General features: G+C 41.1%; 2 protein-coding genes and 1 non-coding gene across 6 annotated transcripts in view; all 3 read right to left on the reverse strand.

Moving 5' to 3' along the window:
• Positions 1–1,389, reverse strand: part of Fignl1 (fidgetin like 1) — a 2,031-nt gene extending 642 nt beyond the window's left edge. The window contains exons 1-2 of one of the 4 annotated variants that reach the window (XM_077796804.1): positions 1,206–1,292; positions 1–54 (exon numbers count right to left, since the gene is read on the reverse strand). The exon at positions 1–54 is cut by the window's left edge and continues 642 nt beyond it. In XM_077796804.1, the coding sequence (XP_077652930.1) occupies positions 1–54; positions 1,206–1,292 (141 nt within the window). The other 3 variants (XM_077796803.1, XM_026403671.2, XM_077796805.1) reach the window with 3 other exon arrangements.
• A 7,588-nt stretch (positions 1,390–8,977) lies between these two features.
• Ddc (dopa decarboxylase) lies at positions 8,978–121,477 on the reverse strand. The gene is made up of 15 exons (XM_026403664.2): positions 121,409–121,477; positions 87,821–88,048; positions 84,118–84,231; positions 79,645–79,764; positions 73,307–73,441; positions 65,734–65,877; positions 50,684–50,750; positions 44,351–44,445; positions 39,898–39,965; positions 27,447–27,523; positions 21,792–21,811; positions 17,804–17,902; positions 15,068–15,169; positions 11,206–11,424; positions 8,978–9,280 (listed from the first exon to the last, which is right to left on the reverse strand). Exons 2-14 carry the CDS (start codon positions 88,019–88,021, stop codon positions 11,224–11,226), a joined length of 1,443 nt encoding a protein of 480 aa, XP_026259449.2. The 5' UTR covers positions 88,022–88,048; positions 121,409–121,477; the 3' UTR covers positions 8,978–9,280; positions 11,206–11,223.
• On the reverse strand, positions 79,910–79,983 carry Trnaa-ugc (transfer RNA alanine (anticodon UGC)). Its single transcript has one exon. It is a non-coding gene; the product is annotated as a tRNA-Ala (tRNA).
• Positions 121,478–121,896: the final 419 nt, after the last annotated feature.

The following is a 121,896-nucleotide window of genomic DNA, read 5'->3' on the forward strand; positions in this document are numbered from 1 at the left end:
TGTTGCCCCAGACTGACTAGCAATGCACTTTCCAATTAGAGTTTTACCAGTCCCAGGAGGACCAAAGAGCAGAATTCCTTTCGGAGGTCCCCGTAACCCAGTGAAGATGTCTGGCCTCATCATGGGCCACACAACTATTTCCTTTATTGTGGCTTTTGCAAATTCCACTCCTGCAATATCTTCCCAATGTACTGGAGGCCCATGATCCATGATCTCATTCATAATAAGTTCAATCATCTTTGGCTCTAAGTTCTTCAGACGCTCATCAACAGGATGTGCTGGTTCTGCAGTTCCTGCCCCATAAGGCTTATACTGCATTCCTCCATTATGTTCTCCCCCATCTTGCTTAGGTATAGGAGGAACAAATTTTCCAAATATCCCTCGAGATCTACCAGCTCCCAGAGACTTTTTAACACTACCATAGGAAGACCCTGATGCACGCTGGAGTTGATGGCCCTTTTTTTGTTGATCTACCCATAATTGTTCTTTTGCAGTTTTAAAGGTGGGCAGATTGCTATCCTCCCTTTGGCCATTATCTTCCATTTTACTAAAACCCTTATTCAGTACTGGATTGGAAAGGGTATCAATGATGCCAGAATCATAAAAACCCTTCCTTTCCCGTGGATTTTCAGAGCCAGAAGGAAAACAAGACTGATTAGATGAGAACATATTTAGTCCTACGTTGGCTTTGGGAAAGCTGTGATTTTCCTTTTTGACATTTCCAAATAATGGTGCAGCATGTACTTTTGCAGTGGATGACTCACCTAAAGGCACTGAAGACATGCAACAAGTCTTAGTGGTGGTGTTAGTCACTACAGGTGGCTGGACAACCTGAGGGCACCTCAAAGGGTTGTTTCCTGGGTTGTCTTGGGCCCTATCTGTGTCATGAATTAAGTTAGGTAATAGGTCACCCTCTCCAGGAGCTCCACGAACATTAAATTTAGGATGATCAAAGGCAGCAACCTCCTTGTGGATTATTACTGATGCATCACCAGGTTCCAAAATAGAATCTTTAAATTTTTTGCCAGCTTGCATCATCTTCTGTACATTATCCATTTTGAAAACATTATTTATTGACAACCCAGACTGCCACTTTTCACTGTTAGTTTGAGATCTTGCCAAAGCTAAAATGTTTTCTGCATAGTTATTCAAGCCAGTTTCAACATTGTCAGAATCAACAATTGCAGAATATTTCTCTGCGTATCTTTTGAACAATTTGGTAGCACAGACCTGGGAGATCTCAGAGTTTGCCCATGCATACTGAATGCGTAATATCTGTGCACGATACGCATCAGCCCTCTGTCCTGATGTACATATGTCAGATGTAATTGCAAAGTAATTCTTCTGCCATTCACTCAGATGTATAGACCTAGAGCTGGAGGTCTGCATGTTCAAGTTTCTATAACAAATGGCAAAAATGAAAACAAGTCAGTAGCAAGAAGAAAACAAACACAATGCTTTGAATGTAGCTTTAAAAAATCTCTGGTAAGAAAGGCACACTGGATATATATATATATATATATATATATATATATATATATATATGAATAAATTTTAATATAAAGATATATTAATATAATCTCAAAATTAAAAACTTTATAGTGATTTTTATGAGTAAAACTATTTTAATTATATAACAATTGCCCCCCAAAAAAGAGAAAAGCATTTGTAAGGTTTAAATGGAAAAGATTTAAAACTAATCACCAAAAGAAAGGCAATATGAAAAAACAAAGGAATGGCAGATACACACAACAAACCAGAGTTTACATGTAACCTCTTTAAAAATAAATAAATAAATAAATAAGAGATAGGCTGAGCAAGGCTTTTACTATCTCTGGGTTTCCTTATCTGTCAAGTGAAAGGAACCATTTTGACAACTAAGTCAGTAATAAATATGAAAATAGTCTGAAAACTACTAATGCTATTTCTATTGTAAAAATGTAGAAACTGAAGCTAAGAGAGTTAAGAAACTTACTGGAAATCACAGAGATAGTTATGAATCAAGCCACAATCAAATATACAGTTTCATTCTGGGTGCTTGTGCACTTTCCCACGTACTTAGTGTTCCTTGATGCTTCCAAATGTCACAGATTGAGCTGCACAGATCATAAATATGGAATGATTAATGTTTTAATGACTTATTCATAAATAAATCACATAAAAAAGTTGCAGAATCATAATTTCCCAATATCACATAAAGTATTAACAATTGAAAGTGTTATGACACATGAATTATGAGAACAAGCCAAATCACCTACTACTAAAATGCTTTTACTTTAGATTTTTTCTCAGGTTATTTTCATAAACCTCTTCACATTTATACCTGAACAGAATCATAGATGAAAGTATCATGTTGTTGGACCTAAGAATTTACCTACAAAAACAAATTATGAGAAATCTTTTCAGTTTCCTAAGAGTACTTCAATAAATTAAAAATTAAGAATTTAAGTATTTTAAATTTCCCTCCTAAATTACCTGGAGGTATAGCTTAATTATCAATAAATTCTTTTTGTGCAAGAGCCATGTTCAATACAATTTTGCACATCCAACAATGCCTTGCAAACCATTTGTCACATTATAGATAAGTGTTCATAAATCTTTGTTTAAAAAAAAAAGAGGAAACTTAACATCCATTGAGACTAATCTATTTAAAGCTTTAAAGCTTAATAAATTAGAATCAACACTATGCAAGCATTCCTCCTGAAAAGCAGGTCACCCTGCTTTCACCATACTATTTTGCTCATATTTTAATCTCCTTTATACAATACTGGAATCAAGAAATTGAGAGAAATAATTTGGAAAATATCTATCACAATTACTATAATAAATATTTCCACAACTTTTATAATAATCCTCTTCCTCTGCATGACTTCATTCCAGTTTATCATGTGCAATCCCGGAATAATTCCAACCTCTCAGAGTTCTAGTCACTATTCTCAGGAAACTCTCCTTTCTCCTTTCCATTATCAACTTTTCTTCAATATTCATCTCCCAAGTCTTACTTCTTCCTTTTAATTCAATTATCTATCCAACAATTATAAAGACACTTAACCCAAAACTGGCCATCACTACTAAATGGCAGTTTTATACTATTTACCATTTCTAAGTCAATTTAACTTTTATGGCCTTTCCTAGACTTAAAAATTATGGTTAATTAGCATTGACATAAGAACTGTTTCAAAATTCCTTTTATTTATAATTTTCTAATTATCTATTGAATATATTTGTCTTCCAAACTGGATAGTTAGCTTCTGCTAATAGGAACTAATTTTCTATCACATTTACATTCTCTCAAAACCTAGACTATCTGGTATCCACTAAAATAATAGCAATAGAGTACAGGTACAGCTCCTACCATATGGCAGACACTGTACAGGTCTTTTATAGAACTATTTCCCAAAGGCAAAAATAGCACAGGAAATAAGAGCACAGGATCTGACTACTGGCTGACTATGTTCAGATACTGGCTCCATTATCATCCAGCACTGACCTTGGGTAGGTCTCTTAATGTGTGTCTGTTTTCACATATTAAAAAAAAAAATGCAACTAACTAGCTGACACGGTCTTTTAGTTCTGCAAAACACTTCTCAGCAATAGATAAAATATGTCTTCTTATTCTTCACAATGAGATATTAGCATTTCTTTCTCACCACAGAAGTTAACAGACTGCCTCAATCTACAGGAAATACATATGGTCAGGGACCAGCAGAAAGCAGCTCTGATTTACTGCAGGTTGCACATCCCTTATCAAAAATGCTTAAGACCAGCCAGAAGTGTTTATGATATCTAAAAATAAAAAAATTCGTGGCGTGGGTGCATATATATATGAATACTGGGTGTATATACACACATGTGCATATATAAAAATACACGTGTATATATGAGATGAACTATCTTAGGGACTGAGACCTACATATGTACCTTATAAGCACAGCCTGAAGGTTAATTTTATACAATATTAACAATTTTGTTAAGGAAAGTTTCATGGTGCAACGTTTTCCACGTGCAATGTCGTGTAAGGCTCAAAATGTTTCAGACTCAGCAGCAATGCGGGTTTTCTGATGAAGGATGTTCTACCTGTACTATTGTATTGCCGATAATGGTAGAAGATACTGAGACTCAGTACATTTACACAGTAATCGCTCCAGCCCTCCCGGTCTTTGCTGAAGTTAGCGGTGGCAGACACAGCCCCAAACCGGTCCTCAACCGCACCCAACCGCTCTCAGCCCGCCGCCAAGCCCACTCCGGTTTACCAATCGTCACCTCATCCTAACTTCCCAAGACCACCGTCCTGAAAGAATGGGGCACGAAAGATACAGCCCCAAAAGAAAATCCGCAGCCACCTGCTGGACTCTGACCTGTCACTGACCTCCCACAGAGCCCCTGCTCGCGCCCCACAGGCCCACAGAGATTTTCTGCAGACTACCTGCCAGGCGCCCGAGTCTCCAACCCCGCGGGACTCACCACAGCCTACATGCAGCTGGCCGAGTTGCTCTCAGCCTCCGAAAAGCGCGGGGTCCGACGTGCGCCTGCGTAGCGTGACGTGCTCGTGCCCGCGCCGTGCGTGCATGCGTGCGAGCGGGGGCGCGTGCGCGGCGGAGGCGGGGGCGCGCGCCAGGTCGCGGCTCTATGGGGGGCCGCGAGCGGGTTTTTTTTTTCTTTTCCTTTTCATTCATTCATTCATTCATGCATTCTTTCTTTCACTTTCTTTTTCTTGTCTTTTTGTTTATTTATTTATTTTTTGCGGTGCTGGATGGTGACATTCTGATAAAGGAGACTTGTTGCAGATATTCTGCGAACGGAGACTTGCGATCTGTCCAGCTGGGGAAGATTTATCTTAAGTGTCTTCGTTTCAATGAGTTTAAGCATAAATTTTTAAAGTGCTCCAAAATAAAGAGAAGTAGTGATGAGAGCTGAATGAAATTTCGAAGGATTCCGATAGATAGAGATTTCCAGGACTCACCTGGGTGAGCAAACCGCCCGCCTTCTGCGCTGGAGCAAAGAGGGGTGGGGGGGGGGGAGGAGTGGCTGCGTTCAAGTTAGGAATGATTCAAGACGTCCTTAGGCTGAGTCCTGGGGCCTGCCAGCCCCTCGCCTTCACTGTAGCCTGGGGATCTCGCTCCTTGCGGACCATTAGCAGGTTCCCTATCTCCTCCTCTTTCAGACAGAAATAATCTGTGACTCAGAATGCCATTGTAAAGTCCACGATCAATTGGAGATATCAAAGCAGTAACTGGCCTGTGGCAGATATTTAACAGAAGATGTGATATCTTTTTTCTTTAATTTTTATTGTTACTAAAAATGCCATTACTGAGATTCAAAACCTTATGCTATACAAGACTTTTCCATCTTTTTGAAACCTGACATGTTGTAATAGCATCCTAATAATTTAACATAATATGAAAGCACTAGCTTGAGCTATATAAATATTAGTCTTTCCTTCCAAGAACACAGTGTAATAGACTCTTTTTTTTTTTTTTCTCCTGGTTAGTAGTTAACCTTCAGGGAAGACGTTTCCACCTACTGCAGACAGAGTGCCAGTCCTTTTGGTGTGAGGGATTCTGGGAGCTATTTATTCATTTCCATATTCATGAATGCTGTAAACATGGTCTCTGGATAATGCCAGTGTTTGTGCAGTGAGCTCATTTGATTTTGAACAGAGGGATAGATAGTGTGGCCCCAAATAATGTGCATCCTTTTCTGCCAGGAGATTTACTTTGTAAAAGTTTAGTGAGATGTGTTTGTAGGTGGGTTTGGGAGACCAATGCCTCCAGGAGATAGGAAAGCAGATAAGATAAACAAATTTAAATCTAGTTCCTTTTCTGTGGGATTCCCTGAATGTAGCTAGATTCATGATGATAACCCAAACCTTTCAGCTTCCTAATTCTGTGGTGAGGAAGAAGGCAGAATGAAGATTAAGAGACAGTATTTAGCCCTCCATTAAAGAAGACATGCTGCCCTGGAGTAGAGGAAATGCACAATTCTAGTGAGAGATTTTCATCAGCAGCACAGAAAATCATAAAGGGATATGAAGAAGGTCTACCTGGCATCACCATCTTAAACAGAACCCATGAGTTGGGAGGTGGTACCTTTCCCTATGTCAGAAGACAGAATGTCCACAAATTTAACGGAAGTTCTAACTAGCTTTTATTTGCAGTTCATGAATTAGAGGCACGTTGAGTCTGAAAAATAGAATGAGTGCTTCCATTGGGCAAAAGCAGAAGGGTGGATTTTGTAAGGTCAGAATAGGGAAGCAGGACGATAGAAAAAGAACTGATGGGTTAACATCAGGTTATGTCAAGTTACACTTTTCAAGTAAGGGTTATAGTAGAGGGACTTGCTTATTCTGCTGACTCAGGTAAACTGAGTTCTCTCCAATTAGTTTCGGTAAATACCCTGTTTCCAGGAAGAACTGGTCTGTTTGGGGATCCTCTACTTCTTTAAAGTTTCAGTTTGATTACAGGGCACTTGTCATGAGTGACTCCATTTTGGTTAGGTCTGGTCTGTTGGGGCTTAGTGAAGGAGCTCAGCCCAAAATAATGGTCTCCCATAATTTTTACTTAACACCTGTTATGGGGCAGGGCAGAGTGGGAAGGAACAATCTGCTTTGGTTATTTTCCTCCAGAACCATGCTACCAACCTGAGTCTGTCCTCTTAGGTGCTTCTAGTTTGATATGTTATGGGTTGAATTGTGTCCCTCCCCACAGTTATGTTGAAATCTTAACCCCTAATATCTGTATAGCTGACCTTATTTGCAAATAGTGTCTTTAAAGAGTCTTAATCAAGTTAAAATGAGGTCATACTGGATTAGGGAAGGCAGTCATCCAATTGGTGTTCTTATAAACACAAGGAAGAGATACACAGAGGGAAGATGGCAGGCACAAGCAGATTGGAGTGATTCCTCAGAAGCCAGTGAATGTCTGGGGTTTACCAGAGTTGGACCTGGAAGTGACATGGCCTGGTGACAACTTGATTTGGGGCTTCTAGTCTCCAGAACTGTAAGAGAATAATTTTTTCTTGTTTAAAGACTCCAAGATTGTGATACTTTGTTATTAGCTCCAGGAAACTAATATCTCTTCTTATAGCACCAGAGGAGTTGTAAAGGGACAGGATCATAGGGCCTGTGGGGTTGATTTTCCAGGGTTCAAGTGCCTACTCTGCAGCTCACCAGTCACTACCAAGTGCTGTTGGGAATAAACATAGTCAGTGCCTAAACAGCAGTTAGACCATTGCCTGGGCCCCAGTTAGCACTGCCTATGTGTTGGGGTTGTTATTATGTTGAAGCCATCCCTTTGTAACATGGAGGTTGCCCTGATTAGAGGTTGGTACTGAAAACTAACCCATCTTGTTGTGGTTTTTCCACATTTTAAGCTCCTTAATCTTGCTATTTAATAATGTAGCCAAATTCTCTTTTATTTTCACAGAATATCAGAATCTCAGGCATAAGTGAGGGCTTACATAGAAGATTGCCTACTTTCTAGTCCAACTTCTGTCTCATGCAAGAATATTCTTTACCACTTCCCAAACCTTGATTTTCCCCATCTCAACTTGAGTCTCCACAATGGTGGAGAATTCTCTCCCCTATAAAAAAACATATTCCATTTGCTGATGGGTTGACTTTTAAGTTTTTCTTCATGTTTAATAGACCTGACTTTTTATCAGTCACTCTTTGGAGCTACAGAGAAGCTATTGAAGACAGCTAATCTCCTGCCTTCCATCTGTGCAATATCTCTAGTGCTACTTCTGCCTAGGCCCCTGTCTTGAATTTAGGTCTCAGCCATCTTCCCAAAGTACATTTATGATCCAGGCTGGATGCAGATGCTGCAAAAATCTGAAGGCTAATAACGGTGACTAGTGGCTCATCTTGGAGTCTTATAGCCTTACCTCTGAGCCATGTTCCCAGCCCTTTTTATTTTTTATTTTGAGACAGGATCTTGCTAATATGTTTAGAGCCTTGCTAAATTGCTGGGACTGGTCTTGAACTTGTGATTCTCCTGCCTCAGCCTCCAGCGCCACTGGAATTATAGGTGTGTATCACTGTGCCAGGCTACAGCAATCTTGCCAGGCTACAATAATCTTAACACAAGGGCACACTCGGGTGCAAAAACATCTCATTGTAAAATTTAGGTGCTCCAGCCTCAACTCAATGATCTGAGGTCTCCACACCCACTGGTCCTATCACATATAACCCCAGTGGAGCCTAATGGACCATCCCATGTCCCCACCCCATGACAGAACTCAGATCTGGTTCACTGATGAACAAATATCCTCCCCAAATCAGATGGAGAACTACATAGCATCTGGTGAATTTCCAGATTTAGGAATAACAGATCATATCATTCAATTACATTTACATAGTTATCAGTTATTATCTAGAGGATAATAACTAACCTTAGAATAACAGCACATGTTTCTAAAAGAAAAATGGTTCTAAATAAAGATAGGAACTTATTTCAATAAATACCACATCCTTATTAGAATTTATGTTTCTATGGGTGCTCTTCCATTGCTTATTAGTCATGATACAATATAGCAGATGGATTCATCAGACAAGAAAGCCATGGCCCAGAAAGTCATATAACTCTTGAGCTCATTGTTTGAATCCAGGTTGTCTAGTGTTCTGAATTTATTTCCCTAGAAGATGAAGTCATCTCCAAGTAAGATGTGCATTTGAATGCATCTAGAATAGTTTTTTTTAAATGCATACAAGGCTCTCAATAACATATGTTTGAAAAAATGAATGAATTTGATAATATTCAAGAATGCTGTTTGGGGCTAGTTGAAAGAATAAGTTTATATCAAAAGATTCCATTGATATAATGTAGAATAAGATGATTATCCACCACAATTAGCATTTTACATCAACTGTTTATTAAGCATTTAGTCACATGATAGGATAATTTAGGAGCACAGGTATAATCTCTAGTTATGATCATAGACTGCCCTGGAAAATATTTCAATAAGCCTCTTTTGCCACACTGATTGATTCAAAAGCATGAAAACTTATGATTTTTAATCACAAAAAATCATAGTTAAAAAAGAAATGAAAACTGTAGTCACTGAGATAAACTTTCCATATAGTAAATATTTCTTCACTGATGAGACGCTATGACAGGTCTGATTAACTTTGATTAATGTTAAAAGACATAATGACAGGTGTCTGGTTAACTTTGGAGCAGACATGGGAGGTCACATACAGACTCAGTTCCACAGAATCAGGATGATATTTATTTTCTTCTTATTTCAGTTTTCAGATATATGTCCTTTCAACTTTTCATCTCTATAGAAAAAAAATACAATGAGCATATGGCTAAATTAAGAAAATAAAGAATAAAAATTTGCATACTATTTCTCCAGTGAAGAAGGTCAATTGTAAATGTAAAATAGTTTGAATTGAAAGAAAGGAACTTTTATTAACAAACTGACAAATTTTATCAACATCAAATAGACTCTCTAATTTCCCACCCTCTGTAAAATAGAAACAGCTCCTACTTTCTCTTAGAACTGTGATTACCTAAAAATGATATGACAACATCAAGTAGTTACAAGTAAATAAACCCAATGTGTTAAGATTTTCATTATTCCAATTAATCTGGTCAAAACAATATACATGCATTATAATTTACTATGGTATCCTCTATATATTGGTTAGAAAATTGAAGCTTATTTTTACCTTTTGAATCTGCAGCAAATAATGACACCACAGGAATTATGATTTCTATTGAAAATATGCCTGTGAGCTACAGTCTCCCCACATGTTATTTTCCAGAGCTATAGTCTCTCTGTGTATCATTTTGAGCATATGGGAATAAGATTCTGACATAATAGATACTTGTTAGATATCTGCAAATATAGGTTTGCAGAAAGGATAATCAGTAGTACTTGCTTGTAGGGTTGCTTGTTTTGTGTATACTAACATATGCTTAGAGCAATGAAATACTATCAAAGTATGAGCTTCTCCCTGATACCTTCCAGAGATATTGGATATATGATCCAGTTGTTCTGGGGAGGGAGGTCTCTTAATTTAGGTGTGGAGGAAGGCCCTTACCACACCAGGAAAAGGGCCTTGTATTACTGGGCATATTTCCACTGAGAAGGTGGTTTCTTTGGCCTTGCCTTACTGAAATCGACCATCCATAGGCTATTCACTCATGTAATAAAATACAATTTTAAACTATTGGATTTTTTAAGCACTATATTTCATGAATTCTCAATTAAAATTAGGAGCAAAGAAGATAAAGTTGCATGCAACTGGTCAAATAAATTACACTATACCCCTATGTTCTGCATCTCTGATGGGTTATGAATGAGGTCAATGGAGAAATGAAGAGGAGAGAGACAAAGACAAGCAGGGGTTAGGGGGGTCTACTACCCTTCCCCCAAATGGGGCAAAAAGAAAGAAATGACAGACACAGAAAAGAGTAGAAAATTCCAATTGAATGACATTCTTGGTGGGGAGGGCTGCTGTTGGGTGTGTTCTTGTTTTTTAAATTGGTGCATTAAAATCATATATAATAGTGGAGTTCATTATGCCATATTTGTACATGCACATAACATAATTTGGTCGATTTCATTCTCCAGTACCTTCCCTTTCTGAATGATATTCTTAAAATAATCTAATGAAGTCGTTTAAGATTGTTTTAACTCCCACACATATAATTTTAAATAGTCTTCCTGTTGCCAGTGCCGCGTTTGCTTAAAACATTGTCCTTATGAGTTACCTGTGTGCTCTCTGCAGGGCTTAATTGATGTAGTTAAAACCCCTCATTATTACCAAGAAGCCCAGTCGTCTAAATAGGCTCTTTCTCTAAACCATCAAGACCTGGGTCCTTCCTGACAGTAAATTATCACTCACATGAAATTCCTGTTTTATTGTTTTCATTTATCTAAAGCTTGCCAGTTTGATATATAAGCTCATTATGATAGCAAGTTAGCTTAATAAACTGGGGAAATCTGAAGGGAAAGAATGATAGAAAACGATGTTCTCATTTAAAATAAATAACCAAAAATCTGTAGAGAATCATTACAGATAGCACTCTTTCCACTCCTCTGGACCAAGCATGATAGAATTTTCTCTGACTTTACCAAAGAGAAAACTCGGTCCACAGCAGCGCTGAGGGGCAGAGCCAGAACTGAGCCAGTCGGGGATCCCCACTCTGACCCTGACTCCAGGAGGACAGGATGTTCCTGGCACACACAGCTTACCTGCAGCAGGCTCCACTTTCACTCCTTCTCTGCTCTCAGCACCTCTTCCCCCAGCTCTCTGATGTGCTCCCAGGCGAATTGCACGTGGGCAGATTCCACCATGCGAGAGCAGATGGCAAAACGCAGCACGAACTTGTCTCGGAGGTGACACGGAACCAAGTGGATTTTTCTGGCATTGTTTATTCTTTGCAGAAGAGCTTCGTTCAGTTGGTTGGAACCCTGGAGGGAGGGATTCAAAGGGAAAAAAACTACGTTCACTCCTCTGAGGTCCCCAAAATTCAACTCATCTCATCATTGGGTAACACCAAGTCTGGTAAGACTAGGATGCCCGGTGAAAGAGGACCTTCCCAATCCACCTTTCATTTACAGTGTTTAAAAGTTCCATAAAATAATAGTAAAACACAGGCTAAAAGACCATCTCCTCTCCTCACAAAATCATTCCTCCAAGTTCTAATGTACTGTCTAAAGATGATCCCACCCCACACCGGGCAGGTTGGCACATACCTGTAATCCCTGCGGCTCAGGAGACTGAGGCAGGAAGATAGCAAGTTCAAAGCCAGCCTCAGCAAAAGGGAGGAGCTAAGCAGCTCGGTGAGACCCTATCTCTAAATAATATATATATATAAAAAATAGGGCTGGGGATGTGGTTCAGTGGCCCCTGAGTTAAATCCCCGGTACCTCCCACCCCCCCAAAAAAGATGACCCTCATATGGTCCAAGTTTGTTTAAGAAAAATGAAGAGCCCTAGAGATGTCATCTACAAATGAATGAGTTTTGCTTTTTTAATCTGCATATATAATATAAAATTTCATTAAAATTAGTAAGCCCTATTCATTTTATAATTATTCTTTTTGACCTATATCTTTATTTTTTTAATTGATTTCAAATGAATGAGTTTAAACAACATGCCTGAGGATTCTGAATAGCACCAGAGTGGGAGTCTAAATTTGTACTGAAACACAGAGAAAATCTCAACAACAGAGAAAATGAAGCACAATAGTCAAGCTATTGTTCAAATCTGGGAAGATGTCCATGAACCACAGGATCCAGGGATCATTGGTGGCCTCTACACAGCCCCTTAGGAAGAGAACAGCCAACCAGCTTGGGGGCCAGGGGCCACGTGCACAGCTCCTGCTGACTAATCAGGGCTGAGAGGTCTGTATCAAACAGTACATGGGAAGTCAGTGCTTCCCCTACTAACCGCTGGTGCACTCAGCCAGCCAGGCTTGCGGCTCTTCTTTGCCCTTTCTAGTTTCTGCCTCTGTCTAGTTTTCACATAGTGCACCCCCCCCCCCTTCCTCTAAGTGGAAAATAGAAAGGGCTGGATGTAGAGCATTGCATCCTAGTCATATGACCCTTTTAGACTTGTGCTACTTCTTCTGGCCCTTTCTTCAAAGTCCAGAGAAAGAAGAAGAGGGAGGAGGGAAGTGCCCAGTCTACTTGGCAGTCCACTCTAGCTGAACACCTGCTCAATACTGGAAAATGGCTTTGGCCTTGGACAAATCCACCACAACTCTGGCTATGAGCTAGAATGTGGCTGCCTTCAGTGCCCAAGTGCACAGTGAAGGGGCCACAGACATTAGAGAAATTGCTGCCTTGTATGCCAGGTAGACAAATTCAAGGTGGAGAACAAAAAGAAGGAAAGAAGGGAGGGAGGAAGGAAAGAAAAAAATTGGTACCAAGGGAATGGAATTTTATTAAAGAGACTAAGTATGAGTCTGAAATTTATATAGTGCAGAAAATGAAGGCAAATGATTTAGGGGAAAAAATTGCTTGCAATTTCCAAATGAATTGGACTAGATATGTGTATGTAAAGGCAAGAAGGCAAACAGGAAAAATGGTCAGAGGTGAAAGAAAGACAAAAATAGCTGAATGAGACAGAAGAGGAGACTGACCAGGGTAAGGATGGAGGGAAAGAGAATCAGTTACACAATCACAACATCACATGCTTCAGCTTAAATAAAGAGCCACAGTGTATGTTAAGGTAGTAAGTGATGTGGAGGACTTGAAACTCCTACTGAAGAGGAATAGGATGAAGAGAAAATAATGAGAATATAATAGTCACAGTGGCAGAAAAATGAACCATAACGTTTAACTAACGTGCTTCTTCAAGAAGAAACCAGATTCATGGGATGGAAGCAGCTTGTTAACTGAAAACTTCCCTGGGTTTCCTGCATGTAAGAGCCACACACATTACAGTTCACTTGAGAAGAAAGGACTAAGGCACAGATAGGTTTGGCATAATTAGTAAATTATGCCACTAGAATGAAAGTCTTAACCTTGACAAAATTATGCTAACTGAAAGAAGTCAGTGGCAAAAGCCAACGTATATTTAAAAGTCCATTTATATGAATGTCTGGAATAGGCAAATGTCTAGAGACAGAGATCAGATTAATCAACCTAAGCTGGGGAATGGAGGATGAGTGCTCATGGGTGAGAGTTTTGTTTTTTAGGGTGAAGATGCTCTAAAATTAGTGATGTCTGCACAGCCCTGTGAATACAGTAGAAATCACACAAATGGGCAATTTAAGTGAATTACATCTCAATAAATCATAAAAATTAAAATAAAAAGTTCCTGCAAGAATCCTGGCAATAAAAACAATGCAACCACTTGGAGGCAGACAAGTCTGAGCAAAATGCCAGTCCCCAACTTTGATGGAACTGCCACATCATGTCATCTGCATAACCATGTTCTGGACACCATCACCCAAGGCTTCTCTCTTGTTATAAGGCCCCTCTAGTCCTGCTGCCTCCCGACTTTTCCATACCTGGATCTCATCCTCACTGCAAAGCTCCAAGAATCAGGTGAGGGAAAGGAGACAATACATGGAGGGGCAGTGCCACACTTTGAGTGACAGTACCATGACAATGACACAACCCAGTCTGTTCCTGTTCCTGATTTCGGTCTGTGATTGGAAATAGGAGGCCTTATGGGAAGACCTCAAACTGATTCAGAAACTATAAACCAATAAAACTCGGTAGCATGTACCTCCCAATTACTTAGGAAGATTTCAAATTCCCCACCAGCTGGGAAACACAGCAAGACCCAAAGGGTAAGGGAGCTAGGGGTTTAGCTCAGTAATAGAGCATTTGTCTGTGTTGTGTGTGTGTGTGTGTGTGTGTGTGTGTGTGGCGGGGGGGACCTGGGTTGGATCCCCAGCACTGAAACAGTGACAATAAAATCCTCTCATTGTATTAAAAGCCATCTCTGCAGATGTCTGAGAGTTGGTTGTTAATTCTCATCTGACTTCATTTACACCACAAAGATTAATGGGGTATGCATGCAGTACGCCATAGGTCCTTTTGAGAAATATCATCAAGAATCTCAACAAGATGACTGTCATCTTGACTCCCCAGGGCCAGACTCCTTCACCTAGTGAATGCACATGGAACACACAGCCTGGAATACCTCACCCTCCTGTGTGGGGTCTTGTTGAGATATGGAGTCAGGGTGGTTAGGTTGGGGAGATTTACTTTTCTAACCAGCTCCCAGATGGGGCCCATGCTATAGGTCCCCAGAGAAGCTCAAGTTAGTGAGGCCACGGATGGGCATCCCGTAGAGAATTTCAGTGGTGGGACAGAGACTTGGGGATGGAAAAGATAGGGAGAAATCTAAGACTAAGGAGCAAGAAGTCTACAAGTATGTCTCCAAGAAAGCTGAACATCAATGGTCCATGCAGGACAATCTGGGCAGGGCCTCCCAGGAAGCCAGATTTCCTCAGGGCTATGGGCTAAATACCATGGTTTTTGTTCAGTGTTCCTGGGACGCTGATGAAGGCATCTGAGTGTGGAGGTCAGAATGGGACTTTCCCCTCTGTCCCATTCAAAGAAAATGATGAGGACGATGATAGACATAAACAAACCTTTATCCGGAAGCAGACTAGCCCCATAGTGACTTCTGCACAGATCTCAAAGCGGGAATCCTGGAGCACCAAAGACTCAAACATATGAGCCAGCTGGACGTGCTTGAGAGAGAGAGGGGGAAAGGTGCTTGAGTTTCTCATCATCACTGAATTCAAAACTTAACCATCTAGAAAACCCTATTAAACTGCACATCCATAATTCATTTACGTACTCTCTGCAATTTTCTTCAAGTGTCTGTGCTGTCCCCTCACCAGCTGTTCCCAAAGAAACTCATTCATTACTATGAAGAAAGGCTTCATGTCCTCAGAAAAAAAATAACATCATTTTCTTCTGTTCATGGGGCTATTTCTACACCCTTGCCCCTGAAAAATCTGTCTTTTATAATTTTATAACAAAATTGCAAAGAGGTGCTGGAACACTGTAGAAGATATAAAGGCTAACATTCATCTACCACTTCTTCCTCATGACAACTCACAACATAGTGATGGATACTGGTTTATAACCATTTTCCAGTTCAGGAAACAGGGTCAGAGAGTTAACATGCCCAATATCCTATTGCCATGCCTTCTGAGCTAGGATTCGAATGCAGCCAATATGAGCCTTTCAGTTCTGCGGTTGGTGTGGCTCTAGTTCCATGGTGCTTGCCCCTGAGACACAGAAACCACACATACACCATCACATTCAAGAGCTGCCTTCCTGTCACTGAATAAGGTTGATGTCAACCTTACTTAACTCCTAGATGTTAAGAACTCAAAAACCAATTCGAATTATCTGTGATCCATGGAGAAAAACCGCTCGCGGATTACGAGTTCTCCTTCATTCAGAACCTTGAGCATCCAGCGCGCTTCTGGTCACCATCACGTGGTAGATGCACCAGAGGAGCTCTGCGCAAGTTCTGGACCAAAGCTTGTTGGGAAATAAGCAATCCCTCTTATGACCACCAGAGGGCGCCAAAGACTTTGGATTCTGGTATTCCCAAAGCAGGCTCCTGCCTAGGGAGGAGGTTTTGGTCCAGCCCTTTCCCACATTCCTGCTAAGGTAGGACTGGGAATCCTTTCAAAAAGAGGCGTGATGTGTTTATCACATGAGGCAGCATAATCACAGCTCATTGTCCTTGAGCTTATGGATGAAATCATTGTGGACAGATAAGCCACTTATGTTTTAGCCTTCTTTCTCCAAATAATTTGAATTCAATTCTCCTGCTACTTTTCTCAATTAAGAACATAAGATACATTATTTATAAATTCATACACATGTTCCTTTTCTAGTTTTTTTTTTTTAACCATATAGACTCTCATAGTGCTTGACGCTCCATAAATTTTCTTAGAATGGGCTTGAAGCAGACGGGTACCAGTTTGTGGCTTCAAGCATTTAGCAAATGCTTGAAAATAGATGCATTTCTGCATCTCTGTCACAGGGAGGACCCTAACATATCTGACCCCTGCCCTTAGCTGCACAGTTGGTGATGCAGCAGCACCAGGACTTAAAGTTAAGCATTGTCATATCATTAGGGTTAGAAACTCCAGGCATGCCTTTCCTGTGAAGCCTGGGGACTTTTGACCATCAGGATGAGGCCTTGGCTTAGAAAGGATCAGAAGAAGGAAGGACCCAGCTTGAAGTCAGTATGCCTCCTGTATCTGGCAAACTGGGTGGGCCTTAGGCAAGTCCTGGTTCATATTCAGGCCTCGGATTCCCCAGCTGATGAACAAAAATGGTAGAGTAGTGGGACTTGAAGTAGATCAGTGGTTGTCAAATTTAAGTGCATACTATGTGACTACACTGCTTGTTAAAGCAGGTTGCTGGCACCTGCCGTAGGCCACTGGCACTGTAAGTCAGGAACTGTGTTTGAGAACAATTGGTGTAGATGGTATCTATTCCACACCAACTCTAAAATTCTCCTATTTTGGCAATCTTCTGAAGAAAAACATATTATATTCTCACTTTTGCTTCTTTGCTCACTGAAACTCACTGTGCCAAAAGTACAACCTACATAATGTTTTTACTTTGACCATTGTTATGTTTTGAATGTGAGATGTCCCCCAAAAGCTGATGTGTGAGACACGGCAAGAAGGTTTGGAGGAGAAATGATTGGGTTGTGAGAGCCTTAACCCAATCAGTGAATTAATCACCGGATGGGATTAATTGAGTGGTCACTGAAGGCAGGTAGGGTATGGTTGGAGGAGGTGGGGCAATGGGCGTCACTTTGAGTTCTGAAGGAATAGAGCTGGCTTTCTATGTTCTGAGCCCTCTGAAACCAACCATCAGCTCTCAAATAAACGTTTCCTCCTCTACAATTGTTCTGGTCAAGTCTTTTAGTCACAGCAGTATAAAGGCTAACTAAAACAATCATCATCCTGGAGCTGATAACCTGTAATCCTAATAGAGGTGTCCTCAAAGATCCATAATTGTGCATTCGACAACCCAAAGTACAGTTTGCATCCTTTACCATATACAGCCCCAATCTGTGTAGTGACATTTCAGTCAACAATGGACCACATGTGCCATGGTGGTCCCCATGGACTGTATCTTCCAACACGGTCATAGTCATCCTAGTTTGTGCAAGTACCTTTTATGATGTTGGCACAATGACAAAACCACCTAATGATGCATTTCTCACAACCTATCCACGTTGTTAAGTGATACATGCTTGTATTTACTTACTAAGACATCTGAATTCATTTCCAAGTCCCCTAAGCCCTCCATAGTATTACTGAGATAAAGAATGAAGACAGTACCTTTCGGATATGAGCCTGCAGTCCTTTGACTCCAAGCATTCTAAAGACAAACCACAATTTCAAAGAGCGGAATCTTCGACCCAGTGGGATCTGCCAGTGCTGAAATAAAATATAATATGGGGCATCAGTGCTTCCTTTCTAACCCACTGGTTGGCTTGTTTCTCTTAAAGGCAACTAGTTCCCTGTGTCTGCCCCACTCTGGCTGCACATTTTCCATCCTGGGGTATGAGCAGGGCCACAGAGGGAGGCTGCCTTTGCAAAGCTCCTCTGAGGGAAATGAGGACAGGGACTATTGACTTGGGAGGCATTTGATGATTATTGTTTTCACTCAACAAATGTTTGCTGAGTTCACACCTGTTCTGGGAAAGAGGCTCCACAGCGAGCTAACAGGAAAGCTGTGGCCCTGTTTCTAGGAAGCTCACCACCAGTGGGGGCAAGCAGAGTTTTGCACTGGTGTCTCTGTCTGCAGGGATGGAGAGAGCTGAAACCCACATTTGTCTGCCCTATGCTTCCCATGATGTCCTGGCACTGTTTTCTAGACCAATACTGGTTCCTTTCTTATCTCAGTGACTGCAGGGGAGTGACCCCCAAGACCCCCTCTACTGAAAGACATAGCATGTGTCCATGTGTTGGTCCTCAAAGAAGTGTTCCCTCTGCTTTCCCTTGAATTTCCAGACTTTCCTGGCTGACTGCACTTTGTATCCGGTGTGACCCTTGGAAGGTTGAAAATGTAACAAAGTAAGTTGGAAAAGGACAGGGAAGAGAAGGATGGGCCAATTCGTGAAGACCGTCTGGGAGCATATCATGGCTTTTTTTTTTTTTTTTTAATAATAGTATTCTATGAGAACTTAGCAAGATGCTGATGGCAACTCTTTTGTATCTTCTCTTCCTTGAGGAATGAGAGAGGGCCCCCTGCTGGGTGCAGGGTGTCATGATAAGGTGAGGAAGGACCCCCAGACTCACTGGGACTGCCTGTCACCTGGGGCTCCAGAGAAGCTCAGCCTAAGCCCAGCACGGCTCCTGAGTGGAAGGGCATAGGTGTGTTTTAAATACAGTCACCCTCCATGCACTGGGGACGCGTTCCAAAACCCCCAGTGCAGGTGTGAAACCACAGATAATACTGAGCCCTACATATTCTGTTCTTTCCTATACATGCACACCTGTGATAGTTGAATTTAGAAATTAGCCTCAGAGAGAGACAGATTAACACAATGACTAAGAATAAAACAGAACAATTGTAACAGTATACTGTAATAAAAGTTATTTCAAACTTACGAATTGTTATTTCTGGAATTTTCTACTTAACAGTTTCAGATTGCCCTTTATCATGAGTAACTGAAACCACAGAAAGTGAAACTGTGGTTAAGGGGGAATGACTACAGAGTGTGTAAAAATGAATGAAGAGCAGCCATGTCCAAACTGGGAAAGCTTCTCAGGTTGCAAAGAGAAACATGGACCCCATAGCTAGGCTCAGAGGTGATTACAGTGGTTTCCCTCTGATTTTATGCGGGACACTGTGCTAAGTGTATTCACACTTCATCACATTTCATCTTCCTAACAGTGCTATGGAATAAGGGGTTCAGATCTTCCCTTTATGGGATGGAAAGCAGGCACGGAGGATGACATGTCTAATGTCACCAACCTAGAATGTGGCAGAGCTGGAATCGTACCTGCGTACACACAGCTGTTTGTGATTTAACCATGTGTCTGCAAGCTGTTGGGAGGTTCAGGAAGAATTAGGCTAACTTACCTTTTTGGAAAATCTAAAAGAGGAACCTCTCACCACACAACTAACTAACAGCCAGTGAAGCGATGGCTCCCTGCCATTGTTCAGCACGGAGGTGGCATTCCAAAACCATCCCTTGCCAAGTCAACCTCCTGACAATCGAAATGTGATTTAAGTCCAACGTTTGGAGGAAAAACAAGGCAAACGTAATTTTTATGGCACTTGAGTGAAAATGTGCACAGTTTTATTGTTTGCTCATTCCAACGTGACTCCCTAATGCCTGTACTGACTCTCTGAGCCTGCCACAGGCCTGGATGAGATGCCCCCGCCCACCACTCCTTTTCACCTGCATGAGACCAGAGTGTAACTCATCAGGAGGGCTGTGATTTCCTGTGCAATCAACCTCACCTCCTGCTAGAATGTAAGTTCTGTAGGAAGGGACTCTGTCTAGTTCGCTACTTTATTCCTGGCCCCAAGCCCAGCACCTGGTCTGACTCAGAGCAGCCCATCCTCACCTTAGGGAATATTGTTGACTTACATACTGAAGCAATCAGCAAGAAAACCCCTTCTACCTTCCCACATGGGTCACCCCAAATGACTCCTGCATGTGGAAGTCAGTTTGTATTGTCTCTTAGGAGATGGTGGGGATGGAACCCAGAGCCTTGTGCACAGTGGGCAAGCACTCTACCACTGAGCTACACCTCTGGTGCTTCTATGTGAGTCTCCAGACACTAGTCATCTATTTCTTGGGACATTCTTCCTCTGTGATCAAAAATTTAAAAACCAGTACACTGAACCACTCTTGGTAAGCTACCAACATGTACCAGCAGTTGCAGTTTCCTCATCCAAATAGTTTGGGGAAGGGTACAGCTCAAGGGGATGAGCTGGTGACCTGGGTCCTACGTTTTTTTCTTTCAATTGGGTTCTGAAATTTCTCTAACTTTTTTGAACCTCTATCTCCTCACCTAGGCAATGAGCATAAGGATACCCACTTTGCCCAGAATCATGTAAATTTTGGGCAAATGATGCTATCCTTACCTCTTTGGTCTTCAGTTCATAACCAGAAAGAATGCAAAATGACTTTGCCAAACCATATGTCCGGAACAGCCACCTCTTAGATCTAACACTCCTCTCCTCATGCCCTCATTCAGGGGTGGGTCCACAGACCTGCCTCACCCTCTTCACTTCTGACATCCCTCACTTCCCTGACTAGCCCAGTGGGCAACATTCTGTCCTGGGAGTCCTCTCCCCTGCCTGGTGGCTCTGATGGTCTTCAGTTGGGTTTTCCAGTCTCTGAAAGAAACGATGATATCATTCATGTCCACACCTCCCCGTCATGCCCCTATTCTCACACACCCTGGTCTTTCTCCCTGGCATACAAATGGATGGTTCCTGGAAAACTTCACCAAAACTCTGTCCTAGGATAAACCATGATAGCTTGGGAAGGCTTCCTGGTCCCCTGCACTCCCAGCTTGTAGCTGCTACAGGAAAAGGTATGCCTTTGAGGCACAGCCCCAGCTGGAGACATGCTGGCCCTGACAGTTCAGCCACATAACCTCTGTCAGGACAGCTCAGCCCTTCCTTGCTTTGATGACATCTTAAGCCCACCACAAAAAGAATGGGCACAGGTCACCTCTGCGTGGACACAAAAAGAATTGGGTACAAGTCATGAGGGGGAAGCAGCCAATGCCTCTTTTCTCCGGAGTGTCCCCAGCTCCTACTCACGTGATGAGTCTCCCAGCTCTACTTATTGTTTCAAATACCTTTCCAGAGTAAGGCTAGGACAACCCGGTATTTTCAAAATATACTTTATGGAACACTGTGTCAAATAAAAAGAAGAGAGAAGCAAAGCAATTTGAGGCAAGGCTTTGAGATAACTGTCCTTCTGTCTGAGCACCTTTGCTGGTATCTGTGTATTCTCTCACTCCTCAGGATGCCACCTCAGCAACATAACTGCAGCAAAGAAAGAAGGGGCTGCATTGTCTCAGGAGAGAGAGCCTTCCTTCCAGAGGAATAGGGGTGCAGAACTTCCTTCCCCCTGTCTAAGGGTGCATTCAAGGTTATTCGACCTAACCTGGAACCCCTGAGTAGTGAGCTCAGCAGATCTGCCCAGTGCCTGACAGAGCCCACCTGATTGGTCAGTTGAGACCCAATGAGAAGGTGCTCTGCAGAGGAATCCTGCTCAGGAGAGTGAGGGATAGCACGCCATTCACATTTTGGATGATAATGGACCTAGTTTGATGAGACAAGTTGTCCACTTACCCTGTAGTCAGTGATAAGCCCTGGAGAAAAGAGAAAGAAAAAGAAACCATTAGACAAAAAAAAATGTTAACATATGTAACCATTTTCATCTTCAAGGTAGATTTCTGTGTCACAAATGCAATCTTTTGAGGCAGATGAAAAACTGCCCGAGGGTTGACTGGGCCTGGGAGTTCCCTGTGGCACATCTCAAGGTAACAGATTCCAAGGGAGTCCTCTGTCCAGGATGCACATTGAAAAGGCTGAATTATTAATGAAGCACCATTAGTTCTGTTTTCTGCAGTTGCATAAGAAAGGAAAGCTGAGGTTTCATCTAGTGCCCAGTAGTAAGTTACATTCAAATCATGTAAATCATTCATCATCCATTCATTCATGCATGGGAAGGTGAATTGGTGATTCAAAGAGTGATAAAAATAATAAAGAAAAAAAAATGGAACCTGATGGGAGTATTCATCTCGGTATTCACAGATCTAGTTCAGCATCGGACACACAGCAGATGCTTCCATGAATATGTATCTATCGAGTCAGTTTCCTCATTCTGGATTCAGTGGCTCCACACTGGTTATGAAAAATGGATGTTTTGAACTTTAGTCTTCCCTCACACCTAAAGCAATACATCCCAGGATCACATGGGAAAAGTACCCTGGGTGAGAACTCAGATGAGTTTCTACAAGTAACCCTGTCAAAGGATCAGGTAAGAGTTATAAGGATATGCAGTAGTAGCTACACGGCTTGGTAGAGGAATTACCAGCTATGGAAATCTTTTCCACCAGCGTAGGCCAGGCAAGGCACATTATAGGCATCCCCTATTTCCTGTGCAATATCGACTGCAGCGTGGTTGTAGCAGACCTTCACCATGTTCAGCCAGGACAAGCAACCTAATAGAACCCACACCCACTACAAAGGAATGTCCACGCTATATTTACAAGAAATCTGAAGTCCTTCCCTGACTGCATCTGGCTCCCTGGAAAGACCAGGTATTTTCTTAGCTAGGATAAGAATGGCAGTGTTGGAGAAAAATTTAGGACCATCAGTATTTAATGATTTGGAAGACCCTGATATGGAAGCCCACAGTCACATAGCCTGTCTCAGCTCCTGTCCAATACTCTCATTCCTTTATACCCTGTGGTCTCTCATTAGTAACAGAGTTGTTAAATAAATATAACATCAATAGCAGAGTCATCAAAAGGAAACTGACAGTGATTCACAGAGGCCACGGTACTTGGCATGTTGTAGGTACTCAGAGAACTTGTTAAATACCCGGATGACTGTCATAAATGAAAAATGAATAAATGAGTTTATATGACTATTCTATCTAATATAGTAGCCAATAGCCACATTTGGCTATTGAAATTTTAGGTAGTTAAAACTATAGAAAATTTTAAAAAGTAGTTTTTTTAGTGTGATGAACCACATTTCAAGGTTTCACCTGCCACCCTTGTCTACCATATTGGACGGTGCAAAATTATAGAATGTTTCCTTTACTGTAGAAAATGTTATTGGACAGTGCAACTCGTAGTTTCAAAGACAAGGATTCAGACACAGCAGCTAGTATAGCCAAACACCATTGATGAAAGATGGAATTGGCTTCTCAGTGAATCTGCTTTCTTCTTTAAGGACTCCTTGAAGAACTGGCTCAACTTTGGAACTTCCTTGAACAATCATTTACTGTAAACAATAATGAATTCCTCTAAACCATTAATTTCCCATGACAATGATCTTACTTACACTTACACTGTCTTAAGAGCTTAATGTGTCTTAATAGGTCTTATGTGCCTACTGTCATTTATTTATTTATTATTTCATTGGTTCTTTTTAGCTAGACATGACAATAGAATGTATTTTTACATAATTATAAAAGCATGGAATATAATTGGTTCTAATTTGGTTCCCAGTACTTCCCCTTCCTTCCTCCCACTCCCTTTTTCCTTCTCTCTACTCTACTGATCTTTCTGCTATTTACTTATAGTTATTTTTTGTTAAATTAGTGACTTGTGCATGTACATGATGGTGAGATTAAAACTTCATAAGATATATGTGGTGTAGGAGCAGCTTATAAATTTTAAATGATGTATAGATAAAACAGTAAAAGTAAACAAGGCATAAAAGAAGACTTGTTGAGAAATACAACAATATATCAATAATGTTGGCATTTGAGTGGTTGGATTGTGAAATCTTCTGGCTTAGCATTGATTGTTTTCTGTTTTCCAAATATAAACCTTTAATAATTAAGACTATCTGAAAAGCCTGTGTAACAGGAGTGACCACTTTCCCTTCTCACTAGAATTCTGACAGAACTTTCTGTTATAAAGGAAACTCTCATTTATTTTGACTCTAGCTCAATGTCTTCCACCAAACCTCTGTGGACACTGATTTGTTATCCAAGGGGAATTGTTCCCAGGACCTACTGTGGGAGTCAAAATCTAAGGATGCTCAAGTTTCTTACATAAAATGGCATAGTATTTGCATATAACCTATATACATCACCTTGTAGACTTTAAATCATCTGTAGATTACATATCATATCTAATACAGTGTAAACACTATGTTAATATTTATACTGTATTTCATAGGGAATAATGTCAAGAAATAAGTCCGTAATTGCTTTGTTCAGGTGCAATTGTTTTTGTTTTTGAGTATTTTTTAATTCACAGTTGGTTGGATTAGTGGAGCAAGACCTATGGCTATGTAAGGCCAACTCTACTGGCCCCCGGTTAGCTGAGACCACATGTGTGAAGTGCAGCCTTAACACAGGGGTTGATCATCATCCTGGTAACACCTGCTGCTGGGTGTGCTCCATTCACTCAGCTCCTGTTGGAGATGTGAACAGGATGGCAAGGCTCTTGCTTGCAGATATAGTGTTCTGGTGGGCAAGATGAACAACAGACAAGAAACCAGGGAGCAATATGATTGCAGCTGGAGACAAGATCCAGGAAGAGCACAGAGTGACCTGAGGCTGCTGAGACGAGGGCCCTGTGGACATGGGAAGGCCCAGAAAGACCTCACCAAGGAGAACACATCCATCATGAGGACTCTGGAGAATGCCCATACAGGGACCAGTCGAGGGTGTTGTGTACAGACAGAACAGGGACAGGCTTCCAGGGCCATGCAGAAAGCCAGAGTGTGTTTTTCCACAGAGCCTTGCAATGGAAGGAAGACCAGGCAATACATTATCATCTTTTCCTAAGGGCCAACCTGTTTGCTGGGAGGCAAAAGTCTTGGTTTGCTGCCATTTTGGCTGGCAGACATTGGAGCCTCTGCCTTCACTTCTGTTACACTGCTCAGTGCTCTACCCAGGGACCAAAATTACATCCTTTTCCAGTCCAGAGTTTGTTTCCTCCCCCATAAATTGAAGTGGTGGGATCAAGTGTTCTGTACGGTTTCTTCTCTCACTAATATTTTATGGTTCTGTGGACCCAAGAAAGCTTGAAGATAATAGAAGTTCCCCAAGATGTGGCCTGTCATTCACTCACTAATTCACACTCTGTGCTGCATCAGGCCCCAAGATAGCCCACACACAGGCACCAAGCTGGCAGCAATGAGAGATTTCAAAAGGAATGAGAAAACTGATCTTCCATCAGGAGGTGCTGTGTCTCAGGGAGAGAAACATATGCAACTACTCTCATAGGTCGATTAAAAGTAGCATAATAATTTGCTGGAGGGTGTTGGCTTAGGTTGCTCTTACACATTTTACTTGACCAGGATCTCAAATGATCCCCCCCCCAAAAAAAAAAACTTACACTAAAAGATATATTCCTTTATTGTGGTACAACAATGGCTGGATCCTTCTGAAAGTGCCCAGATAATAGAAGTGGTGATAATAAACACCCTTATTTCTGACCTCAAAAGAATGCTTTCATGGTAGTATAGCACTCAATGTGATGATGATATATGTATTACATTTCTTTAATCGGGGAAAGTATTATTTTATTTCTCCTTGGGTAAGAAAATGCTTTGTTCAACAGTTAAGATAATAAATGTATAGCAATTTTATATTTTTAATAAAGTTGTGTTCTTTTAGAAATCCTTAAAATTTCAATAGGTAGGCAACACAGGCACCAGGAAGGGTATTTCTGGCTGAAAGGAAGTTACAGGGAAAGGAAAAAAAGACAGTTTGGAGTGGTTGAAGACAACTGAGAAGAAATGTTAAAGGAGACCAGATGGGAATAATAGAAGGGGCGTGAGCCCTGGTGCACATGGGGCTGTACCAGGCAGGCTCAGTTAGGATGCATGGTTAAGGAAGGATGAACAAGAGCCACAACCAACCAAGACCCAGGGATCCTGTCTCTGAGTGATGGAGAGAAAACCAAAAGGAGGAGAAGACTGAAAAGGACTAATGGTGAGCTGAGTCTCCTTGCTGTCAGGGGTCCACTGTGCATAGTGCCCTGTATTTAGGGATCATGCAGGTGGCTTTCAGTGCTGCATGCATGAGCCTTGACATTTAAGGATAATATTGCTAATGATTCTGTTTTTGAAAGCATAGAGAAAATTGAGAGCATTTACAAATAATTGCAGTATCTCGATGTGAGCACTGTGAACATTTTGAAATTTTCCACTCCACACATTTTGGTGTTGCTGAGGTCATTCTCATCATTATCAGACATTATCTTTGAACAGCACGGCCTTTCAGGGAAATTTGGATTTCCACATCCTGGGTGCCCTCTCAGAACCCTGCTGTGCTAAATTGTGATTTGGCATTTGATTGTGGCCTATGAACAAGAGTAGTAATTGCATAGAACATGATGTTTTATGTTTTGTAGGAATTCTGCTGCCTTTTAGAAATGCTTTTTATGAGAAGGCATGGAGGCATCTCCGTTGTAAGAAAAGTTCTAACCCTAAACCACTGTAAAGGTCTCATAGGAATAATAATTCTCAAAGGTATGTAAAGCCTTTGTCCTCAGGGTAACACTGTAAGAAGGTGCTGTGGGTCTTTTAGAGGTGGAGACTCAAGGGAGTCCCTTAGGTTATTGGGGGTGTGCCCTCAAAGGGGAGTGTGGCATTCTGCCAGTCCTCTCTCTCTCTCTCTCTCTCCCCCCCCCCTCTCTCTCTCTCTGCTTCCTGGCTTATGATGTGGGCACTCAATATATTGTGTGCCCATCACCTTCCTCGCTAGGTTATGCAGGCACTGGGTCTTTGTCACCACTTCTGTCACCAGTGTCTGGCACAGAGGGCCTACCATTAAACAAGTGCCATGCATATTGGTGTACTGAACCTTCCCAGGGCTTTGTCATATTTCCTCTTTACTCTCCTTCCCTGCAGAATCTTCTTCATTTACTTTCTTTCCTCCTCTTGGTATTAGTGGAAGGCATGAAAATTCTTTTTTGGAAAGACGTTAGAGCAGACATTTTTGTAAAGGTGTTTCCTTATGAATAGGAAGTATCTGTACCTATACTGAAGTCCCCTGGCTGCACCCCTGGCTCCAGATGCTGCTTCTTCCCCAGTCCTGATCAGTGTTGGCTCCATGGATGGGTTAAGGGCTCTTGGGATTTCCCAGCACAAGAAAGAGATGTGAGGGGCAAGTACAGGTACACACAACACCCAACCACTCTGGTGTCTCCCCAGACTTGAACGACTGACTCCTGGCTCTTAGATCCTTCTAATGAAGCTTTGATGAAAACATATGTGGGAACAGATTGTAAGAGCAAGCACCCAACTTACCTGAATCCTGATGGCTGTGCTTCAAGTACACAGGGTCCAATTTAAAGGCTCCTGTTAAGTCTGTTCTCTTTTTCACCCTGGGTTTAGAAAAAAGAAATGATAGGGCTCAAGACGTAGGATTTTGGATTGGTCCATGCTGTCTGCTGTCCCCTTTGTGGCTCTGCTTAGGCACCTGCCTCCAGGGACCTGTCTGGACATACTTCTGTATACATGGCCACCTCTGTCCCCAGTTCCCTGGTCTCACTCCAGCCCAGCATGCGCCGCTCCCAGAATTAGGGAGAAGGGGATAGAAAAATAAATAAATAGTAGGTTTTGTTCCTGGTTCTTGGCACACAGCTCCTAAAAGTTTGGTGGTGATAAGAGTTTGGTGAGATGACTAATGGCTGGGGATCCTACATAGTTTCAGATGGGGACTTCTTGCCAAAAGACTCACAGCATAAAGTGACTCAGGTCAAACTTTCAGTCTCTGGGGAAGGAAGATGGACTGGAGACTGAGTTGGTCGTTTTAATCAATCATGCTAAGTAAGAAAAGCTCTGTGAAAAAGTCCTGAAAATGAGAGGCCTAAGAGTTTCTGGGTTGATTGGCATTTTGTGGTGCTCTCTTTCCAGAGACGATGTGGAAGTTCCAAACCTAGCCCTCTTCCCTGCCTGGCTCTACACTTTGTCCTGTGCATTTCTTCATTGCCTGTTCATTTGTAACCTTTATAATAAACCTGTCAACCATAAATAGAACATTTTGTTGAGTTCTGAGTTGTTCTAGCAAACTATCCAACTCGGAGTGGGGGATTATGAGAACCCCCAGCATCGAAGCTATGTTGGACAGAAGGGTGCTACTTGGGGGGTCTGGTTCTTGAGACTGGCACTTGAAATTGAAGCCATCTTGTGGGGCTGAATCCCGCAATCTGTGGGGTCTGTTGCAAACAGAATAGGATTGATTTGTGAAACACCCCACTGATGTCTGCAGAGTTGGACAACTGGTGTCAGGACCGAAGAAAGCACTGTAGTTGTATTTATTCCTCTGTGGCTCCAGGGCCCAGTGCAGCACTTGGCCCCTGATGGTGTCAGTGACTGTGCACTGGATGAACACTGAGAGATGCCTTGTGCTGTGCACATGGATCCCTCCCTGTCCACCACTCTGCCTGTGGAGCGCTCACAGCAATCGCCATTCTGGATAACTTGGGTCCAACTCTCACTGGGACTTGGATTTGAAGGGCGATTATGCTAATTGCTGCTCTGCTTCATTTGGCAGTGGGGACATCATCTCAAAGCCATTTTATGGCAAATAAAGTATCCTAGGCACCAACTGGAGAAGAAATGTCAATCTGATTGTAGTTTGGGCTTGAAAACAAATACAGTGTGAGAGTTCCTGATAGATCCAATCCAGTGAGCATGAAATAGGATGCCCAGATGAGGCTTAACAATGAGGAGATGAGAGACAAAGAGGTTAGATTTATTTATGGAAGATAATAGAGGCTTGGTTTCTTTAAAGGGTTAAAAGACAGACCATGTCAGTGGGCAATCATAAGCTATCTAGTGTATGTTCTCTCTTTGGCCCATGGAAGAAAATCTATTGTACCAAAAACATTGTGTGTGTGCACATGGGCATTTTGCTACATCATGAGCCTTTTCTAAGAAGTCCCTGGAGGATTTTTCTTTGGGTCCCTCTGTACTAGGGGAAACTCTGAGCCTAGCGTTAAAGAGCAGGGAAAAAGAAAGACAAGAAGGGGTATGAATATCTACAGCTATCAGTAGAATTCCTTCTTCATGAAGACCAGAATTCTCTTATTAATGACTCCAGAAATGACGTTTGAACTCATTATTTTTTTTTAGTTGTTCAAGGACCTTTATTTTATTTATTTATTTTTATGTGGTGCTGAGAGTTGAACCCAGTGCCTCACACATGCTAGGCAAGCCCCCTAACACTGAACCACAACTCCAGCCCTGAACTCATTATTTTTTAATTTAAAAATATTATGAAGTCATATAAAAGGCAGAAAGAACAATTTCTCTGTCCCCCGATTACTAAATAAAATGTGACTTTTAAGTAAAAGAAATTCTTCCTGTGTGTCCTTCCCCTCAGCCCCTTCCTCTCTGGAGTCCATGACAGAGGCCACAGACTTGAATTTAGGTTTACCATGCCTACGTCATTCTACAAAATCTTTTGCACAAATCCCCAAGTAATCTATAGTATGGTTTTGTTTCTAAATAGACTGTAACAACTTAAGGTGTTTAAATATGAATGTCATCCTTCTCTGAGTATTTTTCTACAACTTACTTTTTCTTATAAAAACAGACTGAATTTCACACTCATTCATACAAGTCACTTGCACTCATTCACTTTTGGTTCTATTTTTTTTTCTTGGTACTAGGGATTGAACTCAGCCACTGAGTCACATCCCCAGCCCTATTTTGTATTTTATTTAGAGACAGGGTCTCACTGAGTTGCTTAGCACCTCTCTTTTGCTGAGGCTGGCTTTGAACTCAAGAATCTTCCTGCCTCATCCTCCCGGAGCCACTGGGATTACAGGCATGTGTCACCATACCCATTGCATTCATTCACTTCTTTTTCCCCTTTCTGTACTGGGGAATCAAACCCAGGGCCTCTCCTAGTCTCCTATGCTAGATAAGTTCTCTAGCACTGAGCCTCAGCACTTTTTTTTTTTTTTTTTTGAGACATGGTCTCATTAAATTTCTCAAGATGGCTTCAAACTTGTGATCCTCCTGCTTCAGCTTCAGAAGTAGCTGAGATTACAGGTGTGTATCTCCACACCTGCTGGTTCATTCTTTCTTATTACCTAATTGGATTTCATTGTACAAACATATTACAACCCATTCATTCTTGCGTTGTTTCCCATTTGTTAGTAGACAAGATCTGCTTCTGTGGGCATTCCAGCACATTTCCACTGTGTTTGTAGAATATTCATCTCTTCACAGAAATGGCACAGGGTACTCTTAAGGTTGTACGAATATGTCTACAACCTTACCGGACAAATAGCACTAAATTAGTCTCCACAATGGTTGTGCAGCGTACAAGTTCCTCCGGTTCCATATCCTGACCAACATATCATTTGGAGAGATTTCATTTCCAAAAATTCATAGTGCTTAATGGTGCTTAATTTGCATTGCTGATAATGAATGAGGTTGAGTAACTCTGCATTCACTAAGAAACCATATCTAGAGTTTCCTATTTGGTGAGGAAAAGTTTGTTCATATTTCTGTGTGATTGCTTGTCTCTGTCATAATGGAATGGAATTATTAGGAATACTAATTTGCATACTTGGTTGGCCTGCTCCAGGTTCTCCTGTGGTCTAATCTCTCTGTCACACCTGTCCTATACAAGATCAGCTCAATCAGTTGCTTTACACGCACTGACACTTGATTAGGCAAAGTCTCTACCATATTTTTCTTAACAATTCTCTTCATTATTCTTGGCCCATAAAAATATTATGGCAGTTGGGATATTTATTAAAAATAAATATTAAGGCTTCCTACCCATGCATATAACACATCACGGTATGTAGTCAGGACTTCTTTAATGAATTCCAAAAAAATACAGAATTTTTGTCATAAAAGTTTGAATAGATTTTGATATATTTATACACAATAACCTCATATCTTTTCTTAGTATTATAAAAAGGATTTTTAAATTTAATGTGTTGTTAATTGTAGACACACAAAAAAATGCAACCTTAAAAGTTATTTTACTTAGAAATTTTTCTGTGTTCTCTTATTAAAGACAAAGCCTTGAAGATTCTCTTTATTTCAGTCATTTCATTGGAGAATAATGAGAGTTTTGTATCTTCCATTCCAATTCCTATATTTGCACTTCTTTATCTTTTACTATGCATGTTAGGAATGCACAATGTTGAATAGAAGTGATAATGATAGGAACAATTTTTTTCCTGATCTTAAAAGAATGCTTCTAATATTTCACCATTAAGAATAGGTTTTACTATAGTTTTTCAGTAGATACATTTTATCAGTTTAAATTCTCTTCTCTTCCTGCTTTACTAAGACTTTTTGTCCTACCTGGGTATTGAATTTTATGTAATTTTTTGGGGGGGGGCCTGATGTGTTGATAACTTTGTTTCTCCTTCAGCATGACATTTACTAACCTAACATTAAACCACCCTGGCATATTTGGAATAAACACAATTTGGTCATGTAATATTATTTTTTTAATCATTGGATTTTATTGCTGACATTTGACTTTGAATTTTAACTTTTAAGTTTAAGTTTGTTCTACAGTTTTTCTTTCTCTGCTTCTCACCTGATTTTAGAATTGCTGCAAAACCCACTCTATGACATAAGTGACACTTGCTGTTCTCTGTGAATCAAATTTGAGATTGGATAGAAATCTCCCCTGACAGTTGAGTAGGATACTCACTGTTAAAAGAATACAGATATTGGGCTGGGGATGTGGCTCAAGCGGTAGCGCGCTCGCCTGGCATGCGTGCGACCCGGGTTCGATCCTCAGCACCACATACCAACAAAGATGTTGTGTCCACTGAGAACTAAAAAATAAATATTAAAAATTCTCTCTCTCTCTCTCTCTCTCTCTCTCCTCTCACTCTCTCTTTAAAAAAAATACGGATATTACTGCTGTAGGAAAATTTTATTGGAACTTTGTAAGATTGTTCAGGTTTTTGTTATTCTTGAGTCAGTTTTGATAAAAGTGATTTTTGTAATGATGTGTATTTTGTGGGGCAATTCTTGGCAAGATGTTATTCATAAGTTCTCCCTTATGATTTTTTGAAATCTCTAAAGTACATACAGGTAAGGATGTATAGCTACATACTACAGTGAGGACCTTTTTATTTTCTACAGCAGTTTATCAGTGACTTATTTTACTTTATTTTATTTTATTTTGAAGGGATTGAACCCAGGGCCTTGCACATGCTAGGGCACTGAGCTTCATCCCCAGTCCTCTTTTTATTTCTGTTTGGTATTTCCAGAGATCATTTATTTAATTGCCAGGTGAGGGAGCAATATTTGGCATTGTTGGCTCTCCCTACTGTGTCAATTTTACTACCTCTGTTAACTTTAACTGTTTTCCTCCATTTACTGTTTGAGGGTTTAATTATACACTGTCTCCTGGATTCATTGTATCCTGAGCTCATGATTTTCTGGCTTTCTTCTTTTCTAGTTAAATCTATTCTCTAAGTTGTACAGCAGTTGCATGACACAGTTTTGTTGCATCTTTATTTTTTTCTTGGTTCTTGGTACTTCAAAATACTTCCAATTTCCCATTATATTTTATTCATTGACTCATTTCTAATGGGCCTATAGTGATCTCCTCTTCAATATTTAGGTGACAACTTTGCATTTCCTTGTAGCATTTAATGAATACTATAAAGAGAATAAATTTTATTTTAATAAATAAGTGTGTGGGGAGGCTCATATACCTCTACATAAGAGATATACACACACAGAAAGATTGCTTTTGTGGCATCAGAGTCATCTCACATTGCATGGGCCCTTCTCTATCACCAGAAAATTCTTAAGGGCTGAGGAAATGGCCTTTGTTTTGGTTCGGAAGTCTAGCTTCTTTTCTTCCAACAGTGGTGCACATCTGTAATCCCAGCAGGAGGATTGCAAGTTCAAAGTCATCCTCTGAGATTTAGCAAGGCACTAGGCAATTTGGTGAGACCCTGTCTCAAAAGAGCTGGGGATATAGCTCCATGGTAAAGTATCTTTGGGTTCAATCCCCAATTAACTCTCTCCCCCCGCCCAAAAGTCTACAAAATTAGGCAAGGCAATCAAAAAGATATATAGAAAACCTTCCATTAGTGAAACAAGTTCAAGAATAAAGTCTTACCATAACTGAAGTGATTAAAACTGTTTCAAAGTAACTAGATTAGAAGGAGAAGGAGGAAGAGAAGATGAGGAGGAATCTCCTGTGTAATGAAGGTGTACAAAAACTATAAAACAATTTGTGATAAAATTTAATTTGGGGACTCATGCCTTTTAAAAACATAGAGATAATATATACCTTTGGGGTACGTGGATGTTGAGACTTTCTTTGAAAGATATTTGATACTAAAGGAATCAGAGCTGTTCACATTTACATATAAAAGATACGAAATATCAAATGAACAGTAAAACACTTATGAACAGGATAATGAATTCATTAGGAAATGTATTTACTATGCTTATAATGATTGCCAATTTTAGAACTTCAATTATCTTGTCCACTTCAATATTTAAAGAATAGGACCAAAGTGTTTATGTTAAATTATGGACTAACCATTGGTAAAATTTCATTAAACAAAAGAAAGACACTCTTTATTTTTTAAAGAATACAAAAAAAGCCAATGAAAGCAATAAAAGGTCCATTTAAATTTGAGTTTGCTGTATTAGTGAAATCTTTAAAAAATCTGTAAAAAAATTTCCCTTCTCTGAATTCTGATTTTTACAAGCATCTTTATAATCTGTACTCTATTGTGTTATAGTAGTTCACATTACTGCAATAATTTCTGAGACTAGCAAAATATTTAGCTTTTATTCCATGTGTACTCAGTTCAGTGCAAGGGGCCTCTGAATAAATTCTCAGACTTCATTTTCCCCATTCCCTGTTGCCACCTTGCAAAAATGCCATCTGCCTTCATACCTTCTGCAGACAGGCAATGGGGACCAACCTTGACTGAGCATGCTCAGTGGATCTGACTTCTCAGCTAGGTGGATGAAGAAAAAGGATGATGTACATCTTTTGCCATTAGGCTGTACCTCCTGGGCTAAAATTGAGGGCTATTTTCAGAATTCAGAGAAAAATCAAAATCAATTAACAAATTGAGTAAAAGTGTAAATAGAAGGGGAACATGGTTTTGGTTCATTCACATAAAACAGCCCTTTTTCTTCAACTTCTTTTGTATCCATAAGGAATGATCTCAACATCATCTGTGTGTTTGTAAAATGGGAATCCCTTTGCAGGCATGTACTTTTAGTTTAGTGCTTACAAGAAATGACTAAAGCTTTAAGATTAATATCTAGAGATTTATATCTAGAGATTTAAACCTGATGAATATCTAGAAATTTAAACCTCATGAGTTTAGCCTTGAGATACAGAATTCTATCTACTCTTCTTTCTAAAAATTAGATTATACAATGTTTTTCACTCCTGTTGCCATTAAACATTGCATCTGTGACTCCAGCTCTGACATGGGTAACCACGTGCCCTTTGAGGATGGATTAAATTTTTTGTTGTTGTTTTTTCTTTTTTGAAAAATGGTTTCACTGTTGCCCAGGCTAGTCTCAAACTCCTTGGCTCAAGTGAATCTCTGGCCTCAGACCCCAGCCCCACCCCAGTAGTTTGGACTGCAAGTGTCATTATTTTCTGCTAGATTAAACATCTTGAATTCCAGTTTCCTCATCTATAAAGTAGGAATAATTAATAATTGCTCCCCCAAGGAAGCTGCTGAGAGGATTAGATGAGCTGATGCACCGGAAAAGGGAGTGCTAAATAAATAGCAGGTACTGTTCAGAAGGCACTATTGTTGCAATAAATGTCAGAATCAGGTTCCCTTCCTGGAGGGTTTAGGTGCATCACTTTGCCAAATGACAGGAAGGACCTGGAGGAGAGCAGGGGGATTCTCTCCAGAGAGCCTGAGAACTTAGGCTTGTATTCTGCTTCTTTGTAGAACCCTGATGCTGTAATTTAACTTGGCATAGCACTTCTTCAAAACAGAAGTATTTTGTGAGGAGCTGTCAATCTTCCAAGTGTGTTCTCCAGGAGCCTCACACTCAAATGTGTACAGGGAAAGGTTTACAGCCTGTGTGTGCAGGCCAGTCAGGCTGTGCCAAATTAGAAAGCGGGTTCCCTGCCTAGGGCTGCTTCGCTCCAGATCACTGTAACTATGGAAATGACACTTTAAAGAGCCCTTTTTATTTTAGGGCTATTAAAAATTGTTTATTTAAAAAATCAAATTTTTTTACATATATGTAGCTTATTCAAAATACATTTAAACCCATGTGGACCAAACAAAATGATCTATAAGTCTTTTAGCTGATATGAATTAAGTGTCATGTTCTCTGTACCTCAGTGCCTTTGCACATTATGCACTCACTCCCTTTTTCTCTTTCCCCATGCAGCTCTCTGGTCAAATGCCCCTTCACCAAAGAAGCTTCTCCAGACTTCCCTATCACAAACATTCACTCAATGAATAATAGAGTTGATTCACTGTCTGTCCTATGGGTCCTTCCCTTGTTTTCTACCTAAATCTCTCTCTTATCTTTCCAAGCCCCTCCCTTCACATCTTTCTAATCACCTGGCTCACCACCTGCATTGGCCTGTAATTTATTTTATTAGTTTCTTAATTTATTTCAATTGTATTTTCTATTCTGGAAACTCTATCCCGTGGATCAGACTCCCAAAGTATAAAAATTATTGCTCCAGTTTTAATTCCATCATGGTCAAAACTCAAATGCCCTTTCGAATAAATGGTGACTTTTCCCCTCTAGCTATGTCCTGAATGCTTTGTCTCTGCCCAGAATTATATGTGGAAACAATTTCCCCTAAAGTGATGATCTTAGGAGGTAGGGCCTTGGGAGGTGATCACCTCAGGAGGATGGAGCCTTCAGGAATGGGATCAGTGCCTGCTAAGGGTTAGATGGGAGGTGTTCCCCAAAACCTCGTGTGTGAGACAGGTGTGAGAATGTTCAGAGGTGAAATGATTAGATTAGGGGAGCTGTGAACTAATCTGTGGATTGATCCACTGATACAGATTAGCTGGGTGGTAACGAGAGGCAGGCAGGATATGATTGCTTTAGGGTTGACATTTTGTCCTGGGTGAGTGGAGGACTCCCTTTGCTTCCTGGATGCCATGCCCTCAGCTGCTTTCCTCCTCCACCCCCTTCTGCCATGATGTTCTGCCTCACCTTAGAACTATGGAGGCCACCAAGCCCGGACTGAACCTCTGAAACATGAGCCAAAATAAACCTTTCTTCTTTTTAAATAGATTATCTCATTTATTTGATTATAGTAATAGAAATCAGACTAAAACCACACCTGGGCTACTCCTAATTCAGATACTGCTTGTCCAGCTTCACCTGCAGTGTAATTCCGGGAGCAGGGCCTAGATAGATGTTTGAAGGGCTACGGCACAAGCAACAATGCCATCACCGTAACGGCAATATGAAAAGTATTCACCATGAAAAGGAAAATACAATTTCTTTGGTGAAAAGAACAACGAGGAAAAAAAATAGGAAATTGTATATTTAGGTGTGAGACGAAAAGAAACATAAGTTTAGTAAGAATCAAATAAACAAAGCAGGAAGTAGTTGGCGTAATTCAGATTATGGGGTTTAAACTAAGCTAATCAGGTTCAAATCTCTAGATATTAATCTTAAAGCTTTAGTCATTTCTTACAAACACTGTTAAGGTCTGAATTGTGTACTCCCCAAATTCAACTGTTGAAACCCCAAGACCCAGGACTTCAAATTGTAATTGTATTTGGAAATAGGGCCTTTGGGAGTTAATTAAGCTAAAATGAGGCTATAGGGATGGGCACTACTCCAATATGACAGGCGTCTTTACAAGGAAAAAAAAGATTAGGAGCCAGACGCTCAGAGGGGCAACAATGTGGAACACATAGGAAAAGGCATCATCTGCAAGCCCAGGAGAGAGGCCTCAGAGAAACCAGCCCTATGGACACCTTGATGTTGGAATTCCAGCCTCCAGGTCCCCCAGAAGGCATCTCAGCCATGTAAACTGTATAGTCTGTGGTACTTTGTTATGACAGGTCTGGCAAACCAACCAAAACAAGCACAGTGTCCCAAATAGTAAATATTTAGCAATATTTATATTAACACACTATTCAAACTCAGATTCCATCAGTCAACCTTCATGCAATTTTTGGTGTCATGAACAATATCGTGGGTTTGGGAGAGGCTGTTTTTTTGTTTTTTGTTTTTTTCTTTTTTTCCTAAGACTCTCACAAAAATTCTTGACAACCATTTTATCCAGAACCCGCCAGCTCAGAAAGAGCACATTTCCTACTATAATTTAAATATTACATTTTAGCCTTTAAAATCCATGGGGAAGTAGAAAAATTTCTCAAGTATTGAAACCATACCCCTCCCTGCAAACAACCCTTCCCTTGGCTTTCCTCACCCCAAGGAGTGAGAACCAACTCCATCCGCTTCTCTGTGGCAAGCTCTCAGACACCAGAGGCCACTTCTGTGTCTTGGGACTCGTGTTTGTTTGTTTCTACAAGTGATTCTACTCTCTTCCTTTCCTTCTCCAAATGACCTGGGCTCAGGAAAACACATTTCCTGTGTCTCCTCCCTATGTCATCTCCACTTTATCCAATTTCTCTTTACAGATTGGTGTCTGAATGCTAGGTAGGGTCTGTCTGAGACATATGAAAACCCTTTCAGTTCTCCTAGCATCTGCTCCAGAAAGACTGACATCCTGGGTCACATCAGCTCTGGGGACAAGCACACAGTGGCCTGGAGGAGGCTGAAATGTTTCTCACCACATCACTGGTGCAGAGTGCTTTCCCAGCCTTATTGCATGTACTGCTTGTCCAGAACAAGAAGCAAGATACCCCATTTATTATAATCCTCCTTAGCAGATTCAGTATTTTCATTATAGGCCAAATATTTTTTGGTCCCAAATATTTTTGGTCCATGATAGCTTTAGTTTCCTCATCTGTAAAGGTGGGACATGGTAATTTCCTGTCCTCCAAGGGCTGCTCAGGAGGTTCTATTGAGCTACCTAAGTACAGGATTTAGAATGAAGCCCACACCTATTTGGTTCTTGCTGTACGACTACTGTGGAGGTTATTGGTTTATACAGGTTGGGATAAAACTCTTGTCACGACAAGAGTCCTTCCTCTGGCCAACACTGCCAGGCAGATCTCCGTCCCTTCCCCGAAAGCCCTCAGGCAGCAACTCCTGGCAGGATTTGTTTTTTGTTCAGTGCTGGGAATTGAATCCTGGTCTCACACTTGCTAAGCAAGTGCTCTACCTCTAAGCTGCATCCCTATCCTTTAAAAAGTTATTATTATTTTGCTTTGAGACAGGGTCTTGCTAAGTTGCTCATGCTGGCTTTGATCTTGCAATCCTCCTGCCTCAACCTCCCAAGTAGGTGGGATTACAGGTGTGCTCCATGACACCCAGCTCAGAATGGTTTTGTGTCTTATTCTTCTGGAAGCCTCCCTCTCATCGAAGGATGCTCCCTGCACCTGTTCTAGTGAGTGAGCCCCTGTTGGCTCTCTGACAGAGTTCTCAAAACTCTAGTTCCTTACCAGCTTTCTAATAGACCAAATATCTCAGCCCCCCCCCAATTAATTTCTACTAAAATTAAACTTGACAAAAGAGATTTTTGACACACTATATGAGGGATCACTGCTGTGCTCTACTTTCAATAAAATGGAAGAACACATCCACACGAGTACAAAAGAGCACTCACATTCAAAAGAGCTGAAGATTTTACAAATCCTGATTAGTATTTCAGACAAAACTAAATCTGAAATGCCCATATGCCAATTAGTTTTTAAAATCACATATCAAAAGTTTGGGGGAAAAGACTGTGACACAAAGAATTTGATGTGAACAAAAGAATTGTAAATGAGGTTTGCTTTTAGATAAACCAGTAAAAGAATAAACTATTCATTTGTTTAAATGAGAGACCTGACATGAGTTTGATTGTGTGAGAGCTATATTCCTCCTCATTTTTTTAAGGTTAAAAAAGAATCATTCATTTGATTACATACTGAACAATTTTGCAAAGCAAAGCATAACTGGAAGTGCTGAAAATTTGCATACTGTATAAAATTCATGCAAGACCCCTTGGTCTTATGATTGATAAATCAATTTTTTACTCTAAAAAAATTTGTAAGAACAAGTTTCTGTGTTTTATCTAGTGCCACTTCTAGTCATCATTATTTCTTTAAACACCATCTATTGTAGGACAATATCACTCACTTTAATTTTTGAGTTCTTTTTCTACTTCTAAATAAAACCAAAGTGATGTGGCACTGTTATTAAGAATTTCCAGGGAAATTTATTTCAGAGCACAGAATTGCTCTTGTTTTCTCTTAGCAAATGCTTCCAAGCATTTAGACTTGGATTGCTTAAACTTAGCATCAGACCAAGAATGATGATGAATCCAAGATTTAAAATGCAGAAGCAATCTAATTAAATGTATGCACTGAAATTTCCTTGGATTTGTTTTCTCTTCTGCTACATCAACCATATTTCAGACTGTCTCTCTTTGCCTTCTCTTTTCTCATGCCAATATGTTGCAACATGTTCTAGATGAAAGTTTACAGCCAGGGTAAGATTCAGTAAGAACTCCATCAATGGTTCAGAAATGAAAGCAGCAGTGAGCTGAGCGACTAGGTGCGCCCCCTCAGCTCTCATCCTTCTCTGCCAGATTTCCCTCAAGTGGGCTATCATCTCTGCAGAGCAGGGGGTGCCTGTAACTGGTGTCCAGTGAAAGGGATCTTACCACATGGCGGAGCAGTCAAAATTCACCAAAAGCCACTTGTGGGGATTAAAATTAAATGAATCTGCAAACTGTCAAAGAATAAGAACAATAAAAAGTAAATTAGTTATAGATGTTTCAGTATAAAAGAAGACCTTTAAAAGTTTACATTTTTTAAAAGTTTACATTTTTCAAAGGATAAAAAAGTACAGTTAAAATATACTACAGGGAACCAAAATAAATAGAGTTTATATTCCAAATGAAAGCACTTTCAGATTTTACATAGTCTAAAGTCAAATCAAAATTTTCCATATTTTGGGCTGGAATTGTAGCTCAGTGGTAGAACACTTGTCCTGTACATGGGAGGCACTGGGTTCAATCTTCAGCACCATATAAAGATAAATAAATAGAATAAAGGCATTGTATACATCTACAACTAAAAATACATTTTTTAAAAAAATGTATCTTTATTGTATTTCAAGGTACTAGGATATTTGGAATATTTAATTCACAAGTACTATGTCTAAAAATTATACTTACTGTGCTCATGAAATACTTTTATGTCCACAGTTCTTTCAACTCCATGATGTAGCAAGCAGAGTTCTTAGATTACATATATCATCATGAACCCGGAGAAAGTGAAAATTTCATATCTAATTTACAGTAATTAGAAACTCATTTTTTTTCATGCAACTGATTAGTTCCTTTGCCAACATGCCATAAGATTACAACTCTTCCCCTTTACCTTAGTATTTTTCTCTATTCTTAAAAACAATATCCAAGTTTATTGTATTCCTAAAAGTTACAGAATCCATGGCTGGAAAATCATGTGTAGCAGCTGCAAACAACCAAGCAGCAGCTTCATCCGCCATATTTTCAAGGAGAAAATGAGAGATTTCAACCACCTAGAGTGGCTACAGAGGGCACTTGTCCATGCTCACTCAACTGCCATACATGAGACTTTCTTCGATTTTTCAAAATACACCCTCTGGTTTACCATCTGATTGATAAATAGGAAGTAAGTTCATCAGAAATGTAGGGGATTTGGACACATGTCTAAAGACACAGTAAAGCAGAAATAGAGGGAGGTGCCATTGTGCAGCCAGTCTGGTCCCATCTTCTAATGGGAAAAATTCTCAATCTGTCCAAGCCTTGACCCCTCTTCTCTATTTGGTTCCTGGGATGGACACTGAGGAGGCAGCAAAGATTGAAGAGGCCAGGTCAGCATCAGCAGGGAGACATTTGGTCAGCAGATGGCAACCTTCCACATCGACCTACTCTGGAGGTACAGATTCATTTCCTTCCAGGTTTCAAAAAAAGTAATTTTGAGAAAGAGACAGGAAATTACAGCAAGTTTCATTTGTTGATAAAAGGAAACAAAAGGTTAAAGAGGAGCTTTGTTTGCTAGGAATTTTATTAGTTCCCTCCTCTGAGGCTGATCTGTTTAAACTTCTTTCATTACCCAACAGTGATATTTTCCTCCCGCTGACAGAGAGAAAGGCTCTTATCTCCAAGGGTAGGGCCACCACAGGATATTGCAGCTCGCTTATCTGACCCACTGAGCAGCAAAGCCCTCAGCCAGGCGAGGAGAGAGTCCAGAACAATAATGGAGGAAAAATTGAAATGACTCCTTGTTGGGCACGAAACACTGTCTGCTGTCGATAGGATCTGGTGGGAGTGCTCATCTCGGAGGTGGTCTGACTGCTAGGCACCCTTCTATGAAAGGAAAAACCTCAACTTGTCAATCCATGGGGAAAAGAAAAGCAGGGGTAGGAAAAGATCATGAAACTCCCAAACCTGACACCTGGAGTTAGATTGGAGCTCTGGCCCAGGCCCTGCTCTGGAGAGAAGCACATAAATTCAAGAAGAACTTCCCTGAAGCTGTCCAGGGACAGTCTTTTCAAGCAATGAGCATTATCTCCATAATTAAAGGTATTTGCATGGCACAGGTTGAGTATCCTTTATCCAAAATGCTTGGGACCAGAAGTGTTTCTGATTTCGGATTTCTTGCATTTCAGAATATTTGCATATACATAATGAGAGAGCTTGGTGAAGGGACCCAAGTCCAAATATGAAATTCAAATATGTTTCAAGATACGCTTTATACACATTGCCTGAAGGTAATTTTATACAATATTTTTAAAGTTTTGTGTGTGAAGCAAATTTTCACAGTGTGAAAATTTCCATTTGTGATGTCATGTCAGAGATCAAAAAGCTTCAGATCTTGGAGTCTGGATTTTTAGATTAGGAGTGCTCAATCTATATAGAAATTTATTCTTCATTTTCTAGCACTAAGCATCCACAAAACTAGCTATCAGCAATGAACTATAGAGGGGCTGGTACTCCCATCACATTATGAGAACATCTTGCAAGCTAACCCCCACTCCAGGACTTACATATGTTTCTTGGTGAATGAATAAATATGATGAGATATAAACAAGAATGACACTTTATTAATTAGTAATAAGGGGATTATTCTCTTCAAAGATGGGGCTTTTGTATTCTATACCTCAGACATTCACTTTTCTGGTTTTACAGCACTATGAGACTTCAAAACAGTAATTAGAAAATTGATTGGTAAGCCTGACCCTGACATGCAAGCAGAGAGAGGTTTTAAGGAAAATTCTCCAAGCAATGGTGAAAATAATAAAAGCATCTAATGCATGCTCAGTACTTCCTGTGTGCCAGACTGTTCTTAAGCCCTTTAAATATGATTGACTCATCTACTCATTATGACAACCCCATAAAAGAAGCATCATTATGAAATACATTTTATGAGACATAGAGAGAATACCTAACTTGCCCAAGGGTGCACAGCTAGTTCTAAATGATCAAAACGGTAACAGAGTCCCAGTCTCCCCAGTATCCTGATTAATTTTTTTTTCTTTTTTGGTGGCTGAAATTCCTTAAGCTGAGGATGGAAACTGAGGAACTGGCCCCAAAATCTTGGTGGGTACCATCAAAGGTTGAAACACTGGAATCAGTGAGGCACTGTGGTATATGCCTATAATCCCAGAGGCTTGGGGAGCTGAAGCAGGAGAATTTTGAGTTCAAAGCCGGCTTCAGCAACTTAGCAAGGCCCTAAGCAACTTAGCAAGAACTTGCCTCTAAATAAAATATTTTTTTAAAGGGTGGGGGCTGGCGATGTAGCTCAGTGGTTGAGTGCCCCTGGGTTCAATCCCTGAAATAAAAAAATAAAAAAAAAAGGAAAAGAAAAGCTGGAATCCTAACTCTAACTCCTGGAATCATAAATCTACATATGCATACTTCCTATCTTGTCCACTGTATCCCATTCCTCTTATAAAAGCTGTTCATGCCTTTGAGCCCTCACAAAATGGAGATTCGAAACAGAAGATGTTTCTTCTATCTTCCCCAGAGCCAGTTTTGAATAAACTTGTTTTCCTTCATCAACCTCTGCCCTCTCAACTTTGGTTGAGCTACAAGAAGCAGAACCTGCAATTCTGGTAATAAAACCAGGGATTCTAATGGAAAAACCTGCACCATTCATCCTGATCACATGCAGGGGGAGATCTCACCAAGCCTTCCGCCCATAAGCAGAAAGCAATTATTTCCTGGTCAATACTACGACTCCCCTGATTCAGTATCTCCTTCCCTGGACACATTTCCAACAGCAGCTTCTTAGAACCTTTCATTGCTTTCTGGGGAGGAAGGCTTTGTACTCTGTGAGCTGTCACAAGGACGAATCTAAAATAACGTCAGCACAACCACAGGTGCAAGTCTGTACCACTTCATGTTCCATAGTTCTCTGGAAAAGCAGAGAACTGATCAATAATTTTGATTGCTATTTCTCAAATGAAGCAGGTATTTTACTTGGCTTTATGGGCCACATTTTATAATTTCCGGAAGGGTGCCTGGGGACTTTAAAAGCTTTGGTAGCTGCTTGTTCCATGTTGGTTAAAGTAACCATCATGCTCAGATGTAGGAGTAGAATGTGAATAACAAACTGAGCCAGATTGTAGATGATTCCAGGTTGGGATTTTAAATTATCTTGTGAATAAAATGCGTTAAATTTTTATTTTGTTCCTAAATATTTTCCCATAATTTTGTAAGTTAAATGTAACCTATTATGCATAACTCTGCCCGGGATGTTGTAGACTGAAAAAATAGCTGTCAAAATCCGGAGGACCTCAAAAAGACAGGCTGTATGACTTGTAGGACTGGAGAAAGTTCTCAGCCCTTAGCCTGAGGAAGCAGGATTTCCAATAATCAGTGGAATTGATTGGAAAATGACTTGCTGAAACAAACCACAACAGTGAGAAATTGAGTGTCAGATCTTCATAAAGGATAAACATAGTGCTTAAAAAAAAATTTGGTCTGGGAGGCATAGCTCAGTCATATAGTGTTATCCAGCATGTGTAAGGCTCTGGGTTTGATTGCCAGCACCTCACACACATGTAAAACAAACAAACAAACAAAAAGAAAATTCACCTTATTACGCAGCAAAAATCTCACCCACCTCCACTCCGTTCAGAAGATGCCGGAACTCAGGGCAGATGAAGGCACTGCCTGCGTATGCAGAATCAATGTGCAGCCACATGTCCTCCTTCTTGCCTGAAGCCAGAAACAATTGTTGAGTTTTTACACGGTCACCCTGTCCACGTGTAGTCGGATAGATGACCTCGTCCTGGCCAGGATCCTTCTTGTATATACAGCTCATCCATAGTATTTGTGGAATTAATGAATGGATCCCCAAAGGGCCCCTGTTCTTAGAAGTACTGAAGCTGAGAGCAGAGGTGTGTGCCGTTGGCCCTGGACACACGCCAGCTGCTCAGTGAGTGACTGGAAAGTAGGGGAGACAGAATCCATTGCCAAACCCTCACTGCTCAGTAAAGTGCTTAGGAGCCAGCAAGCGCCACCTCTGCCTCCCTTGCTCACCCTTTCACTGTCTTCAAGGGACACCACCCTTTACAGTCCTCCCTCATCTCATCCACCCAGAATTTCCTCCCCTATCCTCTTTGCCAACCCATTCTCAAGTTCTCCCAACATCCTCTGAGGAAAGGTCTGGCACACAATCCACATGCTCTGCCCCACTCCATCACCACCATGAAGTTAGTCATCTTACACTATCTTTAATCATGAAGTGGATTTCTGTTTTCCAATCATACCAGAAGAGCCTGGAAGCAGGGGCCATGCTTTTGTGGGGAGTGAGAGAGCCTCATGCACAGGGATGCTCCCCAAATTTGGACATATCTGGGTTCAGCTCCTGCTCCAATTGCTCAGGAGCTTTATGATCCTGCCTGCTTCCTCCAAGGTCCATTCTCCTCAAAGGCAAAATGGACATCCAAGTTGTACTCATAACTCTGAGCAATAAATTAGGTGATCTTCACAGCATGCCTATCAGCACAAGGTTGGTGAGAAATAAATGCGTTTTCCATGACTAGTCTTTCCTTCATCCCAGGCACCAGTTAATCACAAGATAGGTGAGAATTGCGGAGCGGGTGGGAGGAAGCTGTGCCCTGTACAGATGAGGGTGCCAGGTGTCAGAGTCAGCACCCGGACTTTTGCTGATCAGCAGAGCCACCCTTCAAATGAGCATATGTAATGCTCATGAACCAGTGTACTTTGAGGAGAGATAAGTCACTCTGAACTCTGCTGATAAAAGATACAAAAGACATTTTAAATCTTTGACTCGGTTTGATCTCCAGGATTAAAACTCTCAGTTGGATCAAGATCAAATGTGTTGTAAGGGCACACGTCAGTCAGGGCACCATAGCCAAAGACCGTGGAGCAGAGGGTGACCTGAATGGCCTGAAGGAAGGCTTATTGGCCAAGATGTCTGGGTTCATCACCTCTCCAACAATCAGACCCAACTGGTGGTCACATGACCCCATGTGCATGAGGCAGGAGACAAAGCCCTAGCATAATATGGGGCTTCTTCCTGGAGAGTCATTCAGGAGATGACGTCAGGATGACCAGGACAGCTACAGCTCAGATGTGTGTGGGGTCAATAGAAACTTCACATTGCTTTATAAGAGAGCGCACAGAATTTCAAAGCATGCTATGGTCTGAATGCTTGTGTTCCTCCCAAACTATATGTTGAAATCCTAACCCCAGAGGAGATGGTGTTAGGAGTAGGGCCCTTAGGAGGTAGTTAGCTCATCAGAGTGAACCTCTAAATATGGGATTAGCATTCTCATAAAAGAGACCCCAGAGAGCCCCATGCCTGCCATCATGTAAAGATACACAGATGGCACCATTTGTGAACCAGGAAATGGCTTCTCACCAGACATAGAATCTGCCAGAGCATTGATCTTGTAATTTTAGCCACCAGGAATATGAGTAACAAGTTTCTGTTGTTTATAAGCCACCTGGTCTAAGGTATTTTGTTAAGCAGTCCAGATGGACTACAGGCAATTTTGGTCTTCCCAAGGGAGCTGCTTGGGCCACACACAGACTTTTAGTGATGGAATTTCCTTTACTCTTTGAGGCCCTCTGGTAGAATTTGTGTTCAGTTCAGGACTGTTGGATGAAGGCAGGAGGCAGAGCAAGACTCTGAGACTGAATAGGAAGACGGATGAACACACCAGACACAGGATGGGAGGAGAAAGGGGCAGGATCCAGATGGAGTCAAGAAGCTTCTCTTTTCTTTCTCACTCCTTGTTCTTCCTCCTTATAGCCACCATCCATAGGCATAGGTGGGTAACACAGAAAAATAGTGAAGAGAAAGAAAGGCACTCAGTCCCACAACCCCTCAGTTCACAGCACCTCCTCCAGAATGTCCAGAGGGGAGATGAGGTCCTGAACCCCAGGATGGGACCAAGAAGGATGTCAGCACCCAAGCCACTCCAGAATGAATCAGACACCTGGGGAGGGGGCGATGGGTAAGAAAAGACCAAGAGAACTAGTTGGTGAGAGAAGGGAAGGGGGCACAAGATAAAAGATATGCAACAAAGATGTAACTTACCACCAAAACATCTAGCCTTTGCCCTTGGTTCCTGGGAGATGGGCCACTGTTTAATACAAGAATGTCCTGCTTAATACGAGTTCCTTTTTTTGCCTGGGCCTTTGGCCTCAGATAACCTCAATATGATTTATGATGGGGGCATTGGACTACGCCAAATCAGTTCTGACCTTTTGAGAAATTGATTACTAAAGGTATTAGCTGGGCTTCCAAGAGGAACTGGAGACCAAAGGTCAGCCAAGCAGGCAGAGTATGATCAAGGCCCTATGAGAACTGACAAGAGACCTAGGAACATGGCTCAGTGGTAGAACTCTTGCCCGGCATGAATGAGGCCGGGGGTTCAATCTCTAGCACCACAAAATATATTTAAAAATAATAAAAGTAAATCCAACAGAAAAAAAGTCTGGTGAATTTGCATCTAGAAAATCTCCCTTCTCTAGGCATATGGTTAGACATTGTGACCGAGAAAGTCCATGCCCTCATGACTCCATGGAAGAGGATCACCAGAAGCTCCATGTTCGCACACTCCTGGTCTCTGACCTGTGTGTCTCCTCCTTGCAGGGATTTTAATCCCTGCCATAAACCATAACCAGGAGCATAGCTTTTACTGAATACTGTTAGTCTTTTAGAAGACGATCAAACCTGAAGGAATTGGTGTCAGAGTGAGGGCAGTCAGAACAAGGTGGTCTTAGGGACCACCCTTTAAGCTTGTATTGGCCCAAAATTCCAACAGAAGGGAACTCATAGACATTCCTTGTAAGTTCTTTCCATGTGGGCTTCTCTTGTGCCTGGGGAAATAAAGCCTGGTTGATGCTACCTCTGTCCTGTGCACCTTGTACGTGATTGGTTGACACACACATTTCCTTCCCACATATATGTGCACATCTAGGAGCTGGGTGGACACAGAAGATCCACAGCCAGAGCTAGGGGAGTTGCATGGGTCGGTGATACAACTAGCCCTTGAGCAAGGTCACCTGGGTGGAGAGGACAGGGGTTACCTCCACAGCCTCCTGCTACTGGCACCTGTTTTCTTACAAGGCCAGGTTGCCCCTCAGGCTTCATGCTCTCCTCCCAGCCATACTGACCCTCAGGACAGAGTTTTGTCTGCCTCCCATACACTGTTCCCCTTCCTCATTCCCTGAGACCACCTTACCTGTTCAGCCACGTCCCAGCCTTAATTTCCACACTTGCACACCTGGCTTCTAACTGTCATCAACTATCTTCTTGTTGTATCTCATCATTTTTTTTTTTTTTCACTAGAACCTTCCTGGGCCACTACCTCGTCCAAGTGAACTAGTAGCAACCACTTTTTTGGGGAAATCATTTTCAAAGTGACTAAAAAGAAACTGTCTTTCCTAAGACAGAAATTTGAGGACAATCATTTTCTGCTTTGTTTCTTTGTCAAATGATGGTGGTTGAAAAACTTCCTTGAATTGTTTTAATAGATTATTTTAATCATACTCTAAGGTGAGGTCAGCTCAGGATCTCAGAAAAGGCAGCTTGGGTTTGAAGAATGCTAACTCTTTGAGGATAGTCAAATAAGAGGTATGAGATCAGGAAAATTAGGTTAAAAAGGTACTGTCTGAATTGCTAAGGCAATACCAACCCAAAGTTAGTAATTTCATCTTCAAGTACAAAACTATGGCAATGGATGAAAGGGTTTTGCCTTCACCTGTGTCAGCTCCCTAAGCATAACCCAGAAGCAACCTCTGGGCTTCAACCAAACACAAACAAAAGCCAAGCTCTACCCACAGCCTCCAGACCCTGCAAAGCAGAGGGAGCTCCAGGACAGCAGGACTGTGGAGATGCACTCACTGGGTCATCACAAATGGCAGGTGTCACCTGCTGGTTATCATCACCTGCTTCCACTGGTAGAGAGCACTCTGCTCAGGGGTCAGCAGCCACAGAAGACCTGGGCCCTTTAAATTTGATAGCCCTAGGGAATTACATCAGCCAGCTTTTGGCCAGGACATTCAGTTCTTAGCCTGACATCTGAGTCAGAGGACTTCGAGTTGCTTGGCTGAGCCAGTGAAGGTTTGCAGTTAAGGAGGCCAATGCTACGCCGAAACCCTGCGCGGGCCAGTTAGTTCTGTCTCTTCTTCTCCACCTGGTTGTGTTTGGCTGCCTTCAGCCATAGCTCATAACGGGTGGAGCAAAATCCTGGGTGAACAGGAAAGTATGTACCCACCCCACTTCCCAGACTACGTAACTAGCATTGCATTCCCTATAGCACAAGCAATATTGTCCACTTTAACACGTTGTCCCCTTGCATTATCTCGTCCTCAGAACAATCCTGTGAAGGAAATATTTTTTTTTCAATGACAACTGTTGATTTTCCCCCCAATTTTGAAATATGGAAAATGAAAGAGGCAGGCCTGAGCTGGATGGACCACAGCTTCTCTGTGGCCAGGGCCATGGTCTCCCACCATCACTACAGAGTACCTAAAGCACCCACTTTCCCCAGACACTAACCAGAGGACAGTAGCCCTGGAGAGGAGGATGCACTCCTGAGAACAGACCACAGGAGCAACCTGGGTTAGGAGATATGAGAAACGTACTTGATGTATGCAGACTGAGAATTGGGCCTAGTGCCAAGCAAGTGGCATGTTGCTTGGCACAAGCCATAGGCATAATAGTCTGAGAGTCTGACATTTTTTGTTCTTTTATTTATTTATTTATTTATTTATTTTGGTACCAGGGGTTGAACCCAGAGGTTCAATAACCACTGAGTCACATCCCGCAGCCCTTTTTATTTTCTTATTTTGAGACAGAGTCTCACTGGGTTACTTAGGGGCGTGTTAAGTTGATGAGGCTGAGTTTGAATTTGCAGTCCTTCTGCTTCAGCCTCCTGAGCTCCAGGTTTATAGGTGTACGACACCATGCTCAGCCTGAGAGCCTGACTTTGAGGCAGCTCTACCTGGAATGTTTATATCCGAGGGACAAAGAAAGGGAGAGTTCCATGGACCAGTGTCTCCTTGGTGCCCAAGGAGAGTTTTCCCATCCTTAGAAAGAGCTCCAAGGCCTGTGGAGTTTCCAGAGTCTCGCATTGAAGTTGAAACTTTACAAACACAGCCACTTATTCATGTTGTACCTTGGGAAGCAGAATCATAGTTTCCATGAGAAAACCAAAGTGCTCAAAGGGAGGAAGAGGTAGGCGTGAGTCAGCACATCTTGTGAATCACAGAGTATTCTTTGGAGAAATCCAGTTTCAACCTATTGATTTGCTAAATTACTTTAAGCAATCTGCTTAAGTACATTCAGCACAGCCATGTGTTGTTGAATGATGGGCTAGGCCCTGAGAAATAAGTTGGTCATTAGGCGATTTTGTCACTGTGAGAACATCATAGAGTTCTTACACAAACCTAGATGGTCCAGGCTGCTGCACACCCAGGCCATGTGGCATATACCACATGTGGTCTGTCCTCAATAGAAATGTTATGTAGTGCATGATTGTAATGTTAAAATGGCGCGCGGGGAGCGGGGGTAGTGCTAAAAAATATGCCACAAAACTCAATCTAAGCGTGAGCAATATAGATGTCACGTATATATAATAAACCCTCATATGATGGTAAGTTAGCTTTAAGATGTTGAAGAATTTATTCTCCTCAACAGGGCCAGCATAGCCTGCAATTTTGTAACATTATGATATTGCTTGGAGCATTTTTTTCCCCCCGTATAGATAGTATGTTGGTGTACTTAAGCTCAGCTCTTGTCCAACTATACCAAATTCTGAGTTTTTAGAATTCTAGTCAATGAGGTTGTAGTATTGGAAATGCAAGAAGAGTTCGAAAAATCATCACAATATGAAATGAATGATAAGGAATAAAATCCAAAAAGAAAGGTTGGCTAAGGACAGTTTTCAAAAAGAATATGGAATTAGATACTTACAGATAGGGCCCACTTCTAAGAGATTGTCAAAAGAGCAGCAAGACGTGGTCCCCAGTGTAGCAACCACCTGGAAAGTAGAGAGACAACCTTTGAAACTCTCTTGTGTTAGTCATTGCTGTAACTTCCACATGTACAACCATTGCCAGGGGCTAGCCCAATTTCTTAACTTGGTACTCAGTGAATGGAAATCCAAAAATGCATGCTTAATGAAAGTATCCTTGCAGGTTAAGAGAAACAAACTTGCAGACAGAAACCTGAGAAGTAAGATTAGATAATAGGGAACTTGGAAAAGATTTCCCATGTATGATGCCTTAGGATATGGATAGATAATCCTATATTCTATTTTTTAAACATATCTATTTAATATAAGAACATAGTTTCTACTATGATGAAAGTTTTTTTCCTCAGTTGAGGTTAGGCAGGAGTGTGTGGGCAGAGCAGAGAACTACACATCAGAAATAATCCTTGTTCCAGCAAGGCTGGAAGTGCCCAAGGCATCAGTGAAATGATTCTTTTAGAAGAGCCTTTGGGATCAGCTAAGAACCACATCAGGGCATTGACCAAGAGTTTCTGACACTAGCTTTTATCTGCCCCACTTTCTATCCTGATACTGTTCCCAAAAGATTAACTTCGATTGTCAGAAGATTCATGAGGAAGCACGCTGATGTTGAAAATAATTATAAAAGCAGTGTTCTGAAAAAGCACTGCGTGCTGTAGATCACATAACTAGGAAATGTGGTCCAGCATTCACTGGGCTCTGTCCTGTCCCCTGACCACCTTGAGCTGCTGTGACTACACCAGCACTACCTATGCTGTTCTCCTATGCCTCACTGTCTCTCTAGACCCATGATGCTCCTGAAACCACGGTCTGTGTCTTATTTCTTTGTAATGCTGGAAATTTGCTCTATGCATAACACAGAATAGATGCTTAAATATATTTGCTGAGTTGAAATTCTCTCCAAATGAAAAAAAATAACATTTCCAAAAGCAAAGAGTGTAATTGATTTATGGATGTCCTATATTGTCTAGACAATGAAGTTGTTCCTTATATATGACAATAGTGTAAAACTTAACACAATGTATGCAATCTTTATTAAGCCCCCACTAGGGTCTCAGCAACACCATGGGCCATAAGGATAAAGTTGGAGAGGTCAGGAATTCACATGTAAGAACCCCAAGCATAGGTCTTCCTGGTTCCATCTCACCTATGACTACCTTCGATTGATCTGAGAGACAAATTCACTTCAGTGAGAATCAATATGTTCTTGCCAAGGTAGCATGGCATCTGCCTTTGGATAGCTCATCCAACTGGTCCTGTCTGGGCAAAATAATGTCTGGGCATCAGAGTTCCCCTGCTGCCCAGTCATTCATAGGATGTTCAGGTGCTGTTTGGGCTCAGTTCCCTTATCATTGAGCTGTGCCCAAGCAGAGTCAACTCCACAAGAGGCTACCCACAGGCCCAGAAGAGGCAGGCTGTTGCAAAATGTGGGTTTTATCATTATTCAAGTTTGGTGAGCCCAGTAGATCAGGAGATGACTGCCAGTGAAGTTAGCTTGTCTTTCATGGTACCCAAGAGGGGGACCATGCCATGCCATGGGGGGCCACAAAGGGACACATCAGGATTGGTCAGGAGATGGAAGAGTGAGGAGAAAGTGTTAGCAAAAGCCTTTATTGTGGTTTTTGTGGAGAATTACAGATGAGGCAGGTTTAGCATTGGCTGCTTTGAACAATGTCACTGGGCTCTGGGGCACAGGGGATGCCCCTGTTCTGTGGTACCTAGTTTGAGGCGATTAGGGTAGGTAGACAAGGGCCCAGAGTCAGAGCTTCATAAATGCGGTGGGGGTGGAGGGAAGCAAGTCCTGAGCTCTGGATAGCTTAGTCTGCATATGAAAGGTCTAGCAAATCTTTGAATATCAATGGGAATTGGCTAGCCCAGGAGAGGCAGTCCCTCCTCAGTAAGTCCCAAAGATGTTAAAGCATCAGAAACACAGAAAATTAAAAAAGCAAGATTAATTCAAAATTAAGCCATGTATTTGGAACAAAAAGATCTGGGTTGGTGACTCAGCTCTGTATTATATTGGCAGGCACCTTGCTGGGCTCCAGTCTTCCCAGCATACAGCACACGTGGGACCCACCCTTGAAAAAGGTGCCCATGGACTTAAAGTCCCATAGCTCCACTTTTCCTGGCAACCTCAAACCTCTCTGTCTTTCTATGTGTGCCTGTCTCATTGCAAGCATCCAACATTCTCCACACTTGTTCCACTTAGACAAGTTGGGGCATTTAGTGGGAATCAACTGAGTGTGTTATTTTTCTCTGATATTTGCAATTTCATCCTGATATTTAATTGAATGTTAAAATGCTTTAAGGCACCTGGTTAACTCAGTTGGTAGAGATGATACTGTTAGAATGCTTTGTCTGTGTCATTAAAAGTGAAAATTATGTACTTGATAAAACCACAGAATGACTCAAGACATTAATATTGCTTGTTATTGTGTTTTCTCCATTTTACCAGTCTTTTGGAAATGATCTAACTGTAGTGTAGCAATTCTTTCAGTTTTAGCTAATGATTCTCTGCTAAATGCTAATTGGACTAAATGCAATAACTTCTGCTATTAAAAATGCTTACATATTAAATATTCCCTTGTTAAAATTATTTTTATCTATTACTGTATGCATAGAAGAGTCTCTAGAATGATGTTCACCAATTATTATGACTGCTCATCCCCTGAGATGAGATTCTGGTTAACACACACCTTTTTTCTTACACTCTTATGTAATTATTGATTTATTTGTAATAAGCATGAAACATTTTTTGTAGAAACCATAAAATTATGCCTCATCCTTTGCTGTGGGTGACTGGGGGGGGCACCCTGTGCATGAGCTAAGTATCCCCTCTCAATCTTGAGTAAAGAGGGTATCAGACTGGGATCGCATGCCAAGCGCTATGTGGGAAGCAAGTGGCTTTTACCTTCACTCAACAAAGAAGCGCTTCAGCTTTGGACTTTAGCGTTACCCAACAGGATTGGGCAACCCCTTTGAAAACTTATCCCCTGCCTTATTTTGGGTAGAATATTCTATCAAATGTCTTTTCCCTATAAATAAAGGGGTTCCAGGTGAACTCGCTCTCTTGCCTTCCAGAATGGAAGAGGATCTTTGAGGTCACAGAGCCATCTGCAAAGCCCTCTTTGTGAAAAAACTACTTCCATGTCCCTGTGGTCTTTTTGTCGCCAGCAGGAACCAAGCAGAGTGATCCCGATTCCATTGCCCACACGGGATGTGGGCGATACTTTGCACTGGTCTCGTGCTTTCCAAGAATATATCTCATTTGACTCTTTAGGAAAGGCATGGTAAGTATTATGATTGTTCCTTGAGAGCAGTGGAGACTGAAGTTCAAAAGATAAGTGATAGGCCCAAGGTCACGCAAGTAATATACAAAATACAACATGTTATGTAATTTTACAGTTTTTCTTTCAGCAAATTAAAATATTTAAGATACGATTTGGCATCTTGCATTATTTATTTCATTGTGATGATTTAGCCATATCATGAACTAATTTTTAAGAAAACATGATCTATTTTATGAATACACCTTACATTTTAAACCACTTCCCTGTTGTTGAGCTCAGCCTCAGTTGAGATTAGAAATGGGTGATATTTTTTGAGTGCTTACTTGATGGCAGGCTGGGTGTCAGGAGCTTTTTGTAAATTATATTCAATCACCCCAGCAGCCTTCATGAATTAGATAGGATCAAAATTCCTACTTTATAGTCAATTTAAGTAGAGTCCCAGAAGTAGGTAATTGTCCAGGAAAACACATAAGCATGAACAGACCAAAAGTGACATCAGGTTTAGTTAACCTTGTTGTCCTGTCACACCTAAAGACAGGATCCCTGGAGCATTGTCCCTGAGCTGCCAGTTAAAGAACTCAGTGTTTGGGGCAGCGCCAGGTGCACTTCCAACAAGCCCCAGCATGTTGTAGCTCGAGAGGGAGGACAGTGGGCAGGTGTTAGGGATCCAGGCTGCAGAAGCAGCAGGGGGCCACGTGGACAGTGTTGGTAATGACTCCTCCAATGTCCACGTGGCACTGAGCTACAAGTCAGCTTGTCCTAATTCTCCGAAGCCACATTACAGCTAGCACCTGCTCTGCTGCGGGCTCTTATTACCTCAGCTCAGCATTGCTCAGTGACACTAACCTGATTTCCGTCTGCTCTGGGAGACATAATCACATTTGAACAGGGGAGGGAGGGGCAAGAGATGGCACAAGTCTCCATCTCTGAGAGCCTGCGGCTTTCCTGCTGGTGGCAGAGACTAGCGTGACCTCCCCCGCTGCTGTCCTGGCCCCATCCTCCAGCCTGGTCTCCTCACGTACTTGCCTTGCAGGCACTGCCTTTTGTTGGTGGCCTGATGTTATTAAGTCAACTCGTGAGAGAAGCAAAACATCCTGAGTTAAATAGGAAAACTTTACCCCATGACCCAAGTGAGTTCATGAAGGGGCAAAGATTTAGTTTGCCTGATTCAGACTCTGCCAGATATACCCCTAGCTCTCAGTGGCAGGTCTTGAATGTGGAGAGGACTGTGACCCCTTTGAGAGTATTCTGAAGGCTATGCCTCTGCATTTCAAGAGGGTGCGTGTGTTCATTATGCACACACACAGAGCTACAACCACCCCAGGACAAGTGGGCACAAAGACAAAGCCCAAGCTACCACCCCTTCCTTACCTGGGCCTAATAATATATATGAATTTCCACAGATGCTCAAATCCATCACATAAAATGTATAGAATTGGCAGATAACCTCTGTATATCTTCTGGTATATTTTAAATCACACTTGATTACTTATAATACCTAATACAATGTAATTACTATGTTAATAGTTGTTAGATTGTATTGTTTAAGAAATAACCACAAGAAAAAAATTCTGTAAATGCTCAATACAAAAACAGTTTTGTTTTATTTTTTTAAAAAAAGAATGCTTTTAATTCATGGTTTGTTGAATCTATGGATGCAGAACCTACAGACACACAGGGTCAACTGCACAAACCTTACGTGTTGCTTCCTGTCTTAAAAGCCCTTCATTGACTGCCCATTGTACTTAGGTTAATGTTCATTTTGGTCCCTCCACAGTGTCCTCTACAGTATCACACATCTCTCCATTCACATTGTGCTCCAGGTGTGAAAACGTTAGCAGCTTCTCCAAATCTGTCTGTCTGTATAACTCTCTTTTAACCTCATATTTCTCAATCCATACATTTGAATTCCTTTCAAAGGATCACAAGAAACACTAAAAGCAAAGAAAGCTGTATAGCCTTTAGAGAAGAAAGATCATGAGTGAGGAGGGTGGTACTGTTCAGTGGACCCTGTGTTTTGGTTTGGTATTGTAAGATGCACAGAACAAATTGAAGATTGGTTCACATATGACTTTGATTAAAACATAAATTTTAATGCAAGTGAAAAATTAAGATTATAATAAAAGAACACAAAATGGGCAAAAGGGAGCACAGGAAATTTCTAATAAATAATTCATCACTCTTCCTCACAACATTATCACTACTATTAGATTTCTTACCACGGAAGTCACTATTTCACAACTGTTTTAATAGCTTTTAATAAAGCATTTGGTGTCAATTGATACAATTTTTGTGAAAGTGCATACAGCTATGCATATCAAAAATCTTGGGGGAAAAAAACATCTCTTTGGTCAAGTAATTCCAGGGCTAGAAACAGTTCCCAAGGAAATGCTGACAGATATAAGATGAGGAAAAAAGTAAGTAAATACAATATCTTACACACACTAATTATTACAAGAAGCAATGTAAGATAAATAGTCTAAATGTTTAACAGAGGATGTTGCTATCCTGGGAATTCCTATGAAAAGAATAATATTGTATTTATGTATGCTATCCATATGTGAATGTGTGTGTGTGCGCGCATGGAGAAAGAGAAAATAGAAATATAATGGAGTGCTGTGAAACTTTTAAACAGAATATCATTTCATATAATGTATAACAACCTAGGGAAATATTTAAAATGTATGAAATGAAGAAATAAAATCACAAATTAGGGATGAGATAGATATATATTAGTATATCTTACAGAGAAAGGGGCCTAAAGATGTAAATCAAAATGTTAACATGTTTTTCCTTTAGGTTTTATTTGACTTCTTATGCTTTCCTATGACTACCAAATTAAAAAAACACAAGATTTATAAATTGATTAACATTTAAAATCAGGAAATAGGTATAATAAAAGTGGAAGATTTTTTTTCTTCATTAAGAATACACTTTTTAGGGCTGGGGTTGTGGCTCAGTGGTAGAGCGTTCACCTTGCATGTGTGAGGCCCTGGGTTTGATTCTCAGCACCACATAAAAATAAATAAATAAAATAAAGGTATTGTGTACAACTACAACTAAAAAATAAATATATTTTTTAAATAATACACTTTTAGGCAGAATTAATATTATCAAAATGGCCATACTATCAAAAACATTATACAGATTTAATGCAATTCCTATTAAAATCCCAATGACATTCTTCATAGACTTAAAAAAAGCAATCATGAAATTTATTTGAAAAAATAAGAAACAAAGAATAGCCAAAGAAATCCTTAGCAAGAAAAGTGAAGCAGTAGGCATCACAATACTAGACCTTAAACCATACTACAGAGCTATAGTAGCAAAACAGCATGGTATTGGCACCAAAATAGACTTGTAGACGAATGGTACAGAATAGAGGACACAGAGACAAACCCACATAAATATGGTTATGTCATACTAGACAAAGGTGCCAAAAACATTCACTGGAGAAAAGATAGCCTATTCAATAAATGGTGCTGGCAAAACTGGAAATCCATATGTAGCAAAATGAAATTAAACCTCTATTTCTCACCCTGCACAAAAAAATCAACTCAAAGTGAATCAAAGACTTAGGCCCTAGAACAGAGACACTGCACCTAATAGAAGAAACGGAAGGCCCAAATCTTCACCACATCAGCCTAGGATCTGACTTCCTTAACAAGACTCCTAAAGCTCAAGAAGTAAAATCAGGAATTAATAAACAGGAAGAGTTCAAATTAAAAAGGTTTTCTCAGCCAAGGAAAAAATAAAGTGAGGAGATAGCCTATAGATTGGGAGAAAATCTTTACCACATCCACTTCCAATAAATCATTAATCTCTAGAATACATAAAAAAACTCAAAATGCTTAACACCAACACACACACACACACACACACACACACACACACGTAACCCAATCAATAAATGGGATAAGGAACTGAACAGACACGTCTCAGAAGAAGAAATACAATTGATCAATAAATATATGAAAAAGTGTTGAATATCTCTAATTAGAGAAATGCAAATCAAAACTACTCTAAGATTTCATCTCATTCCTGTCAGAATGGCAATCATCAAGAATACAGGCAACAATAACTGTTGGTGAGGATGTGGTGAAAAAGGTGCACTTATACATTGCTGGTGGGACTGAAATTGATGCAACCACTATGGAAAGCAGTATGGAGATTCCTCAGAAAATTGGGAATGGAACCACCATTTGACCAAGCTATCCCACTCCTTGATTTATACCCAAAGGACTTAAAATCAGTATACTATAGTGACACAGCCACATCAATGTTTACAGCAGCTCAATTCACAATAACTAAACTATGGACCCAACCTGGGTGTCCTTCAATAAATGAATGGATAAAGAAAATGTGGTATATATACTCAAGGGAATATTACTCAGCTTTAAAGAATAGTAAAGTTATGGAATTTGCCAGTAAATGATTAGAGTTGGAGAATATCATGCTAAGTGAAAGAAGCCAATCCCACAAAACCAAAGGCCAAATATTTTCTCTAATATGCAGATATTAATTCACAATAAGGCCGGGGGGCACTAGGGAAGAATGGCATTACCTTAGATTAGGTAGAGGGAAGTGATAAGAGGGGAGGGGAGAGGATGTGGGGATAGGAAAGACATAGAATGAAACAGACATTATTATTGTATGTATATATGTGACTGCATGACCAATATGATTCTGCAACATGTACACTCAGAAAAATGAGAAATTGTATCCCATCTATGTATGATATATCAAAGTGCATAAATGCATTCTACTGTCAGGTATAACTAACTAAAACAAATTTTAAAATTAATATATATATAATTTATATATATATAAAATTTTAAAAAGAAATACACTTTTGCTGAGGATATAGCTCAGTGGTGAAGGGCATGACTAGCGTGCATGAGTCCTTGGCTTGGATTCTTAGCACCAGAAGAGGAAGGATGGAGAGAAAAAAAGAGGAGGAGAGGAAGAGGAAAAGGAGGAAAGAAGAAGAAGGCGGAGAAAAAGAAGAAAGAAAGAATGGAGTGTTATGAGACTCTGGTTTATTTGCATTTCCAGATTAGCTTCTAGCTATGACATACTAGCTTGTAGCAAACTAGTGATTCTAGACAAGCTACTGAAGGGATGAGAATACAAGAGAAAGAAATACCTTATCTGCAGAGGAGCAATGACGAGAATTGTGTCAGGTTCCTGTTTAGAAATCATGAAAGAAAGAAGGGAATGGAGTGGAACATTTAAAGTGTTAAAAGTGAAGAACCAACAACCTAGAATTCTGTGTTTAACAAAATTACCCTCCAAGGTGAAAAAGAAATACTTTTTCAGACAAACAAAAATTAAGGGAATTGGTAACCAGTAGGCCTGCCTTGCAATAAATATTAAAAGAAATTCTTCAGAAGGAAGAAAAATTATTTCTGTTAGACACGTGGACCTACATAAAGAAAGCAAGAGCATTTTAGGAGGATGTGAAGATAAAATAGGATCTCTATTTTTCTGGTTTCAGAGATAAGGAGTTTTTTTTTTTTTCAAAATAATAAGAGTGACAATGTATTTATTTATCCTAGCTTAGAGATAACCTAAAATGATTGTTAACAATGTTTATGAGAGAATGGTGGGAGGGATGAATGGGAATACTCTTTTACAAGTTATTTGTATTACCCATGAAGTAGAACAGGGTTATTAGAAAGAGGACATAGATGAGTTGTAAATGTGTACTGCAAACTCAAGGGCAACTACTAAAAACATTTGAAAAGGAATTAAATTAAAAATCAATAATTAAAAATGTGGCTGGAATACCACCAAACTCAATATGGTTCTGAAGGTCCTACAAGAATTCTCAAGAGAAATTAAAATATACTTTGCCCTCAATGAAAACGACAATATAATTCATCAATATTGTGGACAAAGTGGTTTAAAGATAAATTTTTAGCATTAAACGCATATGTTAGAAAAATAGGAAAAATCTAAAATCTATAAACTAAGCTTCCACTTTATAAATAATAAAGGAAATTTGTGCAAGAAGCAAATTAAATATAAAGTAAGCATAAGAAAAAATTAAAATATTCATCATTAAGGTAGAAATCAAAGAAATGGGAAACAGGAAATCAATAGAGAAAAAGTTGGTTCTCTGAAAAGATTAAATTTGATAAATCTCTAACCAGGTTAACTAAGAAAAAAACAGAAAACACAATCACTAATATCAGAAATGAAAATGGAGCCATCTCTACTGATTTCCTAAACATTAAAAGGATAAGAAAGGAATATTATGGACTCTGCTCACAAATTTGAAAATGCAAATGAAAAGAACAAATTCCTTTGAAGATTTAATCTACCAAAACTCACAGAAAGAGAAAGATCGTCTCAATAGGGCTATATCTGTCAATCATTAATAACTTTCTAAAACAGAAAGCACCATGCCCAATTAGGTTCACTGGTAAGCACAGGAAGAAATCTCATCAATTCTCTACAATCTGTTACAGAAATAGAAGCAAAAAGAATACTTCCTAACTCAACAAGGCTAGCATTACTCTAATACCAACACTAGACAAAGACATTGCAAAAAGAAATTATAGACCCGTAGTCTCAAGAAGACTATCAAATTGAGTCCAATACTTAAAAATATTATATGCCATTAAGTGGAATTTGATTGATTAAAGCATGAAGACCAATTCAATAGTTGAAAATAAATTAACATAGATTATCATATCTACAGGCTAAAGAAGAAAATCATATTAAATAAATAGAGACACAAAAACCATTTGACAAAATCCAGCATCCATTCATGATTTACAACAAACAAATACACCGAAAAAAAAAATCTCTTAGCAAACTAGGATTATAGTGGAACTTACTTGATAACTGACATCAGAAAACAAAAACAAAAACAACCACTGCTAACATACTTTAAGATGAGAAACTACATGTTTTTCGTCTAAGATTAGAAATCAGGGAAGGATATTTGTTCTCAACACCTTTTTTAACATTATATATCTAGCTAGTGTGATATGACTATGACTAAACAATAAAAGACAGATCTTTATGACATGGCTGTCAATGTAGAAATACCAAAGAATAAACCAAAGGCAAGTCCTCTGGGAACTAACGAGCAATTATAGGAAGATAAACACACAATAGATAAAAATTAATTTATTTCTTATGTTTTAGCATAAGAAATGGAATTTGAGGGCTGAGTTATAGTTCAGTGGTAGAGTACGTGCCTAGCAAATGTAAGGAACTAGATTAGATCCTCAGCATCACATAAAAACAAACAAACAAACAAACAAATAAATAAAAGCACTTTGTCCATCTACAACTAAAAAAAAAATTAAAAAATAGAATTTGAAGTTAAAAAGCCATAATTCCCTTTACATTTAGCATAGAAAGGGGAAAAAGGAATACATATAAATCTACCAAAATATGTATACAATATTCATGAAGAAAACTACAAACTCTGATGCAACTACTTTTTAAAGGAGATAAATAAATACAGAAAGATTCTATGTATATGGACAGGAAGTCTCAATATCATGAAGATGGTAGCTCTTCCAACTAGATCTATAGATTCATTGCAATCATATTTAATAATACAGTGAGTTATGTGGTACACATTGGCAAATTGATTCTAAATTTTATATAAAAATTCAAAAAACTAAAAAAACATAATATTGACCATAATATTGACTAATGACTGAGGTCATATCTGACTTTACCCAACTTTAGTATAAACCTTAAATAATCAAAACAGTGCGATCTTGGCAAAGGAGATAAACTTATTAACGGAACAGAATTAGATCTACACATGAGGTCAACTAACATTTGACAAAGGAGCAAAAGCAATTTAGTGGAGGAAGAGTAGCCTTTCAACAGATGCTGGAACAGCTAGACATCCCAATGCAGAAAAAAAGAGAAAAGAATTTAGACACAGACTTTACACCTTTCACAAAAATTAACTGAAAATACATAGTAGACTTAAATTATAGAATGCAAAATGTCTAGAAGATAGCACAGGAGAAAAATCTAGATGATCTTGGGTTCAGCAGTAAGTTTTTAGACATAACAATAAAGGCATAATCCATGAAAGAATTTGATAAACTGAACATCAGTGAAATTGAAAATTTTTGACTGGCAAAAGACCATTGCTCGGAAAATGAAACCAAAAGCCACAGATTGAGAGGAAGTATTTGTAAAACATTTAAGTAAGTGCTGGAACTCTCTTTAATTATGCTTACTGTTCTAAAACTGTTCTAACATAAATCTGTTAATTTAAAAAATCAATCCATCATCCAGTTGGAATGTGGACAAAGACATAGATTTATGTTTTACTAAAAAAGGATGTGTTAATGGTTAATAAGCATATGATGTTCAACTTCATTAGTCTTTAGGAAAATGAAAATTATGAGTGTGATGAGATATTACTATACACCTATTAATTCAGGTAAGACGAAAAAATATAATGATAATACCAAACACGGGTGAAAATAATACCATACACTTGATTGTTTTAGGCACTGCTAGAAGAAATGTGAAATGGTACAGCCATTCCAGTAAAGATTTTATCAGTTTCTTTAAAACACATAACTACAAAATGATCCTTAATTGCACAATCTTGGGCATTCATCCCAGAGAATTGAACATGTATATCCATCCAGATAGCTAGATGTTAGTCTTTCCTAAGAATAGATAGTCATTTCTCAGGAGAAGATGACGATTCTAAATCTGCATATACCCCATCACTGACCTTCAGAATTTGTGTAAAGTTTAGAGATATAAAAGAAACTGACACCTCTGTAACCACAGTGTGGGATTATTGTCACATACCTCTCTCACTAATTAATTTGCATTTCTTTGATTATTGCATGATCAGAATTGGTTTTGTGTCTATATTTGTGTGTGTGTGTGTGTTTGAATGTGGAACTGATTTCTTATATATATTTTGCATTTTTATCATTGAAATGTTGCTTCCTTACTTATTGATATGTAAGCCTTCTTTTTATTTTAAGACTTACTTTATAATATGTCCTATCAGTAGTTCCTACCCACATTTGTCTTTTACTATTAGTTATGAGCTTTGTAATTTTCATAAAATATTTTCATCATTTATGTGATGTATTCTCCATTGCTTTCATTCTTCAAATATGAAGGAGTATGTTTCAATATATATATTTTCCCTAGATACAAAATTTCAGTGACTTAAAATTGACACTACAGGTTTAAAAATATTTTACTTCATTTAAATAAAATCCTTCAAAAGTGCACTAAACTTGTAATTGGGATTTATTTATTTATTTATTTATCTATTTATTTATTTTTGGTATCAGGTATTGAATTCAGGGGCACTCAACCACTGAGCCACATCCCCAGCCCTTTTTTTTTTTTTTTTTGTATTTTATTTAGTGACAGGGTCTCACTGAGTCACTTAGTGCCTCGATGTTGCTGAGGCTGGCTTTGAACTTGGGATTCTCCTGTCTCAGCCTCCCAAGCTACTGGGTTTACAGGTATGCGTCACCACACCCAGCTATAATTGGGATTTTTGGGGAGTGGAGTATGAAGGATTGAACTCAGGGCACTTGACCACTAAGCCACATCCGCAGTCCTGTTTGTATTTTATTTCGAGGCAGGGTCTCACTGAGTTGCTTAGCCCCTTGCTTATTGCTGAGGCTGGCTTTGAACTTGCAATCCTCCTCCTTCAGCCTCCTGAATGGCTGGGATTACAGGCATGCACCACTGTGCCCGGTTTATAATTGGGATTTTTAAAGATGATCTTTTCAAATCTTTCTATATTTGACAACTAGAGTTGACCCTCCATATCCATGGATTCCACAATCATGGATTCAACCAAACATGGTTCTAAAATGTGTTTCTGTTGTTGTTGTTTTTGTTTTTTTAATGTACTGAACACACACTTTCTTTTCTTGTCATAGTTCCCTAAAAAACTACTTACATCATTTCCATTAGGTAGGACAAGTAATCTACTGATGATTTAAAGTATGTGGAAGGATGGGGCTGGGGTTGTGGCTCAGAGGGAGAGCCTAGCATGCATGGGCTGCTGGGTTACATACTCAGCACCATATAAAAATGGAATAAAGGTATTGTGTCTACCTACAACTAAAAAATAAATGTTTTTTTAAAAAATAGTATGTGGGAGGATGTATATGGGTTATATGCAAATACTATGTCATTTTATATAAGGGACTTGAGCATCCAAGAGTTTGGGTATCTGTGATGGGTCCTAGAGCAGATGTCCTGTGTATAAGGAACAACTGTATTAACTGAATTTCTCCTGGTGTCAGTTCTGTACTATTCCTGCAGTGAAGATAAAGCAGTGATCAAAATGAACCCTCCCTTCGTGTACATTCTGTTGGGAAGAAGGCAGTAAATAAATGGGTATTGCAGGGAGTGATAAATGCAATGGGGAAAAATCAAGCAGGGTTAAGGGGACTGAGAAAGATGATTGGCAAGGTGGAAGTTGAATCTGTGCCCACAGTTTGATTTTTTACTCCTTCAAACTCACTTGATTGTCATTTCATTCTCTGGGCTACCTTTGAAACTTGCCAATTCTTCTACTATAAATATGTGTTTATGCTCCTTATTCTCCTGTGAGCTCCTTAGATTAGGATAGTCTTATATTAAAATCATACTTTCTGTGACTTCCTCAGTACAGACGTGTGTTAGATATTCACCAAATGATTATTGATTTTAATTGGCAAAAAACGTTTCAGAGAAAGGAAAGCATTTAAAAAGATTAATTCTCAAAAGTGGTGGATGTTATTAATGTGTGGCCCATAAAACATCTATCCAACATAGATTGCTCTAATGATTAAGAAATGAGGAGTATCCCGACACTGAGGAGTATCCCCATGAGCATGTTTCTAAAACCTATATGCTCATCAGAATCTTAATGTTGTAAAATTTTTTTCCAATGCCTGCTTCCATCCCTAGAGATTCTGGCAAGATCAGACAGGGGGAATTCCTGGGCATTAGACTTTTTAGTAACTTACCAGGCGACTCTAATGTGTGGCCAGGTTGAATGCCCAAGTATGGCCATACTCACGACATTTTGATTGCATCACACAAGATGTATCACTCCCATGTATGACATACTGCTGGGACCATGCCAGGAATGTGACAATTCAGTTTCAATACTAAGTAACTCTTCCCCATTGGAAAATGCATATCTGGGAGCAAGAGAACCAGCCTGTCATTTGGTTAATTAGATATTTTATCTGCGATTAGTCACTGCCTGCTTGCAACAAACCTTTTACAGATGACACATCTTATTAACTACTCTGAACCACTAATGTACGAAACAAAGCCTGTTTTTTTATTTTCAGTTTGGTTCACTCATCATACTGCTTAGAGCATCTACCATGGCACAAAGGGCTGTTAAGGGATAGCTGTCCCTTTGGACAACAAACAGAAACTATACTCCTTGGCTTAGTACAATCCTCCAAATTGGGATGTTGTAGTAACTTGTTTTTGAGATTAAAGCATGTGGAAAGAAAAAAAAAAAAAAAACAAGTGGAGTTTCTAGCTTTCCTCAAGGAGATAACAAAATTCATGCCTGGCCCGTGACTATCACAGCAGCCTAGAAAGTGACCCTGGCATACACACTGCATACACACACCGCCCCCCCCCCCCACACACACACGCCCTAGGCATTGGGGAGAGGCTCCCATGGTACTATCGGCAACATGTACTGACAGACTTACTAAGAATGGAATCAGGCCAGCTGCCTTGTCTTGTTCCAGGGCCTCCTGCAGGGCAGAAGCACGCATGGCAAATTTGCCATCAGAAGGGATTGCTTTCATTTGCACTCCACCAATTAATCCAGCTCTTTCCACAGAGGAGTGTGCCTAGAAAGAAAGATTAGAGTTAGATTGGTGCAGGTTTGCTCACACAGGCAAAGTTCCTGGTTCTGCAGTGGGTACCTGACACCTGACACCACAGTGGCACCTCTTTTTCCTGGAGTTGTTATTCTATTTATGTAGAACCTTTTTTGTTTTAGTTACTTTTTTTTTTCTTTGCTGTGACCAAAATACCCCACAAGAACAAATGAAAGCAGAAGAAGTTGATTTTGGCTCATGGTTTCAGAGGTTCAGTCCATGGTTGGCTGACTCCATAGCTCTGAAACTAAAGTGAGGCAGAACATCATGGAGCAAAAGCATGGCAAAGGGAAGCAGCTCAGGATGTGGTGATAAAGAAGAAGAGAGAGAGCTCCACTCACAAGGACAAAAGATAAACTCCAAAGTCACACCCCAGTGACCTACTTCCTTCTAGTCACAACTTACCTGCCTATAGTTACCACCTGGTTGATTCTTATCAGTAGATTAATTCACCAATTAGGTTATACCTCTCATAATCTAATCATTTCACATCTGAATGTTCTTGCATTGTCTCTCATGTGAGGTTTCAGAGGACACCTCAGATCTAAACCACAAATATAATGAATTAAGCACTTAGAACCATAAGTGATGAGTTCATTCATTTGTTTGAACTCAAGAGTTAGCAGTGAGATCCTGGAAAGCACGCTCATGGGTGGACTTAGAAATCCTGGGTTCAGATTCAAACCCTGCCTTTCCCTGTGGAGACTTTTGCAGCTTGGTGGCTAAGCTCAGTCAATAGATGCTACAGTCACTCATTGGCATCCATGAGAAACTGGTTCCAGGGCTTCTGTGGATACAAAAATCCACAGAAGCCCAAGTCCTTATATAAAATGGCAATGGTATAGTATCTGCATATGATCAATTTATATCTTCCCATATATTTTAAATCATCTCTGGATTACTTATAATACCTAATGCAAATACAAATGGTATGCTATATAAATAGTTGTCATACTGTATCACTTAGGGAATAATAACAAGAAAAAATGTCCATAAATGTTCAATCCAGACACAATTTTTTAAAAATATTTTTCATCTGTGATTGTTGAATCCATGGACATGGAATCTTCTGAGATGAATGGCAAATGATGTGGCACTGTCACTGGATGGTAGGTCCACCCTTCTCAGAGATTCCCAGGAAAGTGGATTCTTACTGAAGCTGCCACCTTCTGCCCTGAAGCCCCCATTGTCTCTAGCTTTGATCCTTTGTGGGGCCTGCTGCTCCCTGGCTGTTCTTTGAACACCTCTGCCAGCAGAGGAGCTCCAGAAGATAATGTTCAGCTTCTGAGCGCCTGGGGCTCCCAGCTCCAGACCTTTCTGGTGGGACCCTTGCCAGGTTACTCTGCACAGTGACCCTCTGTGATCTTGTGGAAACAATGAGAAACAGAAAATACCCACTTCAAAGTATAGTTGTGAACAACAACAACCACGTGTGTCAGGCAGGTTTCTTGCATAGAAAAATTAAACTAAGATTCTTCTTCTTTTACTAGGCTTGAAAAATCACCTGTGAAACTTGTGACACATTAGGAAGTGGTACTTTTCATAATCTTTGTGCATCATTCTACCCTTTAGAGGATGAGGGAGGTGATGAATTTATTAACTTATGACAAAACCTTGACCCCAGGCTTTCTGGCGTGTGTGCTGGCCTGCAATGCAGACTAAACTTAGGAGGAGACAATGGGAGGCAAGCAGTCACAGGAGGATGTGTGGGCAGTGGAGAGGAGTATGACAACAGGAGTTTAAGATGTCCCTAAGAGAGAGTTCTTTGCATGTGCTCCTGCCTCCTGTGTGATGCTCCAGGTTCCCCTTGACAAAGCTGTGCATGCCAAGCTGCAGTGGATGTTGGCTGATCAGCTGTCCCCTCTCTTGGAGAGCCACCTCTCCTCACAGGGTAAGCTTGCCACAAACCCACTGCAGGACAAACTGTACAATGCACAAAAAGTTGGCACTTGACCAGGGAGGGAACAGTTCTGTGCCCAAAAGGGGAACAGTTCACACTCTATAGCATTTCCTATGCACAAGGCTGATCTAGAGTTTCCCAGAGACCATATCCTTGTTTTCTCCTCTCCCTACTTGACTTCACTTCTCTAGGTCCTCACTCCAGTGAGTTGTCCCTCAGTAAACGGTGGACATATAAGAAATGGGTATCATAAGATATTATAGAAAAAAAATTCTTAAAAAATAGTGATACAACATATCAAAATCTCTGGGACAGTGTGAAAACAGTTCTAAAAGGAAAGTTTATAGCACTGAGTTTCTACATTAAAAAAAATAGAAAGATACCAAATGAATAATCTAGTTATACCTCAAGGTCCTAGAAAATAACCAACTATCACCCAAATTGGTAGAAGATAAAAAATAATTACAAGTCAGAGCTGAAATCAATAAAATGAAGAATAAAAAATTATACAGGATCAATGAAACAAAAGGTTGATTTTTTGAAAGGATAAACAAGATTGATAGACTTAACTAACCAAAAGAAAGAGAAGACTCAAATTAACAAAATTATATAAAAAGGGAAATATCACCTGAAATCCAGAGAATCATTAAAAATTATTTTGAAAAATTATACTCCAATAAGCTAGAAAAATCTGGAAGTATTGACAAATTCCTAGAGACACAGACACATAACCTACCCAAATTGTACCATGAGAATATAGAAAACTTAAGCAGACCAATATTATGTAATGAAATTGAGACAGCTCTTAAAAGTTTTCCAACAAAGAAAAGCCCAGAACCCAACAAATTCTCAGCCAAGTTCTACCTAACCTTTAAAGAAGAACTAATACCATTCCTTCTCAAATTATTCCATGAAACAGAAAAGGAGAGAAAACTGCCAAATTCATTTTGTGTAGCCAGTGTCATCCTGATACCAAAACCAAACAAAGATGCATTGAGGAAAGAAAACTACAGGCTAATATGCTTTGGACATAGATGCAAAAATTCTTATTAATATTGGCAAACCACATACAAAAACACATTGAAAAGACAGTGCACCATGGTCAAGCGGGTTTCATCACAGGGATTTTTATGGTTGGTTCAACATGAGAAAATCAATAAATGTAATTCACCACATAAATGAAGTTAAGGACAATAATCACATGGTTATCTCAAAGATTCAGAAAAAGCACTTGACAAAGTCTAGCATCCATTTATGTTTAAAACACTAGAGAAACTAGTGATAAAATGAACTTACCTCAACATTGTAAAGACTATATATGACAAACCCAAGGCCGACTTCATACCAGATGGAGAAAAACCAGAAAATATTTCCTCTAAATATAGGAACAAGACAAAGGTATACACTCTCACATCTCCTACTTAATAGAGTCCTTGAAACTCTAGCCAGAGCCATCATGCAAAAGAAGGAAATTAAATGAACACACATAGGAAAAGATGAGGTCAAATTTTCTTCTTGCTGATGACATAATCTTATATTTAGAATATTTTTAAAAACTCCAGCAGAAAATTTCTAGAGCTGATAAAGAATTTAGTAAAGTAGCAGGACACAAGATCAACATACAAAAATCAATTTTTTTCCTATATTCCAGTGAATCTGGTGAAAAACAAATTAGGAAAACTGTACCTCAAAAAGCAAAGTACTTGGGAATTAATCTAACAAAGAAGTGAAAGACCTCTACAATGAAAACTATAGAATACTGAAGAAATAAATTGAAGAACACCTTAGAATATGAAAACATCATCTATATTCTTGGATAGACAAAATTAATATTGTCAAAGTGGACATATTACCAAAAGCATTATACAGATTGAGTGCAACCTCCATCAAAATGCCAATGACATTCTTTGCAGAACTAGAAAAAAACAGTTCTAAAATTCAGTTGGAAGAATAAAAGAGTATAACCAAAGCAATCCTGAGCAAGAAGAGCAATGCTGGAGGCATCATAATACCATACCTTAAATTACACTACAGGGTTATAGTAACAAAAACAGCATGGTATTGGCCCCCAAACAGACAGGAAGACTAATGGAAAAGAATAGAAGACACAGGGAAAAACCCATGTAAATATGGTTATCTCATACTACACTAAAGTGCCAAAAATATACTCTGAGAAAAGATAGTCTTTAAAAAAATTGTACTAGGAAAACAGTATATCCATATGTAGAAGAATAAAACTGGATCCGTATCTCTCACCCTGCACAAAAGCCAACTCAAAAGTGGATCAAAGACCTAGAAATTAGACCAGAAATTCTGCAATTGATAGAAGAAAATGTAGGTCAACGCTCCAACATATTGGCACAGGCATCAACTTCCTTAATAAAACTTCTAAAGCATAAGAAATAAAATAAAAATTCAACGGCATTAAACTAAAAAGCTTCTGCACAACAAAGAGTGTGAAGAGGAGGCCCACAGAATGAGACAACTTTGCCACTTGCTCCTCCAATAGGATATTCATATCCAGAAAATATAAAGAACTCAAAAAACTTAGAACCAAAAAACCAAATAGCCCAGTGAATAAATTTCAAAGGAAGAAATACAAATGGCCAGTAAACATATAAAAAAAATGTTCAACATCTCTGGCAATCAGGGAAATGCAAATTAAAAGTATATTGAGAGGGCTGGGGATGTGGCTCAAGCGGTAATGTGCTTGCCTGGCATGCGTGCGGCCTGGGTTTGATCCTCAGCACCACATACAAATAAAGATATTGTGTCCGCCGAAAACTAAAAAAAATAAATATTAAAATTCTCTCTTTAAAAATTAAAAAAAATTATCTTGAGATTTCATCTCACTCCAGTCATAATGGCAATTATCAAGAATACAAATAATATAAATGTTGGAGAGGACATGGAGAAAGAGTGCACTCATACATTGTTGGTGGGACTAAAAATCAGTGCAACCTCTCTGGAAAGCAGTATAGAGACTCCTCAAAAAACTAGGAATGAAACCACCATATGACCTAGCTAGCTATTCCACTCCTGAGATCTCAAATCAGCATACTATAGGGACACAGACACATCAATGTATATAGCAGCACAGTTCACATTAGCCAAACTATGGAACCAAACTAGGAACCCATCAACAGATGAATGGAGAAAGAAAATGGGTTGTATATACATAATGAAATATGACTCAGACATAAATAAGAACACAATTATGCCATTTGCTGGTAAATGGGTGGAACTGGAGAGACCATAATGCTGAGTGAAATAAACCAGACCCAGAAGGTCAAAGGTTGAATGTTTTCTCTGATATGCAGAAGCTAGGTGGGGAGGGGGAGTGTCAATCAAATAGAATAGAGATCAGTGGAGTAGAGAAAGGGGTTGGGGGTAGGGAGAAGGAATGAATAAGGGAAGAACTGTGAATCTGACCTGAGTTTCCTATGTACATATATGAATATACCACAATGAATCTCACCTTGTGTATATCTACAAGGCACTAGTTTAAAACAAAACTATAAATAAATAGCAGAAAGATCAGTAGCATAGAGAAAGGGAAGGCAGGGGGAGAGAGGTGGGATGAGGAAGGGGAATTACTGCATACTGAATTAAAGCAAATTATATTTCATGCTTGTATAATTATATCAAAATAAACCCTAATATTATGTAAAACTAAAGTGAATTTAAAAAAGGGGGGAAGGCAAGGCCACAGATGAGTATGTGCCTGCTTCACGTGCAGCACAGTTTTTGCAGAAGATGTACACCAGCTTGGTCCAAGCAGTACCTCCACACAAGCAGGAACTTTCTGCTGAGGGCGTTGATACAACAACATATGCTGCTACAGAGTGCATTCCTACAGCTGACTTGTGATCTTTGGGTCCCCCAAACTCATAATAATTCTCATTCGTATTCTTTCTTTTTCTCGGGGAACAAAGTAGATCTCAGCCCACAGCTTTTCATTTATTTGAACTAGAGTTTAGGTCTCTCATTTGTTTTATTACTTTCATTCCTAATTTAGATCTTAATGATGAATGTACCCATGAGAGACTGCAGCACAGAATAGAGATGGGAATTCTCCATGAACCACCATGTTTGCATTGTGTTCTAACTCCCCTTTCAGCTACTCAATTAAAGTTAGCTTTTATGGATATGAGTACTGTCGTTTCCTTCTAAAAACATTGTTATTCTGGCTTCTTTGTTCTGTTTTCTTAATTCAGCTGGCCTCATACTTAAAATGTGATGGTGACTTAATTTACACAGAATTACAAAATGTCAAAATGGAAAATGAGAATAAAAACAGTGAGAAGAAAAAAAAATGGACACAAGCCCTGTATAGTTCCTGGGGAACCTAACAGAGATCCATAGAAAGATGCCATAGCGTCCTTGGCATCCTGAGCTGCTGGGCATCTGGAGTGATGCTATTCTGTCTCACCCAGCCACTTCCTGGTGAGATAAGCTCCTTCATAGAAGCCCTGCTGGACAGGCTAAACCCTAACATTCATAGCAGTGGATATCAGTATATACTTATTGAGTGCCTATGTGTTAATTTTTTTTAAGTCTTCTGGGAAACAAGAGATTCCTAAGTACAAATGAACAATTTTCTTCATATGTAAGTAGAATCTTAATGGATGGAATTAGGATACAAAGATATAATCCTCCTAATTAGGTCTGAAATATGTGTATTGTATTTATTTCAGGCTAAGTACTTCCTAGAAAAAATGGTTATAGTTCAAATGTGTGGCTTAAGGAATTCACTGAAAATAAAAATATTGACAAGCCTAAGTTGGCAATTCCCTGTGCAATCTAATTTCTTGAAGGTGGCACAGTTTTTATTCTTTTTGTGCCCGCTTGACCTTAGTTTCTCTAATAGAGTTATTCTCTTCATGCTGATCAGTTCTCTTTCCACTTGCTCCTTTCCCCATAATTCTGGGCTTTGTTTTGTTGCTGTTGTTTACCATTTTCAAATGGGTTGACCAATGGAATCAGATTAGATATTTCTATTTCCAGAGTTTTCTAAACCTTACAAAATTCTTTAAATCTTTCCCCTTATGCTCAGCCACAAGCTGAGCTGAGCAGCTATACCAAGGATGGATGCTTTGATCCCTGTTTGATAGGAGGGAAAGAGAGGCTCTCAGAATTTACGTGATTTGCCTGAGATCACAAAGCTTAAAAAAGCAGAACTGGGATTTGCGATTAGGTTGTTGAGCCTAATATCCAATTACTACACAATGCTGCTCTGAAGGTGGGCCAGTTGAGTGTAATCTAAGTCCATGCTGCTACATATGGTAACAAGTCAGCCATGGGGAGTTCTCAGTACATATATTTTCTTTTCAACTTGATCTCTCAAGTTCCCACCTGAGAATTAGTATAAGTCTCTGTCCTAGTGATCTGTGAGGAACTGTTCTTGGATTTGAAACGATAGTAAAGTTTGTTTGGATTCAGACCTTGAATGACTGTGGGGCTATAGCCCAATACCTCCCGACACACGCACTTACTCACCTGATCAGAGAAGTAGGCTACCAGCTTTTCCATGATGGCGGCCTGCGTCAACTCTGGAGATGCTGCCTGGAGCCTCCGGGTCACTTTTGTCCGAGCAGCCAGCAGGGCAACCAGGGTGGCTTCACTGGCACTCCCCTAAATCCAGGAGAAAGGTCCAAATGAAATTCAAAATGCAGTCAAAGAATCAGTGTCTGAACCGTTGCAAGACATACTTTTTATCCATTGTTTTCTTAAAAGATAAACCTGAAATTGCAAAGCTCACTCTTTTTTTTTTTTTTTGCAAAGGAACAATCCAACACAATCTAACACCTGTGGAGGCCTCTTTAGTTCCTATAGTGAGTTTAGCATTGCTTTGTCTATCCCCCATATCAGCAGTAGCCAACAGTTGCAAACACTAAGCATGTGCCACACATTGCATTGTTAAACTGGCTGTGCAGGCATTCTCCTGTGGGCACCTCAAGCCTGGCCAGGGATGTACTGTTCATATCTCCAGCAAAAGAGACTGGTCCCAGGCACCTATGTATTCATAAACCCTCAGACAGAGCAATTTGTATATAAAATACAGGTACATTTTCCTTGATATGCCGAGAGGGCCTTATAGTACTTATTTTAATCCCGAATGTTACATGCTGAATTGTGCCCTGCCCCCAAATTCATATGTTGAAGCCCTAAACCTCAATATCTCAAAATGTAACTATTTAGAAATAGGATCTTTAATAGGATCTAGGTTAAAAGGGGGTCTTTAGTGTGGACCCTAGTCTAAATTGACTGGTATCTCAATAAGAGGAAGAAATTAGCCAACAGATTCATGCACACATACACAGGAAAAACCATGTGAACACTTCGAGGAGGCAGCCAGGTGCAAGCCAAGGAGAGGCCTCAGCAGAAATAGAACCTGTTAATGCCTTGATCTTGGACTTTCAGCCTCCAGAACTCTGAGACAATGAATTTCTGTTTTTTTGGTTTTTTTTAAGGCAACCCTGACAAACTAATACAACTAATTTCAACAATTATTTTAGCAAAAAGTAGTAAAGAACTATTCAAAATTCCTCCTTTGAAGTTAACAGTGGTGCATGATATGGATTCAGTGTCTATGACGTTATCCCATTTAATTTGCAAAAGCTCATTTTTAAACGTTGGCATGTACAGACGGAGAAACTGATGCTCAGAGACATTACACAACTTCCCTCAAATCGGTAGCTAGGGAGTGGCATGGTCAACAGTGGACACACATCTGGCCTTTCGGGGATGGCTCTGGCCTCCCTGCATTTGTGTGCACTTTCCTCTTCAGCCAGTCCCAGAAGACACCCACCCGCTGGCCAGTACTAACATTAGAAATGACAAATAAAAGAAGGTAGGTTTTTTTGTTTTTTTTTTTTTTTCTGACTATGAAGGAGGTTTACAAAGTTACAGCGTTATACAGAGAAAAATACAATGGAATAATTACATAGAAATGTCCACATCTCTTATTAACATTTTATCCTCCTTTCATGGAGCCTGGATTTCCATTTTGGTTTTCCCATTACACTGCTTTTACTTATTCTTTGAACCAAGTTATATCCCTTAGAGAGATGGATAAGATTTGAAGATAAATTCATTTATTCATGTTTCTGTAGCTCCAATGCTTGAGCTCAAATAATACAGAAGAGAATCCTCTTAATTCAACATCTAAAATGGGTCTTCAAGCTGAACTTTGATGAGAAATTATTTTAAACATGGTTTTAGAACATATGAAAGAAATGCACCTGAGAAAGATGAAATGGCTGGCCCAGGAAGTCCAGTTTCCCTTAAACTGAGCTATGATTGCAACTTTCTTATCTAAATTCTACCCTGCTTGAAGCTTTGGATTCCAAATGTTCATTCTCTGATCTAATGAAAGGCTTTGAGTCACCATGCTGATTCATCATGGGCTGGGAGGGGGGCACTTTCCATGTCCTGAGAAAAAAATTTTCCTCCTTTAGGTAACAAAACAATGAAAACAACAACAACACTCAATGAAACCAATTGTTGGTATGGCATCCAGACCACAGCAGGTCCAGTGCAACCAGCAGGTTTTGGCAAATTTGAGCAGGAAGGCAAGTGGATCTCTGTCTTTTGCTGGAAGCAGAGCTTTGCTGAGTTAAGAGTAGGGAGGGCGACTATTCTTTGGTAAGAGAGCAGTGAGGGTGCCTGATGGCTCTGCTTCCGGTAGACCACGGTTGCCATGGTGAGCCTGCTCAGGATACAGGAGGGAATGGTGGCGAGAGCTGATGCTGGGGCTGCTGATGTCATGAGCAGAACTGCCTTTTCATCTTCTGTTTTTTTTTCAAGTGTCGCCCCATACGGGGCAAGAAATTGGGAGCTTTTCTTCCGTGAGAGCTTTTAAGCTAATTTGGAGACCATTCTTCCAGGTGACATTTGTTCAGCTTCACAATGATGATTTGCCACTTGGCTCAGAAGCCCATCACTGTGCAGATGCCCAGTAGCTGTGATTATAGCTCTTAGGGAATCGATGCGGCAGGCTGGCTCACCGGCTGTTACCCAAAGCCTCGGTGCTCTTTGGGGTCTTGCAAATTACAGTCAATCAGCCTTGTCATCTGGGAAAGGCAAGCTTCCTGCCACAAACACGGGTCTGGCAGTCTGCTTTTTTCCAGCAAAACTGAGTGGGATGGGCACAGGGGGATTGTGTTGAAGCCTGAGCTGAGATACCAGAACTATTCCTAACACATGTTAGGATCTCTCCCCCCTTTTTTTGCTTCAAAAATGGGATCATCTTTAATAAAAAGATATTTTAACCCATGATAGCCTGTACACCTCTGGTTACTAACCCTAACAAATGATCAGGGATCCACCGAAATAGCTTTGTCTTTAAATAGCTTTTGCTCTTGGAACATGCATACTACACTACCACTCTGGGCTTCAATTTCCTCAATTATGCAAAAGATTCTTGATAATGCAATCAATCCACTAATTATTTTGAGGATAAAAAGTGATAACATAAAGTATAAGAAATAGGCTAAAACATAGCCAAGTTTGTAGCTGGTGTTAAATAAATGTAGCTATTATTATAGTAGACACACTTCAGATTATGGGGTATTTTTAACTTCTTTGAGATGTATCAAATCATAAGACTTATCTTGGGGTGCTGGAAAAGATATAAACATAAAAGTGTTTTTATTATAAGATCCATTGAGAAGCTGGGGATGTAGTTCAGTGGTAAAGCACTTATCTAGTATATGCAAGGCCCTGGGTTCGATTGCCAACACCACACACACACACAAAAATTAAAAATAAACAACAACAAGAACAGGATCCAATGGCCCAGAAAAGTTCTCTTGTTGTTGGGGTAGTGCTCTTTTAAGTTTGGGAATGGCATGAATGTTTCACATGGACCACAACTAGGAGCCTCCAAGAGGAAACCAATAAGACTATCATACCTCACCATGTAGGATATCATTTGAAATGTTATTTTTAAGAATAAAAATTAAAATAAATATATATATAAGGTATTAGTTATATGAATTTTGTCACATTATAGGAAATCATGCATAAAAACATTCTTAGAGAATATTTTAAAAATGGAAAACCATACAGAAAGCATATTTGTATTGTATTACCTCAATTTTGTTGCAAATGTATGTTTGTTTGTTTGTGTGTGTGTGTGTGTGTGTGTGTGTAGCTATGTAGGTATTAAAAAAACACTAATAACTCTGAGGGGAATCATGCCCCAAAATGGTTACCGTATTCATTTATTTTTACAATGAATGTCTAATTTCCCCCTTTCTAAGTAGAAAGGGGACAATAATTTTTTAAAATGAAATCATAGATCCAAGATAGGCAAAATCTTGGTGGTGTGGAAAACTGAATGATGTAGAGAAAACCATCAGAAATTCTCCCTAAAATATACAGAAGAAAATGACAAAAACAAAGGAAATTATTTAAAGACAGAAATTATGAAAGAGGCATTTTCCACTATGTAGAAATTGAAGCATGTGAAAAACAGAGTAGAAGTGACTTAAAACATTAACTAAGATACCTTAGAAGAAAAATCTTCTAATGTAAGTTGAGTCTTGGATTAGTAGGAGTTACCAAATGCTAAGGGGCCCAAGTGAATGAACTCATGGAAAAGTAGATCTTGGCAAAATGTACGGGAATACAATAAAAAGTGAGTCTGCCTCCAGCATCAGGCCTGTTGTGAAGGGTGAGACAAGTTGGGGATTGAGTCAACTAGAGCCAAACCCAGGGCCCCTGTGGGCAGTTCCTCTGCACCACTCCCATCCTGATCATAGCTGCCTTTTTTTCTGTCTCTGAACACTCAGGCTTGCTCTTTATTGACAAGGAGGACAACAGCATCCTATGGAGAATCAGGACTCAAATACCAGAAATGAGAAACCTGTCTGCACTCCCCCCCCGGGGAAATGAAACTGACCAGCCATTGTGGGGGCCAGGAGCAGCAGCCTGCCCGCAAGACCAAAGGGCACCTGTGACATGATGTCTTTTATTATTATTTTTAAAATATTTTCTTGGTTGTCAATGGACCTTTATTTTATCGATATATATGCAGGGCTGAGAATCGAACCCAGTGCCTCACATATGCTAGGCAAGCGCTGTACTGAATCACTGAGCCACAACCCCAGCCCATACATGGTGTCTTTTCTTTGACCTTGACCAGGTATGGGAGTGGCCTCATTATCTCTGATAAGAAGAAACCTGTCTTGGGGAGCTGAGGTATTTTGAATTTGCAAGAATGTTGTCACTGTTGTATTTAAAAGTGGGGTTCACTTTTAAATACAAAGTGCTTACAATATAGCTAATATTTCATTTTCATCAGCTTCCCATTCAGAATGACTTATATATGCTAGAGTAAGATAACCAGAGAATGAGTGGGGTGAGATGAGCTCACAGAGGGAACAGTTTTGAGCGTGTCCATGGTCAGGTGGTCACAGAGAAGTAAGCCATCCATCACTGGTGTGACCTGCTCATTTTGCATCAGAAGGAATTAGAATTCACAGGGCTGCACCCATCAAAGACCTGTTGAATTTGAATAGTCCAGAAAACTGCTATGTGCACACGTTCTCCCATAGCTCATGCTGGCTACTGAGATAATGTATCTCCCATCCCCAAAGATTTCAGGTGTCAGTCCCCCCAAACCTGTGACAATTTGCCTCACAGGGAAAAGTGACTTTGCTGATGTGATTAAGTTAAGAACCTTGACTTGGGGAGATTATCTTAGATTATTGAGTGGACCCAATCCAATCACATGGGTGTTTTGACCCACTTTCTCATTTGTGGTAAGAAAAAGTGACCATGAAAGAAAGGTTAGAGAGCAGAAGCATAGTGGCTTTGCAGATGGAGGTGTGGGCATGGGACAAGGATTTCCAGAAGTCTCTCAAAGATGGGAAAGGTGAGGAAATGGATTCTTGGACCTTCGAAGTGTCAACCTTGATTTTACCCTATAAGACCCAGGTCAGACTTCTGAGTAGCAGAACTGCAAGATAATAATAAATTTGTTTGAATTCACTAACATGTGTTGTGGGGGGTGGTAGTGTGTTAGGCAGCAATAGAAACCTAATAGATGTGGGTTTAAAACCCCTAGTCCTGTTGAGTAGTCTCAGTACTGGAGATTGCCTCCTCGTTTAGTTAGGATACATATTAAGTGAAGAGAATGAATTAAATGTATGCATAGAAACAGCAGCATCTTTAGGCGAACAATTGGTTCATAGATAAGTGACATTTATCTTCATTGAAATGCAGCCACAACTATCACTTAAGGTGGGAACAGGGTCCTGTGGTGGTGGTGGTGGTGGTGAGATTACAGTCTCTGTGTCACAAAGATATGGCCTATAAATTACCACCTGGAGCGAAAGGGAAGTTAACTGATGTTCTGTGCCTCAGTTTCGTCTTCTGTAAGATAGGGCTCCCTAATTCATTGTGCTGTTATGAAAATTAAAGGATTATTAACACTGAACATATATCTGTTGGGAATGACTATGTGATAGAGCTTACATTGCCGGGATCTAGGCAATGGAAAAACCAACATAAATTTGGTTGTTTCTATGTCTGTGCACCTGCTCCGCTATGCTATGTATTAGCCAACTATGCTACCAACCATGACTGGGAGCCTGGGGAAGTCAGTGTCCTGCCTAAAGCTAGTGACAGACAGCTTGGGATCCAAATCCAGATCCTGCCTTCTCCAAGACCTGGATTTTCCTCAGAGCTCAGCTTTGTTTATTCTCTGGAAGAAATAAAGAGGACACAGCAGAAAGCTGCGCACGTGCCCCCTTTTCCACCCACATTTGTGGCCATTGTGGAACCCATGAATCCCATCAAGCTGTCCTCCCCACCTTACCCTGTCTTACCTGGATCACTCCTCCCCCTTCTCCAGCTGTTCCAGCCAAAAACTCCTCTGGCAGCTGCAGCATCTTTCCAAGCCAGTCCATCATCACTGTCTCCAGTTCTGTGCATGCTGGACTCGCTGCCTGTGGGTGAGAGAGAAGGGATAAACCAAGGGCAGCTGCCCTCTGCTTCTTGTCTGCTTGGAATACAAGGGAAAGACAAAGGATAACTTATTTCTATCTGTTTTCTTTTTCTTTCTTTCTTTCTTTCTTTTTTTTTTTTTTTTTTTTGTGGTGCTGGGGATTGAACCCAGGGCCTTGTGCATGCAAAGCAAACACTCTACCAACTGAGCTATATCCCCAGCCCCGTTTTTTAAAAAAGTTTTAAAACTATTTAAAACATCCACTCCTGGGCTGGGGATGTGGCTCAAGCAGTAGCGCGCTCGCCTGACATGCGTGCAGCCCGGGTTCCATCCTCAGCACCACATACCAACAAAGATGTTGTGTCCGCAGAGAACTAAAAAAAAATATATATATATATATATTAAAAATTCTCTCTCTCTCTCTCTCTCTCTCTCTCTCTCTCTCTCCTCTCTCACTCTCTCTTTAAAAAAAAATAAAAAATAAAAAAAAAAATCAACTCCTTGGCCCATTTGTTGATTGGGTTATTTGTTATCTTATTGTTTAATTTTTTGAGTTCTTTGTATATTCTGGATATTAGGGCTCTATCTGAAGTGTGAGGGGTAAAAATTTGTTCCCAGGATATAGGCTCTCTATTTACCTCTCTTATTGTTTCTCTTGCTGAGAAAAAACTTTTTAGTTTAAGTAAGTCCCATTTGTTTATTCTTGTTATTAACTCTTGGGCTATGGGCGTCCTATTAAGGAATTTGGAGCCCGACCCCACAGTATGTAGATCATAGCCAACTTTTTCTTCTATCAGACGCAGTGTCTCTGATTTGATATCTAGCTCCTTGATCCATTTCGAGTTAACTTTTGTGCATGGCGAGAGGTAGAAAGGGAAGATGGGAGGGGAGGGGTGGGGGGATAGTAGGGGATAGGAAAGGTAGCAGAATGCAACAGTCACTAATATGCCATTATGTAAAAACGTGAGTGTGTAACCGATGTAATTCTGCAATTTATATTTGGGGTAAAAATGGGAGTTCATAACCCAATTGAGTCAAATGTATGAAAGATGATATATCATGAGCTTTGTAATGTTTTGAACAACCAATAAAAAAAAATAAAGTAAATGTTGGAGAGGATGTGGAGAAAAAGGAACACTTTACACTGTTAGTGGAATTGTAAATTAATAAAAACACCATGAAAATAAGTATGGAGGTTCCTGAAAAGAGAAGGCATGGAACCACCATATAACTCAGCTACCACACTCCTTTGTGTTTATCTTAAAAATTAAATACCTCATACTGTTAGAGTCTGTAAACAAGTCAGGATGGTGCCTGGCATTTTGCCAGAGGGAGTGGTTTGTGAAGTAACACCAGCGAGCCATTAAGTGTGGAGATTTCTTATTGGTTGACTGCTGTATCTAGTTTATGTTAATTAAGATAAGCTGTGTGGAATGTATACATACCCCTCCTGTCCTACAATAAACGGCTCCCACTCCTGCTGTATCAATCTACACAAGTTGTTTGTAAAAAAAAAAAAAAGTCACTAATAAACAGAATCCAGGAAAAAAAAATTAAAAAAATAAAACATCCACTCCTGGGTAGGAATTAATCGTATGCTTGCTATGATCTGAATATGTTTCCCCAAATTGAATAAAATGGAACTCCCTAAGTGAGAGTATCAAGAGTTGGGTCCTTTAAGAGTGATGAGGTCATGGGGTCATAACCCTCATGAATGAATTAGGCTGCTATTAGAGGAGTGCATTAGTTATAAAAGGGAGGAGGTTAGCCGGATGTCCTGTCTGTCTCAGGCATGCTCCCTTGCTCCTCCACCATGTTATGATGCAGCAAAAAGGCCAGATACCACACCAAGTTCTTGGACTTCCCAGCCTACAGAACTCTAAGCCAAATGAATTTCAATTGTCTACAAATTACCCAGTCTCTGACATTCTGCTATAGTATCAGAAAATGGACAAAGACAAGGGTATGCTCTCCCTTCTTAGTTTCAGAGAACCAGCAGCATACTTAACAGTACCTTACTCCATGGGAGGGCTGGCAGTAGGGTTCCACGTCTCTCCCAGACTAATACATAACTAAAGGACTATTCTGAGCAACCGTGCTGAGACCTTCATAAAGAGGAGTTTGCCTCCCTGTCCTTCACTTGGAAAAATTCCTAGATCTGCCACTAGAAGTGATGTGCTTCCTATGTGCAAGTCTCTGCATGTCTCAGGGGCCCTTCCTGACTTGGTGAACTCATCATCCTTATCATTTCTCCATCACAGACTTGGGTCACATGAGGTGATCCCTGAACTGTGCCTAGAGATGTCACCTCGAACACACACACACACACACACACACACAATCATGGATTGTCTAGGGGACAGTGCCAGAGCAAGGAGGCCAGATGCCACATAATTTTGGGAGGAGCAGAAGGAATTAAACACCTGCTGAACCCTAGATAAAAATCACCCAATCTCAGATATCATTAAATAGCTGAAACAAGTCTCAAATATGTGCTCCTTAACTAAGAACCATGCAAGGCTGGGAAAAAGTGCATGGGTACCACCGTGAACCTTACTCCAGTGTGCTTCACTCCATGGGCACTGCATACTTGCTCAGTATTCATTGCTTATAGAAGGATCTAGAAAGACCCACTGGTGGACCGTCCTCCATGGTCACAAGAGAATGAAAAGAGTTTAGGATGGAGTTAAGGAAGTGGGTGCTGAGCTGCTTTTATCCACTGGACATCCCTGGATAAGCCATTGATCTTGTATTTTAAGCTCCCGATGACCTGGGCCTATGGAATCTCCCTTATTGCAAACAGGAGGTGGCAGGTGGGCCTTGTTCCCATCCATCTTCATCTAAGGCTCCACGTAAAGGACCCAAATGTGGTGCTAAGGGTGTTCTCATGTCTCCCTGTGTACATCATCATGATGATGCGTTGCATAAAAAGAAGTGAGGTCCTTCTCCTTGCTGGTCAGGTCAGCTCCATCCTGGTAGGTTATACCCCATCCTGACTTACTTTAGATTCAGGCATAGGAAGATGTACTCCCTGCCAGGAACTATAGCTTTCAGGCAACACAGCCTCCAAGACAGGGATGTACCCCTTCAAAGGCCCAAGAGAATCAGACTATCCTAGAAAGAACAGATATAATTGGAGATTGATGTGCCAAGTTGCCCTGGAGGAACAGAAAGCTTGGTACTAGCAGAAGCACACAAAACTTGCTACACTATCTAATGAAAAGAAAATGTTCTTTCGAAGAGGCTGTGCCAGGCCTGGTTACACTGCTAGTGCCTGGGGCCAGCTATGACTCACAAGGAAGGCAGCCCGGGTTCTCAACAGAGGAGCAATGCAGTCAGCTGTGGTAGGAACTGGATGAACCTCATCAGCCCTTCCTGTTGGCCCACCACCTGCTGACCCAGCACCAGCACCTGCTGACCCAGTACCAGCACCCCAGCACCAGCACCTGCTGACCTCCAGTCCAAAAAACAATTGGTGCTGAGTAGATAAAGCCACCAGCTGGGCTGAGCCCTGCTTCTTGGTGCTGTGAATTGAAAAAAAAAAAAAATCAGCCTCTCCTTTCAGTATCCCAGGCCCTCAACATGAGTTACTATTCAGAAGGCCATCCACTCCCAGGTACAGATCAGGAGAACACTCTAGACTTAGAAGGTCCGAGACAGACTCCAAGTTTGGTAGAACTCCTCATAGCATGGGCATCCCTGGGCCCAGTGATGGTCAGCAGGAATTTTTGCTTCTGACTTCTCTGAATTTTGAAAGGAATCTTCCCTGAAGCTCTGTGCTGGTGCAGAGAACCACAGGAAGAGCCAGGCTTACTGCTTTCTGAGCAAAGAACTTTCTAGGCATCTTATGCCAGATAGGATGAGACTAGTGGCCATCATGCAGGCAATGGGCCCATTTCCAGACACCCGCACACTGCACACTGGGCCCATCTGCTGGGCTGGGGCCTTTCCTGGGGCAGTAGCCCTGGGGAAAGGCAGATGGAATGAGACAGGGGCAATATCGGTCTCAAACGTTGGAATGTACAGAAATCCTCTTGTCTGTTTTAGGGAAATGCAGATTCCCAGCCTTGGGCTGTGGTTTTGATTTAAACTAAATGTTTATAAAAAACATCAGTGTGTAGGATTGACCTCAGGTTGTGGAGACCTTTCCATAAAGCACTCTTGCTTCTCTGTCAACTTCTTCCCATTGGAAATCTCCCTCCTTTAAAGGCACCCTCTTGGAGCTAATCCTTTCCTCCTCCCTGCAAAATGACCTGCAGCCCACAGGCAGCACAGCCATCTGCTCATGTCCTGTGTATACAGAGGCCATCTCCCTACACAGGGACTGCCCCCCGAGGATCACCAGGACACTCACCCAAGAGAAGCCTATGCAGCCGATGGCTCCACACAGCATGTCTGCGATCAAGGATGGGTATGAGCTGGCCGTGGGGAAGTAGGCGAAGAAATAGGGGCTGTGCCAGTGGGTCACCTGTGGAAAGGCGGAGCAATTACTCAGGGGAGAGGGGAAGCAGGCCGCACCAGGAGCAGGGACTCAGGTACCCTCTGTGCTCCTGCCCTCTGAGCATCTGACCTTGGCTTGGATGCATGTCTTCAATTTCAGTCATCCTAAGACCTTCCTCCAAACATTTTGTAGCATCTACATTTCACCTGATACTACAGTAAAGGAACTCTTTTTATTTTATATTTGTCTATATTTGCTAGGTAAGAAGGAAATGCTATATATCCTTAAAGTAAAAATGGAACATCATTATCACTGGTTAAAATGAACCAGCCATAACAAGTGAAGTCTCTAAAAACGGCATTGGGTTTTAAGTTCTTAGCAGGGTGTCTGGTCAGAGAAGGCACTGTTCTCTTGAGGGCTCTAAAAAATCAAATCTAAATCTCTCTCTCTCTTTTTTTTTTAAATTCCTGATTTTTCAGGTTTCTTCGGTCAGATCCCAAACACACATCTTGTCTCACAGCTGCCTCCTAACTCTCTCCTGTACAAACCAGTCCCTCCTGCGAAGCATCCCTCTGGTATACTCCCTGCCCCCTCCGTCCCTCAGACGGGCCGGGCCACTGTCCCCCAGCCTCCTGGCCCTGACTGTGAGCTGCCTGCCTTCCTCCATCCCAGTCCAAGGAAACACCTGCTCTGTGCCACACCTGAATTAGGCACAGAGGGAAAGCTCAAGGTGGACAAGAGGAGGAGGTCCATAAATGGACAGTCACAGTTCTGTGACCTAGTTAGTACCCTTAGGGGCCCAGGGGTGCTGGGAGCCAGAGTAGCAGGGAAGCCACCTCAAGCCAACATTGATGGCCATGGATTGAATGTTTGTCCCCCCTCCCCCCACACACCAAATTCACAGGTTGAAACTCCAACCCATCAAATGATGGCAGTGGAGTCCTCCTGACAGGATTAGGGCTTTTCTGAGAAGAGACCAGAGAGCTAGCTCTCTCCCTCCATGTGAGAATATCTGAAGTCTGCTGTTATCCAGGAAGAGGGTCTCCCAGAACCTAACACCTTGATCTCAGGCTTCCAGCCTCTAGAGCTGTGACAAATCAATGTCGTTGAAGCCACCTAAGTAGGCACAGCCTTTGTTCTGACCCCCTGCTAGAGTTTGGTTCTTAAGTTTTCCCCAAAGGCTCCTGTGTTAGCAGCTCACTCCCCAGGGAGGTGGTGGAGCCCTTAGGAGGAAGGGCCTAGAGGGAAGTCTTTAGGTCACTGAAGTTATGCCCATGAAGGGGAGTGTGGGACCTTGGTCCCTTCCTGTTTTTCTCTTTCAGCCATGAGATGAGTGGTTTTTTGCTCCACCATGTGCTCCCCCACATGATGTGCTACTTCACCACAGACCTAAAGCAATAGGACCGACTGACCGTGAATTGAAACATATGAGGCTGTGATATAAAACAAACCTTTTCTCTTTATAAAATGATTATCTCAGGTGTTTGTTATAGTGACAGAAACCTGACTGAGACATCATTTCATACAGTCTGGACAAAGATGCAAATATTAATTTTCTCCATGAAACTAGTTATTAAGTATATAATGTCCAAGATGTGGCATGAGCAATCTTGATTGGGAAGGTAGTTGACTAAGAAAGCTCACCAAGAGCTGAGAGTGTTCCGTAGGTCCCACTGAAACTATGGACACTTCCGAATCAGTTAGGACTAGGGATCCATGAAGGGAGAGAGGGAGAGGAAGATGCTTAGTGCATTTGGGCTGAGGTTCTAATGTGGAAGGTGACAGTGACTCTTAGAGCCATGAGGAGCTGCACAGGTGAAATGCTGCATTCATTGCAGCAGACTGGGGGTCCACAAAAGATTTAGGGGCCAGGACATGCTTTCTTTTAAGATAAAAAAAAATGTGAACTTGCTAGTCAAAGGGGGAAAAAATGTACCTATAATACTAATATATTCAGCTTAATTTTGCATATTTCTATGAAGAAAGGAGCCTAAAAAGGTACGAGTGCCCAGGGCCCATGACAGTAAGACTGTGGCCTGGGGTCTTAGCCTCCCTTCAGGGAACCAGAAGCCCCACACTGCTTCCAGCTCTGTTTCCCCCTTACCTGCTTCTGGAAACCTGGGGAACGCAAGAGTCGTTCCTGACTGGGGCATGTCCTTTTTTGCTTCACTCTCTGCTAAGAATCACAACCACATTGGGCTGATGGTCCCAATCTCACTCTCTACTTAGAGCAGAGCACTCACCTACTTTCCCTGCAACCACAGCCCTGCAACAGGGAGGCCTGGACTACCCCCAGGGACCCAGCCCCGCAGCCATGTGTTTCCCAGCTTTGCTCTGAGCAGTAAATACTCCTGTCTGGTCCAGCAGGAGGACTTTCATGTCCCCCTCCCATACTCCTCCGTATGGGTTTTATGTATTATGAAAGGAGGGTGCCATAAGAAGTGCCCTGGAACCGAGGAACTGTCTCTGAAGTTGAGGACCTAAGTCTCAGCCCCCAGGCCCTGGACCTGGGTCTACCTCAGGGCCTCTGCATTCTGTCTGAAAATGAGGGACTGAATCTCAGTGATCCTAGATTCCTCCTGCTCCATGTCTAATACATTTGCTTTTTATTGATCTTACAACCATAGAAGCGCAGAGGGTGGGGATCCACCTGCCAACGCCTCCAGTGCCAGACTAGGACTTTGCATATTGTTTGTGGAAATTAAAGTAGCCACACAGGATGACAGGTTTGACAGTCCTCATCCATGTGCCAGGGGGAGGCTGGCCTGTTCAGAGAGCCACAGTAATTCAAGGGCTTTGAGATGAATTCCTTGATGGGGAAAATCATACCGTAGGAACACAGATCTGAAATGAGGTCTCAGGCCAACCCTCTGCTCCCCTCACTGGGTATCAGGGATGGCAACAGGTCCTGCTTCTTTGGGGCTGGGCTGATTTGCACTCTCTGGGGTGAAGCAGTGTCATGTTGCCCACTCAAACAAAATGAACAAAATTTTTTCTCTATCCATATGATCTATCATTTGGTGAGCACAACAATGATAGGAGTATGCTTTGTTTGGGGCAATTAATTAGTCGCAATCAGTAATCAGGGACTTATTTCCTCTTACCAGCATATGATAACACACTGCAGGTACCAAGTGTCTTGCGGCAGGGACTGAGCCTCAAAAGATAGCCCACTTGTTTTACTTGGAGTCTGCATGATCTGGATTGGCACCCAAGCTCCATCATTTACTAGATGTGTGAACTTAAGTGGAGCACCTAATCTCTGGAGATTCAGTTGCCTCTGATATAAGATAAAAATGATAGAAATTTCTCTCTAACCTGTTCTGAGAATTCTTGGAAATAATAGATGTGAATTGGGGCTGGGGATGTGGCTCAGGCGGTAGCGCGCTCGCCTGGCATGTGTGCGGCCCGGGTTCGATCCTCAGCACCGCATACCAACAAAGATGTTGTGTCCACCGAGAACTAAAAAAATAAATATTAAAAAAAAAAATTCTCTCTCTCTCTCCTCTCTCACTCTCTCTTTAAAAAAAAAAAAATAGATGTGAATTGCATGGTGTCCAGTAGGTGCTACATTAGCACTAGCTTGCCTCTTCTCTGACTTTGGATATACACTTACCCCTGGCATGATTATCTTTTCAAGGTCATTGATAACGTCCTCAAATGCTTCTGGCTCCTGGGGAGCCTCAGTAGGGATCAGGGGCCGCAGGTAGCCAGGCTCCACATTAGGGTAGACGGGGCGCCCCTCGATGCCTTCCAAGTAGTCAGCCACATAATCCACCATCTCTTTCCCTCTCCTCCGGTATTCACTTGCATCCATGGTGACTGAGCTCTGTCAGAGGTGGAACTGCAAAGAGAGAGAAGAAATCAGCTGAAAAAAAAAAACATAACAGCCTCTGGACTGGAGGAGGGCAATTCCAAGTCAGCTGTTAGAAGTTCATGGGCAGTGACCCGATACCCTGGAGGCCACCCAAGTACAGAGTCAGTCCTCATTTCCTTTTGTGGGTGGATGAGGCGGACAGGACATAGGCTTTGGGTCCTGTAGCTCATTCTATTCTTTGCCAGCTACTCAACAGAAGACAGCACAACATCTCTTTATTTAATTTTCTACACTGATAAAATGCACTAGAAGCATGCATTTATACTCATGGTCCATTCCAACTTCAATGACAAACACTGGTCCAAGTTCTGCCTGGTCATTTGACAGAAACAAGTTCCACCCCTGAGCCTTACTTCCCAGCTGAGGGATGACTGTAACAGCTCCGACCTCTGAGGAAGGCTGAGATTGAACATTCTACCTAGACTCAGTCCACAACCATCTTCTTTCCTCTGGATTCCATCTTCAGGTGGACCTGTGCTGCTACCTGTTATGGTTCAGATGTGAGATGTCCCCCAAAAGGTCACATGTGAGACAACGCAAGAAGGTTCAGAGGAGAAATGATTGGATTGTGAGAGTCTTAACACAATCATGGGAATTAATCCTTGATGGGATTAACTGAGTGGGACTGGAGGCAGGTGGAGTGTGGCTGGAGGAAGTGGTTCAAGGCAGGGGTATATATTTTGTATCTGGAGAGTGGAGTCTGTCTCTTTCTGCTTCCCTCAGCCACACTCCCACAATGATGTTCAGCCTCATCTCAAGCCCAGAGAAATGGAGCCAGACTTCTATGGGCTAAGACTTCCCAAACCAAGAGCCCTTAAATAAACTTTTCCTCCTCCACAATTGTTCTGGTTGGGTCCTTAAATCACAGCAGCCAAAAAGCTGACTAAAACAACATACAACCTGATTTTCAGAAATAATGCACTTTTATTACATAAGTAATATACAGGCAATTCTAATGATTAATTATGTCCTAAAAAAAATTGCCATGAATTCTGAACTAGTGAACACTATTACCAGACCTCATAGGGAAAATACAGGGTTAGGTTCCTGGAGAGTAATCAAGAGTATATATATTTTTTCAATACATGACCATTTTGTGTGTTGTTTTAAAAGACACCTTATGTAATATGTATTGAATGGTTAATATGTGTTTAATGTTAATCATTAAATCTACAGCCACTCACACTATAATTCATGCCCAAAGGAAGCTTACATAACACATATTTCTACATGAGGCACATCACAGTCTGCTTGTGCTTAGGAACCCTAGACAGCACTTCTGCACTACATTTTTGGAGATCATTTTAAATGGAAAAACACCAAGAAAAAGCACAGAATTGTAAAGAATGTCACACTAAATATATGGAAAACAGGACACTTGCTATTAGTATGAGAGCTGAAACCAGAGGGCAGATTGTCGCCTTGTTCAACCTCAGCTGTGAACATGCACATCTGGTGACTCAAATTTTTTCCCTTGCTGCATATGTGGTCACAAAGCATTGATTACATTTAATGTAATCAATACATTTGATGTACAATACATTTCAATACATTTTAGCTAGTAGGAGAATTTGCATGTATGGAATCTTCAGATAGTAAGAACAGATTGCATTGTCAAAACAGGTATCTAGAAAGGCACCGACAAAAATTCTGGCACATCTTCTTTCAGATTATTTCCTATATTTGTGTTAGACAATTATATGGTAAGCAAGGGATGCAGTTCTGATTCCTTCCATAGTCCAAAACCTCATAATTCAAGATGAATGTCCCTGTGAAGAGTTCAGGGGTGAATCAACACCTACTGTAATTAGCAATAGGGATGACCTTGACATTAAATTCTCAGCATTTTTCCATGTTCCCCATTGTCCATTCTGGGATTTTTGACATTTTTTTGTGTGTGATGTTAAGGTGTTGAAAATCTATTTACCAAGAACTTGTTAAAAGTAGTAAGACAGATTTTATTGAAGATTATTGCAATAGGGGAGAGACTATTGAACTCAACTTCAATACAACAGCCAAAGGGCAGATGAGAGAGTCAGTGGATAGAAAATTAGTAGGAGTAATGTGGTTAGTCTCAAGGGTGGAGAGGAAGCAGAGCTTGATTAGATGCCGGGGTGAAAGTAGATGAACTTGATTGGATATACAGGATGGGGCCTTGTTACCAAACTGGCTTATCAGTATTTCCTGCTAAAACTAGTGTCAGCAATCTAGAGAAAACCAAACAAGAAGAGGAATCAGGGAGACTGGCTGAAGGACTGAGCCTTTGTCCAAGGTGAACCTGCTGGAAGATGGTTTTTCTTCTCTCAGCAATCTTTATAAGCATCCTTCTTCAGAATGATCTCTGATAAATGAACAATGTATAGCATTTTGTAGGTTACTTCAAGGTCTGCCATTAGATCCAATCCCATTTTAAAGTTATTATTTGGGTGCACATTTTTCAGTGAGTGAGAAGCAGTGATTGGGACTTAAGATAAGACTCTAAATTATAGCAACAGCTAATACCAAACTAACAGCATGAGAAAAACCACATTGACAGTTTGAATTTACATTGCATCTTTGCACTTCATAAACTAAGGGCTGTGTACGGTTCCACTCCTCAGCTAAAATATCATAGCCATGGGGTAAAACTTCTGGTTCACAACTCTTAGTGTCTGATAGCTTTCAAAATTAATTTTTTTTATTTGAAGTGACTCAGCTTATTTCAAAGTTTGGACACAGAGTGAAACTGTTTTCACCTTAAGTGAAAGGGACTTGAAAGTGAGATTCTTAGAATTCAACCAAAATGTCTCACACCAAAACTCTTTTTGCAAGTTCAGGTTCTCATTATATAATTACTGAGTCCCTTTTCCACGGTAATGCACTTTTTTCTGTCATGGGATTTCTAATGATGTTCACAATGTGTGCCTCTTTTGCTGAACATTTGGATGATTTTCAGTCTCCACTTATTATATTAGTGGGAAAAGTACATGGATCTTAGGGGCCAACTCTTCAGGATCGAGAGCTGAAGGACTCAGAGTCATATCCTGACTCTTATATTTATTAGATGTGAGAAGATGTGGTGATATGTGTGTAATTCCAGCTACTGGGGAGGCTGTTGAAGGGGGATCACAAGTTGGAGGCCAGCATGAGTAACTTAGGGAGAAACTGTCTCAAAAAATAAAAAGGACTGGAGATGTAGTTCAGTTGCAAAAACACCTCTGGATTCAATCCCCCAAAGAAAAAGACACGGGACAAGTGAGTGAGTGGGGTCCTAGGGGCTGACTTGCCAGGATCTAGAGCTGACAGACTCAAGAATGAGACCCTGACTCATATTTATCCTGCATAAATTGCTAACATGTTAAATCTTATTTTCCTAAACCGAAAACATAAATCACGATAACAGTAGTAGTATCTTGAGGAATTTTTGTGATCATTAAGGAAGTGCTTGGAAAAAGTTTAGAACAGTGGTATAAAATAACCTCTCAATAAATATCAGTTATAGTAGTCCCCACTTTTCTGCAATTTCAATTTCTAAAGTTTCAGTTACTCCCAGTCAACCCTGGTCCAAAAATATTGAATGGAAAATTATAGAAATAAGTAGTTAATTGGTTTCAAACTGTGTACCATTTTGAGTAGCATGATGAAAGCTTTGTTCCATCTCCTTCAGGACAGGAAACATCCTCCCTTTGTCCAGCATGCTCACACTGTATAGGATACCTGCCCGTTAATTACTTGGTGGCTGCCTTAGTTTTCAGATCAATTGTCATGATATTCTAGTGCTTGATTTTTAAGTAACCCCTATTTTATCTAATACAGTAATTGTTCTATTTTACTCATTAATTATTGTTAATATCTTACTATATCTATTATAAGGTTTAACTAACCTTATCATAGACAGGTATTCGTGTATAGGGAAAACACATTGTATATATGTATTTCAGTACTATTCTTGGTTTCAAGCATCCACTGAGTGTCTTGGAATATATCACCTTGAGAATAAGGAGGGATTACTGCATTTGTATTTCTTTATAAAATCAAAAACATCACTACCAATTGGAGAGATGAAAATCAAAACTATTCTATTAAGATTTCATCTAACGGGCTGGGCTTGTGGCTCAAGTGGTAGCACGCTCGCCTGGCATTCGAGGGGCGCTGGGTTCGATCCTCCGCACCACATAAAAATAAAATAAAAAAGTCTGAGCTCCCCTGATTACAACTCATGGATTGTGAATGTGCTTCCAAGATTTCATCTAACTCCAGTCAGAATGGCAATTATCAAGAATACAAGCAACAATAAATGTTGCCAAGGATGTGCGGGAAAAGGTACACTCTTAAATTGTTGGTGGGATTGAAAATTGGTGTAACCAAATGGAAAGCAGTATGCAGATTCCTCAGAAAACTTGGAATGGAACTACCATTTGGCCCAGTTATCGCACTCCTCATTTTTATCCAAAGTACTTAAAATCAGCATACTACAGTGATGTTGCCACCAATGTTGATAGCAGCTCAATTCACAATAGCCAAACTATGGGACCAAGCTAGATGGCCTTTAACAGATGAATGGATAAAGAAAATGTAGTATATATACACAATGCAATATTACTAAACCTTAAAAAAGAATGAAATTTTGATATTTGAAGGTACATAGGTGGAGCTGGCAATCCCCAAACCAAAGGCCTATCTTTTTCTCTGATATGCAGATTCCAATTCATAATGGTGGTGTGGTGCTAGGGAAAAATAGAGGTACTTTGGATTAGACAGTGGGGAGTGAAAGGAGGGGAGGGGCTATGGAGGTAGGAAGGAGAGTGGAATAAATCAGACATTATTACCCTATGTGCATATATGACTACATAACCATTGTCATTCCACATCATGTACAACCAGAAGAAAAGTTATACTCCATTTATGTACAATGTGCCAAAATGCATTCTGATATTATATACAACTAATTTAAATGAAATTTTAAAAAATACCTCCTCTTATTTCCATCTTTGCACACTTGTTTTGCATTAAAAATTCCTAAAAAGGATAACATTTATCTTATAATTCCTTTAGAATAGATTTTTTTTCTAAATATAAATATTTTTAGTGTTTTAAAATTACATTGCAAAATTTCTCCCTGGAACATTGTTTCACCAAATTTTACTCTTAATAGGGAGACTGTAAGAATGCTCATTTTGTTATATAATCACTGGACTTGAGTATTAATTTTAATCTATTCCAATGACATTGATCAGTTTTCTCATGTTTCTTTGCTATTTTTATGTATACTTTTATGACTTACTTGTTCAGCGTGTACTCTTCTACTAGGGTACTAGCTATTTCTTATTTAATTGCAAGAGTCCTAATACATTAACACTGCCACCCACTATTACATCTCTAGCATATTTTACATTTTCTTCATTTTTTGACTTAATTTTGGTTATGATTTTTCTCCCAACCTAAAAGAATTTTAATTTCAATGTAGCAAAATCTTATAATCTTTTCTTTATGGTTTGGACCATGTATATGACTATGAGAAATGCCTTTTAAAATGTGTATTCTAATAGTCTCTATTTACCCTACTGAGAGGAAGCACATACAATTCAATAAACTGAAGACTCAGAAGGAGATGTGTGAAATTAAGAAAGATGCTTGGCTTCTCAGAGATCAATTGCCTCTTTCTAACAGTAATAGACTATAACATAGCCCCAAAATGAAAGGCTTTAGGAAATAAACAAACAAACACATACGAATTTTCCACCAAAAGAAATAATACCAGTCAAATTGTAGGATAGGACCTGGTTATTCTTTTTTAAATCATCCTCTGTCCTTTATTCACAGATTATTTTCCACCAAGACCTTTTCAGGAGGCTGTTAGTGCAAAGCCACAGAGAATCTTATGCTCATTCTGAAGCTGTTTGATATTTCATGCCCCCAAGCTTGGCAAATATTAGCTGGAAGATGTAGACTATGATAACAGCGATGGCTTATGCCTCTCCAGGCCCTTGAAAGAGCTTCTGTTGACATAATCTGATGTGTGTCTGCAGCAGCTGCACTCCACACTATTTTACATGCAGCCCCTGTTGTGTGCTGTGCATGCATAGTGAGTCAGTTACTTCCCTAGATTTCTGGCTCAGTACTTTATTTCAGCGATAGAGTCCAACTCTAACCCCATGTGCTTCAGGAAGATATGAACTCCCTCAGATCTCCTGATCAATCTTCAATCATGAGATTTTTATATATACATATATATATATTTTTTCCCAAAGATATTGTTTGCTAACCATAGGATTCTCCAAGCAGGGTCCTCAGCTCATGTATTTTTATATTCTCAGGGTCAATCACAGGCTACGGGCCATAGGAAGCACTGTGGAGGTTTGCTGAATAATGAATGAATGAATGAAAGTCGGTCCTCTACTTTATTTCTGGTTATATGCTATATTTGACCCTACTTTCTAAATTTAAGACACCCCACACCAGCAGCCTATCACATCTCTGCCACAAGAGTCCCAGAGACATTAATGACTTGGGAACAGCAGTCCTCTTCCACTATGGAATTCTGACCCATTTCTACCACTCAACACCTCTGACTCAACTCTCGGGCACTGGAATTTCACTCCTTAGACTCCTCGGCCACAGCCACTTGCCCAGAACATGACCCAGCCCTCTGGATGATGTTTGTACAGACCATGGATGTGAAGTGGGAATTCTGCCTCCATGAGACGTACTGTTGCCAGGGATTACAAACCTGAATCTCACAGGACCAACCAAGCCCCACTGCTGTGTCTATGAGCCAGTCACTTTCTTGCATGCTGAGGGATAGGACAGCCACAAAGTGCTTTGTATCTGTCCATGGTCCTGCCTATTATTTCACGCAGGACAGTTTACTGCAAACCTTGTGACTCTGGAGACTGCATTTAACCCCTCTAGACTTTCATTTCCTATCTTGATGAAAAGAATATTGTTAACATTTTTATACTATTTTTCCAGGAAACAATATGAACCATAATTTATATTTCAAAAACACTGATCCCTTTGGAACTGGGAGAGTCTCTCTTTTTCTCTCCTCCCGCCCTTGGCTTGAGCATATATGTATAAATCTAATTTGGGGCCTGTACCACTATTGCCATTGCTGCTGCCTCTGATTTCACTGCTGCCAGCCTGAGATCTCCTGGAGGTCTTCTTTCTGGGTGCTGCTGCCACAGAAGAAACTGTTGCCCCAGCTGCAACTGAAGCTGACACTGCTGTTGACCCCTGGAGATTGCCTGGTCAAGCTGCTCCCATAGCTGCAGTTTCAGATGCCCCTGCAGCTGCTGCTACTGCTGACCCTCTGCCTTCTGCCAACAACCATCGCTACTACCTCTTCTGCCATGGCCTAGAGGACTGCTCTGGGGGAGACTCCAGGTTTGGTTGTATATGGATGCACCCATTTTGGGACACCAGCCAGGGCCTGGAGCCCGGGTGCCAACAGGTTTACCACCACAAGGGCCTCTGTCTGGGGACTCCAGCTGGGACCTGCAAGTCCAGTGTGGGGGTGCCAGTGGGTTTGAAGGAGCCTGGAGCCTTCCTGCTTAGAGTGCTGATAGCCCTTCTTGCTGCTGCATCTCAGAGTTGCTCCTTTGTATGAGTATATTCCTGGTGGTCTCTCTGCAACTAGGAGCAGCATTGACATCTTGGGACTGCAGTGTGGCCAAGCCTGAGGTATCTGAAGCCCAGATCGGTGGGATAGAGACTGGGTTTGTGAGGGCTGATCTGGATTTGATGATCCCAGGAGATGTAAGAGACAGGGCTGAGAAACTGTTGAACACTGACAGACATTTTGACTTTCCAGCAAAATTTATTTTGTTTTATTTTATTTTTTGATTCACTAATCTTCCTATCATATTTGGAACAGAATGTTTTTTACACATCAGTGTGTGGAGCACAATGATATATGAATGGTGGTTTGCATTTTTGTTGTATTCTATGTCTTTAGTTTTTTTCTCTTTGTTTGTATTCTTCCTGTCTCATCTATTTTCTTTCCAACTTTTCTCCAACCAATATCCAATCTCTGTCAGCTCCTCTCCCACTCTTCCTGCGAATTTTACTTCTAGCTTTTTTCTTCCTCCCCCGTGAATATTGCATACTACATTACCACTGTTCTCTCATCCACTATTTAAAATTCTAAATCATTTTAACAAATATTCTATTTGTACTATAGATAGTTATTGAACTCATCATTTTGGTTTAATGTGAGAAAGCAGTAGATGCCTTAGTGGGAGCTATTAGGCTTAAGGCTATAAATGTGTATGCTGGGTGTGGTTGATATTGGTCTCACCAGTAAAGGTGAAGTGCTGGAAAATGGACACTAAAAATCTACAGCATAGAATTTATCCTGCCTTAGATCCATACTTTTAGATGTGAAAACACACTAACAACATGAAAAAACAAGGGAATAAAGTGCCCCAAACAAACCAAGATGCTTCAAAAACAGAAGCTACTGATAACTCAGGAGAAGAAATATCCAAGAAGGAGTTCAGATTATACATAGTTAACATTGATATGTAAAAGAAAGGATAGTATGAGGAGTGAAATCAAATAAAAACTACAAGAAGTGAAAGACCACTCTAATAAAGAGTTAGAGATCATGAAAAAAAAAAACAAGCAGAAATCCTCAAAATGAACGAATCAGTAAACCAAACTATAAATTCAATAAAAACATCACCAACAGACTAGACCACTTGGAAGACAGAACCTCAGACAGAACCTCTAATCTTGAGAGTAGAGTTGAGCATTCGGAGAAGATGGTAAGAAATCATGAACAGAACATCCAAGAATTATGGGATAACATGAAAAGACAAAATTTAAGAGTTATTGGAATAGATGAAGGAGCAGAGATACAAATCAAAGGAATGCACAATCTTTTCAATAATATAATAACAGAAAATTTCCCAAACCTAAAGAATGGAGTGGAAAATCAAATACAAGAGGCTTACAGGATCCCCAATGTACAAAATTACAGCAGACCCATGCCAAGACATTTATAATGAGAATGACTAACACAGAGAATAAAGATAAAATCTTAGGCTGTGAAAGAAAAAAAAATCAAATTACGTATAGGGGGAAACCAATTTGGATCTCAGCTGATTTCCCAACCCAGACTCTCAAGCTAGGAGGTTCTGGAATAATATATTTCAATTATATATTGAAAACTGATGCCAACCAAGAATTTTATATCCAGCAAAATTAAGTTTCAGATTTAAAGATGAAATTAAAACTTTCCATGATAAGCAAAAATTAAAGAATTTACAAATAGAAAATCTACACTACAGAGCATTCTCAGCAAAATATTCCATAAGGATGAGGTGAAAAAAAGTGAAAACTAGAAAGGGAGGATCTACACTAAAGGGATATTCAACCAAATGGGAAACTAAGACAAATCAAAAATCAGAAATAAATCAAAATGACAGCGAATACAAATCATATCTCAATAGTAACCTTGAATGTTGATGGCCTAAACTCATCAATAAAAAGACATAGACTGGAAAATTGGATTCAAAGTGAAGAGCCAACAATGTTCTGTCTTCAAGAGACTCACCTCATGGGCAAAGACATCCATAGGCTGAAGGTGAAAGTCTGGGAAAAAGCTTATCACTCATATGAATTGTTTAAACAAGCAGGAATTTCCATTCTCATTTCAGATAAAGTAGACTTCAAACCAAGTTAATCAGAAGAGACAAAGAAAAACATTTTATACTTCTTAAGGGAAGTATATATAAGCAGGACATAACAATTATAAATATTTATGCCCCAAGCAATAGAGCATCTATGTACATCAAACAAACCTTTCTCAATTTCAAGAGTCAAATAGACAACAATACAATAAAACTGGGTGACTTTAACACACCTCTCTCATTACTGGACAGATCTCCCAAACAAAAACTAAGTAAGGAAAGTATGGAACTAAAAAACACAATCAATAATTTATACTTAATATATATATATATATACATTCAGACATACATACAGAATATTTCATCCATTTCTTCTCAGCAGCTCATGGCTCCTTCTCTAAAGTAGACCATATCTTATGCCATATCTTATGCAACTCTTAGTAAATAAATTTAAAATCTCTCATGGCTAGAAACTTCTTCATGGTCTTGGTTGGAAACATTTCTCCCATGAAGAAGTTTCTAGCCATGAGAGATTGTGAATTGGAAGAATGACTCTGATACCTTGCATAAAAAAAAAAATCCTCCAACCCTCTAATTACTTTTGAACTCTTAATGCACTTATTAAACATGTTATTAAGCAGCTTTAGGTGAGCATTTTTGCCAGGAACCGCAAAGGGCATGAATAATCCAATCAGTTCACAAGAGTGAAATGGGGTACTCCATGAAGTGTCAGGCAGACCTGAGGTCAAGGAGCACCTCAAGTTCCGTTACTGTTTGTCCTTCAATCTCCAACCTTTCCAGGGCTTTCTGAAAGCCTCTGCAAAGGTGAGCAGGCATGAAAATACCTTCCATGGAGCGCTGCTGGGACACATGCACAAAGTGGTGTGTTAGGTACCCAGGCACAGCCCATGCTCAGTAAAAACTTTTACTAGCAACAGAGGAAGTGCTGTGTGGGGGAAGAGATGATATAGGGAAATACTCTGTACTTCTGCTCAATTTTCCTGCAAACCAGAAACAGCTCTAAACATCTTAATTTTTTTTTTTTTTCTTAAGTGAAAACCCAAACCTGTGGGAAGCCATCGGTGAAATGCATGAGGACATTTTCTCGGCATCACAGCCAGGGAGGGAATAGGTCTGGCATTTGGAATTTTCTGTGGCTCTCCCACAGACAAAAATCACCCAATGCATGTGACCCCACCCCCACCCAACCACTCCCTCAGCTAGAAAGGTCCCACACAGCACTGGAGATGGGGTGACCTGCTGTAGCCACACAGCCTCTCTGAGATGGGTGTGACCTGCCAAGAAGCCAATCAACCTGTGACTGCAAGACACCCCCAAGCAAGCCTCCACCCTTGAAACCCTTCCTCTGCCTTTCATGGACCCCCTTAAATAAACCACGGGAGCCATTTTCCTATTGCTCCAGCTCCTGTGTGGACTGGACCTATCAGGGGCTTCCATCTTTGAAACTATCCTTTCTAACTCTTTGTCTTTTGTTCTTTACTAATTATTCTAGACTTTAATTCCTCAAGAGGTTTATTTCTCCTAGCAGGCAAGAATTCCCAGGCGAGGTGCTGGCCACCCCATGATATTTTGGAGCCCAGAACATGCACTACTCAAGAGGAATTTCAAGACAAGGAAAAATTTTCCTGCAAATCAGAAATGGCTCTGAATATCTTGATTTTTTTTTAAAGTAAAACCCCAAACCAAACAGATATTAATGGAGGAAGAGAACCCCACTTTCTGACTTTAGATGATTTGGGAGCTCCTTTCTTTTTCCTCTAGGAATCATGATTTCATCTGCAATTCTCTTCCCTGTCTCACAAATTCATCTGTTTACAGTGTAGAAATCACTGTTCTGAAACCGCTGTTTTTTTCTTTCTTTTTCTGGAGACTCAATGCTGTTTAGTCAGATTATTTAATAAGTGTCAGGGTGGGAGCGGAGTACAGCTCAGGGGTACAGATCTTGTCTAGCATGTGCCAGGCCCTTGGTTCCATCCACAGCACCAAATAGCACCCCAAAACAAAGTCGGGGAACTGGGGCAAGAGCTTAGCTCTCAGGTCTTGTCCCATATCTAAATGTAGTCTCACTCAGGTCCTCTGCATAGTGATCTTTAACAACTGCAGAGAAACAAGAGGGTTGATATCACAACAACAGAAAGATAAAATGTCCCTGGAGGTGGCTCTGGCTCTGGATATGGGCGGAGAGTGGACTCTGGGGATCCAGAGTTCTCAGTTTGGGTCTTATCTTATCACTGCTTATCAATTAGTTACTACTGTTGACCTGTGAAACTTATTAACCTCTCTGAACTTTGGTGCCTCACTGCCCCCTCCACCCCCCCACCGCCCCCCTTCACCCCCCTCCACTCCCCGCTCCCCCCTCCCCCCCCCCGCTCCCCCCCTCCCCCCCGCTCCCCCCTCCCCCCCCGCTCCCCCCTCCCCCCCCCTCTTCCCCCCCCCCCCTCCAGACTAGAGGGCACTGCTCCTGGAGCCAGGGCTCAGGCTGTTGGTGTAGAACTGCCACCTTAAAAGGCAATAGCAAAATGGTCCCAGAAATCAGGGGTGCTGGAACCCGAGAGACAATCTTTGAGGGTCAGGAGGGCAGAGACAGGACTATATCTGTAGGCAGAGACCTGAGAGGAGAAGATAGCTTTAATTTGTCGATGCGGTGTTCTGCAGGCACAATCACTTTCCTCATTTTACAGGGGAGGAATCTGAAATCCAGAGACGTGATGCTGGTTGGTAGCAAAGATAAGGCAGAACTCAAGGTTTCCTTTGTCCTTATGCCGAATTTCCTCTATCAGAATTCAAAAAATTAAGCCAGTGTACATCATACCAAATACACACATGCACTCACGCACACTTATCACTTTCTTGTACTCATACAATTGCTTTTATATAAATCGCAGAGTTCTTTAAGTAAGCACTCTCACTGATCTAGAAATTAGTTACCATTTATATGAACAAGATGTGCCAACCACTAATTGCAGGACGTCCCAAAGCAAGACTCCACCTTAAAACCTTACCCCGGCCTTTGATGGACCCCCTTAAATAAACCACAGGAGCCATTTTCTAATTGTCCAGCTCCAGCTCCTGTGTGAACTGGAACTCCTCTTGAGGGGGACTGTGAAATTAGCGTCCTTGAGGGACAGATTCGGTGGGTGTCACCTGCATCACGGTGCTGTGGTGCACGACCCTCTTAACACAGGCGGTGCTGTTCATCACAGTAAGTGCCTGCAGACACACCGGAGGGTGTGGACAACCACTATGTTAAGGTCTTTGCTTATAATCTTCACAATTGAACGACTCTTCCAGATTCTTATCCTCTTTAACAGATGGTAAGTTTGAGGCACAGAATGGCTAAGCAACTAGACCAAGACCCCACAGCTGGCAAAGTCAGGTCACAGCTGAACTGGGGCAGTTTCTGTAGGCACTTGCTCAAGTGAAGGCTCTGGACTCAAACTCAGAGAGCATGCCTAACAGATTTGGCAAACACCTGTGTGTTGATAAACCCTGCAGAAAGACAACTTCAGGATGAGAGGTTTAAAAACCCAGCTTCTCCCAGAGCCTAATTGCTAATGAGTTCCTAGAGGACACAGCAGAGGGGCTCTATGGCTAAGGGATTGGCAAAAGGATCATGTTCACTGCAAACGGAAAAGCAAAGCATAAAGGGGTGGGTTTGGACAGCTCTTTGCTGGAGGTGTGACCATAACCAAGCCCATTGAGCTCTCTGGTCTGCTCCTTTAGTCCATTCAGGCTGCTATTCAAAGTACCACAGACCGGGTGGCTTATAAACCACAAATATTCATTTTGCAACGTCCCTGGGGTGGGGGGCATTGGGGTCTAAGATCGTGCACAGGTTCTTGTGAAGTCTCCTCCTAGACGGTGAACTGCTGACTCCTCCCCATGCCTTCCTATGAAATGAGGGATAAGGACTCACTTTAGTGTCTCCTCTACAGGTGGACCTGCACTTTACAATATTGTACTTTTCAATATCACCGTTCTCTATGACAGCATTCTTTCTCTCCACAGCCACAGGGAATAGAAAGAGCAGTAGATTTGCGTTAAGAGGAAACCCTCCTTGAGTCCAGCTCTGTTGTAGGAGTCTGTGCTGCTGTTGGCCAATGTCTTGCCCTCTCTGAGTCTCAGTTTCCTCATTTGTAAAGCAAAACAGGACAGTGAAATGATGTAGGCAGAAAGCACTTTGGATTTCAAATACGTGTCTAGTGTGTGTTATTATTGATGTTATGAAAGCAAGGTGGGAGCCTGTACCCCTGAACTGGTCAGATGATTTCACTGTGATAGGAACAGCCATGGAAACAGGAGACCAAAGGGAGAAAATCACCACAAAGATCAAAATCCATGGGAATGCCTTTCTCTTCTGGGGATTTGACCACTATTCCTCATTCATTCCCCGTTTAACCAATAATGCCCCATTTGGATATTTTCTTGGTTGACAATTCTCCATGGCATGGAGCCACACAGAAGGTGATGATTTTTTCCCGTTCACTCTTGTGGGAAAATGCCGTTATTTCTAATCACATCTCTGGAAACATCCGGCAGCCTGCGTGGAAGAGACGGCTGAAAAAAATCTATAACTTAAGCAAAACAAAGAATGTCTGGGATATGGATATTATTTCAATTGAGTCCTGACCAAAGACAATTCAAATAGTTGCAGTGAGGATATCTGTGGGGTTGGGGAGCCTTCTTGCACTTGACATTGTCCCTGTGTGCCTGATTACAATATACATAATCACACGGACACAGTATGCCAATTTGCCCTGCTTACGACTGCTGGGCAGGGATTTCTCAGTGTCACCAGGATCCCGTCTGCACCCTTCAGTGTGTCTGCAGGCACTCACTGTGATGAACAGCATTGCCGGTGTAAAGAGGGTTGTGCACCACAGCACCGTGATGCAGGTGACACCCACTGAATCTGTCCCTCAAGGATATTAATTCCCCAGTGCCCTCAAGAGGAGGGAGTCGTGCAGTTCTTCCTGTGAGTTGCCACATTTCTTTCAGGAAAAAAAAAAAAACAGAAGAGCACAGAAATGTCACCACCGTGGAGGGATTCTAAGCATGAACGCCAGTCTCTGTTTTTCTCAGCCATTCAGATTTTAAATTTAAAACTGTAAAACATTTAAATTCGAAATCGTTTGAATCTTATCACTTTCATTCATGTTTGCTATTTTTAAAAGTTTAGATAAGAACTACTATGTCATTTTAATTTTAACATTTCTCCCTCATTCCCATTTTATTTCAGTGTGATGCCAGGAAAGATTTTCCTGAGATAGAAAGCATCCTCCCACCTTCTTAAACATGTTTGTTTTATTCCTGATTCACCCCCTCAATTCCTTCCCCCCTTTCTCTTATGCTTTTGAAGTCACATTAATAGTCTACAAGAGATCATAGCCATCTGCTTTTCTTATAGGCTTGACATGATTTGAATTATGTTCTAGCTAGTTGCTTCTTTTCATAACATTAATAACATCCTGTGACCATGTCATATATTGGTTTATCATCTATTATAAATATTGGACACCTGGCATTGTGAATCCGTTTGGTATGCCTAGGCACTCTCGTTGGGGAGTCTCATTTGTTTTCATGAGCCAGATCAGTAGTAAATATTGACTTCCGGGTTCATTGTGACCCTTCATTATTCCTTGTATTGCACAGTTGCCGGCTTATTACCCAATGTTGCTAAGAAGCCTAGATTTGAGGCTCTTCCAAGTCAAATCCCAAGAACACATTTACATTTGCTTGCCAGCTTCTATTGTCAAAAAAAAAAAAAAATCAGTTTTGCCTAACCTCCCACTAAGCACTTGGTATGTATTTTCTCATTTAACACTCAACAAAACAGCAAGCTGAGTATTATTATTATTATTATTATTATTATTATTATTACTGTTAGGCCATCAAGTGCACAAAAAAGTGCATTATTCTCACAAGCCAGTGTTATGATAGCTTGAGAATCTATCATATGGATCCCAGACCCCAACAGGGCCTTCCACACAGGCTAGGAAGGCAGTATCTGCAACCAAAATGCAGTTCTAGGGATTCTGCCCATTCACCCCACACAGGAGAACAGGAGAACGTGGCTTCTAGTAAGAAGGATGAGCCTCCCCATCTGCCTCCTCACATGGGCTGACCCCAGTGGAAACAGAGGCTGAACAAACTCTGGTCTCCTTAGTGGCCCAAGAGAGGTGCTTGTCCTCATCTTCTCCAAAATAAAGTGTGTTGAATGGGTACCTGAGTACAGAGCACCATGCAAGCACTCTGCCTGTTTTCTCTATTTGAACATCAGCTCTGCAAAGCAGCAACATTGCCCCCCACCCCACCCTTAGAAAAGAGGAAATCAATTCGGGCAAGCACATGGCTTATCTCAGCCCATGCAGCTCCAGAGTGTTTTTTTTTTTTTACATATGGCTTTGTCCAAACTGGAAGACAAGCCCATTTCCCTCTTGCCTAGGATCCCTCAGCCACCACTCAGAATGCAATGGGATTTCAACATTTCCTAGAAGCCCATGTGCCAATGGATGCTCCCTATCCCGGGAAGGTGTATTTGTGTCCCTCAGTGTCTCCCTTCAGAAATGTTTATAAGCACTGAGAAAAACATCAAGACCATTCTTCTAAAATTCTTAGGATTCTAATTTCCCCAGAACCTTTCCCCAGACTTCCCACAAGACACAAGTTAAGGTTCCAAGAGCATAGGGTAAAGCCTACAGAATAATTGACATTTCCAAGAAGGGAAAACAAATATCACCAGATCCCCCGCCATTTCTTCCAACGCATGGAGGGTTGGAAGGAGAATTTTGTTTTAATTATTTTATTCACACTGACTGTGCACAGAGGCTTACCCACCCTGTGCCCAGGAGAGAGAGAAAAAGAGGATGAGATGGACAGGATTTTGTCTCCTTAAAAAAATCCAGACACCTCTATATGCTACTGCATCGTTGTTCCGGGATGTCTTCTGTCCTTGCTTAGGGCTCATAAGACCATTAGCTGGAGCATGGGGTGGCCCTCAACAAAAAGAGTCTGTTTCTCTCTGACACCCTTGACAACTGCAAAGAGGGTCAGTGGTTACACAGCAGGTGCACCTTTATTTTGATTCTGTTTCAGATGGGGTAACACTGCTTATGTGAATGAGAAATTATCTGTAGGGAGCAGAACCCTGCAAGCCTTTGAGAGAGAAAGATGATTAAGGGGAAAATCCAGGCCACCTGCTGAATTTAAGTGGACCACTCAGCAGCATCTTGTCATTTACTTGCTCCCAATTATTGAGCACCTACTGCATGCCTGACCCTTTATAAAATCAGACCTCCTATTTTATTTATATTTTACTCCAGTCCCGTGGGAAGATGCTAGTAGCTCCCCTTCACCTGCGGAGCACACCCGGTCCCGGAGCCCCACAGCCTCCTCCTTCCCCACCTCACTCCACAGCCCCTAGGGCTCTATGTGCACAGAAACCAGCCTGGAAATCAATTTCCACTCACTTGGTTATGCTGCTATCATGGCTCAAAGAACATGTGCTAAAAAAAAAAAAAAAAAAAAAAAAAAAACATTCAAAGTTCCAGATTCTTTGTTGTACTTGTTGCTCAGAGAAGACTCAAAAGAATTAGGCTGACCTAGGTTGGTACCTAATTTCTTAAAAAGTTCCCATAGCCCCCCCACCACCTGCACACACTAGATGTTCAGCTGTCTCCTCTGGCAGTCTTAGCCTTCCTTCTGAAGGAGAGGGAGTCAGACAGGTAGAGCCAACTGCAAAGCACCCACCCCGACCCCCAGGTTTGCAGCCTTCCAGGATGTGGACGCTAAGGTCTGGCCCTGAGCCATGAGGACAAAGAATCGTACTCACAGGCAGCCGGGAGTTGCTTCTCTCTGTCCGCTCTCTCTCCCTTCTCCTTGGTGACAGTTAAAAGACACAGAGGATGCGATTGCCATTTATGTAGACAAAGTGTCCGCCTCCCTGAAGCCAATCAGCGCAGCTTGCTCTGCATTATTTACCCAGAGCATCTCCCAGCACCTCCTGCCCCCCACAGGATGTGAGAGTCATCCAGGAGCCCGGCAGGACGAAGTGGAACAGTGCAGTCTGTGGGGGCCGTAGAAGTGGCCAGGGAAATATGAACCCCGAGTTCCTGGTCCCTGTATGGAATTCAGGGCCAGCACTCCCGGGCACTCTTCTGGCTACTCAGAAACCACAGGCTCCATTCCATGGGTAAATAAATGGTCAGCCCCGCATATGAGGAGCCCTTCTCGGGGTCTGCTCCTTCTGTGGGAGACTACTGTGACTCTCCTTAAGCAGGAGGGAGAGAGATGCAGGGTGCCAAGCTGCTTCCTGGATCAGAAAGTGAAGCCAGGAGCAGATTAGGATTTGAACCCAGAATCATCTCACTCCAAGCCCTGTTCTGTGACCCTTCAGCCTGCTGATATTCAAAGCAGTGCTTATCTCTCCTCTGCCCGTGGGCTATAATGGTAAGAAGCATCCAGGCTGACAGTGCAATTCAAGGGGCTGAATTTAGTTTCTCTTTAATGTGCACACAATCATGTGAGCCTAGCAAAGGGTCTGGGTTGTGCAGATGAGGAAGGGTGGAGAATAGGAGTCAAGTCAGATAAGCAGCAGCATGCAGGTTCCTCTGTCCCACACTCACACATGCATGCACACACATGTGTACATATGCACACATTTGCCACACATGCACTAAAGCACATATGAGTACACTTTAACACATGCATGTACACACACATACAGGCACAACACATATACATGTTCAGGGCCATGGCACAGTCCTGAGTCCACCAGGAGAGTTGTCCAACTCCAGCTTTAAGCAGCATCTCTGCACAGGAGCAGGAGCCAGGATGCAGGTGAGCCCTCCAGGGCATCAGGACTCACAAGGCGGCAGGGCTGCAGTGCAAGGAGCAGGGAATGGCTGAGGATAGCTGAGAGGACCTGGCCTTACCAGTGGGGTGGACAGCAGCCACATGGAGCAGAGAGGCATAAGGGGATTAGGCTCCTCTGCACAGATGGGAGCTCCTGAGCACCCCAGGCGCCACCATCAGGGTGAGCTGGGAACAGAAAGGAGGATGGCTCACGCTCCCCTATGGAGCTCAGCCCTGACCACAGAGGAGAGGCAGGACTGGAGCTCTGCAGGAAGAGCCAGTATCAAGCTGAACAAATTGTCTCCTAAGCGAACACCTCCCTGTCCTGAGGTGCAAAGGCAGCCCAGGCTTGACCTTGCTCAGGTACCTGTGATCAAGTGGGGAACTTGGAGTGCAGGATTGACCAGGAGCTTGGGGGACTCCATCAAGCTAAATGTGTGCACACAGGACTCCAGTGGGTTGTTGAAGAGCACATAGCTCTATCCAGAACAGGATACCAAAAAATATTGGCTACACACAAAAGCCCAGGTTATGGTGAGGAGTTGGATACAAATGCCTAGACCCGGGGAGTGGTGCTGTGAGTGCAAACTTCCATTTCATAAAGAGTCACCATAATAATGCCTTGCATTTAAATTAGCATAAGATATATTCCATGTTTGTATATTTATGTCAAAGTAGATTCTACTGTTATGTATTAGGTACAGGACAGGCTGAGTAAGCTGCCTGCAGGGCATGCCAAAGTTAGCTGCAGGATGACCTGGACGCTCAAACCCTCTGTCTGATTCTTTATCACCTGTTTCCTTCAAGCCCAAACGCCCAAGCCCCCCGCTCAAGGCTAAGCGCTTCCCCACCCTGCTCAAGGCTAAACACCCAAGCCCCCCGCTCAAGGCTGTACACTTTTCCCTCCTGCTCAAGGCTGAACAGGTAGCCTGCCGCTCAAGGCCAAGCACTTAACCCCCTTGTGTGCCAACAAGGCAGCTTGCAAACCCAGAGACCCTGTTAGATTTAGGCAGCACAGCAGAAGGGCTATAAAAGCCTTCCCCAGCTGCCCCCTCCCACTTCTTTCCTTCTTTCTTTTCTCTTTGTTGCACTGCTGCAATAAAGATCTCTTGGTTGCTCCGAGGGTTGTGGTCACTTTCCTTTCATTGGTGCCGAAAACCCGGGAGAGGGTTAAAACCCACTTTTGGGTCCCTCTTCCTTCGGAAGTGCCACACACTGGACGACCTGAACCCATTTTCTCGATCGCCAGAACTCCATCCACCACCGGCCTTCGATTGGTGAGTTTCCCCTTCATGGAGTCCTAAACCCAATGGTGGTGTCAGGAGGATTTGATCGTTGATTGTCCAGCAAACCTCTTTGCGCACCTGCGGGGAGGAGAATACCCCACCACAGCCTTCAAGGCTACGGTGGCCCTCAGGGACTCCTTCCTAGGACAGATTAGACTCCTGGGTTCAAAATTATTCCCCTTCCCCTTCCCAGCTGGTAGTTTACCAGCATAGGCTTTGTAGGTCTCCTTCATAGGACTGTGTAACCTCCAGGGACACATAACAGAGAACTGAACATCACATCCCACCCAGACCTTCACGGTCTCGGTGGCTCTCCTAAAGTCCTAGTCTTTACCTTCAAGACTCGGCCGCCAGAGAGAACCTTACCCTCCCCTTCCTCTCTCTTCCCCTGTCTCTCTCTTTCCCCTCTTTCCGGCCCTGGGAGTCTCCGGCCTCTCCAGGAGGGGTCCCGAAAAGCCTTGGCCAAGGTCTCCCACGGCTCTGGCTCCGTCCAGGATGAGAGCTTCGACTGTCAGGATTCAGTGATGACCAATCTCTGCAGCTTGAACCTGCCACTAAGGCACTCCTGATTTTTGGCTGTAGCGGGGACGCCCCTTTTGTCAATAAATCAGTTTCCTCCTTCTCTCTTATACCATCTTTGCGTCTCCTTCCCTCTCCCTTATATTACGTTTGCGTCTCCTTCTCCCTTATACTACGTTTGCGTCCTCTTCCCTCCTCCTTATACTAAGTTTGCGACATGGGTATTGTGTCCTCTCTGCCGGTCGACTCTCCCCTATAATGCCTCTTGGATAACCTCAAAACCCTCTCCTTGACACCAGACATCAAACCCCAAAAATTGATGAAATATAGCACCCAAGCCTGGCCCACTTATCCCTTAGACAACCAAAGCAGATGGCCCCCTTTTGGGTCCTTGGATCCCTCCATTCTAAGGGGTCTCTACAATTACTGTGAGCATTCGAAAAATGGGTAGAGATCGCTTATGTCCAAGCTTTCTTCTTGCTCCGTTCCAATCCTGCTCTCTGCACCTCTTGCAAACCTCTGCAAATTCTTCTAGCCTGCAAACCAACCCCCGCTACCACCGATCCCCAACTTTCTCCTTCTCCGGGCTCATCCACTACTTTTGACCCTGCTGATGAACCTCCACCCTATCGCCCAGCTCCAATAGGTCCTCACCCTCAACCTTCTGCCCCAGCCTCTCCGCCGTCACCCTCACCTCAGCAACCTGACTTCTCTCCTCCACTCACTAGATCAACAACCCAAACCAATGCCCTTCCTCAAATAATTGCCCCCTTGCATGAGGTAGCAGGTGCTGAAGGCATTATCCGAATACATGTCCCCTTTTCTATGGCTGACCTCTCCCAAATTGAAAAACGACTAGGCTCATATACTACCAACCCGGATGTATATACCAAAGAATTCCAATATTTAACACAGGCCTATAGCCTCACCTTCCATGATGTCTATATGATCCTCTCCATACTTTACTTCCTGAGGAGAGAAGATGGGTTTGGGAACAGGCTCGCACTCATGCAGACGAGATCCATCAGACCAATCCGGCACATCCCATTGGGCCCCAAGCAGTCCCAGACAAAACCCCTCTGGGATTACAACACCAATGACGGCATCACAAACCGAGATCATTTCATTACTTGTATTCTGGCAGGCCTAAAAAGGGCAGCCCCAAAAGCTGTTAATTTTGAGAAATTTCAGGAAATTATCCAAGATAAACATGAGAACCCATCAGCCTTTCTGGACTGCCTTACTAAGACTCTCCTGCAATACACTAATTTGGACCCAGAAACCCCTGATGGCTGACAGTTACTGATGAATTATTTCTCTGCCCAAAGTTTTCCTGATATTCGGATCAAACTTAAAAAATTAGAACGAGGCCCCTCACTCCCCAGACCAAGATTCTTGCTACTGCTTTTAAGGTCTATCACAACCAAGATGAGAAGGCTAAATGCCTGAAGTACCAAATGCTGGCTCAGGCCCTCTGTGGGCCCTCTCAAAACTCATCTCCCATGTGGCAAGACCATCCCCTAAAACCAGAACCCCCTGGGGCTTGCTTTATGTGTGGACAAGAAGGACATTGGAGCAGAGCCTGCCCCAATCCAAGGTCTCCTACCAGACCCTGCCCAAAATGTTCCATGATAGGCCACTGGGCTTCAGATTGTCCTCGTGCCCGAAGGGGTGCACGGTCAGGCCCTAGCCACCCCCGTAATCTCATGGGACTAGCCACTGACGATTGATGGGGCCTCAAGACTCCTGTCCCAACAAGTCCAATCACCACGCAGGAACCCAGGGTCCAAGGGACGGTTGATGGTCACAAAATTCTCTTTTTAATAGACACTAGAGCAACATTCTCGGTCTTACAGGAGTTTGGGGGGATCCTTACTTCCCTCTCAGTCCCCTATTGTTGGGGTAGGTGGACAAGCAATATATCCCCAAACCACCCCACCCCTACCCTGCTTATTTTCAGGCCACTCATTCTCACACTCCTTCCTGGTGATGCCCCAATGCCCCGTTCCCCTTTTAGGCAGAGATGTTCTATCTAAATTTAAGGCCATGATTTCCTTTCTGCTGTTTCCTCCCTCCTCCCTCCCCTCGGTTATAGCCATGGCTGCCCTACAGGCTACACCAGATCATCCCCTTCTGCATCCACAAGACCAAGTAAACCCATTGGACTGGGACACAGAGACTCCATCCCTGGCTAAATGTCCCCCAGTTGAGGTTCACTTAAAAAATACCTATCACATTCCAAATAAGCCTCAATATCCCCTCCCGAGGTCCAGTCAAAAGGGACTACAACCTATCATTTCCAGCCTTCTTAAAAAGGGCTTCCTTAGGCCCACACATTCACCATATAATACTCCCATTCTTGCAGTCAAAAAAACCCAATGGGACTTACCGCCTGGTCCAGGATCTTCGTCTCGTGAACGAGGCAATTAAACCTATCCACTCACTAGTTCCAAGCCCATACACTCTCCTGTCCCTTATTCCAGCCTCAACTTCCTATTTTTCTGTTATAGATTTAAAGGATGCCTTTTTTACGATTCCCTTGGCTCCACCTTCCCAAGACCTCTTTGCCTTTACCTGGACAGATCCAGATACTCAACAATCTCAGCAACTAACATGGACTGTCCTCCCTCAAGGCTTTAGAGACAGCCCGCACCTCTTTGGTCAGACATTGTCCGCCCGATCTACAGGGCCTCAACCTCCCTCTTTCAACTCTTCTCCAATATGTAGATGACCTACTCCTCGTCAGTCCCACTCTCAACATTTCCCAAACTGACACCACCACGCTTCTTAACTTTCTGGCTGACAAGGGTTACCGGGTGTCTCCTCAAAAAGTACAATGATCACAACCTCAGGTCACCTACCTTGGAGTCCAACTCTCCCAAGATTCCAAGGCAATCACTCTCGATCGAAAAGCTCTAACTCGTGACTACCCCATCCCAAAAGCTAAGGAAGAAATTTTATCTTTCCTGGGTCTAGCAGGATATTTTAGGGCCTGGATTCCCAATTTCTCACTCCTGGCCAGACCACTCTCTGAAATGGCCAAAGGGGACAAACAGGAGCCCCTCCCCTCATCACCTAAATCTTATTTTCTCTCTATACAACAAGCCCTCCTCCAAGCACCAGCCCTACGTCTCCCAGATATCCAACACACCTTTCTTCTTTATGTCCATGAAAAAACAGGCTTAGCCCTTGGGGTGTTAGGTCAAAATAAAGGGCCCACCTTTGCCCCTGTGGCTTACCTTTCCAAACAACTAGATCCAACTGGTAGGGGGTGGGCCCCATGCCTGCGTGCTCAGGCTGCAGCACACGTTTTACTACAGGAGACAAAGAAACTAACTTTCGGAGCACAAACTATTATCATTTCCCCTCACACTGTGGAGGATCTTCTCACCTACAAAAGCGTAAAGACCCTTCCTCCCTGCCGCCTCCTTTCCCTTCTGGTCTCATTCCTCCACGATCCCTCTATTTCTTTTAGGGCCTGCTCAGCCCTAAACCCAGCCCCTCTTCTTCCCAAAACTGAAACACCTCCCTCCCATCACTGCCTTGAAATACTAACAAACCTTATGCCCTGCCCGACTCATATCCACGAAGGGCCTTTGCCTGATGTCACTTACACTTGGTTTACGCACGGCCGCGCCTTCACACTAGATGGTCATCATTATGCAGGCTACGCTGTTATCTCCTTGGCTGACCCACTCGGCATAAAATTTTCTACAGTAGAGGCAAAATCCCTGCCTCCACATACCACCAACCAACAAGCTGAATTAATAGGGCATTCCACCTGGCAGCTGACCATTCCCTAAACTGTTTTCTTTGTGGTTCCCTGGAAAGGCCCCTCCTGGCCGCAGTCCCTCTCAACTTCTCCTCATGATTTTTTCCCCCACTGGCGGTAGAATGCAACCTGCCTCGAACGTCCCTTTGTGGGAACCCACACCCAGTAACACCAATTTCTCTGCTTTACCCCCATGGCTCTGCATCAGCCCTTCACCACACATCCCACATGACAGATGCTCACATTACACAATTGTTTCTACAAACAAATACACAAATCCTGGAGACTTTCTTTGGTGTAATGGAACCCTAATGACCTATATCCCTGACAATATAACCACTCCCTGTTTTGTTGTTCAAGTAACCCCTCAGCTTACTTTATATAGCACCGCAGAATTTGAACACTTGTTCTCTCATTCTACTTTGCCACGCAGCAAGCATGCAGCCTTCCTACCTATCCTGATAGGAATTTCCATAGCCGCAACTGCAGCAGCAGCCAGAGTACCAGGAGGAGCTATAGGGTACTCCATTTGGACTAAAGTTGACCTTCACAAAAAACTCCAAACAGCTCTCAATGCTACAGCAGAGTCACTCTCGCCCCTCCAGAGACAGGTCACCTCTCTGGCTCAGGTGATGCTCCAAAACCGAAGGGCATTAGATTTATTGACAGCGGAAAAAGGAGGTACTTGCCTATTTCTAAGGGAAGAGTGCGGCTATTATGTGAATGAATCAGGCCTAGTAGAACAAAATGTTAACAAACTTACTGACCTTGCCACCCAACTGACTAAAGCGACTTCCCAAACTTCTTTTCTGGACTTCTTTCAAAATCCCTTTGTCAGCCTGGCTCATGCCCCTCTTAGGCCTCTTATAGGCATAATACTCTTCTGCATTTTCCTCCCATGCGTAATAAAATTCCTCCAAAACCAGATGAACACAATTTCTAACCTTACCTTTAACCAGCTTCTTCTCAGGGATTACCAACTGCTTCACTTCCTAGATGACTCCAACTCCTCTCGGGAAGCTCTCACCCGATGCTGACAATGCAAAAACCACGGCCAGCGAGAGATACTGAACCCAGAGAACTTCTTAGTCCTGGATTTTTGAGCCTTTATGTCCTTTTAAGCCTCCTCATGGCCTTTGGCCTCTTCTCTGTTAGTCCCCCCAGCTGGAACTCCTGCCCAAACTGACCTTTGCTTTAATCCTCATCCTGTTTTTGCCTGCCCTGATCGTCTTCAGGTGCTGGTGACGCCATGTGGAGACAATGCTTCCAATACTTCCTATTGTCCCTACTACAGGACTAGTGGCTGATACCAACAATCTCCTCCATCCAGAACTGGTTTGATGCCATGGACGACTTGTGGCTTCAAGGAACTTTTATGGACTTTACCCCTACCGAAGTAGTTGTCTATAGCCACTGTGTGTTGTTTCTGGCTGCCCTGGTGTTCTCAGACCTGTCCCTCAGACATTCCTCCGCTTCCCCTTCTCGGCCTGACACCACCCACCATTAAGCAGGAAGTAGCCAGAGGACTTTATGCAGTCCCCCATGTCACTTAGAAAAACAAAAAGGGAGGAATGTTAGGTGCAGGACAGGCTGAGTAAGCTGTCTGCAGGGCATGCCAAACAAAGTTAGCTGCAGGATGACCTGGACGCTCAAACCCTCTGTCTGATTCTTTATCACCTGTTTGCTTCAAGCCTAAACACCCAAGCCCCCGCTCAAGGCTGTACACTTTGCCCTCCTGCTCAAGGCTGAACACGTAGCCCGCCGCTCAAGGCCAAGCACTTAACCCCCTTGTGTGCCAACAAGGCAGCTTGCAAACCCAGAGACCCTGTTAGATTTAGGCAGCACAGCAGAAGGGCTATAAAAGCCTTCCCCAGCTGCCCCCTCCCACTTCTTTCCTTCTTTCTTTTCTCTTTGTTGCACTGCTGCAATAAAGATCTGTTGATTGCTCCGAGTGTTGTGGTCACTTTCCTTTCATTATGCATAACTAAAAATCATCCATGAAAATAAAAATATTGTGGTAAGTGAAAAAATAATTTCTGTTATAGGCATTTTTACACAGGACCATTCAATCTCTCAAAACTACTTTATGAAGTAGCTATTATCATCAGCCCTATTTTACAGATGAAGAAACAGAGGTCCAGAGAAGTTAGAAAATGTATTGAAGTTCACACAGCTCAGAGTATCCCTGCAGGGCATTTCATATCTCCTCATCACCAGGCCAGCTTGCGTGGGCACGGCTGGGTCTGCCTGCTGTGCTGCATTACAGAACAGAGTGGCTCATGAAAGAATAAGCTGAGAGAGAAATCTACAGCTGCCAACTGTGGTTGTGCTGCAAGGTGTGTGAAAGAGGGTGTGTTCTCACCGGAGGGAGGAGCTCTCTCGTTGTGGTTTTAGTTTATATTCCTGATGATTCATGATGTTGACAAAAGTTTTTCATAAACCCTTTGACCAATTGTATCTTTTTTTGTTTGTTGTTGCTTTTAGAGGTGTCTGTTGAAGTCCGTTGCCTATGTTTTAATTGGGTTACTCGTTATTTTGCTACTGACTTTTTTGAATCTCTTACATGTTCTGGATATTTACCCCTTGTCTGATGCAAAGTTTGCAGATATTTTTCCCATGCTGAAGGTTGTCTCTTCAATACCACATGATGACACTCATGAAGAATATAAAGAGTGGATTTCATAGAATCTGAGAGCAGAATGGTGTTTACCAGAGGCTGCGGAGGATACCAAGGATCGAGGAATGAGGAGAGGTTGATCAGGGGGGAATAAGTTACAGTTAGACTGAAGCAAGAAGTTCTGATGTGCTACTGCACAGGAGGGTGATGACAGAAAAGGACATTGTACTGTGTATCTCCAAGATCCTAGAAGAACGGATATTGAATGTTTTTATCATAAAGAAATGATAAATGCTGGAAGAGACAGTTATGTTCAACCTGATTTAAACACTGCACAATGTATACATGTACTAAAACATCACAGGGTACCTTTACTGGGTAAAATTTTATTTTTTAAATTTCATATGAGTTAACAAAAATAAGAGGCTGGGGAGGAGACTCATGATGCCCCGGAAGACCTGGGACCATGCTTGGACACCCGGAGGGAAAACAAAGCCCTGGAGAGGTCTGGAGCAGAAAGCAGACAAGTCTCAGGTTAAAAATCACAGAAGCTGTTGCTTGGAGAGTAAATTGGAGGTTTGGGCAGGAGTGGGAGAGAGTCGACAGATCTTGAGATTTACTTAGGAGGTAGAAAAGAAGCTGTGAGCTGGTGTGCAGAAGGTACAGAGAAAGCTCAGTGACTCCAGGTTCTGGAACCGGGTCTGCCTTCACCACCTATGAGGAGTAACTCTGGGCTTCACCCATCCAGTGATAATGACCATGTAGAATTGACATCAGAAATGAAACAGTAGGGATGAATCTATTTAACCAAAGATATGCAAGGCTTGTACTTCTAAAAAAAACAAAAATAGAAATAAGTGCCCACCTCTGAATAGGAACACGATTATAAATATTTCTTTTTTCCTCCAATTGGTGAGCAGATTCAATGTTATTATAATCAAAATCTCAACATGGGTCTTTGAATCTGAAATATGAATGGCAAAGCAAAAGCTGAAGGAAGGCCAGTGCATATCTGAGAAAGAAAAATATGATGGGGGTATTGTTCTGCAGTCATGAATATAATGATGCTAAAAGAATGTAGTGTGTGGGACGTCGAGATAGACACATGGTCAATTAAACAGAACAGAGAGCCCAGAGAAAATCCCTCCAAATATGGAAAAATTAACAAACATAGCATTTCAGGTCAATCAGGAAAAAAAAAAAAAACAACTGGCAATTCACTTGGAAAAACATGAAATCCTGATGGTTTCATCCTGATTGTGAAGGGTAAACTTTTGAAGCCAACAGAAGAAGAGGATTTCTTAAATGACTCATTTCTTCAGTTAACCACAAAATATTGACAAATTTGACCAGATTCATGAGAATATCTGTTCTTCAAACTATAGAAACTAGAGAAAGACCTTTAAAAGACATACTGGTAATGATGAGACAGATGTATGATATAAAAGACCTTATCAATAAGCAAAAGCCAACTCCATAGAAACACAAGCGTTTGTCAGAAATGAAAATACAATTTCTGATCCATATTGAAAAGAACTTTCAGTTGGTAATCCAAGAAAGGATTTCCTTTCCTCCAGGAAATTGCCCCAAAGCAGCAGTTTATTGCTAACTTATAGAATTGTAATTGAATTCTGTGTATTGACCCTTGTACTGTACCTAACCCTAACCATATTCTCTTGAACGTTTTAATAACGTGTCTGTTAATTCAGATTGATCTCCATGTAAACAATTGTTTCTTTCTAGACTATTTACCTTTGATTTATTTCCTGGCCTTAGTGTGCTACTGCTGTGCTAATATCATAGCCTCAGGCCACATGTGGCTGTTGAGCTCTTGAAATGCAGCTAGTGCTACAGAGAAATGAATGCTTAATTTATTTTTATTTGATTAATTTGCAGTCCAAAAACTGAAGTAGTTTTTAAAAATCCCCCATTATGCATAATTGGACTACAGGACTACACTTTGCTTCAATTGTTGAAGATCATATTCATACTGTTGTAATACAAATATATGTTTTACTTTTTCAAAATGGGGCTACTAGAAAATGTCCCTGCTCAGGACATGGTTGATTAGAAGCAGTGGTGGCAAACATTCTATCAGATTGGTTATAAAAGGAGTGCATCTCACATCTCACTATTAATTGTAGCATTTGACTGAAATTCTTTACTATGTTTTCTCCTATGCTTATTTTTACAATTAATAGATGTGTAATTTTTTATCAAATTCATTTCTGTGTCAAAAGAGAGAAGTCATGTGACATTCCTCATGTAAATTGTTAATGGGATGAACCACTGCTACAGTTCAGATCTAGAATGTTCCACAAAGGCCTATGTGTTGAAGGCTGGATCCCCAGTCCAGTGTACTGTTGGAAGGGGGTGGAAATTTCAAGGATGGGGGTCTAATGGAAGTTAGGTCATTGGGCATGTGCCCTGGAAAAGAATATTGGGATTCCAGCAATTTCCTCCTCCTTTCTTTATCACCTGGCTATGAAGTGAATGAGTTTCCCTCTGCCATAAGTCCGTGGCATGACATTCTGCCTCATCAAAGACTCAAATCATGAACTGAAACCTCCAAAACTGTGAGCCAAAATAAACCTTTTATTTTTTTATGTTGATTATCTCAAATATTTTGTTTTAGTCACAGAAAACTATTCTAATAGCATTAATAAATTTTCTCATTTTCAAGTATATTTTTACTCTCAGGATAAAACTTGGATGCACTACCATTTTGTGTAGAACTTTTGCATCTATTTCATAAGTAATATTGTAGCCAGGCACGGTGGTGCATGCCTGTAATCCCAGTGGCTCCGGAGGCTGAGGAAGGAGGATCTCAAGTTCAAAGCCAGTCCCAGCAAAAGTGAGGCGCTAAGCAACTCAGTGGGGCTTTGTCTCTAAATAAAATACAAAATAGGGCTGGTAATGTGGCTCAGTGGTCAAGTGTCCCTGAATTCAATTCCTGGCATCTCCACACTCCTAATTGTATTTTCACTTCCTAAAACCAACTTGGTTTTAAGTTAATTTAAGTGTCAAATTATATGTTCTTATAAACTAATCCAAGGACAATTTCCCCTCTTGATTCCCAAAACAATAATTTTTAAATTTGGAGTTGTACAATCCTTAAAAAAGTGTTAGAAGTCACACACAAAACAATTTAGGCTCTTCCTCTCTTATTGAGGGAATGTTTTAAAGGAATCTACTTATTTAATTATTAAAGGACTATTCTGAATTTTTATTTATCCTCAAATCCAATTTGATGTTATTTTGTCAATTTTTAAAAATCAATGACAAATTTTTTAAAGTGTTATTACCTTTTTGCTTCACTGGATCTATAATTATATCCTTTTTCTCATTACAATGGTATTGCTTATTTTTCTCTATATTTATCTGTAGTTAATCTTGCCAGAACAGTGTTTATTTAATTAGTATTGGAGCTTTTAAAAAAATTGGCTTTTTTGACCCTCTCTGTTCACCTTTTTTTTCTTTTCATTGATATTTTTCCCCTCATAATATTTATTATTGTCTGCATTCACTAATTTTTTGGTTTATTGTGCTGTTCTTTTCCTGACATCTTTGGTTGGTAGATTGTCTCATTAATTTTTGGACTTTTAAACTTTCTAATATAAGTATTTACAACTATATACTTTCCTCTATGCACTGCTCTCAATACACAACTCAAAGTTTAATTTGCAGCACTTTTTTATTATCATTTATAAGTAGTATATAATTTCTATTACATTTTTTTTGTTGGTGCATGAGTTATTCAGTAGCATTTCAAGAAAGGTCCAGATACATATATATAGCAAGAAAGAGCAGCATTTGCTTAGCTTTTTAGTTATAATTTAATTTACTTAATTAAATGGTGATCAGAGAACACACGTTTAGAATTGTATGATGTCCTTGGTGGAGTGAAACTTTTGTTACTTCATATAATAAGACACTAAATTACTGAGTTGACTGTGTGATGAGAGTTCTCTGAGAGATGATGAGATTTTCAATAGGGACTAATATTGCCTCTGCTTTTGTGAGCCTTTCAGGTGCACTCGAGAAAGAACTGTGTTTTCTAATTATTAGGGCTAGGGTCCCATATATGTCCAATATGCCAGGATTGTTACTTGTGTTGTTGACATTTTCTGGACTTTTACTAATATATTGTTTGTTTGATCTGTCATCCAATTTACTATACCCTCAGCCTCCGCATTTGAGGATTCAGTAAAACATGGATCAAAAATATTTTTTAAAATGTTATCTAATATGATATATCAAGAAATATGTAATGTTTTGAACGACCAATAATAAAAAAAGAGAAAAAAAAATTAAAAAAATGTTATCTAAGCATCTACAGGCTATTTTTTCTTGTCATTATCTCTGAATAATATAGTATAACACCTGTTTGTGTAGTGTTTACATTGCAGTAAATAACTACTTAATAAAATGTAACTAACTTAGAGATGATTTAAAATACAAGGGAAGATAGCACAGGTTATATGCAAATATTTTGCCACTCAATATTAGGCACTTGCACATCAGCAGATTTTGTTATCCACTGGGGTCCTGGAACCCATCTTCCATGGATACAGAAGGACAATTATAATTGGTCAAGATGTACTGAGATTTCCCACTATGATAATATATTTGTTGTTTTCTACCCATAGTTGTACCAAGATTTCCTTTATATATTTGAAGCTCAACATGTGTTTAGAATTGTATGATGTTCTTGGTGGAGTGAAACTTTTGTCACTTCATATAATAAGACACTAAATTACTGAGTTGATTACTCAAGTGACCCTATTTAAACATGAAAACCTTTTCTTTGAGCCTGAAAATAGCTGTGTTTCTTCACATGCTCAGCATGCTTCATGCTTTTCTTTTCTTTTCTTTTTTTTTTTTTTTTTGGAATGGGGGTTGAAGCACTGAGCCATATTCCTAGCCCTTTTTCATTTTTTATTTTGAGAGGGCCTCAATAAGTTGCTGAGGCTGGCTTTGAACTTGCAATCCTCCTGCCTCCGTCTCCTGAGCTTCTGGGATTACAGGCACCTGCTACGTGGCTCCTGGGTAATTTTAACACTGAAAGTTTTAATTTAGATTTCAAACAGTGCCAACATTACTGTGGATCAAAGTAGGTCATGCATCTACTCTGGGAGGCAATCAGAGTAAAAACTCTACCAGGGCATCTTTTTTGTGCACCTTCATCTAGGTAAACCCAAAGAGTAAGACTAAATGTTAAAACTAATTTGCCCCCAGCATTCTGAGAAGCATTTATCATCCATGACTTCCTTGACTCATGGAATCATCCAAGAGCATGAACTTTATGGCGAGTGGACCATGAAGTACCAAGGGCTGAGCCCATTTTGTTGGGGATGTCTCAGAACTAGGAGCAAAGGGCTCTTGCTAGGGAGATCTGCCTAGAAGGCCATGCCAGCCCTAGTTGGTTTGATGGCTGCTGACCCTGTATACCACCTTGGATGCCCAGAACTTTCTGCCCTCCCTCTAGCCCTGTACTTCCCCTTCCCTTCCTAGCTGTGCCCTGACTGCCTCACCTGGCATGTCCCCATCCTCACCCACATCACATTCCCCTCCTACTCACAGTCCTGCTCCTTCACCACATCTTTGATCCTACAGCTTAATCTCAAGAGGTTCTCATGGGCCTTCAGGTGAAGCTAATAGAATGCCTGGGGCCCAAATAAGTGCTTAAAATTTTTCTCAGAAATGGCAGCAGTGAAGAAAGTACTAGGCTATGAAGTTAAGAACAATTTCTGTTCTAATTTTATCTTTCCTACTTGTGAGATTTTTTCCCTTCCCCCCCTTAGTACTTCTTAATTTGCCCACTTGTGAAATGAGGCTATGGTTAGAGATAAAGGATGCAAATCTCTTTTTGGATGGAGCCTGACCCAATCTGAATATTTAAAAATTATGGTTTTAACTCACATTGGATGAGGACCACTAATTTCTTCTCAAGGATTCTATCTTCTAATGGCAATTATAATCAGCACAAGAGTTGGCAGGAAAGAGCTTTGAATTCTCCTCAACTCACACTGCTTAGGTTAAAAAAAAAAAAAAACTTAGCTCTAAGTAGACAATACCACGTGTCAAAGAAAAAAAAAAGAGAGGGCCCTTCACAGAACCATGGGTATTATTCAGGTCATAAATAAGTTTTCATATTTATTAATTATCTCACACGTATATGTTCTATAATTTAATCCTCACAATGCTCCCACAAGTTAGGTACCATTAAAATTCTCATTTTAAAGAGAAAGAAAGAGAGGCTGAGGGGAATGAAGTACCCACATCAGCTCAGTGGTACATGGTAGGGATAAGTAGATTTCATGTGTCCCCTGCATTTGCTGTAGAGTTGCAGGCATGAACTCATTTTCAGGTACTCAGCCCATGACTGTGTATGTGTGTATGTCTGTGTGTGCACGCGTGTGCCTGTGTGCCTCTGAGTGGGCAACCAGCCAGAGAGTCCCCATAGAACCGAACCTCTTCTAAACTTTCAGCACAAGAGGGAGCATTTGGCTAATAATAACCCATATTTTTCCAGAGAGTTCTGCTTGCATCAAATATTCAGTAATGTGTGTTCCAGGAGTCAAGTTTGAGTGTTACCATGTCTAACAATAGTAATATGATAAGGGTATAATGCAAGAGACTCACCTGCTAGGAATTCTGGTTCCTTACAGGTTGACTCTCCTGTCTGGGATCCTTTAGCTTTGGAAACTGAGAAGCATGTGGAGAAGCAGCTGAAAACTTGGTGTTCAGCAGTTGCGTTCTTTGCAACTTGGAACTCACCTGTTTCCCTGTCTTTGTATTTGTAGTCTGTGTACTGGTTAAACATTAATTTCTGATGGTATAAAGGTCAAGGCAATTCAGATAAGGTGAGAGGGAGGAGATCTTCTCTGGGCTTCTAAGAAAGTTTTTTTTTTTCTGTTGAACGTATATCATTCTAATCTCTAGCAGTTTGGGTCTTTAATTTTTTTTAAATTTTAGTTGTATATGGACACAACACCTTTATGTATGTATGTATGAATGTATTTATTTATTTATGTGGTACTTTGGATCGAACCCAATGCCTTACATGTTCTAGGCAAGTGCTCTACCACTGAGCCACAACCCCAGACCCATCTGGGTCTTCCTTAGAACTC

This window comes from Urocitellus parryii, chromosome 3 (genome assembly GCF_045843805.1).
Source record: "Urocitellus parryii isolate mUroPar1 chromosome 3, mUroPar1.hap1, whole genome shotgun sequence".
Taxonomy (NCBI): Eukaryota; Metazoa; Chordata; class Mammalia; order Rodentia; family Sciuridae; genus Urocitellus; species Urocitellus parryii.

Bases quoted from the DNA above. Each gene is read 5' to 3' on its own strand.
- Ddc (XM_026403664.2), bottom strand. From the start codon at position 88,021: ATGGATGCAAGTGAATACCGGAGGAGAGGGAAAGAGATGGTGGATTAT. The intron at 79,765-84,117 runs GTGAGTGTCCTG...TCTCACCCACAG, and splicing joins GCTGCATAGGCTTCTCTTGG to GCAGCGAGTCCAGCATGCAC. The intron at 15,170-17,803 runs GTACTGTCTTCA...CTCTCTCTCAAG, and splicing joins TGCAGGCTCATATCCGAAAG to CACGTCCAGCTGGCTCATAT.